Genomic DNA, 144,179 nt, shown 5'->3' with positions numbered 1-144,179 from the left:
CATGTTTCAATTAAATTACCCAACCGCCCTTCATTGTCCTCAATTATCAATATTTATAGCTGGATAGCATGTTAGCACAACGTTGGCCTGCTCCTGATACAAGCTAGCAACCTAACAGAACTCCTAAGTGGCTCTTTTTCTCAGTACGAATTATGAGGCCTTGATTTATTTATTTTCAGATCATCTAATACACTTTTATTTTACTTTTCAGTCGCACTCCTGTCTACACTAACCCTAACCCACTCCTGTCTACACTAACCCTAACCCTCTCCTGTCTACACTAACCCTCTCCTGTCTACACTAACCCTAACCCACTCCTGTCTAGACTAACCCTAACCCACTCCTGTCTACACTAACCCTACCCTGTCTCCACTACCCTAACCCTCCTGTCCCCTAACCCACTCCTGTCTAAACTAACCCTAACCCCTCCTGTCTACCTAACCTCACCCCTCCTTTTTACCACCCTAACCCTCTCACTGTCTACACTACCCACTCCTGTCTCACTAACCCTAACCCCTCCTGTTACACTAACCCTAACCCACTCCTGTCTACCACTAACTAACCCACTCCCTGTCTACACTACCTAACCCCCCTTTCTACACTACCCTAACCCTCCTTTTACACTACCCTAACCCCTCCTGTCTACACTAACCCACTCCTGTCTACACTACACCCCTCCTTTCACACTAACCCCACTCCTGTCTACACCTAACCCACTCCTGTTACACTAACCCTAACCCACTCCTGTCTACACTAACCCACTCCTGTCTACACTAACCCTAACCCACTCCTGTCTACACTAACTCCCTCCTGTCTACACTAACCCCCTCCTGTCTACACTAACCCACTCCTGTCTACACTAACCCACTCCTGTCTACACTAACCCACTCCTGTCTACACTAACCCTAACCCACTCCTTTCTACACTAACACTAACCCTCTCCTGTCTACACTAACCCTAACCCACTCCTGTCTACACTAACCCTAACCCACTCCTGTCTACACTAACCCTCTCCTCTACACTAACCTACCCCCTCCTGTCTACACTAACCCTAACCCACTCCTGTCTACACTAACCCTAACCCACTCCTGTCTACACTAACCCACTCCTTTCTACACTAACACTAACCCTCTCCTGTCTACACTAACCCTAACCCACTCCTGTCTACACTAACCCACTCCTGTCTACACTAACCCACTCCTGTCTACACTAACCCTAACCCACTCCTGTCTACACTAACCCACTCCTGTCTACACTAACCCACTCCTGTCTACACTAACCCTAACCCACTCCTGTCTACACTAACCCACTCCTGTCTACACTAACCCACTCCTGTCTACACTAACCCTAACCCCCTCCTGTCTACACTAACCCACTCCTGTCTACACTAACACTAACCCTAACCCACTCCTGTCTACACTAACCCACTCCTGTCTACACTAACCCACTCCTTCTACACTACCCACTCCTGTCTCTACACTACCCCTACTTCACTAACCCTAACCCCTCCTGTCTACACTAACCACTCCTTTCTACACTAACACTACCCTAACCCACTCCTGTCTACACTAACCCCTCACTTTCTACACAACCCACTCCTGTCTACACTAACCCTAACCCACTCCTGTCTACACTAACCCACTCCTGTCTACACTAACCCTAACCCACTCCTGTCTACACTAACCCTAACCCACTCCTGTCTACACTAACCCTAACCCCCTCCTGTCTACACTAACCCACTCCTGTCTACACTAACCCACTCCTGTCTACACTAACCCTAACCCACTCCTGTCTACACTAACCCTAACCCACTCCTGTCTACACTAACCCTAACCCACTCCTGTCTACCTAACCCAACCTTGTCTACACTAACCCTAACCCACTCCTTTCTACACTACCCTACCCCCTCCTCTACACTAACCTACCCCACTCCTGTCTACACTAACCCTAACCCACTCCTTGTTCCACTACCCCCTCCTGCTACCTAACCCACTCCTGTCTACACTACCCTACCCACTCCTGTCTACACTAACCCTCCTTCACACTAACCCTAACCCCTCCTGTCTACACTAACCCTCCCACTCCTGTAACACTACCCTAACCCACTCCTGTCTACACTAACCCACTCCTGTCTCACTACCCCTTCCTTTCACACTAACCCTAACCCACTCCTGTCTACACTAACCCACTCCTGTCTACACTAACCCTAACCCCTCCTGTCTAACACTAACCCACTCCTGTCTACCTAACCACTCCTGTCTACACTAACCCACTCCTGTCTACACTACCCCCCTCCCTGTCTAAACTACCTAACCCCCTCCTGTCTACACTAACCCACTCCTGTCTACACTAACCCCCTCCTTTCTACACTAACCCACTCCTGTCTCACAACCTAACCCACTCCTGTCTACACTAACCACTCCTTTCACTACCCAACCACTCCTGTCTCACTACCACTCCTGTCTAACTACCTAACACCCCCTGTCTACCTAACCCCCTCCTGTCTACACTAACCCAAACCACTCCTGTCTCACTAACCCTCCGTCTACACCTAACCTAACCCACTCCTGTCTACACTAACCCTAACCCACTCCTTCTACACTAACCCTAACCCACTCCTGTCTCACTACCCACTCCATCTACCTACCTCCACTCCTGTCTACACTAACCCACTCCTGTCTACACACCTAACCCACTCCTGCACACTAACCCCTCTCCTAACAACCTCCTCCTGTCTACACTAACCCTAACCCTCTCCTTCTACACTAACCACCTCCTGTCTACACTAACCTAACCCACTCCTGTCCTACACTACCCACTCCTGTCTACACTAACCCTAACCCACTCCTGTCTACACAACACTAACCCACTCCTGTCTACCCTAACCCTAACCCTCCTGTCCTACACTAACCCACTCCTGTCTACACTAACCCACTCCTGTCTACACTAACCCTAACCCCACTCCTGTCACACTAACCCACTCCGTCTACACGTAACCCCTCCTGTCTACACTAACACTAACCCACTCCTGTCTCACTAACCCTAACCCACTCCTGTCTACACTAACCCACTCCTTCTAACTAAACCCTAACCCCTCCTGTCTACACTAACCCTAACCACTCCTGTCTACACTAACCCTACCCACTCCCTGTCTACACTAACCCTAACCCACCCTCCTCCTGTCTACACTAACCCTAACCCACTCCTGTCTACACTAACCCTAACCCCCTCCTGTCACACTAACCTAACCCACTCTGTCTAACACTAACCCTAACCCCCTCCTGTCACACTACCCCCTCCCTGTCTACACTAACCCACTCTGTCTACACTAACCCATACCCCCTCCTGTCTACACTAACCCTAAACCCACTCCTGTCTACACTAACCCTAACCCCTCCTGTCTACACTAACCCTAACCCCCTCCTGTCTACACTAACCCACTCCTGTCTACACTAACCCACTCCTGTCTACACTAACCCTAACCCCCTCCTGTCTACACTAACCCACTCCTTCTACACTAACCACTCCTGTCTACACTAACCCTAACCACTCCTTTCTACACTACCCTAACCCCTCCTGTCTACACCTAACCCCCTCCTGTCTACACTAACCCCTCCTGTCTACACTAACCCTAACCCACTCCTGTCTACACTAACCCTAACCCACTCCTGTCTACACTAACCCCCTCCTGTCTACACTAACCCACTCCTTTCTACACTAACCCTAACCCCCTCCTGTCTACACTAACCCCCTCCTGTCTACACCAACCCAACCCACTCCTGTCTACTACTAACCCACTCCTGTCTACACTCCTACCCTCTCCTGTCTACACTAACCCTAACCCACTCCTGTCTACACTAACCCACTCCTGTCTACACTAACCCACTCCTGTCTACACTAACCCTAACCCCCTCCTGTCTACACTAACCCTAACCCACTCCTGTCTACACTAACCCACTCCTGTCTACACTAACCCTAACCCACTCCTGTCTACACTAACCCTAACCCTCTCCTGTCTACACTAACCCTAACCCACTCCTGTTCTCACTAACCCACTCCTGTCTACACTAACCCTAACCACTCCTCTACACTCCCCACTCCTGTCTACACTAACCCACTCCTGTCTACACTACTAACCCACTCCTGTCTACCACTAACCCACTCCTGTCTACCACTAACCCACTCCTGTCTACACTAACCCACCCCTCCTGTCTACACTAACCCCTCTCCTTCTACACCTAACCCCTCCTGTCTACACTAACCCTAACCCCCTCCTGTCTACACTAACCCTACCCACTCCTTTCTACCCTAACCTAACCCACTCCTGTCTACCCTAACCCTACCCCCTCCTGTCTACACTAACCCACTCCTGTCTACACTAACCCACTCCTGTCTACACTAACCCTAACCCACTCCTGTCTACACTAACCCACTCCTGTCTCCACTAACCCTAACCCACTCCTGTCTACACTAACCCTAACCCACTCCTGTCTACACTAACCCACTCCTGTCTACACTAACCCTAACCCCCTCCTGTCTACACTAACCCCCTCCTGTCTACACTAACCCTAACCCACTCCTGTCTACACTAACCCCCTCCTGTCTACACTAACCCACTCCTTTCTACACTAACCCTAACCCCTTCCTGTCTACACTAACCCCCTCCTGTCTACACTAACCCTAACCCACTCCTGTCTACACTAACCCACTCCTGTCTACACTAACCCTAACCCTCTCCTGTCTACACTAACCCTAACCCACTCCTGTCTACACTAACCCACTCCTGTCTACACTAACCCACTCCTGTCTACACTAACCCTAACCCCCTCCTGTCTACACTAACCCTAACCCACTCCTGTCTACACTAACCCACTCCTGTCTACACTAACCCTAACCCACTCCTGTCTACACTAACCCTAACCCTCTCCTGTCTACACTAACCCTAACCCACTCCTGTCTACACTAACCCACTCCTGTCTACACTAACCCTAACCCACTCCTGTCTACACTAACCCACTCCTGTCTACACTAACCCTAACCCACTCCTGTCTACACTAACCCTAACCACTCCTGTCTAACACTAACCCACTCCTGTCTACACTAACCCTAACCCCCTCCTGTCTACACTAACCCCCTCCTGTCTACACTAACCCACTCCTGTCTACACTAACCCTAACCCCCTCCTGTCTACACTAACCCTAACCCACTCCTGTCTACACTAACCCTAACCCACTCCTGTCTACACTAACCCTAACCCCCTCCTGTCTACACTAACCCACTCCTGTCTACACTAACCCCCTCCTGTCTACACTAACCCTAACCCACTCCTGTCTACACTAACCCACTCCTGTCTACACTAACCCTAACCCACTCCTGTCTACACTAACCCTAACCCACTCCTGTCTACACTAACCCTAACCCACTCCTGTCTACACTAACCCTAACCCCCTCCTGTCTACACTAACCCCCCTCCTGTCTACACTCCCTAACCCACTCCTGTCTACACAACCCTAACCCTCTCCTGTCTACACTAACCCCCTCCTGTCTACACTAACCCACTCCTTTCTACACTAACCCTAACCCCCTCCTGTCTACACTAACCCCCTCCTGTCTACACTAACCCTAACCCACTCCTGTCTACACTAACCCACTCCTGTCTACACTAACCCTAACCCTCTCCTGTCTACACTAACCCTACCCACTCCTGTCTACACTAACCCCTCCTGTCTACCTACCCACTCCTGTCTACACTAACCCTACCCACTCCTGTCTAACTACCCTAACCCTCCCTGTACACTACCACCTCCTCTACACTAACCCACTCCTGTCTACACTAACCCTAACCCACTCCTGTCTACACTAACCCACTCCTGTCTACACTAACCCTAACCCACTCCTGTCTACACTAACCCTAACCCTCTCCTTTCTACACTAACCCACTCCTGTCTACACTAACCCACTCCTGTCTACACTAACCTCTAACCCCCTCCTGTCTACACTACCCTAACCACTCCTGTCTACACTACCCTAACCCACTCCTTTCTACACTACCTAACCCCTCCTTTCTACACTAACCCTAACCCACTCCTGTCTACACTAACCCACTCCTGTCTACACTAACCCACTCCTGTCTACACTAACCCTAACCCACTCCTGTCTACACTAACCCTAACCCACTCCTTTCTAGACCCGCTTCTCTTTAGAACTCGTTTTCTTTTTGTTGGCCCCTTGTTAAGGTAAAACACTACCTCGTGAGTTTATTCTCACTAAATGAATTCTCTCTCCTTTTATTGCATCCAATGACATAATATTTAGTTATGACTCTCATTAACTTGAATCATTCATATAGGTTGTATCTCGTCTAAGCAGATGGTTATCTTTGTGATTAGTATGGTAACAATATATTATACTTGTGAATACCATTATATATCATTGAAAGGAATGTCATGATTAGCGTCACACTACCATTCATGAGGAATGGATTATAAAAGTCTCTCCTCTTGAACTTCTCCTTGTTCACATTTGGTGGGTACAACTTCAGGAAGGAGGAACAGCCCCAAAATCCTTGATGTTAGAAACCTCTTTTGTGAGGGGGACCTGGATACAAGAGTGATACAAGCGTGTAAGAAGCCAAAGCAACATGAAGCCAATGCATTTGTCACATCAGTTGTGATACAAGAGATAATCCACTGTACATCAGTGGTACAAACGGAGTGTGAGCTAAGCCAGTGTGAGGGGCTTCATGTTGGATCAGTATCCGGTATGACACTGTGAGGGGCTTCATGTTGGATCAGTATCCGGTATGACAGTGTGAGTGGCTTCATGGTGGATCAGTATCCGGTATGACAGTGTGAGGGGCTTCATGTTGGATCAGTATCCGGTATGACAGTGTGAGTGGCTTCATGTTGGATCAGTATCCGGTAAACAGTGTAGGGGCTTCATGTTGGATCAGTATCCTGTAAAACGTGTGAGTGGCTTCATGTTGGATCAGTATCCGGTAAACAGTGTGAGGGGCTTCATGTTGGATCATTTCCGGTAAACACTGTGAGGGCTTCATGTTGGATCAGTATCCGGTATAACAGTGTGAGGGGCTTCATGTTGGATCAGTATCCGGTATCAGTGTAGTGGCTTCATGTTGGATCAGTATCCGGTAAACAGTGTGAGGGGCTTCATGTTGGATCAGTATCCGGTATACAGTGTGAGTGGCTTCATGTTGGATCAGTATCCGTTAAAACAGTGTGAGGGGCTTCATGTTGGATCAGTTTCCGGTAAACCTGTGAGGGGCTTCATGTTGGATCATTATCCGGTAAAACAGTGTGAGGGCTTCATGTTGGAACAGTATCCGGTAACACTGTGAGGGGCTTCATGTTGGATCATTATCCGTATGACAGTGTGAGGGGCTTCATGTTGGATCAGTATCCGGTATGACAGTGTGAGGGCCTTCATGTTGGATCAGTATCCGGTAAAACAGTGTGAGGGGCTTCATGTTGGATCAGTATCCGGTAAACAGTGTGAGGGGCTTCATGTTGGATCAGTATCCGGTAAACAGTGTGAGGGGCTTCATGTTGGACCAGTATCCGTAAAACAGTGTGAGGGGCTTCATGTTGGACAGTATCCGGTAAAACACTGTGAGGGGCTCATGTTGGATCAGTATCCGGTATGACAGTGTGAGGGGCTTCATGTTGGATCAGTATCCGGTAAACAACTGTGAGGGGCTTCATGTTGGATCAGTATCCGGTAAGACAGTGTGAGGGGCTTCATGTTGGAACAGTATCCGTTAAAAACGTGTGAGGGCTTCATGTTGGATCAGTATCCGTGTATAACCTGTGAGGGGCTTCATGTTGGACCAGTATCCGGTAAAACAGTGTGAGGGGCTTCATGTTGGAACAGTATCCGGTAAACACTGTGAGGGGCTTCATGTTGATCAGTACTCCGGTATAAACAGTGTGAGGGGCTTCATGTTGGATCAGTATCCGGTAAAACAGTGTGAGTGGCTTCATGTTGGATCAGTATCCGGTAAACAGTGTGAGGGGCTTCATGTTGGATCAGTATCCGTATAACAGTGTGAGGGGCTTCATGTTGTGATCAGTATCCGGTAAAACAGTGTGAGGGGCTTCATGTTGGACAGTATCCGGTAAAACACTGTGAGTGGCTTCATGTTGGATCAGTATCCGGTAACAGTGTCAGGGTCTTCATGTTGGATCAGTATCCGTAAAACACTGTGAGGGCTTCATGTTGGATCAGTATCCGGTATGACAGTGTGAGGGGCTTCATGTTGGATCAGTATCCGTAAACAGTGTGAGGGGCTTCATGTTGGAACAGTATCCGGTAAAACACTGTGAGGGGCTTCATGTTGGATCAGTATCCAGTAAAACAGTGTGAGTGGTCTGTGTTGGATCAGTATCCGGTAAAACAGTGTGAGGGGCTTCATGTTGGATCAGTATCCGGTAAAACAGTGTGAGGGGCTTCGTGTTGGATCAGTATCCGGTATAACAGTGTGGGGGCTTCATGTTGGATCAGTATCCGGTAAAACAGTGTGAGTGGCTTCATGTTGGATCAGTATCCGGTAAAACAGTGTGAGGGGCTTCATGTTGGATCAGTATCCGGTAAACACTGTGAGAGCTTCATGTTGGATCAGTATCCGGTATGACAGTGTGGGGGCTTCATGTTGGATCAGTATCCGGTATGACAGTGTGAGGGGCTTCATGTTGGATCAGTATCCTGTATGACAGTGTGAGGGGCTTCATGTTGGATCAGTATCCGGTATGATAGTGTGAGGGCTCCTGTTGGATCAGTATCCGGTAAAACAGTGTGAGGGGCTTCATGTTGGATCAGTATCCGGTAAAACAGTGTGAGGGCTTCATGTTGGATCATCTCCGGTATGACAGTGTGAGGGGCTTTATGTTGGATCAGTATCCGTATGATGTGTGAGGGGCTTCATGTTGCATCAGTATCCGGTATGACAGTGTGAGTGGCTTCATGTTGGATCAGTATCCGGTAAAACCGTGTGAGGGGCTTCATGTTGGATCAGTATCCGGTAAAACAGTGTGAGTGGCTTTATGTTGGATCAGTATCCAGTAAAACAGGTGAGGGGCTTCATGTTGGATCAGTATCCGGTATGACAGTGTGAGGGGCTTCATGTTGGATCAGTATCCGGTAAACAGTGTGAGGGGCTTCATGTTGGATCAGTATCCAGTAAAACAGTGTGAGTGGCTTCATGTTGGATCAAGTATCCGGTAAAACAGTGTGTAGGGGCTTCATGTTGGATCTATTCCGGTAACTGTGAGGGCTTCATGTTGGATCAGTATCCGGTATAACAGTGTGAGGGGCTTCATGTTGGATCAGTATCCGGTATACAGTGTGAGTGGCTTCATGTTGGATCAGTATCCGGTAAACAGTGTGAGGGGCTTCATGTTGGATCAGTATCCGGTATAACAGTGTGAGTGGCTTCATGTTGGATCAGTATCCGGTAAAACAGTGTGAGGGGCTTCATGTTGGATCAGTTTCCGGTAAAACACTGTGAGGGGCTTCATGTTGGATCAGTATCCGGTAAAACAGTGTGAGGGGCTTCATGTTGGAACAGTATCCGGTAAAACACTGTGAGGGGCTTCATGTTGGATCAGTATCCGGTAATGACAGTGAGGGGCTTCATGTTGGATCAGTATCCTAAAACGTGTGAGGGGCTTCATGTTGGATCAGTATCCGGTAAAACAGTGTGAGGGCTTCATGTTGGATCAGTATCCGTAAACAGTGTGAGGGGCTTCAATGTTGGACAGTATCCGGTAAAACAGTGTGAGGGGCTTCATGTTGGAACAGTATCCGGTAAAACACTGTGAGGGGCTTCATGTTGGATCAGTATCCGGTATGACAGTGTGAGGGGCTTCATGTTGGATCAGTATCCGGTAAAACACTGTGAGGGGCTTCATGTTGGATCAGTATCCGGTAAGACAGTGTGAGGGGCTTCATGTTGGAACAGTATCCGGTAAAACACTGTGAGGGGCTTCATGTTGGATCAGTATCCGGTATAACACTGTGAGGGGCTTCATGTTGGACCAGTATCCGGTAAAACAGTGTGAGGGGCTTCATGTTGGAACAGTATCCGGTAAAACACTGTGAGGGGCTTCATGTTGGATCAGTATCCGGTATAACAGTGTGAGGGGCTTCATGTTGGATCAGTATCCGGTAAAACAGTGTGAGTGGCTTCATGTTGGATCAGTATCCGGTAAAACAGTGTGAGGGGCTTCATGTTGGATCAGTATCCGGTATAACAGTGTGAGGGGCTTCATGTTGGATCAGTATCCGGTAAAACAGTGTGAGGGGCTTCATGTTGGAACAGTATCCGGTAAAACACTGTGAGTGGCTTCATGTTGGATCAGTATCCGGTATGACAGTGTCAGGGGCTTCATGTTGGATCAGTATCCGGTAAAACACTGTGAGGGGCTTCATGTTGGATCAGTATCCGGTATGACAGTGTGAGGGGCTTCATGTTGGATCAGTATCCGGTAAAACAGTGTGAGGGGCTTCATGTTGGAACAGTATCCGGTAAAACACTGTGAGGGGCTTCATGTTGGATCAGTATCCAGTAAAACAGTGTGAGTGGCTTCATGTTGGATCAGTATCCGGTAAAACAGTGTGAGGGGCTTCATGTTGGATCAGTATCCGGTAAAACAGTGTGAGGGGCTTCGTGTTGGATCAGTATCTGGTATAACAGTGTGAGGGGCTTCATGTTGGATCAGTATCCGGTAAAACAGTGTGAGTGGCTTCATGTTGGATCAGTATCCGGTAAAACAGTGTGAGGGGCTTCATGTTGGATCAGTATCCGGTAAAACACTGTGAGGGGCTTCATGTTGGATCAGTATCCGGTATGACAGTGTGGGGGGCTTCATGTTGGATCAGTATCCGGTATGACAGTGTGAGGGGCTTCATGTTGGATCAGTATCCGGTATGACAGTGTGAGGGGCTTCATGTTGGATCAGTATCCGGTATGATAGTGTGAGGGGCTTCCTGTTGGATCAGTATCCGGTAAAACAGTGTGAGGGGCTTCATGTTGGATCAGTATCCGGTAAAACAGTGTGAGGGGCTTCATGTTGGATCAGTATCCGGTATGACAGTGTGAGGGGCTTTATGTTGGATCAGTATCCGGTATGATAGTGTGAGGGGCTTCATGTTGCATCAGTATCCGGTATGACAGTGTGAGTGGCTTCATGTTGGATCAGTATCCGGTAAAACAGTGTGAGGGGCTTCATGTTGGATCAGTATCCGGTATAACAGTGTGAGTGGCTTTATGTTGGATCAGTATCCAGTAAAACAGTGTGAGGGGCTTCATGTTGGATCAGTATCCGGTATGACAGTGTGAGGGGCTTCATGTTGGATCAGTATCCGGTAAAACAGTGTGAGGGGCTTCATGTTGGATCAGTATCCGGTAAAACACTGTGAGCGGCTTCATGCTGGATCAGTATCCGGTAAAACAGTGTGAGGGGCTTCATGTTGGATCAGTATCCGGTAAAACAGTGTGAGGGGCTTCATGTTGGATCATTATCCGGTATAACACTGTGAGGGGCTTCATGTTGGATCAGTATCCGGTATGACAGTGTGAGTGGCTTCATGTTGGATCAGTATCCGGTAAAACAGTGTGAGTGGCTTCATGTTGGATCAGTATCCGGTAAAACAGTGTGAGGGGCTTCATGTTGGATCAGTATCCGATATAACAGTGTGAGGGGCTTCATGTTGGATCAGTATCCAGTAAAACAGTGTGAGTGGCTTCATGTTGGATCAGTATCCGGTATGACAGTGTGAGGGGCTTCATGTTGGATCAGTATCCGGTATAACAGTGTGAGGGGCTTCATGTTGGATCAGTATCCGGTATGACAGTGTGAGGGGCTTCATGTTGGATCAGTATCCGGTAAAACAGTGTGAGGGGCTTCATGTTGGATCAGTATCCGGTAAAACAGTGTGAGAGGCTTCATGTTGGATCAGTATCCGGTAAAACAGTGTGAGTGGCTTCATGTTGGATCAGTATCCGGTAAAACAGTGTGAGTGGCTTCATGTTGGATCAGTATCCGGTATGACAGTGTGAGGGGCTTCATGTTGGATCAGTATCCGGTATAACAGTGTGAAGGGCTTCATGTTGGATCAGTATCCGGTATGACAGTGTGAGAGGCTTCATGTTGGATCAGTATCCGGTATGACAGTGTGAGTGGCTTCATGTTGGATCAGTATCCGGTATGACAGTGTGAGTGGCTTCATGTTGGATCAGTATCGGGTATGACAGTGTGAGGGGCTTCATGTTGGATCAGTATCCGGTATGACAGTGTGAGGGGCTTCATGTTGGATCAGTATCCGGTATGACAGTGTGAGGGGCTTCATGTTGGATCAGTATCCGGTAAAACAGTGTGAGGGGCTTCATGTTGGATCAGTATCCGGTAAAACAGTGTGAGGGGCTTCATGTTGGATCAGTATCCGGTATGACAGTGTGAGGGGCTTCATGTTGGATCAGTATCCGGTATGACAGTGTGAGGGGCTTCATGTTGGATCAGTATCCGGTAAAACAGTGTGAGGGGCTTCATGTTGGATCAGTATCCGGTATGACAGTGTGAGGGGCTTCATCTTGGATCAGTATCCGGTAAAACAGTGTGAGGGGCTTCATCTTGGATCAGTATCCGGTAAAACAGTGTGAGGGGCTTCATGTTGGATCAGTATCCGGTAAAACAGTGTGAGGGGCTTCATGTTGGATCAGTATCCGGTATGACAGTGTGGGTGGCTTCATGTTGGATCAGTATCCGGTAAAACAGTGTGAGGGGCTTTATGTTGGATCAGTATCCGGTAAAACAGTGTGAGGGGCTTCATGTTGGATCAGTATCCGGTATAACAGTGTGAGGGGATTCATGTTGGATCAGTATCCGGTAAAACAGTGTGAGGGGCTTCATGTTGGATCAGTATCCGGTAAAACAGTGTGAGGGGCTTCATGTTGGATCAGTATCCGGTAAAACACTGTGAGGGGCTTCATGTTGGATCAGTATCCGGTAAAACAGTGTGAGTGGCTTCATGTTGGATCAGTATCCGGTAAAACAGTGTGAGGGGCTTCATGTTGGATCAGTATCCGGTAAAACAGTGTGAGGGGCTTCATGTTGGATCAGTATCCGGTAAAACACTGTGAGGGGCTTCATGTTGGATCAGTATCCGGTAAAACAGTGTGAGTGGCTTCATGTTGGATCAGTATCCGGTAAAACAGTGTGAGGGGCTTCATGTTGGATCAGTATCCGGTAAAACACTGTGAGGGGCTTCATGTTGGATCAGTATCCGGTATGACAGTGTGAGGGGCTTCATGTTGGATCAGTATCCGGTAAAACAGTGTGAGTGGCTTCATGTTGGATCAGTATCCGGTAAAACAGTGTGATTGGCTTTCATGTTGGATCAGTATCCAGTAAAACAGTGTGAGGGGCTTCATGTTGGATCAGTATCCGGTAAAACACTGTGAGGGGCTTCATGTTGGATCAGTATCCGGTAAAACAGTGTGAGTGGCTTCATGTTGGTTCAGTATCCTGTATAACAGTGTGAGGGGCTTCATGTTGGATCAGTATCCGGTATAACAGTGTGAGGGGCTTCATGTTGGACCAGTATCCAGTAAAACAGTGTGAGGGGCTTCATGTTGGATCAGTATCCGGTAAAACACTGTGAGTGGCTTCATGTTGGATCAGTATCCTGTATAACAGTGTGAGGGGCTTCATGTTGGATCAGTATCCGGTATAACAGTGTGAGGGGCTTCATGTTGGACCAGTATCCAGTAAAACAGTGTGAGGGGCTTCATGTTGGATCAGTATCCGGTAAAACACTGTGAGTGGCTTCATGTTGGATCAGTATCCGGTAAAACAGTGTGAGGGGCTTCGTGTTGGATCAGTATCCGGTAAAACAGTGTGAGTGGCTTCATGTTGGATCAGTATCCGGTAAAACAGTGTGAGGGGCTTCATGTTGGATCAGTATCCGGTATGACAGTGTGAGGGGCTTCATGTTGGATCAGTATCCGGTAAAACAGTGTGAGGGGCTTCATGTTGGATCAGTATCCGGTATAACAGTGTGAGTGGCTTTATGTTGGATCAGTATCCAGTAAAACAGTGTGAGGGGCTTCATGTTGGATCAGTATCCGGTATGACAGTGTGAGGGGCTTCATGTTGGATCAGTATCCGGTAAAACAGTGTGAGGGGCTTCATGTTGGATCAGTATCCGGTAAAACACTGTGAGCGGCTTCATGCTGGATCAGTATCCGGTAAAACAGTGTGAGGGGCTTCATGTTGGATCAGTATCCGGTAAAACAGTGTGAGGGGCTTCATGTTGGATCATTATCCGGTATAACACTGTGAGGGGCTTCATGTTGGATCAGTATCCGGTATGACAGTGTGAGTGGCTTCATGTTGGATCAGTATCCGGTAAAACAGTGTGAGTGGCTTCATGTTGGATCAGTATCCGGTAAAACAGTGTGAGGGGCTTCATGTTGGATCAGTATCCGGTATAACAGTGTGAGGGGCTTCATGTTGGATCAGTATCCAGTAAAACAGTGTGAGTGGCTTCATGTTGGATCAGTATCCGGTATGACAGTGTGAGGGGCTTCATGTTGGATCGGTATCCGGTATAACAGTGTGAGGGGCTTCATGTTGGATCAGTATCCGGTATGACAGTGTGAGGGGCTTCATGTTGGATCAGTATCCGGTAAAACAGTGTGAGGGGCTTCATGTTGGATCAGTATCCGGTAAAACAGTGTGAGAGGCTTCATGTTGGATCAGTATCCGGTAAAACAGTGTGAGTGGCTTCATGTTGGATCAGTATCCGGTAAAACAGTGTGAGTGGCTTCATGTTGGATCAGTATCCGGTATGACAGTGTGAGGGGCTTCATGTTGGATCAGTATCCGGTATAACAGTGTGAGGGGCTTCATGTTGGATCAGTATCCGGTATGACAGTGTGAGAGGCTTCATGTTGGATCAGTATCCGGTATGACAGTGTGAGTGGCTTCATGTTGGATCAGTATCCGGTATGACAGTGTGAGTGGCTTCATGTTGGATCAGTATCGGGTATGACAGTGTGAGGGGCTTCATGTTGGATCAGTATCCGGTATGACAGTGTGAGGGGCTTCATGTTGGATCAGTATCCGGTATGACAGTGTGAGGGGCTTCATGTTGGATCAGTATCCGGTAAAACAGTGTGAGGGGCTTCATGTTGGATCAGTATCCGGTAAAACAGTGTGAGGGGCTTCATGTTGGATCAGTATCCGGTATGACAGTGTGAGGGGCTTCATGTTGGATCAGTATCCGGTATGACAGTGTGAGGGGCTTCATGTTGGATCAGTATCCGGTAAAACAGTGTGAGGGGCTTCATGTTGGATCAGTATCCGGTATGACAGTGTGAGGGGCTTCATCTTGGATCAGTATCCGGTAAAACAGTGTGAGGGGCTTCATCTTGGATCAGTATCCGGTAAAACAGTGTGAGGGGCTTCATGTTGGATCAGTATCCGGTAAAACAGTGTGAGGGGCTTCATGTTGGATCAGTATCCGGTATGACAGTGTGGGTGGCTTCATGTTGGATCAGTATCCGGTAAAACAGTGTGAGGGGCTTCATGTTGGATCAGTATCCGGTAAAACAGTGTGAGGGGCTTCATGTTGGATCAGTATCCGGTATAACAGTGTGAGGGGATTCATGTTGGATCAGTATCCGGTAAAACAGTGTGAGGGGCTTCATGTTGGATCAGTATCCGGTAAAACAGTGTGAGGGGCTTCATGTTGGATCAGTATCCGGTAAAACACTGTGAGGGGCTTCATGTTGGATCAGTATCCGGTAAAACAGTGTGAGTGGCTTCATGTTGGATCAGTATCCGGTAAAACAGTGTGAGGGGCTTCATGTTGGATCAGTATCCGGTAAAACAGTGTGAGGGGCTTCATGTTGGATCAGTATCCGGTAAAACACTGTGAGGGGCTTCATGTTGGATCAGTATCCGGTAAAACAGTGTGAGTGGCTTCATGTTGGATCAGTATCCGGTAAAACAGTGTGAGGGGCTTCATGTTGGATCAGTATCCGGTAAAACACTGTGAGGGGCTTCATGTTGGATCAGTATCCGGTATGACAGTGTGAGGGGCTTCATGTTGGATCAGTATCCGGTAAAACAGTGTGAGTGGCTTCATGTTGGATCAGTATCCGGTAAAACAGTGTGATTGGCTTCATGTTGGATCAGTATCCAGTAAAACAGTGTGAGGGGCTTCATGTTGGATCAGTATCCGGTAAAACACTGTGAGGGGCTTCATGTTGGATCAGTATCCTGTATAACAGTGTGAGGGGCTTCATGTTGGATCAGTATCCGGTATAACAGTGTGAGGGGCTTCATGTTGGACCAGTATCCAGTAAAACAGTGTGAGGGGCTTCATGTTGGATCAGTATCCGGTAAAACACTGTGAGTGGCTTCATGTTGGATCAGTATCCGGTAAAACAGTGTGAGGGGCTTCGTGTTGGATCAGTATCCGGTAAAACAGTGTGAGTGGCTTCATGTTGGATCAGTATCCGGTAAAACAGTGTGAGGGGCTTCATGTTGGATCAGTATCCGGTATGACAGTGTGAGGGGCTTCATGTTGGATCAGTATCCGGTATGACAGTGTGAGGGGCTTCATCTTGGATCAGTATCCGGTAAGACAGTGTGAGGGGCTTCATGTTGGACCAGTATCCGGTAAAACAGTGTGAGGGGCTTCATCTTGGATCAGTATCCGGTAAGACAGTGTGAGGGGCTTCATGTTGGATCAGTATCCAGGTGACCTTTAGATAATAGTGTATATTTATAGCAGGATGCCAGAAGAAACAGTTGGTTCTATGTATACACAGCATGTTAAACCAGCCCAGTCAGGGACGTTCTTCAGGACAATGAACAACCGAGGGTAACATCTATCTCTCCACTGTTATTGATGACTGGCTCCCACGGCCTCCATCATTTCCCTTCTACAGACGGCGTGGTAAATGTTTCACTGTTTATCGCTATGACGACCAGTCCCTCTGCCACTGCCGTCTGTCAGGACTGTCAGAGCTCAGTTGATAGGGGGAAATTGATAAGGCTGCTTTTGGTAGATGAAGCCTCTGATTCAAGGTGGGGGAGGTGGGGGGGGGGGGGGTTCCACAGGGTTGTCTCTTAAAGCCTTTACTGTTTACTGTCGTAGTTGCTTTATTGAGGAAAACATTTACTTCCTGTGTCTGTGATATGTGGTTGTCTCAGCTCGTTACCTCAATGCATTGACTGTACTGTAATGTTGCTCTGGATAAGAGCAGCTGCAAAAAAATGACCAAAATGTAAATGTAATTTTTTATAATAGTTTACTGCTGTCATTACGGGCCACATTTCCCCTCCCACGAAAGCACTCACACAATACATATGGAGGATCTTAGCTTTGACCACCTTGTTACAGGAGAACTTTGAAACGTATAGCGCTTGAGGTTTTAAAAAAGGCTTCTAAAGTTTGTAATTTTCCACTTTGAAACTTCAGACTTGAATTTCCCCTTCACAACAATGTCCATTCATTATATTCACATGTCCTGTTGCTGCGGGATTATTTTCCTTCTGTAACAAACCTGCTCAAGTTAAAGATCCTACTGTACATCTTGTAGCAAAGACCTGAGTCACAGACAGACAGTCATAAATGGTATGACTGTTGGTCAACATAATATTTAAACATAAACATAATGACTTTCTATAAGCAACAGAAGCCATTATCGATGTGATATGCACTTAACATAGATTGCCAGACAAATCCTCCTGTGGCACAATAAAGTATGTGTCACGTTCCTGACCTGTTTTCTCTTGTTTTGTATGTGTTTATTGGTCAGGGCGTGAGTTTTGGGTGGGCAGTCTATGTTTTCTATTTCTATGTTGGGATTTTGTGTTCGGCCTGGTATGATTCTCAATCAGAGACAGGTGTCTATCGTTGTCCCTGATTGAGAATCATACTAAGGCAGCCTGGGTTTCACTTGTGTTTTGTGGGTGTTTGTTCCTGTGTCAGCGTTTGGGCCACACAGGACTGTTTCGGGTTTGTCACGTTTGTTGTTTTGTATGTTGAAGTGCTTTGTTGTTTTGTCATTAAATAATGAACACTTATCCCTCCGCATCTTGGTCCGATCCATGCTCCTCCTCGTCCGAGGAGGAGAACGACTACGACAGCCGTTACAGAAACACCCACCAAAACAGGACCAAGCGGATTGGAGAAGGAAGGCAGGAACAACAGCAATGGGGAAAAGAGGAATGGACTTGGGAGGAGATCCTAGACGGTAAAGGACCCTGGGCAGAGCCAGTGGAGTGTCGCCGCCCCAAAGCGGAGCTGGAGGCAGCGAAAGCGGAGAGGAGGTTGTATGAGGCTAAAGCAAGGCAGAGCGGCTGGAAGCCCGAGAGGCTCACCCAAAAATTTCTTGGGGGGGTGGCTAAAGGGGAGTGTGGCGAAGCCGGGTTGGTTACCTGAGCCAACTCCCCGGGCTTACCGTGGAGTGAGAGGGCGTCGTACTGGTCAGACACCGTGTTATGCGGTAAAGCGCACGGTGTCCCCAGTACGCGTGCTTAGCCCAGTGCGGGCTATTCCACCTTGCCGCACTGGGAGGGCTAGGTTGGGCATCGAGCCGGATGTCATGAAGCCGGCCCAACGTATCTGGCCTCCAGTACGTCTCCTCGGGCCGGCGTACATGGCACCAGCCTTACAGGTGGTGTCCCCGGTTCGCCTGCATAGCCCAGTGCGGGCTATTCCACCTCGCCGCACTGGCAGGGCTACGGGGACCATTCAACCTGGTAAGGTTGGGGAGGCTCGGTGCTCAAGAGCGCGTGTCCTCCTTCACGGTCCGGTAGATCCGGCGCCACCTTCCCACCCCAGCCCAGTACCATCAGTGCCGACACCACGCACCAGGCTTCCAGTGCGTTTCCAGAGCCCTGTTCCTCCTCCACGCACTCTCCCTGTGGTGCGTGTCTCCAGCCCAGTGCCTCCAGTTCCGGCACCACGCACCAGGCCTACTGTGCGCCTCAGCAGGTCAGAGTGGGCCGTCTGCCCAACGCCGCCTGCGCTGCTTGCCTGCTCAGCGCTGCCCGAACTGTCTGCCTTCCCAGCGCTGTCTGAACTGCCTGCCTGCCCAGCGTGGTCTGAACTGTCTGCCTGCCCAGCGCTGCCCGTCTGTCCCGAGCCTTCAGAGCCGTCCAGCCAGGACCAGCCAGAGCCGTCCAGCCAGGACCAGCCAGAGCCGTCCAGCCAGGACCAGCCAGAGCCGTCCAGCCAGGACCAGCCAGAGCCGTCCAGCCAGGAGCTGCCAGCCAGTCAGGAGCTGCCGGAGCCAGCCAGCCAGGATCCGCCAGAGCCTTCCGCCAGCCAGGATCCACCAGAGCCTTCCGCCAGCCAGGATCCGCCAGAGCCTTCCGCCAGCCAGGATCCGCCAGAGCCAGCCGCCAGCCAGGATCCGCCAGAGCCAGCCGCCAGCCAGGATCCGCCAGAGCCAGCCGCCAGCCAGGATCCGCCAGAGCCAGCCGCCAGCCAGGATCCGCCAGAGCCAGCCAGCCAGGACCTGCCAGAGCCGTCCAGCCAGGACCTGCCAGAGTCCCTCAGCCAGGACCTGCCAGAGTCCCTCAGCCAGGACCTGCCAGAGTCCCTCAGCCAGGACCTGCCAGAGTCCCTCAGCCAGGACCTGCCAGAGTCCCTCAGCCCGGAGCTGCCGTCCCTCAGGCCGGAGCTGCCGTCCCTCAGCCCGGAGCTGCTGCCCCTTATCCCGGAGCTGCTGCCCCTTATCCCGGTGCTGCCCCTTATCCCGATGCTGCCCCTTCATTTAGGTGGGTTTAGTTGGAGGGTGGTCATTGGGAGGGGGATACGGAAGCGGGGAGTGACTATGGTGGGGTGGGGACCTCGCCCAGAGCCTGAGCCACCACCGTGGTCAGATGCCCACCCAGACCCTCCCCTAGACTTTGTGCTGGTGCGCCCGGAGTTCGCACCTTAAGGGGGGGGTTATGTCACGTTCCTGACCTGTTTTCTCTTGTTTTGTATGTGTTTATTGGTCAGGGCGTGAGTTTTGGGTGGGCAGTCTATGTTTTCTATTTCTATGTTGGGAGTTTGTGTTCGGCCTGGTATGATTCTCAATCAGAGACAGGTGTCTATCGTTGTCCCTGATTGAGAATCATACTAAGGCAGCCTGGGTTTCACTTGTGTTTTGTGGGTGTTTGTTCCTGTGTCAGCGTTTGGGCCACACAGGACTGTTTCGGGTTTGTCACGTTTGTTGTTTTGTATGTTGAAGTGCTTTGTTGTTTTGTCATTAAATAATGAACACTTATCCCTCCGCATCTTGGTCCGATCCATGCTCCTCCTCGTCCGAGGAGGAGAACGACATTGACAGCCGTTACAGTATGCATTCTTTCAGGTGGTTCCAATATAAATGTACCCAAAGTGGAATGTTCTAAGGCCTATGTGCTTTGTGAAAGATTTGTGATTCATCGCATTGCAATTTCAGGACTGGTTTGTCTATACTGTAAATTGCGGGGAGTGATGGAATGACGAAGGGGGAAGACATATGGCGGGGGGGGGGGGGGGGGGCAACATTTTGATTCCCATGAATGAAATATAACTCATCCTTAATTACTATGCATCTAGATGTGGAGAGATTATACTTTAACGTTGCCTGAGAGTAAATTAATTTTAAACTAATCGCTTGTCACCATCTGGTGAGGTTCAAATTATAGAGCTGAGTTGGTCTGTTTGTCCTCCGCCATATGCTTTTCTAACCGACAACCAAATCATATCAATCTGAGTGGGTCTGGTGTGACGTCCATGTCTTGTCTGAAATATTTTGTGGTAATAAGTCAGACGGTCTATTCATGCTTCTTTGTTTAAAAATTCACCATATTTGCACGGTAACGAGTCATAAATAGACTTCTCACATTTTTCTGTTCTCTCGTGTCTCATAGGAAGCACGTGTTAACATAGAACTCTGTCAAATGTCTTAGCAGACTTCAAATATATAATGATGACCAAATATCTATTTAATGATGACCTACCTCCGTTCTAGATCTGTGCGCTTCCAGGCCATGTTAAACCTGAGTTAGTCTAGATATTAGCTCTGATATATACAGCCATGGTGATGCATCAAATCTCCGTATACTGTAGTTCACCAAACCCCCTCCTCCTCACAAGCACATCACCATCTCAATGTCAGAGGAGGACGGGTCTTCTCTCGGACCCTGGTTCCTCTGTTGGAGGACGGGTCTTCTCTCTGATCCTGGTTCCTCTAGAGGAGGACGGGTTTTCTCTCGGACCCTGGTTCCTCTGTTGGAGGACGGGTCTTCTCTCTGATCCTGGTTCCTCTAGAGGAGGATGGGTTTTCTCTCTGATCCTGGTTCCTCTAGAGGAGGACGGGTCTTCTCTCTGACCCTGGTTCCCTCTAGAGGAGGACGGGTCTTCTCTCTGACCCTGGTTCCTCTAGAGGAGGATGGGTCTTCTCTCTGACCCTGGTTCCTCTAGAGGAGGATGGGTCTTCTCTCTGATCCTGGTTCCTCTAGAGGAGGACGGGTCTTCTCTTTGACCCTGGTTCCTCTAGAGGAGGATGGGTTTTCTCTCTGATCCTGGTCTCTAGAGGAGGACGGGTGTTCTCTCTGACCCTGGTTCCTCTAGAGGAGGACGGGCCTTCTCTCTGATCCTGGTTCCTCTAGAGGAGGATGGCCTTCTCTTTGGCTCTGGTTCCCTCTAGAGGAGGACGGGTCTTCTCTCTGACCCTGGTTCCTCTAGAGGAGGATGGGTCTTCTCTCTGATCCTGGTCTCTAGAGGAGGACGGGTCTTCTCTCTGGCCCTGGTTCCCTCTAGAGGAGGACGGGTCTTCTCTCTGATCCTGGTTCCTCTAGAGGAGGACGGGTCTTCTCTTTGACCCTGATTCCTCTAGAGGAGGACGTGTCTTCTCTCTGATCCTGGTTCCTCTAGAGGAGGACGGGTATTCTCTCTGACCCTGGTTCCTCTAGAGGAGGACGGGTCTTCTCTCTGACCCTGGTTCCTCTAGAGGAGGACGGGCCTTCTCTTTGACCCTGGTTCCTCTAGAGGAGGACGGGTCTTCTCTCTGACCCTGGTTCCTCTAGAGGAGGATGGCCTTCTCTTTGGCCCTGGTTCCTCTAGGGGAGGACAGGTCTTCTCTCTGATCCTGGTTCCTCTAGAGGAGGACGGGTCTTCTCTCTGACCCTGGTTCCTCTAGAGGAGGACGGGTCTTCTCTCTGACCCTGGTTCCTCTAGAGGAGGACGGGTCTTCTCTTTGACCCTGGTTCCTCTAGAGGAGGACGGGTCTTCTCTTTGACCCTGGTTCCTCTAGAGGAGGACGGGTCTTCTCTTTGACCCTGGTTCCTCTAGAGGAGGACGGGTCTTATCTTTGACCCTGGTTCCTCTCGAGGTTTCTTCCTCCCAGAGTTTTCCCTTGCCACTGTGCCTTTGCTTTGGGATCTAGGCCGGCTTACAGTAAAACACTTTGTGAAAGCTGTTGACGTGAAAGGGGCATGAAGGAATTGAACTATGTAGGTTGAGCGTGACCTGAATACAGTCCATCTATTGCTCATGAACTGTGTGGAGGAGAGAGTTGCAGTTTGTATAAACAAGTCTTGACCACTGTGTGCTGACTATCGTCTGTCGTCTAGCATCTACCGTCTATCAACTATTATAAACTGGGTGGTTTGAGTCCTGAGGTCTGATTGGCTGAAAGCCATGGTATATCAGACCGTATACCACAGGTGTGACAAAACATTTATTTTTACTGTTCTAATTACATTGGTAACCAGTTTATAATAGCAATTTGTTGTTGTGTTTAATGTGTTCACCTGGCCAGCTGAGACACTTCTGTTGTTGTGTTTAATGTGTTCACCTGGCCAGCTGAGACACTTCTGTTGTTGTGTTTAATGTGTTCACCTGGCCAGCTGAGACACTTCTGTTGTTGTGTTTAATGTGTTCACCTGGCCAGCTGGGACACTTCTGTTGTTGTGTTTAATGTGTTCACCTGGCCAGCTGAGACACTTCTGTTGTTGTGTTTAATGTGTTCACCTGGCCAGCTGAGACACTTCTGTTGTTGTGTGTAATGTGTTCACCTGGCCAGCTGAGACACTTCTGTTGTTGTGTTTAATGTGTTCACCTGGCCAGCTGAGACACTGCTGTTGTTGTGTTTAATGTGTACACCTGGCCAGCTGGGACACTTCTGTTGTTGTGTTTAATGTGTACACCTGGCCAGCTGGGACACTTCTGTTGTTGTGTTTAATGTGTTCACCTGGCCAGCTGAGACACTGCTGTTGTTGTGTTTAATGTGTACACCTGGCCAGCTGGGACACTTCTGTTGTTGTGTTTAATGTGTTCACCTGGCCAGCTGAGACACTTCTGTTGTTGTGTTTAATGTGTTCACCTGGCCAGCTGAGACACTTCTGTTGTTGTGTTTAATGTGTTCACCTGGCCAGCTGGGACACTTCTGTTGTTGTGTTTAATGTGTTCACCTGGCCAGCTGGGACACTTCTGTTGTTGTGTTTAATGTGTTCACCTGGCCAGCTGGGACACTTCTGTTGTTGTGTTTAATGTGTTCACCTGGCCAGCTGGGACACTTCTGTTGTTGTGTGTAATGTGTTCACCTGGCCAGCTGGGACACTTCTGTTGTTGTGTGTAATGTGTTCACCTGGCCAGCTGGGACACTTCTGTTGTTGTGTGTAATGTGTTCACCTGGCCAGCTGGGACACTTCTGTTGTTGTGTTTAATGTGTTCACCTGGCCAGCTGGGACACTTCTGTTGTTGTGTTTAATGTGTTCACCTGGCCAGCTGGGACACTTCTGTTGTTGTGTGTAATGTGTTCACCTGGCCAGCTGAGACACTTCTGTTGTTGTGTTTAATGTGTTCACCTGGCCAGCTGAGACACTTCTGTTGTTGTGTTTAATGTGTTCACCTGGCCAGCTGGGACACTTCTGTTGTTGTGTTTAATGTGTTCACCTGGCCAGCTGGGACACTTCTGTTGTTGTGTTTAATGTGTTCACCTGGCCAGCTGGGACACTTCTGTTGTTGTGTTTAATGTGTTCACCTGGCCAGCTGAGACACTTCTGTTGTTGTGTGTAATGTGTTCACCTGGCCAGCTGGGACACTTCTGTTGTTGTGTGTAATGTGTTCACCTGGCCAGCTGGGACACTTCTGTTGTTGTGTTTAATGTGTTCACCTGGCCAGCTGAGACACTTCTGTTGTTGTGTTTAATGTGTTCACCTGGCCAGCTGAGACACTTCTGTTGTTGTGTGTAATGTGTTCACCTGGCCAGCTGGGACACTTCTGTTGTTGTGTTTAATGTGTTCACCTGGCCAGCTGGGACACTTCTGTTGTTGTGTGTAATGTGTTCACCTGGCCAGCTGATACACTTCTGTTGTTGTGTTTAATGTGTTCACCTGGCCAGCTGAGACACTGCTGTTGTTGTGTTTAATGTGTACACCTGGCCAGCTGGGACACTTCTGTTGTTGTGTTTAATGTGTTCACCTGGCCAGCTGAGACACTTCTGTTGTTGTGTTTAATGTGTTCACCTGGCCAGCTGAGACACTTCTGTTGTTGTGTTTAATGTGTTCACCTGGCCAGCTGGGACACTTCTGTTGTTGTGTTTAATGTGTTCACCTGGCCAGCTGGGACACTTCTGTTGTTGTGTTTAATGTGTTCACCTGGCCAGCTGGGACACTTCTGTTGTTGTGTTTAATGTGTTCACCTGGCCAGCTGGGACACTTCTGTTGTTGTGTGTAATGTGTTCGCCTGGCCAGCTGGGACACTTCTGTTGTTGTGTGTAATGTGTTCACCTGGCCAGCTGGGACACTTCTGTTGTTGTGTGTAATGTGTTCACCTGGCCAGCTGGGACACTTCTGTTGTTGTGTTTAATGTGTTCACCTGGCCAGCTGGGACACTTCTGTTGTTGTGTTTAATGTGTTCACCTGGCCAGCTGGGACACTTCTGTTGTTGTGTGTAATGTGTTCACCTGGCCAGCTGAGACACTTCTGTTGTTGTGTTTAATGTGTTCACCTGGCCAGCTGAGACACTTCTGTTGTTGTGTTTAATGTGTTCACCTGGCCAGCTGAGACACTTCTGTTGTTGTGTTTAATGTGTTCACCTGGCCAGCTGGGACACTTCTGTTGTTGTGTTTAATGTGTTCACCTGGCCAGCTGGGACACTTCTGTTGTTGTGTTTAATGTGTTCACCTGGCCAGCTGGGACACTTCTGTTGTTGTGTTTAATGTGTTCACCTGGCCAGCTGAGACACTTCTGTTGTTGTGTGTAATGTGTTCACCTGGCCAGCTGAGACACTTCTGTTGTTGTGTTTAATGTGTTCACCTGGCCAGCTGGGACACTTCTGTTGTTGTGTTTAATGTGTTCACCTGGCCAGCTGGGACACTTCTGTTGTTGTGTTTAATGTGTTCACCTGGCCAGCTGGGACACTTCTGTTGTTGTGTTTAATGTGTTCACCTGGCCAGCTGAGACACTTCTGTTGTTGTGTGTAATGTGTTCACCTGGCCAGCTGGGACACTTCTGTTGTTGTGTGTAATGTGTTCACCTGGCCAGCTGGGACACTTCTGTTGTTGTGTTTAATGTGTTCACCTGGCCAGCTGAGACACTTCTGTTGTTGTGTTTAATGTGTTCACCTGGCCAGCTGAGACACTTCTGTTGTTGTGTGTAATGTGTTCACCTGGCCAGGTGGGACACTTCTGTTGTTGTGTTTAATGTGTTCACCTGGCCAGCTGGGACACTTCTGTTGTTGTGTTTAATGTGTTCACCTTGCCAGCTGAGACACTTCTGTTGTTGTGTTTAATGTGTTCACCTGGCCAGCTGAGACACTTCTGTTGTTGTGTTTAATGTGTTCACCTGGCCAGCTGAGACACTTCTGTTGTTGTGTGTAATGTGTTCACCTGGCCAGCTGAGACACTTCTGTTGTTGTGTTTAATGTGTTCACCTGGCCAGCTGAGACACTTCTGTTGTTGTGTGTAATGTGTTCACCTGGCCAGCTGGGACACTTCTGTTGTTGTGTTTAATGTGTTCACCTGGCCAGCTGAGACACTTCTGTTGTTGTGTTTAATGTGTTCACCTGGCCAGCTGAGACACTTCTGTTGTTGTGTTTAATGTGTTCACCTGGCCAGCTGAGACACTTCTGATGTTGTGTTTAATGTGTTCACCTGGCCAGCTGAGACACTTCTGTTGTTGTGTTTAATGTGTTCACCTGGCCAGCTGGGACACTTCTGTTGTTGTGTTTAATGTGTTCACCTGGCCAGCTGAGACACTTCTGATGTTGTGTGTAATGTGTTCACCTGGCCAGCTGAGACACTTCTGTTGTTGTGTTTAATGTGTTCACCTGGCCAGCTGGGACATTTCTGTTGTTGTGTTTAATGTGTTCACCTGGCCAGCTGAGACACTTCTGTTGTTGTGTTTAATGTGTTCACCTGGCCAGCTGGGACACTTCTGTTGTTGTGTTTAATGTGTTCACCTGGCCAGCTGAGACACTTCTGATGTTGTGTGTAATGTGTTCACCTGGCCAGCTGAGACACTTCTGTTGTTGTGTTTAATGTGTTCACCTGGCCAGCTGGGACACTTCTGTTGTTGTGTTTAATGTGTTCACCTGGCCAGCTGGGACACTTCTGTTGTTGTATTTAATGTGTTCACCTGGCCAGCTGAGACACTTCTGTTGTTGTGTGTAATGTGTTCACCTGGCCAGCTGGGACACTTCTGTTGTTGTGTTTAATGTGTTCACCTGGCCAGCTGAGACACTTCTGTTGTTGTGTGTAATGTGTTCACCTGGCCAGCTGAGACACTTCTGTTGTTGTGTTTAATGTGTTCACCTGGCCAGCTGAGACACTTCTGTTGTTGTGTGTAATGTGTTCACCTGGCCAGCTGGGACACTTCTGTTGTTGTGTTTAATGTGTTCACCTGGCCAGCTGAGACACTTCTGTTGTTGTGTTTAATGTGTTCACCTGGCCAGCTGAGACACTTCTGTTGTTGTGTTTAATGTGTTCACCTGGCCAGCTGAGACACTTCTGATGTTGTGTTTAATGTGTTCACCTGGCCAGCTGAGACACTTCTGTTGTTGTGTTTAATGTGTTCACCTGGCCAGCTGGGACACTTCTGTTGTTGTGTTTAATGTGTTCACCTGGCCAGCTGAGACACTTCTGATGTTGTGTGTAATGTGTTCACCTGGCCAGCTGAGACACTTCTGTTGTTGTGTTTAATGTGTTCACCTGGCCAGCTGGGACATTTCTGTTGTTGTGTTTAATGTGTTCACCTGGCCAGCTGAGACACTTCTGTTGTTGTGTTTAATGTGTTCACCTGGCCAGCTGGGACACTTCTGTTGTTGTGTTTAATGTGTTCACCTGGCCAGCTGAGACACTTCTGTTGTTGTGTTTAATGTGTTCACCTGGCCAGCTGAGACACTTCTGTTGTTGTGTTTAATGTGTTCACCTGGCCAGCTGGGACACTTCTGTTGTTGTGTTTAATGTGTTCACCTGGCCAGCTGAGACACTTCTGTTGTTGTGTTTAATGTGTTCACCTGGCCAGCTGAGACACTTCTGTTGTTGTGTTTAATGTGTTCACCTGGCCAGCTGAGACACTTCTGTTGTTGTGTTTAATGTGTTCACCTGGCCAGCTGAGACACTTCTGTTGTTGTGTTTAATGTGTTCACCTGGCCAGCTGAGGACACTTCTGTTGTTGTGTTTAATGTGTTCACCTGGCCAGCTGAGACACTTCTGTTGTTGTGTTTAATGTGTTCACCTGGCCAGCTGAGGACACTTCTGTTGTTGTGTTTAATGTGTTCACCTGGCCAGCTGGGACACTTCTGTTGTTGTGTTTAATGTGTTCACCTGGCCAGCTGGGACACTTCTGTTGTTGTGTTTAATGTGTTCACCTGGCCAGCTGGGACACTTCTGTTGTTGTGTGTAATGTGTTCACCTGGCCAGCTGGGACACTTCTGTTGTTGTGTGTAATGTGTTCACCTGGCCAGCTGGGACACTTCTGTTGTTGTGTGTAATGTGTTCACCTGGCCAGCTGGGACACTTCTGTTGTTGTGTGTAATGTGTTCACCTGGCCAGCTGGGACACTTCTGTTGTTGTGTGTAATGTGTTCACCTGGCCAGCTGGGACACTTCTGTTGTTGTGTGTAATGTGTTCACCTGGCCAGCTGGGACACTTCTGTTGTTGTGTGTAATGTGTTCACCTGGCCAGCTGGGACACTTCTGTTGTTGTGTGTAATGTGTTCACCTGGCCAGCTGGGACACTTCTGTTGTTGTGTGTAATGTGTTCACCTGGCCAGCTGGGACACTTCTGTTGTTGTGTGTAATGTGTTCACCTGGCCAGCTGAGACACTTCTGTTGTTGTGTGTAATGTGTTCACCTGGCCAGCTGAGACACTTCTGTTGTTGTGTTTAATGTGTTCACCTGGCCAGCTGAGACACTTCTGTTGTTGTGTGTAATGTGTTCACCTGGCCAGCTGAGACACTTCTGTTGTTGTGTGTAATGTGTTCACCTGGCCAGCTGGGACACTTCTGTTGTTGTGTGTAATGTGTTCACCTGGCCAGCTGGGACACTTCTGTTGTTGTGTTTAATGTGTTCACCTGGCCAGCTGGGACACTTCTGTTGTTGTGTTTAATGTGTTCACCTGGCCAGCTGGGACACTTCTGTTGTTGTGTGTAATGTGTTCACCTGGCCAGCTGGGACACTTCTGTTGTTGTGTTTAATGTGTTCACCTGGCCAGCTGAGACACTTCTGTTGTTGTGTTTAATGTGTTCACCTGGCCAGCTGGGACACTTCTGTTGTTGTGTTTAATGTGTTCACCTGGCCAGCTGGGACACTTCTGTTGTTGTGTTTAATGTGTTCACCTGGCCAGCTGGGACACTTCTGTTGTTGTGTTTAATGTGTTCACCTGGCCAGCTGGGACACTTCTGTTGTTGTGTGTAATGTGTTCACCTGGCCAGCTGGGACACTGAAGAAACAAATGATTGTCCTGTGCAAAAGTAAGTTAGATTCATCATTGTTATAATAGTCCTAGCCCTGTATACTGGTTGACCGTGGCAGATTGGGGCACTAATAAGCACCTACATTCGAATGTAGTGGTTGTACAGTACGTTTTGTTGATGTGTAACTTGTTGTTTGTGTCGCACTGCTTTGCATTATCTTGGCCAGGTCGCAGTTGTAAATGAGACTTGTTCTCAACTGGCTCAACCTGGTTAAATAAAGGTGAAATAAAATAAAATATAATTAACAAACAGTAAACATGCTATACATGACGCCAGAGCTCAGGCTCTGTTCTCCACAGCTTTGGATGGGTTTTAATTGAGAGCCGTTCTGAACTTGAGCACGTCAAGTGACAAGACGTCACCCCCTTAATCCCTCCGGGTAATTGGGCAACTTTTACCCATTTTTGTTGTTGTCTGAGTGAGGATAAATGCTGTAAATTTAAGAGGTGTCTATATATTTTGAAAGATGAGATGTTGAGGATTATATTAAATACCGCTTTGATGTCATACAAGCAAACCAAACACCCCAAATGTGGACTTCATATTTCCCATATCATGAAACTCTTGTCATCACTATGTTTGATGTACAGCTACCAGATGACCTGCCTGTTATACCCTGGGCTGTTCTGGTGTTTGTCTATTGTGAAGAAGATTTGCCGGGTCAAACGCAACCGGAATGCCCTCATATATTTCAATGCACACCAAATGTATGATCTGTTTCCTTGAATTGCCTTGTGAAAGCATTGTAATATCATATATCATATCTTATAACTTCCCTAGTCATGTCGGGCAATAGAAAAAAGATTTCAGTTCAAGCCCACCTGACCCAGATTGAGATTTATAAGGGACCGTTTCTGGATCGGGTAAAACAACAGTCATTGTGTGATGGTGGGGATGCAGGGTCGTAATGGACCGTTTCTGGATCGGGTAAAACAACAGTCATTGTGTGTTGGTGGGGAGGCAGGGTCGTAATGGACCGTTTCTGGATCGGGTAAAACAACAGTCATTGTGTGATGGTGGGGAGGCAGGGTCGTAATGGACCGTTTCTGGATCGGGTAAAACAACAGTCATTGTGTGATGGTGGGGAGGCAGGGTCGTAATGGACCGTTTCTGGATCGGGTAAAACAACAGTCATTGTGTGATGGTGGGGAGGCAGGGTCGTAATGGACCGTTTCTGGATCGGGTAAAACAACAGTCATTGTGTGATGGTGGGGAGGCAGGGTCGTAATGGACCGTTTCTGGATCGGGTAAAACAACAGTCATTGTGTGATGGTGGGGATGCAGGGTCGTAATGGACCGTTTCTGGATCGGGTAAAACAACAGTCATTGTGTGATGGTGGGGATGCAGGGTCGTAATGGACCGTTTCTGGATCGGTAAAACAACAGTCATTGTGTGATGGTGGGGATGCAGGGTTGTGTTCCTAACAATACAAGTGTCCTCTAGTTCCTCGGAGCTGGGAGTGCTGATAGTTGAAAACTGTTCGTTGAGTCATAAAAGTGCATTGAAATGTCTTATGAACTTTGAACTCTGGAGAGGTGTGTTGCCACTCGGAGACACCAGGTAGTCTTCTCACTCAAACCCTTGTAATCGTTTTGTCTTATGTTTCATCTACACCACATTTTCCAGGAATAGTCTGAATGTATCTGGAGTATTTTCAGATTTTGTTATCAACAAATGCGGCCAAAAGTACAGTAAATGTAAATACCATCAAGTCAGTCTTGTCAGGTGAACTCTTGTCTCCTCACCTCTTGAAAAAAAATTGAAATTTTTGAAATTGAAAAATTCAAAGTGGTCCATTTCAATTGCTACCATTGTCATGCATAATGCTATCCACAGGCCAATTCCCACCAGTGTAAAGGGTTAACAAGAGTATTATGATGGGATGTTATATTAGTTATAGTGATGAGATGTTATATTAGTTATAGTGATGAGATGTTATATTAGTTATAGTGATGACGAGATGTTATATTAGTTATAGTGATGAGATGTTATATTAGTTATAGTGATGAGATGTTATATTAGTTATAGTGATGATGAGATGTTATATTAGTTATAGTGATGATGAGATGTTATATTAGTTATAGTGATGATGAGATGTTATATTAGTTATAGTGATGAGATGTTATATTAGTTATAGTGATGAGATGTTATATTAGTTATAGTGATGATGAGATGTTATATTAGTTATAGTGATGATGAGATGTTATATTAGTTATAGTGATGATGAGATGTGATATTAGTTATAGTGATGATGAGATGTGATATTAGTTATAGTGATGATGAGATGTTATATTAGTTATAGTGATGAGATGTTATATTAGTTATAGTGATGATGAGATGTTATATTAGTTATAGTGATGATGAAATGTTATATTAGTTATAGTGATGATGAAATGTTATATTAGTTATAGTGATGATGAAATGTTATATTAGTTATAGTGATGGGATGTTATATTAGTTATAGTGATGAGATGTTATATTAGTTATAGTGATGAGATGTTATATTAGTTATAGTGATGATGAGATGTTATATTAGTTATAGTGATGATGAGATGTTATATTAGTTATAGTGATGAGATGTTATATTAGTTATAGTGATGAGATGTTATATTAGTTATAGTGATGAGATGTTATATTAGTTATAGTGATGAGATGTTATATTAGTTATAGTGATGAGATGTTATATTAGTTATAGTGATGAGATGTTATATTAGTTATAGTGATGAGATGTTATATTAGTTATAGTGATGGGATGTTATATTAGTTATAGTGATGAGATGTTATATTAGTTATAGTGATGAGATGTTATATTAGTTATAGTGATGATGAGATGTTATATTAGTTATAGTGATGAGATGTTATATTAGTTATAGTGATGATGAGATGTTATATTAGTTATAGTGATGATGAGATGTTATATTAGTTATAGTGATGAGATGTTATATTAGTTATAGTGATGAGATGTTATATTAGTTATAGTGATGAGATTTTATATTAGTTATAGTGATGATGAGATGTTATATTAGTTATAGTGATGAGATGTTATATTAGTTATAGTGATGATGAGATGTTATATTAGTTATAGTGATGAGATGTTATATTAGTTATAGTGATGATGAGATGTGATATTAGTTATAGTGATGATGAGATGTTATATTAGTTATAGTGATGAGATGTTATATTAGTTATAGTGATGAGATGTTATATTAGTTATAGTGATGATAATTAGGAGCTAAAACAATCTGGTTATTTTCTCATGTAACCTCTGATTCACATTAGAGCTGCTTTGTGACCAAATGTTCAACACTAGTGTTTACTTGTCCACCTAAGCGGCCTCATCCTGCGGAGGACAAAGATAATGGTGGTTAGTTCTCCAGCCTGGGACAGGTAGCATTTTTTGCATGTCCTCATTTTTACTTAGAACTGATCAAACTAGAACTGATCAAACTGATCAAACTAAACTAACCACTTACCAACTGCCGGCTCTCCTCTCCTCTCCTCTCCTCTCCTCTCCTCTCCTCTCCTCTCCTCTCCTCTCCTCTCCTCTCATCTCATCTCATCTCATCTCATCTCCCCTCCCCTCCCCTCCCCTCATCTCATCTCCCCTCCTCTCCCCTCATCTCCTCTCCTCTCCTCTCTTCTCTTCTCCTCACCTCTCTTCCCTCTCCTTTCCTTTCCTCTCCTCTCCTTTCCTTTCCTTTCCTTTCCTTTCCTTTCCTCTCCTTTCCTTTCCTCTCCTCTCCTCTCATTTCCTCTCCTCTCCTCTCCTTTCCTCTCCTCTCCTCTCCTCTCCTCTCCTCTCCTCTCCTCTCCTCTCCTCTCCTCTCATTTCCTTTCCTTTCCTTTCCTTTCCTCTCCTCTCCTCTCCTCTCCTCTCCTCTCCTCTCCTCTCCTCTCCTCTCCTCTCCTCTCCTCTCCTCTCCTCTCCTCTCCTCTCCTCTCCTCTCCTCTCCTCGCTCCATTGTCAAAATGTGTGTTTCCATTCCGTGTGGCATCCAGCCCATTCATGAGGTTTCAGTTTGTGAGTTAAACGGTTTATTTTATATTTTCTTGGATTAGTTCACTTCAATTACTCATTTGTTCCCTGTCAGAAGTGTCTTAGATGCACAGATCCTTTTGTCTCATGGACAGATGTGCCCTAAAGACATCATTGTACTCCGTAAGACTCCACAGAACAATACAACACCCTAAAGTCTCTGTGTAAACTGCTGTCTCTGTGTAAACTGCTGTCTCTGTGTAAACTGCTGTCCCTGTGTAAACTGCTGTCTCTGTGTAAACTGCTGTCCCTGTGTAAACTGCTGTCTCTGTGTAAACTGCTGTCTCTGTGTAAACTGCTGTCTCTGTGTAAACTGCTGTCTCTGTGTAAACTGCTGTCTGTGTAAACTGCAGTCTCTGTGTAAACTGCTGTCTCTGTGTAAACTGCTGTCTCTGTGTAAACTGCTGTCTCTGTGTAAACTGCTGTCTCTGTGTAAACTGAAGTCTCTGTGTAAACTGAAGTCTCTGTGTAACAGTCTCTGTGTAAGCTGCAGTCTCTGTGTAAACTGCAGTCTCTGTGTAACAGTCTCTGTGTAACAGTCTCTGTGTAACAGTCTCTGTGTAACAGTCTCTGTGTAAGCTGCAGTCTCTGTGTAAGCTGAAGTCTCTGTGTAACAGTCTCTGTGTAACAGTCTCTGTGTAAGCTGCAGTCTCTGTGTAAACTGCAGTCTCTGTGTAACAGTCTCTGTGTAAGCTGAAGTCTCTGTGTAAACTGAAGTCTCTGTGTAACAGTCTCTGTGTAAGCTGCAGTCTCTGTGTAAGCTAAAGTCTCTGTGTAACAGTCTCTGTGTAAACTGCAGTCTCTGTGTAAACTGAAGTCTCTGTGTAACAGTCTCTGTGTAAACGGCAGTAGCAGTATGTTGAAGGGAGTTGCCCTACCGTGAAATCCCCAGCTTGTTGCGTGCGCCATCTGTTAAGGGGATGTCTAGATTCTGCAACTCCACATGTGAAAGTGGAACCACACCTACCTCCCCCTCCTACCCCTCTACCCCTACCACACCTACCTACCCCTCTACCCCTACCACACCTACCTACCCCTCTACCCCTACCACACCTACCTACCCCTCTACCCCTACCACACCTACCTACCCCTCTACCCCTACCACACCTACCTACGCCTCTACCCCTACCACACCTACCTACCCCTCTACCCCTACCACACCTACCTACCCCTCTACCCCTCTACCCCTACCACACCTACCTCCCCCTCCTACCTCTCTACCCCTACCACACCTACCTACCCCTCTACCCCTACCACACCTACCTACCCCTCTACCCCTACCACACCTACCTACCCCTCTACCCCTCTACCCCTACCACACCTACCTACCCCTCTACCCCTACCACACCTACCTACCCCTCTACCCCTACCACACCTACCTACCCCTCTACCGCTACCACACCTACCTACCCCTCCTACCTCTCTACCCCTACCACACCTACCTACCCCTCTACCCCTACCACACCTACCTACCCCTCTACCCCTACCACACCTACCTACCCCTCCTACCCCTCTACCCCTACCACACCTACCTACCCCTCCTACCCCTCTACCCCTACCACACCTACCTACCCCTCTACCCCTACCACACCTACCTACCCCTCCTACCCCTCTACCCCTACCACACCCACCTACCCCTCTTACCCCTCTACCACACCTACCTACCCCTACCCCTCTACAACTACCACACCTACTTACCCCTCTACCACACCTACCTACCCCTCTACCCCTACCACACCTACCTACCCCTCCTACCTCTCTACCCCTACCGCACATACCTACCCCTCCTACCACACCTACCTACCCCTACCCCTCTACCCCTACCACACCTACTTACCCCTCTACCCCTCTACCACACCTACCTACCCCTCCAACCCCTACCACACCTACCTACCTACACCTCCTACCCCTCTACCCCTACCACACCTAGGTCCACGTATCTGGGCTTGCGAGGTCGGGGCCTCAAAAGGGCCCTGTTCACCCTGCCTGGAGACATACCTGCTGTATGGAGTCTACATACCTACACCTCCTAGCCCTCTACCCCTACCACACCTAGGTCCACAGGTCGGGGCCTCAACACAGGGCCCTGTTCACCCTGCCTGGAGACATACCTGCTGTATGGAGTCTACATACCTACCCCTCCTACCACACCTACCTACCCCTACCCCTCTACCCCTACCACACCTAGGTCCACATGTCGGGGCCTCAACACAGGGCCCTGTTCACCCTGCCTGGAGACATACCTGCTGTATGGAGTTAGACTGGATCAATGAAAACTCCTGTTTCTAATACAGAAACAGTGTTAATAACATACAGGATGAGCATGAGAGGAAGTCGGTATGAATGAAATGAATATTTCCAAGGTGTTCAAGGGAGACACATAATGTACATAAATAATCCATTGTGGCTCTTGTGTGGAAGAGAGAGAGAGAGAGAGAGAGAGAGAGAGAGAGAGAGAGAGAGAGAGAGAGAGAGAGAGAGAGAGAGAGAGAGAGAGAGAGAGAGAGAGAGAGAGAGAGAGAGAGAGAGAGAGAGAGAGAGAGAGAGAGAGAGAGAGAGAGAGAGAGAGAGAGAGAGAGAGAGAGAGAGAGAGAGAGAGAGAGAGAGAGAGAGAGAGAGAGAGAGAGAGAGAGAGAGAGAGAGAGAGAGAGCGCTCTGTTTTGTGTTGGTGAAGTTCTGTTGGTGAAGTTCTGTTGGTGTAAATTGCCATCTGGACTGTTAAAGGAAGTATCCAGAGCTTTGGTGAGTTTGGGAGTGTAGTGTTTTCATTTTACGACCAAACTGACCGGTCAGGACTGAGGTTAACACCTGATACAGGGGTCAGAGTTCAGGTAGCTAAGGTGTGGTTGCTGTGGTATTTCTTTTCAAGGTTCCTACAGGTGTGAGCTCACCTTACGTAACCCAAGGACACAGATCGACACGTTAGTGGCAGATTCATTATAAAGGAAGTGATTTCATCTATGTTTAACCTGTAGCTATTTATTTATTTGCAGTTCTTGATACACTCAAACCGGTGCGCCAGGCACCTACTACCATACCACGTTCAAAGGCACTTAAATCTATTGGTCTTACCCATTCACCCTTTGAATGGCACACATACAAAAATCCATGTCTCTGTTGTCTCAAGGCTTTAAAAAAATCCTTATTTTAACATGTCTCCTCCTCTTCATCTACACTGATTGAAGTGGATTTAACAGGTGAAATTAATATTTTTGCAGAGAAATAAATCACATGTGATTACAGCAGATGAGATGTATTTTTACAGACATTGTGGGCCCGTTGTCTGCGATTGACCACAAATTGCCCAAATGGATCCTCTTATTCCCCTCCGCCACATTGACCTAATTCTAGTGCTAAAATATTTATACAGATTCGTGCAGAACCACCTCCCACTACCCTCTAGGCTCTCCCCTGCCCTCCCCTCTTATGAAATACCTCAATATTGAAGGAAAATATTGACTTGAAATTGGCATGGTATTACTGGCTTGACACTCAACAAACCCATATTCAGGTTTATACATCTCATTCTCACATTTCACATTTCTCTTTCCATTTCCACACTGTCTCGTCGACACCTGCCTCTCATCAATGTTGTTTTGGAGTGTCTCTGAATATAGATGGAGGTGAAATTATGTCTCTTTTGGAGGATGATTAATCTGTGTGGGTGATGTGTGTGTGTGTGGGTGATGTGTCTGTGTGGGTGATGTGTCTGTGTGGGTGATGTGTCTGTGTGGGTGATGTGTGGGTGATGTGTCTGTGTGGGTGATGTGTATGTGTGGGTGATGTGTCTGTGTGGGTGATGTGTCTGTGTGGGTGATGTGTGTGCGTGGGTGATGTGTGTGCGTGGGTGATGTATCTGCTTGGGTGATGTGTCTGTGTGGGTGATGTGTCTGTGTGGGTGATGTGTCTGTGTGGGTGATGTGTATGCGTGGGTGATGTGTCTGTGTGGGTGATGTGTCTGCGTGGGTGATGTGTCTGCGTGGGTGATGTGTCTGTGTGGGTGATGTGTCTGCGTGGGTGATGTGTATGCGTGGGTGATGTGTCTGTGTGGGTGATGTGTCTGCGTGGGTGATGTGTCTGTGTGGGTGATGTGTCTGTGTGGGTGATGTGTCTGCGTGGGTGATGTGTCTGAAAAAAAGTAAAAATCAAATAAAAAGTAACACAATAAGATAACATAACAGTAACGAGGGTATATACCGGGGGTACCGGTACAGAGTCAATGTGCAGAGGCACCGGTTAGTCGAGGTAATTTGTACATGTAGGTAGGGTTAAGGTGACTATGCATAGATAATAAACAGTGAGTAGCAGCAGTGTAAAAACAAATAGTCCGGGTGGCCATTTGATTAATTGTTCAGCAGAATTACGGCTTGGGGTTAGAAGCTGTTAATGGGGGCCTGTTTGGCCCGCCTTTTCCTGTAGTCCACAATCATCTCCTTTGTCTTGCTGACATTGAGGGAGAGGTTGTTATCCTGGCACCACACGACCAGGTCTCTGACTTCCTCCCTATAGGCTGTCTCATCATTGTCGGTGATCAGGCCTTCAACTGTTGTCGTCAGCAAACTTAATGATGGTGTTGGAGTCGTGCTTGGCCAATCAGTCGTGGATGAACAGGGAGTAGAGGAGGAGACTAAGCACACAACCCTGAGGGGCCCCTGTGTTGAGGATCAGCATGGTGGATGTGTTGTTACCTACCCTTACCACCTGCGGGCGGCCCGTCAGGAAGTCCAGGATCCAGTTGCAGAGAGAGGTGTTTAGTCCCAGGGTCCTTAGCTTAGTGATGAGCTTTGAGGGCACTATGGTGTTGAACGCTGAACTGTAGTCAATGAACAGCATTCTCACATAGGATCTCCTTTTGTCCAGGTGGGAAAAGGACAGTGTGGAGTTCGATTGAGATTTGGGGCGGTATGTGAATTGGAGTGGATCTAGGGTTTTCGGGATGATGGTGTTGATGTGAGTCATGACCAGTATTTCAAAGCACTTCATGGCTTCAGTAATCCACTCGTTCAACATGCAGACAAAGGAGTCCAAAAAGCTACCGCTAGACTTCGTCCAAACAAGTCAAACAAGGTTTCTATTTAATCCTCAGGTACTATCAAATGTAAATAAACTATAATATTTAATACGGAATGTAATATGTTCAATAGGAAAGCAAAATTAGTAAGTGCGCTCCCTCACGCGCCGAAAAAGGGATATTGTTCCAGTGCTCTCCTCACTAAAACGCAAAATTCTTGCTTTTTTTCAAAAAACAAGCCTGAAACATTGAATAAAGACTGTTGACATCTATGCAAGCCATAGGATTTGCAATCTGGGAGACGGAATTACATAGGAACAAAAGCATTCCAAAACTGGTTGGTTATTCTTCGGATTATCGTCTGCCATATCAATTCTGTTATAGTCTCAGACATTAGTTTAACAGTTTTAGAAACTTCAAAGTGTTTTCTATCCAATGCTACCATTATATTTATATCCTGGCTTCTGGGCCTGAGTAACAGGCAGTTTAGTTTGGGCACGTCAGTCAGGCGGAAATTCAGGAAACTAGACCCTAACCCAGGGAGGATTTATGGTAGTTGCGCACACGTCGATTTTGTTGCTAAACAACCAGTCTACATGTGTTTGTATTTATTATGGATCCCCATTACTTGCTGCCAAGGCAGCAGCTACTCTTCCTGGGGTCCAGCAAAATTAAGGCAGTTTTGCAATTTTAAAAACATTACAATACATTCACAACAGATTTCACAACATATTAAGTGTGTTCCCTCAGGCCCCTACTCTACTACCACATATCTACAATACAAAATCCATGTGTACGTGTGTGTATAGTGCATATGTTATTGTGTATGTGTATGCATGTGTCTGTGCCTATGTTTGTGTTGCTTCACAGTCCTGCTGTTCCATAAGGTGTATTTTTATCTGTTTTTTTTATCTAAACCCTGATGTGGAATAGAGTTCCATGTAGTCATGGCTCTATGTAGTACTGTGTGCCTCCCATAGTCTGTTCTGGACTTGGGGACTGTGAAGAGACCTTTTGTGGTATGTCTTGTGGGGTATGCATAGGTGCCTGAGCTGTGTGTCAGTAGTTCAAACAGACAGCTCGGTGCATTCAACATGTCAATACCTCTCACAAATACAAGTAGTGATGAATTCAATCTCTCCTCCACTTTGAGCCAGGAGAGATTGACATGCATATTATTAATATTAGCTCTCTGTGTACATCTAAGGTCCAGCCATGCTGCCCTGTTCTGAGCCAATTGTAATTTTCCTAAGTCCCTCTTTGTGACACCTAACCACACAACTGAACAGTATTCCAGGTGCGACAAAACTAGGGCCAGTAGGACCTGCCTTGTTGATAGTGTTGTTAAGAAGGCAGAGCAGCGCTTTATTATGGACAGACTTCTCCCCATCTGAGCTACTGTTGTATCAATATGTTTTGACTATGACAGTTTAGTCACCTCAACTTCTTAACTTTCCACATTACTCATTACAAGATGTAGTTGAGGTTAAGGGTTTAGTGAATGATTTGTCCCAAATACAATTTTTTGAGTTTTTGAAATATTTAGGATTCATTTATTCCTTGCCACCCACTCTGAAACTAACTGCAGCTCTTAAGTGTTGCAGTCATTTCATTCGCTGTAGTAGCTGACGTGTATAGTGTTGAGTCGTGCCCATACGTAGACAAACTGGATTTCCTCAAAGCCAGTGGCGTGTCGTTAGTAAAGATTGAAAAAAGGGGCCTAGACAGCTGCCCTGGGGAATTCCTGATTCTACCTGGATCATGTTGGAGAGGCTTCCATTAAAGAACACCCCCTGTGTTCTGTTAGACAGGTAACTCTTTATCCACAATATAGCAGGGGGTGTAAAGCCATAACACGTACGTTTTTCCAGCAACAGACTATGATCAATAATGTCAAAAACAGCACTGAAGTCTATCAAAACAGCCCTCACAATCTTTTTATCATAAATGTTTCTCAGCCAATCATCAGTCATATGTGTAAGTGCTATGCTTGTTGAGTGTCCTTCCCTATAAGCGTGCTGAAAGTCTGTTGTCAATTTGTTTACTGTAAAATAGCATTGTATCTGGTCATTTTTTCCGAAAGTTCACTAAGGGTTGGTAACAAGCCGATTGGTTGGCTATTTGAGCCAGTAAAGAGGGATTTATTATTCTTAGTTACGCGCATTAGCCTCACCTGGACTCCTTTACTTTGTTGATTGGCTCCTCTAAATCTGTCTGTTCCTCAGTTTCATCCCCGTGTCAGCAGTCATGTCGTTACGTTTTTTAAGTCCAGACGCTGTCCTGTCCTGTTTCGTGTCTGTTTATTAATTAAATGTTCACTCCCTGTACTCGCTTCTCGTCTCCAAGCGTCTGTCCTTACAAACACACTTTCTAGTAAGCTTAAATTGAAGATATGGCAAATAGGAGTGGCAATACCGTCCGCTATTATCCTCCAGTAATTTCCCATCCAAGTTGTCAGACCCGGTGGCTTGTCCTTGTTGATAGACAACAATACTTTTTTCACCTTTTCCACATTCACTTTATGGAACTCAAAACTACAGTGCTGGTCTTTCATAATTTGGTCAGATATACTTGGAGGTGTAGTGATAGTGTGTGTTGCTGTCACATGATTTCTCAATTTGCAGTATGTTTGCCAATCGGTTGTACAGACAGACTTATTTGCCATTCCTTTTGCCTCATCCATCTCCTACTCCTACTGACACCTACTCTACTCCCACTGACTCCTATTGACACCTACTGACACCTACTCTACACCTACTGAATCCTACTGACACCTACTCTACTCCTACTGACACCTACTGACACCCACTGACTCCTATTGACTCCTACTGACTCCTACTGACACCTACTGACTGCTACTGACACCTACTGACACATACTCTACTCCCACTGACACCTACTGACTACTACTGACACCTACTGACACCTACTGACACCTACTCTACTCCTACTGACTGCTACTGACACCTACTGACACCTACTCTACTCCCACTGACTCCTACTGACACCTACTGACTCCTACTGACACCTACTCTACTACCACTGACTCCTATTGACTCCTACTGACTCCTACTGACACCTACTGACTGCTACTGACACCTACTGACACCTACTCTACTCCCACTGACTCCTACTGACACCTACTGACTACTACTGACACCTACTCTACTCCTACTGACTGCTACTGACAACTACTGACACCTACTCTACTCCCACTGACTCCTACTGACACCTACTGACTCCTACTGACACCTACTCTACTCCTACTGACACCTACTGACTCCTACTGACTGCTACTGACACCTACTGACTCCTACTGACACCTACTGACACCTACTGACACCTACACACACTTACTGACTCCTACTGACACCTACTGACTCATACTGACACCTAGTGACACCTACTGACACCTACTGACACCTAGTGATACCTACTGACTCCTACTGACACCTACTGACACCTACTGACACCTACACACACCTACTGACTCCTAATGACACCTACTGACTCCTACTGACTCCTACTGACTCCTACTGACATCTACTGACACCTACTGACACCTACATGTTGTCTATTTTCAAACTGCTATTAACAGACAATACACATGTGAAGCTTTTATTGTTATTGTGTGTGTTGTGTTGTGTCATTGTGTGTTGCACTATTGGGTGTTGTGTTATTGTGTATTGTGTATTGCGTATTATGTGTTGTGTATTGTGTGTTGTGTTGTTGTGTGTTGTGTTATTGTGTGTTGTGTTATTGCATGTTGTGTTGTTGTGTTATTGTGTGTTGTGTTATTGTGTGTTGTGTTATTGTGTGTTGTGTTATTGTGTGTTGTGTTATTGTGTGTTGTGTTATTGTGTGTTGTGTTATTGTGTGTTGTGTTATTGTGTGTTGTGTTATTGTGTGTTGTGTTATTGTGTGTTGTGTTATTGTGTGTTGTGTTATTGTGTGTTGTGTTATTGCATGTTGTGTTGTTGTGTTATTGTGTGTTGTGTTATTGTGTGTTGTGTTATTGTGTGTTGTGTTATTGTGTGTTGTGTTATTGTGTGTTGTGTTTAACATGGATGATCACCATCATCATTACGAGTAATGGAACATTGACGAGATGAATTAAGATGGCGTTACGATGTGTCGTGTACACGTTGCACTGTAACAAATCACTAAGCAAAATAGACCTTGGAAACTCTTAAAGCTACAGAGCCGCTGATGGGCCATTCATTATTTCACAACCATCCACAGATGGTCCCTCTGTGTGCAGATGACAAATGAATTTCCCAAATAATCTCCCTACATCTGTTATTTGCCTAAATATAAATGGGAAACAAAACAAAACGTGTCACATGCACACATTCAGAACATATTAGGCTGTATTTTGTGGCATGCGATGTTTCAAAGGCAGCATGCTTGTGTTTTTGTTTGTTTGTCTGTGCGTGTGTGTGTGTGCGTGCGTGTGTGTGTGTGTCTGTGTGTGTGTGTGTGTGTGTGTGTGTGTGTGTGTGTGTGTGTGTGTGTGTGTGTGTGTGTGTGTGTGTGTGTGTGTGTGTGTGTGTGTGTGTGTCTGTGCTTGTGTGCGTGCGTGCGCGTGTGTGTGTGTGTAGTTACAGAGAAACAGGTTAAAGACATGACTGGGGGTTCAGCTTTGTCTCTCTCTGTGGACGTCTCAGGCTCGCACACGCTTTTTCAGTTCTACCCACAAATGTTCTATAGGATTGAGGTCAGGGCTTTGTGATGGCCACTCCAATACCTTGACTTTGTTGTCCTTAAGCCATTTTGCCACAACTTTGGAAGTATGCTTGGGGTTGTTGTCCATTTGGAAGACCCATTTGCGACCAAGCTTTAACTTCCTGACTGATGTCTTGAGATGTTGCTTCAATATATCCACATGATTTTCCTACCTCATGATGCCATCTATATTGTGAAGTGCACCAGTCCCTCCTGCAGCAAAGCACCCCCACAACATGATGCTGCCACCCCCGTGCTTCACGGTTGGGATGGTGTTCTTTGGCTTGCAAGCCCCCCCCTTATTCCTCCAAACATAACGATGGTCATTATGGCCAAACAGTTCTATTGTTGTTTCATCAGACCAGAGGACATTTATTCAAAAAGTACGATCTGTGTCCCCATGTGCAGTTGCAAACCGTAGTCTGGCTTTTTTATGGTGGTTTTGGAGCAGTGGCTTCTTCTTTGCTGAGCGGCCTTTCAGGTTATGTCGATATAGGACATGTATTACTGTGGATATAGATACTTTTGTACCTGTTTCCTCCAGCATTTTCACAAGGTCCTTTGCTGTTGTTCTGGGATTGATTTGCACTTTTCACACCAAAATACGTTCATCTCTAGGAGACAGAACGCGTCTCCTTCCTGAGCGGTATGACGGCTGCGTGTTCCCATGGTGTTTATACTTGCGTACTATTGTTTGGACAGATGAACGTGGTACCTTTGGGCGTTTGGAAATTGCTCCCAAGGATGAACCAGATTTGTGAAGATCAACAACAAAAAAATCTGAGGTCTTGGCTGAATTCTTTTGATTTTCCCATGATGTCAAGCAAAGAGGGACTGAGTTTGAAGGTAGGCCTTGAAATACATCCACAGGTACACATTGACTCAAATGATGTCAATTAGCCTATCAGAAGCTTCTAAAGCCATGACATCATTTTCTGGAATCATCCAAGCTGTTTAAGGGCACAGTCAATTTAGTGTATGTAAACTTCTGACCCACTGGAATTGTGATACAGTGAATTATAAGTGAAATAATCTGTCTGTAAACAATAGTTGGAAAAATGACTTGTCATACACAAAGTAGATGTCCTAACCGACTTGCCAAAACTATAGTTTGTTAACAAGAAATTTGTGGAGTGGTTGAAAAACAAGTTTTAATGACTCCAACCTAAGTGTATGTAAACTTCCGACTTCAACTGTACATCTACTGCTTACAATGAAACCTGCAATATCTGATATGAATGTACACAGTATTTCAACCTCAGAATCAAACCTGTAATCGCTGATATTGGATGTACACAGCGGTTCAACTGGGATTTGGGAGGTGGGGGGTCCCTAGATTGGGGGTGCACCCTGTTGGGTTGGGGGTTGCAGGGCTGATAGAATACCAGTCTAAACAATATAATACAAGACAAAAGATACAGTCGGGATTGTGGTTTTAATTTTTTTTTTTTTTTTTTAAAGGTTAAAAGCTTCAGTTTTAAAAGCCATCAATGATGAGCTCTGGATGGTCAAGCGGTTTGGCATTAGGTTAGAATCTGGCCTACAGCCTTGTAACGCTTTAGCTTCATCTAGGTCATAGTACCTATTCAATGAAAACAACAAACAGAAATGGAAACAGATGAGGAATGCCCATGGCTTTCAAAAAATATAACCATCATTGATGAAATGATGAAAGGATGACTAGAGCAACGTCTGTTTTTAATCACTTGCCCTGGCCGTCTGTACTCTGACCACTGTTCTGGTCTACGTTTCATATCCCAGCTCTGTACTCTGACCACTGCTCTGGTCTACGTTTCATATCCCAGCTCTATAATCTGACCACTGCTCTGGTCTACGTTTCATATCCCAGCTCTGTACTCTGACCACTGCTCTGGTCTACGTTTCATATCCCAGCTCTATAATCTGACCACTGCTCTGGTCTACGTTTCATATCCCACCTCTGTAATCTGACCACTGCTCTGGTCTACGTTTCATATCCCAGCTCTGTAATCTGACCACTGCTCTGGTCTACGTTTCATATCCCAGCTCTGTAATCTGACCACTGCTCTGGTCTACGTTTCATATCCCAGCTCTGTACTCTGACCACTGCTCTGGTCTACGTTTCATATCCCAGCTCTATAATCTGACCACTGCTCTGGTCTACGTTTCATATCCCACCTCTATAATCTGACCACTGCTCTGGTCTACGTTTCATATCCCAGCTCTGTAATCTGACCACTCCTCTGGTCTACGTTTCATATCCCAGCTCTGTAATCTGACCACTGCTCTGGTCTACGCTTCATATCCCAGCTCTGTACTCTGACCACTGCTCTGGTCTACGTTTCATATCCCAGCTCTGTAATCTGACCACTGCTCTGGTCTACGTTTCATATCCCAGCTCTGTAATCTGACCACTGCTCTGGTCTTCGTTTCATATCCCAGCTCTGTAATCTGACCACTCCTCTGGTCTACGTTTCATATCCCAGCTCTGTACTCTGACCACTGCTCTGGTCTACGTTTCATATCCCACCTCTGTACTCTGACCACTGCTCTGGTCTACGTTTCATATCCCAGCTCTGTAATCTGACCACTCCTCTGGTCTACGTTTCATATCCCAGCTCTGTACTCTGACCACTGCTCTGGTCTACGTTTCATATCCCACCTCTGTACTCTGACCACTGCTCTGGTCTACATTTCATATCCCACCTCTGTAATCTGACCACTGCTCAGGTCTACGTTTCATATCCCACCTCTGTAATCTGACCACTGCTCTGGTCTACGTTTCATATCCCAGCTCTGTAATCTGACCACTGCTCTGGTCTACGTTTCATATCCCAGCTCTGTAATCTGACCACTCCTCTGGTCTACGTTTCATATCCCAGCTCTGTAATCTGACCACTGCTCTGGTCTACGCTTCATATCCCAGCTCTGTAATCTGACCACTGTTCTGGTCTACGTTTCATATCCCAGCTCTGTACTCTGACCACTGCTCTGGTCTACGTTTCATATCCCAGCTCTGTACTCTGACCACTGCTCTGGTCTACGTTTCATATCCCACCTCTGTAATCTGACCACTGCTCAGGTCTACGTTTCATATCCCAGCTCTGTAATCTGACCACTCCTCTGGTCTACGTTTCATATCCCAGCTCTGTAATCTGACCACTGCTCTGGTCTGGGTTTCATATCCCACCTCTGTAATCTGACCACTGCTCTGGTCTACGTTTCATATCCCACCTCTGTAATCTGACCACTGCTCAGGTCTACGTTTCATATCCCAGCTCTGTAATCTGACCACTCCTCTGGTCTACGTTTCATATCCCAGCTCTGTAATCTGACCACTGCTCTGGTCTACGTTTCATATCCCAGCTCTGTAATCTGACCACTGCTCTGGGCTACGTTTCATATCCCAGCTCTGTAATCTGACCACTGCTCTGGTCTACGTTTCATATCCCACCTCTGTAATCTGACCACTGCTCTGGGCTACGTTTCATATCCCAGCTCTGTAATCTGACCACTGCTCTGGTCTACGCTTCATATCCCAGCTCTGTAATCTGACCACTGCTCTGGTCTACGTTTCATATCCCAGCTCTGTAATCTGACCACTGTTCTGGGCTACGTTTCATATCCCAACTCTGTAATCTGACCACTGCTCTGGGCTACGTTTCATATCCCAGCTCTGTAATCTGACCACTGCTCTGGTCTACGTTTTATATCCCAGCTCTGTAATCTGACCACTGCTCTGGTCTACGCTTCATATCCCACCTCTGTAATCTGACCACTGCTCTGGGCTACGTTTCATATCCCAGCTCTGTAATCTGACCACTGTTCTGGGCTACGTTTCATATCCCAACTCTGTAATCTGACCACTGCTCTGGTCTACGTTTCATATCCCAGCTCTGTAATCTGACCACTGCTCTGGTCTACGTTTCATATCCCAGCTCTGTAATCTGACCACTGCTCTGGTCTACGTTTCATATCCCAGCTCTGTAATCTGACCACTGCTCTGGTCTACGTTTCATATCCCAGCTCTGTAATCTGACCACTGCTCTGGTCTACGTTTCATATCCCAGCTCTGTAATCTGACCACTGCTCTGGTCTACGCTTCATATCCCAGCTCTGTAATCTGACCTCTGTTCTGGGCTACGTTTCATATCCCAGCTCTGTAATCTGACCACTGCTCTGGTCTACGTTTCATATCCCAGCTCTGTAATCTGACCACTGCTCTGATCTACGTTTCATATCCCACCTCTGTAATCTGACCACTGCTCTGGTCTACGTTTCATATCCCACCTCTGTAATCTGACCACTGCTCTGGTCTACGTTTCATATCCCAGCTCTGTAATCTGACCACTGCTCTGGTCTACGTTTCATATCCCACCTCTGTAATCTGACCACTGCTCTGGTCTACGTTTCATATCCCAGCTCTGTAATCTGACCACTGCTCTGGTCTACGTTTCATATCCCACCTCTGTAATCTGACCACTGCTCTGGTCTACGTTTCATATCCCAGCTCTGTAATCTGACCACTGCTCTGGTCTACGTTTCATATCCCAGCTCTGTAATCTGACCACTGCTCTGGTCTACGTTTCATATCCCAGCTCTGTAATCTGACCACTGCTCTGGTCTACGTTTCATATCCCACCTCTGTAATCTGACCACTGCTCTGGTCTACGTTTCATGCTTCATATCCCACCTCTGTAATCTGACCACTGCTCTAGTCTGCAGTCAGTTTGGGACACCTCTGTAATCTGACCACTGCTCTGGTCTACGTTTCATATCCCACCTCTGTAATCTGACCACTGCTCTAGTCTGCAGTCAGTTTGGGACACCTCTGTAATCTGACCACTGCTCTGGTCTACGTTTCATGCTTCATATCCCAGCTCTGTAATCTGACCACTGCTCTGGTCTACGTTTCATATCCCACCTCTGTAATCTGACCACTGCTCTAGTCTGCAGTCAGTTTGGGACACCTCTGTAATCTGACCACTGCTCTGGTCTATGTTTCATATCCCACCTCTGTAATCTGACCACTGCTCTAGTCTGCAGTCAGTTTGGGACACCTCTGTAATCTGACCACTGCTCTAGTCTGCAGTCAGTTTGGGACACCTCTGTTTTCAACATTGTCTCACATTTTTTGGGCCTCAAAATCCACATTTTCAAAATTTGCCAGAACAGCTAAAAGTCTTACAAAGTGTTTTCCAAAGTCATTGGGGCTTCTTTTCTCAGAAAGAACAGGGACATTGGTTTTAACCTTCAGGTCTGAAGTGGATTATTTGTAGGATATTAGTGTCTTTAGGTTTACGAGTTGGACTGGACAGTTGGCAAGCCATGGAACAATAAGGACATGGGGTCCAGTCCAGATGACCTGCATCCACTATACAATCAAAAGGGGGCTAAATCGGGACATCAGAGTCTATGCACCAATCAGAGGCTTTTATCATGGACTGACCACCAATCAAAGGCCGACCCCATAATATGGCACCAATCAGAGGCGTTTAATACAGACTGACCCTGGTCTACGCACCAATCAGAAGTTGTTTAACAGGCTGACCCTGGTCTACGCACCAATCAGAGGCGTTTAATACAGACTGACCCTGGTCTACGCACCAATCAGAAGTTGTTTAACAGGCTGACCCTGGTCTACGCACCAATCAGAGGCGTTTAAAACAGACTGACCCTGGTCTACGCACCAATCAGAAGCGTTTAACACGGGCTGACCCTGGTCTACGCACCAATCAGAGGCGTTTAAAACAGACTGACCCTGGTCTACGCACCAATCAGAAGCGTTTAACACGGACTGACCCTGGTCTACGCACCAATCAGAAGCGTTTAACACGGACTGACCCTGGTCTACGCACCAATCAGAAGCGTTTAACACGGACTGACCCTGGTCTACGCACCAATCAGAAGCGGTTAACACGGACTGACCCTGGTCTACGCACCAATCAGAAGCGTTTAACACGGACTGACCCTGGTCTACGCACCAATCAGAAGCGTTTAATACAGACTGACCCTGGTCTACGCACCAATCAGAAGCGTTTAACAGGCTGACCCTGGTCTACGCACCAATCAGAAGCGTTTAACAGGCTGACCCTGGTCTATGCACCAATCAGAAGTTGTTTAACAGGCTGACCACTGGTGTCTACTCGGCTTCTGCCCCAGACAACACTTACCGTTCAGTATGTGAGTCCGTCTCATCCGCTGCCAAAAAGTCAAGTGAAGCATTCAACAATTAGTGTCTGGATTCCCCCAAGGACACAGATCGGTAATAGAGCTTACATTTCCACCCCATTGCCACTCCAAACGCCGCTCTCCGTCTGTGAAGGATCAACCATCTTGTAAAGATTAGGGTTTATAATCATGTAACATTATGAGACCTGGGCCGGCGTTTGACTAATCTGGATCCTCCGTCCGTACGGACTTCTCTCTCTCACTTTGTTCCAGAGAAATGTTAATGGCTTGTCTTGTCTTTTGTCTCGACTCTTCGTCTCATGTCTTTCAAGGGAGGAATGCTCTGAACTCTGAGTACCAGAGAAACAGTTAGACCAAAACACAGTTCAACTCTGAGTACCAGGGAAACAGTTAGACCAAAACACAGCTCATCTCTGAGCACCACTCTTGAACATAACTTATGACAGACGTTTCTTCAGCTCAGACTGCACCAGGTCAGTAGAGGTTTTCTCTCCAAATAGCTGTAATGTGTGTCTCCAGTTGGTGCCAGGTCACTGCTGTGTGAGAATATTACCAGAAAGGTTTTCAATCTTCAATTAATAAATTGGACATTCATTCAACATAAACACCACAACACTACAGTACTTTACTTTCACATGCTGTCTGTCAAACGGGTGTGACAATAGGTTTGCCATGCTGTCTGTCAAACGGGTGTGACAATAGGTTTGCCATGCTGTCTGTCAAACGGGTGTGACAATAGGTTTGCCATGCTGTGTTAGCAACCCGTTTTTTCCAGTGTTACATTTCCAGGTCATCAGGAAATGGACAAAGAGAGAGAGTCCCCACTGGGCGAAACTGGTTGAATCAAAGTTGTTGCCACGTCATTTCAACAACAAAAAAATCTATGTGACGACAGTGAATCAACGTGGAGCACTGATTAGAATTTTTTTTAAAGTTATTTTCTATTTTCTAAAGGAATTTTCTACTTTTAACTTAAATCCAATGACATGCTGATATTTTTTTTGTTGTTGATTGATTTCACTTTGAATTCATGTTAGTTGACAACTCCAACCAAATGTACAACAAAACTAGAAGTCGAACTGACATCTGTTCCCAGTGGGTTAACACCATGCTATTCTCAGCATCATAATGTCAACAGCAACCATGGGCTGATCATTTCCCTGCACTTAACATCTCAATGGGGGCGGGGGTGAGACAAACTGTCACCACTCTCACAACCTTATCAGTCATTGCTTCCTGATTGGACCAGGCATTAAACAAACACAAGTCTGTCAGCCAATCAGATGAGTGCTATGGTTAGTTACCGTTGTTACCCATCAGGGTAGGAAGTGAAATGAGAAAAAACAAGGGTTGTGACGAGATGGAATCTCCATCTTCTCTGGCTGCGTTTCCTCTATCCTTTCCTTCTTATACAATCCTTTAACCGTCTGCCATCCATCCATCAGTTCCACCTCCTTCTGACTTTCTGGTCGGGACGTCCGTCACTGAGCGTATTGTTCTTCTCACCTCTGATCCGTGGCCCGGGCACCGGTCCGGCCCTGTTGCTACGAAAACCTTCCTGTCAGAAGGAAATCACTGGTGTGATCAAACCGGGGAGCTCTGGTACTCCAAGCCAACATGTTAACCATTAGCCCAAGAGAAACCACAGACCAAGCCGTCACGTGGCATTGACAAAGTACATAACTGGAATTCAGGAGGTCCTCCAATGATAATACAGGTAAATGGATTGGAATATCTAAAAAAAAAACACATTATATTTCACAACCTAATCATCTGGTAACAGGGGCGGACGGGGACCACAACCGAAACATCTGGTCTCAGGGGCGGACCGGGACCACAACATAAACATCTGGTATCAGGGGCAGACGGGGACCACAACCTAAACATCTGGTCTCAGGGGCGGACCGGGACCACAAACTAATCATCTGGTATCAGGGGCAGACAGGGACCACAACCTAATCATCTGGTATCAGGGGCAGACGGGGACAACAACCTAAACATCTGGTATCAGGGGCAGACGGGGACCACAACCTAAACATCTGGTATCAGGGGCGGACGGGGACCACAACCTAAACATCTGGTATCAGGGGCGGACGGGGACCACAACCCAATCATCTGGTATCAGGGGTGGACGGGGACCACAACCTAATCATCTGGTATCAGGGGTGGACGGGGACCACAACCTAATCATCTGGTATCAGGGGCGGACGGGGACCACAACCTAAACATCTGGTATCAGGGGTGGACGGGGACCACAACCTAAACATCTGGTATCAGGGGCGGACGGGGACCACAACCCAATCATCTGGTATCAGGGGTGGACGGGGACCACAACCTAATCATCTGGTATCAGGGGCGGACGGGGACCACAACCTAAACATCTGGTATCAGGGGTGGACGGGGACCACAACCTAAACATCTGGTATCAGGGGCGGATGGGGACCACAACATAAACATCTGGTATCAGGGGCAGACGGGGACCACAACCTAAACATCTGGTATCAGGGGCAGACGGGGACCACAACCTAAACATCTGGTATCAGGGGCGGACGGGGACCACAACCCAATCATCTGGTATCAGGGGCAGACGGGGACCACAACATAAACATCTGGTATCAGGGGCAGACGGGGACCACAACCTAAACATCTGGTATCAGGGGCAGACGGGGACCACAACCTAAACATCTGGTATCAGGGGTGGACGGGGACCACAACATAAACATCTGGTATCAGGGGCAGATGGGGACCACAACCTAATCATCTGGTATCAGGGGCGGACGGGGACCACAACCTAAACATCTGGTATCAGGGGCAGACGGGGACCACAACATAAACATCTGGTATCAGGGGCGGATGGGGACCACAACCTAATCATCTGGTATCAGGGGCAGACGGGGACCACAACATAAACATCTGGTATCAGGGGCGGACGGGGACCACAACCTAAACATCTGGTATCAGGGGCAGACGGGGACCACAACATAAACATCTGGTATCAGGGGCGGACGGGGACCACAACCTAAACATCTGGTATCAGGGGCGGACGGGGACCACAAACTAATCATCTGGTATCAGGGGCGGACGGGGACCACAACATAAACATCTGGTATCAGGGGCGGACGGGGACCACAACCTAAACATCTGGTATCAGGGGCGGACGGGGACCACAAACTAATCATCTGGTATCAGGGGCAGACAGGGACCACAACCTAATCATCTGGTATCAGGGGCGGACGGGGACCACAACATAAACATCTGGTATCAGGGGCGGACGGGGACCACAACATAAACATCTGGTATCAGGGGCGGACGGGGACCACAACCTAAACATCTGGTATCAGGGGCGGACGGGGACCACAACCCAATCATCTGGTATCAGGGGTGGACGGGGACCACAACCTAAACATCTGGTATCAGGGGCGGACGGGGACCACAACCTAAACATCTGGTATCAGGGGTGGACGGGGACCACAACCTAAACATCTGGTATCAGGGGCAGACGGGGACCACAACCTAAACATCTGGTATCAGGGGCGGACGGGGACCACAACCTAAACATCTGGTATCAGGGGTGGACGGGGACCACAACCTAAACATCTGGTATCAGGGGCGGACGGGGACCACAACCTAAACATCTGGTATCAGGGGCAGACGGGGACCACAACCTAATCATCTGGTATCAGGGGCGGACGGGGACCACAACCTAAACATCTGGTAACAGGGGCGGACGGGGACCACAACCTAATCATCTGGTATCAGGGGCAGACGGGGACCACAACCTAAACATCTGGTATCAGGGGCGGACGGGGACCACAACCTAAACATCTGGTATCAGGGGCGGACGGGGACCACAACCTAAACATCTGGTATCAGGGGCGGACAGGGACCACAACCTAAACATCTGGTATCAGGGGCGGACGGGGACCACAACCTAAACATCTGGTATCAGGGGCAGACGGGGACCACAACCTAAACATCTGGTATCAGGGGCGGACGGGGACCACAACATAAACATCTGGTATCAGGGGCAGACGGGGACCACAACCTAAACATCTGGTATCAGGGGCAGACGGGGACCACAACCTAAACATCTGGTATCAGGGGCAGACGGGGACCACAACCTAAACATCTGGTATCAGGGGCAGACGGGGACCACAACCTAAACATCTGGTATCAGGGGCGGACGGGGACCACAACCTAAACATCTGGTATCAGGGGCGGACGGGGACCTGAACATTTTGAACAAAAATGTTTTACTATCGCTAGGAGATGATAGACCTACATGTTTAGTGCCCGCTGTAACACAATACGTTAGTGAAGAATAACACAAAATGGTTCATCCGTTGTTAGCTTGTCATCTGAATATTTGTCCACTTGATATTCCAAGGTATCAAAAAGACGACAAGATCATTATCAAAAGTAGGCTAGGTAGATGATCAGTTCTGGTTCCTGTATCACATTCTGTGCATAGGAAGAGTTGCTGTAGCAACGCATCACACACATATCATATCTGCAGTGTTGACGTCTCATGGGAATCATCAAACCTGCTGCCCAAATCAAATCAAATTGTATTTGTAAAATGCCCCAAATACAACCTTATAGACCTTACCGTGAAATGATTACTTACCAACAATGCAGTTAAAGAAATAGAGTTAAGAAAATAAACAAAAAGTAAAAAATGAAACAAAAAGTAACACAATAAAATACCAATAACGACAGCTGTCATTTACTTTAACAGCCAAGTCTCCACTCCTTTTATTGTCACAGCCAAGTCTCCACTCCATTTATTATCACAACCAAGTCTCCATTCCTTTTATTGTCGGAGCCAAGTCTCCACTCCTTTTATTGTCACAGCCAAGTCTCCACTCCATTTATTATCACAGCCAAGTCTCCACTCCTTTTATTATCACAACCAAGTCTCCACTCCTTTTATTGTCACAGTCAAGTCTCCACTCCTTTTATTGTCACAGCCAAGTCTCCACTCCATTTATTATCACAGCCAAGTCTCCACGTCTTTTATTGTCACAGCCAAGTCTCCACTCCTTTTATTGTCACAGCCAAGTCTCCACTCCTTTTATTGTCACAGCCAAGTCTCCACTCCATTTATTATCACAGCCAATTCTCCACTCCATTGTATTATCACAGCCAAGTCTCCACTCCATTTACTTTAACAGCCAAGTCTCCACTACTTTTATTGTCACAGCCAAGTCTCCACTCCTATTATTGTCACAGCCAAGTCTCCACTCCTATTATTGTCACAGCCAAGTCTCCACTCCATTTATTATCACAACCAAGTCTCCACTCCAGTTTATTATCACAGCCAATTCTCCACTCCATTTATTGTCACAGCCAAGTCTCTACTCCATTTATTATCACAGCCAATTCTCCACTCCATTGTATTATCACAGCCAAGTCTCCACTCCATTTACTTTAACAGCCAAGTCTCCACTACTTTTATTGTCACAGCCAAGTCTCCACTCCTATTATTGTCACAGCCAAGTCTCCACTCCTATTATTGTCACAGCCAAGTCTCCACTCCATTTATTATCACAACCAAGTCTCCACTCCAGTTTATTATCACAGCCAATTCTCCACTCCATTTATTGTCACAGCCAAGTCTCTACTCCATTTATTATCACAGCCAATTCTCCACTCCATTGTATTATCACAGCCAAGTCTCCACTCCATTTACTTTAACAGCCAAGTCTCTACTACTTTTATTGTCACAGACAAGTCTCCACTCCTTTTATTGTCACAGCCAAGTCTCCACTCCATTTATTATCACAGCCAATTCTCCACTCCATTGTATTATCACAGCCAAGTCTCCACTCCATTTACTTTAACAGCCAAGTCTCCACTACTTTTATTGTCACAGCCAAGTCTCCACTCCTTTTTTTACAGCCAAGTCTCCACTCCATTTATTATCACAACCAAGTCTCCATTCCTTTTATTGTCACAGCCAAGTCTCCACTCCTTTTATCACAGCCAAGTCTCCACTCCATTTATCACAGCCAAGTCTCCACTCCATTTATTATCACAGCCAAGACTCCACTCCATTGTATTATCACAGCCAAGTCTCCACTCCTTTTATTTTTACAGCCAAGTCTCCACTCCTTTTATTATCACAGCCAAGTCTCCACTCCTTTTATTATCACAGCCAAGTCTCCACTCCTTTTATTATCACAGCCAAGTCTCCACTCCTTTTATTATCACAGCCAAGTCTCCACTCCATTTTATTGTCACAGCCAAGTCTCCACTCCAGTTTATTATCACAGCCAATTCTCCACTCCATTTATTGTCACAGCCAAGTCTCCACTCCATTTATTATCACAGCCAATTCTCCACTCCATTGTATTATCACAGCCAAGTCTCCACTCCATTTACTTTAACAGCCAAGTCTCCACTACTTTTATTGTCACAGACAAGTCTCCACTCCTTTTATTGTCACAGCCAAGTCTCCACTCCATTTATTATCACAGCCAATTCTCCACTCCATTGTATTATCACAGCCAAGTCTCCACTCCATTTACTTTAACAGCCAAGTCTCCACTACTTTTATTGTCACAGACAAGTCTCCACTCCATATATTATCACAGCCAAGTCTCCACTCCAGTTATTATCACAGCCAAGTCTCCACTCCTTTTATTATCACAGCCATTTCTCCACTCCTTTTTTTACAGCCAAGTCTCCACTTCATTTATTATCACAGCCAAGTCTCCACTCCATTTATCACAGCCAAGTCTCCACTCCTTTTATTGTCACAGCCAAGTCTCCACTCCATTTATCACAGCCAAGTCTCCACTCCATTTATTATCACAGCCAAGACTCCACTCCATTTATTATCACAGCCAAGTCTCCACTCCTTTTATTTTTACAGCCAAGTCTCCACTCCTTTTATTATCACAGCCAAGTCTCCACTCATTTACATTTACATTTAAGTCATTTAGCAGACGCTCTTATCCAGAGCGACTTACAAGTTGGTGCATTCACCTTATGATATCCAGTGGAACAACCACTTTACAATAGTGCATCTAACTCTTTTAAGGGGGGGGGGGGGGGGGGGGTTAGAAGGATTACTTTATCCTATCCTAGGTATTCCTTAAAGAGGTGGTGTTTCAGGTGTTTCCGGAAGGTGGTGATTGACTCCGCTGACCTGGCGTCGTGGGGGAGTTTGTTCCACCATTGGGGTGCCAGAGCAGCGAACAGTTTTGACTGGGCTGAGCGGGAGCTGTACTTCCTCAGAGGTAGGGAGGCGAGCAGGCCAGAGGTGGATGAACGCAGTGCCCTTGTTTGGGTGTAGGGCCTGATCAGAGCCTGAAGGTACGGAGGTGCCGTTCCCCTCACAGCTCCGTAGGCAAGCACCATGGTCTTGTAGCGGATGCGAGCTTCAACTGGAAGCCAGTGGAGAGAGCGGAGGAGCGGGGTGACGTGAGAGAACTTGGGAAGGTTGAACACCAGACGGGCTGCGGCGTTCTGGATGAGTTGTAGAGGTTTAATGGCACAGGCAGGGAGCCCAGCCAACAGCGAGTTGCAGTAGTCCAGACGGGAGATGACAAGTGCCTGGATTAGGACCTGCGCCGCTTCCTGTGTGAGGCAGGGTCGTACTCTGCGAATGTTGTAGAGCATGAACCTACAGGAACGGGTCACCGCCTTGATGTTAGTTGAGAACGACAGCGTGTTGTCCAGGATCACGCCAAGGTTCTTAGCACTCTGGGAGGAGGACACAATGGAGTTGTCAACCGTGATGGCGAGATCATGGAACGGGCAGTCCTTCCCCGGGAGGAAGAGCAGCTCCGTCTTGCCGAGGTTCAGCTTGAGGTGGTGATCCGTCATCCACACTGATATGTCTGCCAGACATGCAGAGATGCGATTCGCCACCTGGTTATCAGAAGGGGGAAAGGAGAAGATTAATTGTGTGTCGTCTGCATAGCAATGATAGGAGGGACCATGTGAGGATATGACAGAGCCAAGTGACTTGGTGTATAGCGAGAATAGGAGAGGGCCTAGAACAGAGCCCTGGGGGACACCAGTGGTGAGAGCACGTGGTGCGGAGACAGATTCTCGCCACGCCACCTGGTAGGAGCGACCTGTCAGGTAGGACGCAATCCAAGCGTGGGCCGCGCCGGAGATGCCCAACTCGGAGAGGGTGGAGAGGAGGATCTGATGGTTCACTGTATCAAAGGCAGCCGATAGGTCTAGAAGGATGAGAGCAGAGGAGAGAGAGTTAGCTTTAGCAGTGCGGAGCGCCTCCGTGACACAGAGAAGAGCAGTCTCAGTTGAATGACTAGTCTTGAAACCTGACTGATTTGGATCAAGAAGGTCATTCTGAGAGAGATAGCAGGAGAGCTGGCCAAGGACGGCACGTTCAAGAGTTTTGGAGAGAAAAGAAAGAAGGGATACTGGTCTGTAGTTGTTGACATCGGAGGGATCGAGTGTAGGTTTTTTCAGCAGGGGTGCAACTCTCGCTCTCTTGAAGGCGGAAGGGACGTAGCCAGCGGTCAAGGATGAGTTGATGAGCGAGGTGAGGTAAGGGAGAAGGTCTCCGGAAATGGCCTGGAGAAGAGAGGAGGGGATAGGGTCAAGCGGGCAGGTTGTTGGGCGGCCGGCCGTCACAAGACGCGAGATTTCATCTGGAGAGAGAGGGGAGAAAGAGGTCAAAGCACAGGGTAGGGCAGTGTGAGCAGAACCAGCGGTGTCGTTTGACTTAGCAAACGAGGATCGGATGTCGTCGACCTTCTTTTCAAAATGGTTGACGAAGTCATCCGCAGAGAGGGAGGAGGAGGGGGGAGGGGGAGGAGGATTCAGGAGGGAGGAGAAGGTGGCAAAGAGCTTCCTAGGGTTAGAGGCAGATGCTTGGAATTTAGAGTGGTAGAAAGTGGCTTTAGCAGCAGAGACAGAAGAGGAGAATGTAGAGAGGAGGGAGTGAAAGGATGCCAGGTCCGCAGGGAGGCGAGTTTTCCTCCATTTCCGCTCGGCTGCCCGGAGCCCTGTCCTTTTATTATCACAGCCAAGTCTCCACTCCTTTTATTATCACAGCCAAGTCTCCACTCCTTTTATTATCACAGCCAAGTCTCCACTCCATTTATCACAGCCAAGTCTCCACTCATTGAATTTTTACAGCCAAGTCTCCACTCCTTTTATTTTCACAGCCAAGTCTCCACTCCATTTATTGTCACAGCCAAGACTCCACTCCATTTATTATCACAACCAAGTCTCCACTCCTTTTATTTTCACAGCCAAGTTTCCACTCCATTTATTGTCACAGCCAAGTTTCCACTCCATTTTCCAGGTTGTGGTGATAACATGAGTCTTCTCAGCAGGGCACACACCTGTCCATCAGACAGACAGAGGGCAAGCTGACCGCACAAACTGACAAATGCTTCCCGGCCTACCATTATCAACCTGAACCAGCAGGCTGACCTGGTTGTCTATCTCCTGGAGAACTGCATGTCCTGGCTGTGATTGTGATACCAGGTCAAGCACCACTTCACCACTCCATGGCTTCTGTCTGTCTGTCTGTCTGTCTGTCTGTCTGTCTGTCTGTCTGTCTGTCTGTCTGTCTGTCTGTCTGTCTGTCTGTCTGTCTGTCTGTCTGTCTGTCTGCCTGCCTGCCTGCCTGCCTGCCTGTCTGCCTGTCTGCCTGTCTGTGAACACAAACCTTGAAAATCTTAGTCATCCGCTGAAATAAAGGACGAGCAGAATCCGAATGTTTGACATCACATGGAATCAGAATGTTTGATATCACATGGAATCAGAATGTTTGATATCACATGGAATCAGAATGTTTGATATCACATGGAATCAGAATGTTTGTTATCACATGTAGCTGTTTGTCAACCCACTACTCTCACACAAGATGGTTGTCTGATGCCTGTTGGTTGGGTGTAGCAATGCTACATTTCTCCTCAATATTGTTCAAATTCCTCAAACATATTTAAATATGTATGTTATTAAATGTGTTTATTAATGTGGAAAATGTTCTGAAGGTCATCCCACGTAAATAGACTTTTGTTGAAGTTTTGTAAAACATGAGTTAATGTCTGATACTAAGATAAAAAGAAGAGAAGACTACTATTCCAGTTCCTGCCGCTGAAAAACATCCCCACAGCATGATGCTGCCACCACCACGCTTCACCGTAGGGATGCTGCCACCACCACGCTTCACCGTAGGGATGCTGCCACCACCATGCTTCACCATAGGGATGCTGCCACCACCATGCTTCACCATAGGGATGCTGCCACCACCATGCTTCACCATAGGGATGCTGCCACCACCATGCTTCACCATAGGGATGCTGCCACCACCATGCTTCACCATAGGGATGCTGCCACCACCACGCTTCACCGTAGGGATGCTGCCACCACCACGCTTCACCGTAGGGATGCTGCCACCACCACGCTTCACCGTAGGGATGCTGCCACCACCACGCTTCACCGTAGGGATGGTGCCAGGTTTCCCTCCAGATGTGACGCTTGGCATTCAGGCTGATCGGTCAGCCTGTCTGACCAATCAGTAGATTTCCACCCACCTTCTTCCTGCTCGGTCAGCTGGTCTGACCAATCAGTAGATTTCCACCCACCTTCTTCCTGCTTGGTCAGCCGGTCTGACCAATCAGTAGATTTCCACCCACCTTCTTCCTGCTTGGTCAGCCGGTCTGACCAATCAGTAGATTTCCACCCACCTTCTTCCTGCTTGGTCAGCCGGTCTGACCAATCAGTAGATTTCCACCCACCTGCTTCCTGCTCGCTCAGCCGGTCTGACCAATCAGTAGATTTCCACCCACCTGCTTCCTGCTCGGTCAGCCGGTCTGACCAATCAGTAGATTTCCACCCACCTGCTTCCTGCTCGGTCAGCCGGTCTGACCAATCAGTAGATTTCCACCCACCTGCTTCCTGCTCGGTCAGCCGGTCTGACCAATCAGTAGATTTCCACCCACCTGCTTCCTGCTCGGTCAGCCGGTCTGACCAATCAGTAGATTTCCACCCACCTGCTTCCTGCTCGGTCAGCCGGTCTGACCAATCAGTAGATTTCCACCCACCTGCTTCCTGCTCGGTCAGCCGGTCTGACCAATCAGTAGATTTCCACCCACCTTCTTCCTGCTCGGTCAGCCGGTCTGACCAATCAGTAGATTTCCACCCACCTGCTTCCTGCTCGGTCAGCCGGTCTGACCAATCAGTAGATTTCCACCCACCTGCTTCCTGCTCGGTCAGCCGGTCTGACCAATCAGTAGATTTCCACCCACCTTCTTCTTGCTCGGTCAGCCTGTCTGACCAACATGAAAGAAAGACAATGTTTGGGTGGTTTTCTTCTTCTACAGATCAGAAAGTCTGGAGAGGAAGGCTTTGCCATAACAGACCATTTTAGATCAGAGAGTCTGGAGAGGAAGGCTTTGCCATAACAGACCATTTTAGATCAGAGAGTCTGGAGAGGAAGGCTTTGCCATAACAGACCATTTTAGATCAGAGAGTCTGGAGAGGAAGGCTTTGCCATAACAGACCATTTTAGATCAGAGAGTCTGGAGAGGAAGGCTTTGCCATAACAGACCATTTTAGATCAGAGAGTCTGGAGAGGAAGGCTTTGCCATAACAGACCATTTTAGATCAGAGAGTCTGGAGAGGAAGGCTTTGCCATAACAGACCATTTTAGATCAGAGAGTCTGGAGAGGAAGGCTTTGCCATAACAGACCATTTTAGATCAGAGAGTCTGGAGAGGAAGGCTTTGCCATAACAGACCATTTTAGATCAGAGAGTCTGGAGAGGAAGGCTTTGCCATAACAGACCATTTTAGATCAGAGAGTCTGGAGAGGAAGGCTTTGCCATAACAGACCATTTTAGATCAGAGAGTCTGGAGAGGAAGGCTTTGCCATAACAGACCATTTTAGATCAGAGAGTCTGGAGAGGAAGGCTTTGCCATAACAGACCATTTTAGATCAGAGAGTCTGGAGAGGAAGGCTTTGCCATAACAGACCATTTTAGATCAGAGAGTCTGGAGAGGAAGGCTTTGCCATAACAGACCATTTTAGATCAGAGAGTCTGGAGAGGAAGGCTTTGCCATAACAGACCATTTTAGATCAGAGAGTCTGGAGAGGAAGGCTTTGCCATAACAGACCATTTTAGATCAGAGAGTCTGGAGAGGAAGGCTTTGCCATAACAGACCATTTTAGATCAGAGAGTCTGGAGAGGAAGGCTTTGCCATAACAGACCATTTTAGATCAGAAAGTCTGGAGAGGAAGGCTTTGCCATAACAGACCATTTTAGATCAGAGAGTCTGGAGAGGAAGGCTTTGCCATAACAGACCATTTTAGATCAGAGAGTCTGGAGAGGAAGGCTTTGCCATAACAGACCATTTTAGATCAGAGAGTCTGGAGAGGAAGGCTTTGCCATAACAGACCATTTTAGATCAGAGAGTCTGGAGAGGAAGGCTTTGCCATAACAGACCATTTTAGATCAGAGAGTCTGGAGAGGAAGGCTTTGCCATAACAGACCATTTTAGATCAGAAAGTCTGGAGAGGAAGGCTTTGCCATAACAGACCATTTTAGATCAGAAAGTCTGGAGAGGAAGACTTTCACCCTTGTTCAAAGGTTAAGTGTCTCAGAAATGTCTGAAGTTTCCACTGTGTGGTATGTAGCTGAGAGAGGCTGTCCAGGCATCAGCATGTCTCACCTTTCACTATTTACTTTCCCTGGTTTACTGTGTTTAACACTTTTAGAGTGTATTCAAACTCTGTCACCTAGGAAACTCTTCCACTAATCTGCATTATGTGTGAATGTAAACCTTCCACCCAATAGATCAGTAGCACAGCCATCTGGGTAAGGGGTGTTGGGGGCTGTGGGGGTAAAGGGGTGTTGGGGGCTGTGGGGGTAAAGGGGTGTTGGGGGCTGCGGGGGTAAAGGGGTGTTGGGGGCTGCGGGGGTAAAGGGGTGTTGGGGGCTGTGGGGGTAAAGGGGTGTTGGGGGCTGCGGGGGTAAAGGGGTGTTGGGGGCTGTGGGGGTAAAGGGTGTTGGGGGCTGCGGGCTGCGGGGGTAAAGGGTGTTGGGGGCTGCGGGGGTAAAGGGTGTTGGGGGCTGCGGGCTGCGGGGGTAAGGGGGTGTTGGGGGCTGCGGGGGGCTGCGGGGGTAAAGGGGTGTTGGGGGCTGCGGGGGTAAAGGGTGTTGGGGGCTGCGGGCTGCGGGGGTAAGGGGGTGTTGGGGGCTGCGGGGGTAAGGGGTGTTGGGGGCTGCGGGTGTAAGGGTTGTGGGGGCTGTGGGGGTAAGGGGTTGTGGGGGCTGTAGGGGTAAGGGATTGTGGAGTTAAGGGTTGTGGGGGCTGCGGGGGTAAAGGGCTGTGGGGGTAAGGGGGTAAGGGGGTAAGGGGTTAAGGGGGTAAGGGGTTGTGGGGGTAAGGGGTAAGGGGTTGTGGGGGTAAGGGGGTAAGGGGTTGTGGGGGTTGTGGGGGTAAGGGGTTGTGGGGGCTGCGGGGGTAAGGGGCTGTGGGGGCTGCGGGGGTAAGGGGTTAAGGGGGTAAGGGGGTAAGGGGTTAAGGGGGTAAGGGGTTGTGGGGGTAAGGGGTAAGGGGTTGTGGGGGTAAGGGGGTAAGGGGTTGTGGGGGCTGCGGGGGTAAGGGGCTGTGGGGGCTGCGGGGGTAAGGGGTTAAGGGGGTAAGGGGTTAAGGGGGTAAGGGGTTGTGGGGGTAAGGGGTAAGGGGTTGTGGGGGTAAGGGGGTAAGGGGTTGTGGGGGTTGTGGGGGTAAGGGGTTGTGGGGTAAGGGGGTAAGGGGTTGTGGGGGTAAGTGGGTAAGGGGTTGTGGGGGTAAGGGGTTGTGGGGTAAGGGGGTAAGGGGTTGTGGGGGTAAGGGGGTAAGGGGGTGTGGGGGTAAGAGGTAATGCTTCAGTCTGGTTTTAGACCCCATCATAGCACTGAGAATGCACTTGTGAAGGTGGTAAATTACCTTTTAATGGCATCAGACCGAGGCTCTGCATCTGTCCTTGTGCTACTAGACCTTAGTGCTGCCTTTGACACCATCGATCACCACATTCTTTTGGAGAGATTGGAAACCCACATTGGTCTATGCGGACAAGTTCTGGCCTGGTTTAGATCTTATCTGTCGGAAAGATATCAGTTTGTCTCTATGAATGGTTTGTCCTCTGACAAATCAACTGTACATTTCGGTGTTCCTCAAGGTTCCGTTTTAGGACCACTATTGTTTTCACTATATATTTTACCTCTTGGGGATGTAATTCGAAAACATAATGTTAACTTTCACTGCTATGTGGATGACACACAGCTGTACATTTCAATGAAACATGGTGAAACCCCAAAATTGCCCTCGCTAGAAGCCTGTGTTTCAGACACAAGGAAACACGTTCTACTTTTAAACTCGGACAAAACAGAGATGCTTGTTCTAGGTCCCAAGAAACAAAGAGATCTTCTGTTAAATCTGACAATGAATCTTGATGGTTGTAAAGTCGTCTCAAATAAAACTGTGAAGGACCTCGGCGTTACTCTGGACCCTGATCTCTCTTTTGACGAACATACAGCTTTTTTCCATCTACGTAACATTGCAAAAATCAGAAATTTTCTGTCCAAAAATGATGCAGAAAAATTCATCCATGCTTTTGTTACTTCTAGGTTAGACTACTGCAATGCTCTACTTTCCGGCTACCTGGATAAAGCACTAAATAAACTTCAGTTAGTGCTAAATACGGCTGCTAGAATCTTGACTAGAACCAAAAAAATGTGATCATATTACTCCAGTGCTAGCCTCCCTACACTGGCTTCCTGTTAAGGCAAGGGCTGATTTCAAGGTTTTACTGCTAACCTACAAAGCGTTACATGGGCTTGCTCCTACCTATCTTTCCGAGTTGGTCCTGCCGTACATACCTACACGTACGCTACGGTCACAAGACGCAGGCCTCCTAATTGTCCCTAGAATTTCTAAGCAAACAGCTGGAGGCAGGGCTTTCTCCTATAGAGCTCCATTTTTATGGAATGGTCTGCCTACCCATGTGAGAGACGCAGACTCGGTCTCAACCTTTAAGTCTTTATTGAAGACTCATCTCTTCAGTAGGTCCTATGATTGAGTGTAGTCTGGCCCAAGAGTGTGAAGGTGAACGGAAAGGCTCTGGAGCAACGAACCGCCCTTGCTGTCTCTGCCTGGCCGGTTGCCCTCTCTCCACTGGGATTCTCTGCCTCTAACCCTATTACAGGGGCTGAGTCACTAGCTTACTGGTGCTCTTTCATGCCGTCCCTAGGAGGGGTGCGTCACTTGAGTGGGTTGAGTCACTGACGTGATCTTCCTGTCTGGGTTGGAGCCCCCCCTTGGTTTGTGCCGTGGCGGAGATCTTTGTGGGCTATACTCGGCCTTGTCTCAGGATGGTAAGTTGGTGGTTGAAGATATCCCTCTAGTGGTGTGGGGGCTGTGCCTTGGCAAAGTGGGTGGGGTTATGTCCTTCCTGTTTGGCCCTGTCCGGGGGTATCATCGGATGGGGCCACAGTGTCTCCTGACCCCTCCTGTCTCAACCTCCAGTATTTATGCTGCATTAGTTTATGTGTCGGGGGGCTAGGGTCAGTTTGTTATATCTGGAGTACTTCTCCTGTCTTATTTTTAATTTTTAATTTTTTTTAATTTTTTAGTCATTTAGCAGACGCTCTTATCCAGAGCGACTTACAGTAGAGTGCATACATTTTATAACATTTTTTTTTTTTTTTTTTTTCATTACATTTTACATAATGAGACAAGGATATCCCTACCGGCCAAACCCTCCCTAACCCGGACGACGCTATGCCAATTGTGCGTCGCCCCACAGACCTCCCGGTTGCGGCCGGCTGCGACAGAGCCTGGGCGCGAACCCAGCCCAGCCTGGGCGCGAACCCAGAGACTCTGGTGGCGCAGCTAGCACTGCGATGCAGTGCCCTAGACCACTGCACCACCCGGGAGGTACAATTATCCAGTGTCCTGTGTGAATTTAAGTATGCTCTCTCTAATTCTCTCTTTCTCTCTCTCGGAGGACCTGAGCCCTAGGACCATGCCTCAGGACGACCTGACATGATGACTCCTTGCTGTCCCCAGTCCACCTGGCCGTGCTGCTGCTCCAGTTTCAACTGTTCTGCCTGCGGCTATGGAACCCTGACCTGTTCACCGGACGTGCTACATGTCCCAGATCTGTTGTTTTCAACTCTCTAGAGACAGCAGGAGCGGTAGAGATACTCTTAATGATCGGCTATGAAAAGCCAACTGACATTTACTCCTGAGGTGCTGCACCCTCGACAACTACTGTGATTATTATTATTTGACCATGCTGGTCATTTATGAACATTTGAACATCTTGGCCATGTTCTGTTATAATCTCCACCCGGCACAGCCAGAAGAGGACTGGCCACCCCTCATAGCCTGGTTCCTCTCTAGGTTTCTTCCTAGGTTTTGGCCTTTCTAGGGAGTTTTTCCTAGCCACCCTGCTTCTACACCTGCATTGCTTGCTGTTTGGGGTTTTAGGCTGGGTTTCTGTACAGCACTTTGAGATATCAGCTGATGTACGAAGGGCTATATACATAAATTTGATTTGATTTGTGGGGCTGCGGGGGTAAGGGGTTGTGGGGGTAAGGGGGTAAGCGGTTGTGGGGGTAAGGGGGTAAGGGGTTGTGGGGGTAAGGGGGTAAGGGGTTGTGGGGGCTGTGGGGGTAAGGGGTTGTGGGGGCTATGGGGGCTATGGGGGTAAGGGGTTGTGGGGGCTGCGGGGGTAAGGGGTTGTGGGGGCTGCGGTGGTAAGGGGTTGTGGGGGCTGCGGGGGTACGGGGCTGTGGGGGCTGCGGGGGTAAGGGGTTGTGGGGGCTGTGGGGGTAAGAGGTTGTGGGGGATGTGGGGGCTGTGGGGGTAAGGGGGTAAGGGGTTGTGGGGGTAAGGGGGTAAGGGGCTGCGGGGGTAAGGGGTTAAGGGGTTGTGGGGGTAAGGGGGTAAGGGGTTGTGGGGGCTGCGGGGTAAGGAGGTAAGGGGTTGTGGGGTAAGGGGGTAAGGGGGTAAGGGGTTAAGGAGGTAAGGGGTTGTGGGGGTAAGGGGGTAAGGGGTTAAGGAGGTAAGGGGTTGTGGGGGTAAGGGGGTAAGGGGGTAAGGGGTTGTGGGGGTTGTGGGGGTAAGGGGTTAAGGAGGTAAGGGGTTGTGGGGGTTGTGGGGGTAAGGGGGTAAGGGGGTAAGGGGTTGTGGGGGCTGTCCACACACAGCCAAACTCATGTTTAATTTTCCGTTGCGTTTTACATGGACATTCAGAATTAGAGCACCCCATCGCTCCTCCAGGAATTAATTATACTTTAGAGAAGTCCGAGCAGGCTTCCATCTAACTCTCTCTCTCTCCCTCTCTCGTTCTCTCCTCTCTCTCTCCTTCTCCTCCCCTCTCTCTCTAGCTCCCTCTCTCTCCCTCTCTCTCCCTCCCTCCCTCCCTTTCCACCTCCAAGAGCTGCTTTTTCGTTCCAGGAAAAAGGTAGAGGGAGGTGGTGAAACCATATCGTCTTAAATGTTATTTATAAAGCCACAGAGCCTCCTAAATCTTAGCTATCGCTAATGTTTTCATATATAACAGTATAAAAGATGACAGACTTATTGTCCAGTTGAAAAAGTCCAGGACGACATTTTCCCAAGGAGAATAAATACCTTGATAATGAGTTTATAACTGTCCTCCCTCAGACATAGGCAGTTCATTTAGGGGTAGTTAGATATCCATGCGGCAGGGTAGCCTAGCGGTTAGAGCTGTTGAACTAGTAACCGAAAGGTTGCAAGTTCGAATCCCTGAGCTGACAAGGTAAAAATCTGTCGTTCTGCCCCTGAACAAGGCAGTTTAACCCACTGTTCCTAGGCTGTCATTGTAAATAAGAATTTGTTCTTAACTGACTTGCCTAGTTAAATAAAATTCAATGTAGTTTTTAATAAAGTCATCAAAGGAGGGTGTTTGAAACAGGTACCAGTCTAGCCTCGATATCATATAGAATTTAAAGCACTTACCGATGGTCCACAGGTTCAAGTATCGATTCATTCATTCATTCGTTCGTTTAACAGGAAGTCCGAGATGTTCCTCTGTAAAGGAGAGAAGAAGAAAAACAATAATTTACTTTCCTTCAATTTGCATACTTGTAAAAACTCAGATTGCAATCTATTAATAGTCTATTTATAGAACAGATCAGAGAGTTCAACAAGGCCATTTATAGTTGAGCATGGCAGATCGGCAAATTCAATAAGGCCATTTATAGTTGAGCAGATCAGAGAGTTCAATAAGGCAATGTATAGTTGAGCAGATCAGATCAGAAAGTTCAATAAGGACTTTTATAATTGATTCCTGTTAAATGATAATTGATGTCTATAAATGAAAGTTCAATAAGGCCATTTATAGTTGAGCAGATCAGACAGTTCAACAAGGCAATTTACAATTGAGCAGATCCGATCAGAGAGGTCAATAAGAGCATTTATAGTTGAGCAGATCAGAGAGTTCAACAAGGCCATTTATAGTTGAGCAGATCAGAGAGTTCAACAAGGCCATTTATAGTTGAGTAGATCAGTTCAGCAAGTTCAATAAGCCCATTTATAGTTGAGCAGGGCAGATCAGAGAGTTCAATGACGCCATTTATAGTTGATCATATAAGAGTGTTCAATAAGCCAATTTATAGTTGAGCAGATCAGAGAGTTCAATAAGACAATTTACATTTGAGCAGATCCGATCAGAGAGTTCAACAAGGTAATTTATAGTTGAGCAGATCAGAGAGTTCAATAAGGTCATTTATAGTTGAGCAGATCAGAGAGTTCAATAAGGTCATTTATAGTTGAGCAGATCAGAGAGTTCAATAAGACAATTTACATTTGAGCAGATCCGATCAGAGAGTTCAACAAGGTAATTTATAGTTGAGCAGATCAGAGAGTTCAATAAGGTCATTTATAGTTGAGCAGATCAGAGAGTTCAATAAGGCCATTTATGTTTGAGCAGATCAGAGAGTTCAATAAGACAATGTACATTTGAGCAGATCCGATCAGAGAGTTCAACAAGGCCAATTATAGTTGAACAGATCAGATCAGAGAGTTTAATAAGGCCATTTATGGTTGAGCAGATCAGAGAGTTCGACAAGGCCACTTATAGTTGAATAGATCAGATCAGAGAGTACAATAAGGCCACTTATAGTTAAGCAGATCAGATTTGTCGTGATAAACTACGTCAAACTTCAAATAAAATACATCAATGACCTTATTGATTGGCTCTTTCTATGAAGGCCCGTTAATAGTAATGAATGGTGGGATAACACATTGCCCTAGTAACAGAACCATGATTGCACGGCTCTCAGATCAGCGGGTATACACAGCAATCCCCTGGCACAACAGAGACCCTGTTTCAGGCACCCTCTATTGAGGGACAACAATTATCTCAATTTTATTTTTTTTTGGGGGGGGGGGACAAAAAAAAAGAAAGAAAATGTAAATACTATATAATGTTTGACAGACATGAACTGAAGTTGTTGTTGAACAGTTTCTGGAACAATTCAGATGATAAAGGTCTTAATCATAGCCGAGTCAATAAAGTACGATGGGTCTGGACTTGGCCGGTTACTCCTGGCAGGCTTGTCAACACCGCAGAGAATTCTAAATATTTCTGACACAGTTCAGCCAATATCCCATGTTCATGGACCAGAGCAGCATGCAGCCTGCAGTGAATCACTATTTTAGAGGCAGAAGTAACTATAGTAGTGCTTGCGTCCCAAATGGCCCCTTAATCCCTATATAGTGCACTCCTAAGTGTTCCACTATACAGGGATTGGGCCACCGGTCATAACTAGTGCACTATATACCGTAGGGATCTGGTCAAAAGTAGTGCACTATATACCGTAGGGATCTGGTCAAAAGTAGTGCACTATATACCGTAGGGATCTGGTCAAAAGTAGTGCACTATATACCGTAGGGATCTGGTCAAAAGTAGTGCACTATATACCGTAGGGATCTGGTCAAAAGTAGTGCACTATGTACCGTAGGGATCTGGTCAAAAGTAGTGCACTATATACCGTAGGGATCTGGTCAAAAGTAGTGCACTATGTACCGTAGGGATCTGGTCAAAAGTAGTGCACTATGTGAGGAATAGGGTGCCATTTCAGACGGATCTAGGATTACTGGCTCTCTCGCTGTCGAGCGTTGCCAACGTTACAGTACTTTGTTGCCATGTGGACCAGCTGCTTGTTGACTTGTTACCGAGACAACAAGAAGAAGGACCCGCTGTGAGCTGACTAAAGCAGTAGAGAGTGAGAACTAGCCTTGAATTCCTTCACTTTTCTCAGTTCTCTTCCAGTAATAGCAGAGTGTGGACGATGACGCCGTAAGTGATAACGGTGGTCGTAAATCAAGAGGTTTTCTTGAAAACATTTTTTTTTTTTTTTTTTTACTAAAATGTATTCATTACTGAAAGTAAGTCTTCTTGGCTACATTTGTCGTAAATACTTTGAGCATATTGAGACTGTGGAAGTGGCTGTTTTAACCAGCAGACTGGCTTGGTTGTTTAGAAAGGATTCATGAGAGGGAATCTAGCAGGAAGCAGAGGGTTAATAGCGCGGGTTAAGAGGGTTAATCAGAGGGTTAATCAGAAACGGTGTAATTAATGTACGTCCATTATTGAGAAAGAGTGGCAGCTTGTCGTCAATGAAGTGGAGTCCACTGGAAATAGAGGCATGAAGGTCATGGGTACAATCCTTGATTTTTGCATATCCTGCTTCTTCACGTCTTGACCTCTTGACCTCTGATTCTGAACTACGTGGATATAAAGCATCATCCACATTCTACTCTGATTAAGGGTAGGGTTTGACCTGTGTGACCTTTACGTAGGAGAGAGAGAGGGAGAGAGAGATCTTCTGTGGTAGCGGACAGTCATCTCTGATTGCTCTGTTGATTACGCCAACACAAATCCTTAGAACGCTGTCCCGAGGTTAGTACTCATTTCTGATTGGTCCATGTGCAACGCCGCATCCTAAGATGGAACACATGCCCTCGTTTGGTAAACTTAGTTCCCATAAAACCACAGGGGGGGACACTAGTGAGCCGCGGTACAGAGCTGTTGAGTTCCACACAGATGAGTGCTGAGTTGTCGTGGTCGGTGCACGCACTGTCGAAAAAACAAAACGGAGATACTTGGGCGTACATGAAACTCCCCCCCCCCCCCCCCCCCGACTGTGTCTGCCCGCTGTTCCCGATCGATAGTGTTGCCGTGCAAACCTTCCCCTCTCTCTCCGTCACTCAGTTTCCTGCTCCTGAGTGGCCGAACTGCTGCCTGTTAGTTAGTCAGACTACAGGTGGATACAGGAGGCATCAGACCAGGACCGACTGACTCAAACAGTGGTGCAGATCTGTTCCAGACGCATGAGGTTTGCATTTCAAAATGGCCTCCAGCACCCTCCAGCACTCTGTTTATTATCATGACTACCTCCACCTGGGAGACATGATTAGTTAGAAACAAATCCCATGTTTACATCAACATGGGTAGTAAAGGGAAATGTTTGTCTTTACAATTCAACCCGGTTGTTGAGTTGGTGCAGTGAGAGTGTGTGTGTGTGTGTGGGTTGGGGGGGGGGGGGGGGGGGGGGGTTGAAGTGCCGTTGTGAAAGCCACTCTGAGCTCAGTCAAGACCGTCCGATCGCTAATGGTTCTCCTTAGCTACGATACAACACCGTGCGTGGTCCGCAGAGAGAGTTGGACAGCGCTTCAGTGGTATGTTTTGTTGGTTCTGCGTGTGTCATAATGGGTGTAGCGTTGCAGTTGTTAGTCCTCCTAACGTTTCACATTAGCATCTGTAGCTTAGAGTGGGGTGGACGCTGGCCCATCTGGCACCGCTACTGCCAGGGCTTTACCTCACCCATTTAGGTCAACAACAGATGTGGGCTTTCTTCTGTACTTCCCCCTTTTTGAACGTGGTCGGGTCCATTGTGATGTCATAGAAGTCTCCTCTGTTCTCTTAAAAAGCTGCGTCCCCAAAATCACCTCCTCTCCTGTCTCTACCGGTCTGTACTGTGGTCTGTCTCTACTGAGAGCAGGGACAGTCTCTACTGGTCTGTACTGTGGTCTGTCTTTAGAGAGCGGGGACAGTCTCTACCGGTCTGTACTGTGGTCTGTCTCTAGAGAGCAGAGACAGTCTCTACTGGTCTGTACTGTGGTCTGTCTCTAGAGAGCAGAGACAGTCTCTACCGGTCTGTACTGTGGTCTGTCTCTACTGAGAGCAGGGACAGTCTCTACTGGTCTGTACTGTGGTTTGTCTCTAGAGAGCAGAGACAGTCTCTACCGGTCTGTACTGTGGTCTGTCTCTACTGAGAGCAGGGACAGTCTCTACTGGTCTGTACTGTGGTCTGTCTCTAGAGAGCAGAGACAGTCTCTACCGGTCTGTACTGTGGTCTGTCTCTACTGAGAGCAGGGACAGTCTCTACTGGTCTGTACTGTGGTCTGTCTCTAGAGAGCAGAGACAGTCTCTACCGGTCTGTACTGTGGTCTGTCTCTACTGAGAGCAGGGACAGTCTCTACTGGTCTGTACTGTGGTCTGTCTTTAGAGAGCGGGGACAGTCTCTACTGGTCTGTACTGTGGTCTGTCTCTAGAGAGCAGGGACAGTCTCTACTGGTCTGTACTGTGGTCTGTCTTTAGAGAGTGGGGACAGTCTCTACTGGTCTGTACTGTGGTCTGTCTTTAGAGAGCGGGGACAGTCTCTACTGGTCTGTACTGTGGTCTGTCTTTAGAGAGCGGGGACAGTCTCTACCGGTCTGTACTGTGGTCTGTCTTTAGAGAGCGGGGACAGTCTCTATTGGTCTGTACTGTGGTCTGTCTTTAGAGAGCGGGGACAGTCTCTACCGGTCTGTACTGTGGTCTGTCTCTAGAGAGCAGAGACAGTCTCTACTGGTCTGTACTGTGGTCTGTCTCTAGAGAGCAGGGACAGTCTCTACCGGTCTGTACTGTGGTCTGTCTCTAGAGAGCAGAGACAGTCTCTACTGGTCTGTACTGTGGTCTGTCTCTAGAGAGCAGGGACAGTCTCTACCGGTCTGTACTGTGGTCTGTCTCTAGAGAGCAGAGACAGTCTCTACCGGTCTGTACTGTGGTCTGTCTCTAGAGAGCAGAGACAGTCTCTACTGGTCTGTACTGTGGTCTGTCTCTAGAGAGCAGGGACAGTCTCTACCGGTCTGGTCTGTCGTTAGAGAGCAGAGACAGTCTCTACCGGTCTGTACTGTGGTCTGTCTCTAGAGAGCAGGGACAGTCTCTACCGGTCTGTACTGTGGTCTGTCTCTAGAGAGCAGAGACAGTCTCTACTGGTCTGGTCTGTCGTTAGAGAGCAGAGACAGTCTCTACCGGTCTGTACTGTGGTCTGTCTCTAGAGAGCAGGGACAGTCTCTACTGGTCTGTACTGTGGTCTGTCTCTAGAGAGCAGAGACAGTCTCTACTGGTCTGTACTGTGGTCTGTCTCTAGAGAGCAGGGACAGTCTCTACCGGTCTGTACTGTGGTCTGTCTCTAGAGAGCAGAGACAGTCTCTACCGGTCTGTACTGTGGTCTGTCTCTAGAGAGCAGGGACAGTCTCTACCGGTCTGTACTGTGGTCTGTCTCTAGAGAGCAGGGACAGTCTCTACTGGTCTGTACTGTGGTCTGTCTCTAGAGAGCAGAGACAGTCTCTACTGGTCTGTACTGTGGTCTGTCTCTAGAGAGCAGGGACAGTCTCTACCGGTCTGTACTGTGGTCTGTCTCTAGAGAGCAGAGACAGTCTCTACTGGTCTGTACTGTGGTCTGTCTCTAGAGAGCAGGGACAGTCTCTACTGGTCTGTACTGTGGTCTGTCTTTAGAGAGCGGGGACAGTCTCTACTGGTCTGTACTGTGGTCTGTCTCTAGAGAGCAGAGACAGTCTCTACTGGTCTGTACTGTGGTCTGTCTCTAGAGAGCAGGGACAGTCTCTACTGGTCTGTACTGTGGTCTGTCTTTAGAGAGCGGGGACAGTCTCTACTGGTCTGTACTGTGGTCTGTCTCTAGAGAGCAGAGACAGTCTCTACTGGTCTGTACTGTGGTCTGTCTCTAGAGAGCAGGGACAGTCTCTACCGGTCTGTACTGTGGTCTGTCTTTAGAGAGCGGGGACAGTCTCTACCGGTCTGTACTGTGGTCTGTCTCTAGAGAGCGGGGACAGTCTCTACTGGTCTGTACTGTGGTCTGTCTCTAGAGAGCAGAGACAGTCTCTACCGGTCTGTACTGTGGTCTGTCTGCAGAGACAGTCTCTACTGGTCTGTACTGTGGTCTGTCTCTAGAGAGCAGAGACAGTCTCTACTGGTCTGTACTGTGGTCTGTCTTTAGAGAGCAGGGACAGTCTCTACCGGTCTGTACTGTGGTCTGTCTCTAGAGAGCGGGGACAGTCTCTACCGGTCTGTACTGTGGTCTGTCTCTAGAGAGCGGGGACAGTCTCTACCGGTCTGTACTGTGGTTTGTCTCTAGAGAGCAGAGACAGTCTCTACCGGTCTGTACTGTGGTCTGTCTTTAGAGAGCGGGGACAGTCTCTACCGGTCTGTACTGTGGTCTGTCTCTAGAGAGCAGGGACAGTCTCTACTGGTCTGTACTGTGGTCTGTCTTTAGAGAGCGGGGACAGTCTCTACCGGTCTGTACTGTGGTCTGTCTTTAGAGAGCAGAGACAGTCTCTACCGGTCTGTACTGTGGTCTGTCTCTAGAGAGCAGAGACAGTCTCTACCGGTGTGTACTGTGGTCTTTCTTTAGAGAGCAGAGACAGTCTCTACCGGTCTGTACTGTGGTCTGTCTCTAGAGAGCAGAGACAGTCTCTACCGGTCTGTACTGTGGTCTGTCTCTAGAGAGCGGAGACAGTCTCTACCGGTCTGTACTGTGGTCTGTCTCTAGAGAGCAGAGACAGTCTCTACCGGTCTGTACTGTGGTCTGTCTTTAGAGAGCAGAGACAGTCTCTACCGGTCTGTACTGTGGTCTGTCGTTAGAGAGCAGAGACAGTCTCTACTGGTCTGTACTGTGGTCTGTCTCTAGAGAGCAGAGACAGTCTCTACCGGTCTGTACTGTGGTCTGTCTTTAGAGAGCAGAGACAGTCTCTACTGGTCTGTACTGTGGTCTGTCTCTAGAGAGCGGGGACAGTCTCTACCGGTCTGTACTGTGGTCTGTCTTTAGAGAGCAGGGACAGTCTCTACTGGTCTGTACTGTGGTCTGTCGTTAGAGAGCAGAGACAGTCTCTACTGGTCTGTACTGTGGTCTGTCTTTAGAGAGCAGGGACAGTCTCTACTGGTCTGTACTGTGGTCTGTCTTTAGAGAGCAGGGACAGTCTCTACTGGTAGTACTGTGGTCTGTCTTTAGAGAGCAAAGACAGTCTCTACCGGTCTGTACTGTGGTCTGTCTTTAGAGAGCGGAGACAGTCTCAACAGAGAGAGGGATGAAGGATGGATGAAGGATGGATGAATGAAGGGGTTATAAAGTCAGACTAGCGGATAGCTATGGACAATAATGAAGGAACGGTTAGGGGACAATGGTGGAAGTGAGCCAAATTGGAGGGGGGGGGGGGGGTTGAGACACCCTTGTTTCTAGGAAACCATACACAAAATTAATCATTTGACCAGATATTTAGAAAGAGGTCATAATTTCATGGAGTCTGTGAAGGAAGAAACCACATGTAAAACGTGGTAAGCAAGTTAGGTCCCTCAAAAATATTTTCAGTCAAATTATTGTTTTGTGTTAGAGGTTTCATGATTCTTGTATGTAAACGAGGGATGGGCAACTGCCGATTCGTGGCCCACCGCCCTTTTGTAGGCCAGCTGATCAATTTCCAAAGACAGTACCAGTCAAAAGTTTGGACACACCTACACAATCCAGGGTTCTTCTTTATTTTTACTATTTTCTACATTGTAGAATAATAGTGAAGACATCAAAACTATGAAATAGCACATATGGAATCATGTAGTAACCACAAAAGTGTTAAACAAATCAAAATATATTTTATATTTGAGATTCTTCAAATAGCCCCCCTCGATGACAGCTTTGCACACTCTTGGCATTCTCTCAACCAGCTTCATGAGGTAGTCACCTGGAATGCAATTCAATTAACAGGTGTGCCTTCTTAAAAGTTAATTTGTGGAACTTCTTTACTTCTTAATGCGTTTGAGCCAATCAGTTGTGTTGTGACAAGGTAGGGGTGGTATACAGAAGATAGCCCTATTTGGTAAAAGACCAAGTCCATATTATGGCAAGAACAGCTCAAATAAGCAAAGAGAGACAACAGTCCATCAAATCAAATCAAATGTATTTATAAAACCCTTCTTACATCAGCTGATATCTCAAAGTGCTGTACTGAAACCCAGCCTAAAACCCCAAACAGCAAGCAATGCAGGTGTAGAAGCACGGTGGCTAGGAAAAAACTCCCTAGAAAGGCCAGAACCTAGGAAGAAACCTAGAGAGGAACCAGACTATGAGGGGTGGCCCAGTCCTCTTCTGGCTGTGCCGGGTGGAGATTATAACAGAACATGGCCAAGATGTTCAAATGTTCACAGATGACCAGCAGGGTCAAATAATAATAATCACAGTGGTTGTTGAGGGTGTAACAGGTCAGCACCTCAGGAGTAAACGTCAGTTGGCTTTTCATAGCCGATCATTCAGAGTATCTCTACCGCTCCTGCGGTCTCTAGAGAGTTGAAACCAGCAGGTCTGAGACAGGTAGCACGTCCGGTGAACAGGTCAGGGTTCCATAGCCGCAGGCAGAACAGTTGAAACTGGAGCAGCAGCACGACCAGGTGGACTGGGGACAGCAAGGAGTCATCAGGCCAGGTAGTCCTGAGGCATGGTCCTAGGGCTCAGGTCCTCCGAGAGAGAGAAAGAGAGAATTAGAGAGAGCATACTTAAATTCATACAGGACACCGGATAAGACAGGAGAAATACTCCAGATATAACAGACTGACCCTAGCCCCCCGACACATAAACTACTGCAGCATAAATACTGGAGGCTGAGACAGGAGGGGTCAGGAGACACTGTGGCCCCATCCGATATAACCCCACCCGCTTTGCCAAAGCACAGCCCCCACACCACTAGAGGGATTCCTTCAACCACCAACTTACCATCCTGAGACAAGGCCGAGTATAGCCCACAAAGATCTCCGCCACGGCACAACCCAAGGGGGGGCGCCAACCCAGACAGGAAGATCACGTCAGTGACTCAACCCACTCAAGTGACGCACCCCTCCTAGGGACGGCATGGGAGAGCACCAGTAAGCCAGTGACTCAGCCCCTGTAATAGGGTTAGAGGCAGAGAATCCCAGTGGAGAGAGGGTAACCGGCCAGGCAGAGACAGCAAGGGCGGTTCGTTGCTCCAGTGCCTTTCCGTTCACCTTCACACTCCTTGGCCAGACTACACTCAATCATAGGACCTACTGAAGAGATGAGTCTTCAATAAAGACTTAAAAGTTGAGACCGAGTCTGCTTCTCTCACATGGGTAGGCAGACCATTCCATAAAAATGGAGCTCTATAGGAGAAAGCCCTGCCTGCAGCTGTTAGAAATTCTAGGGACAGTAAGGAGACCTGCGTCTTGTGACCGTAGCGTACATGTAGGTATGTATGGCAAGACCAAATCGGAAAAATAGGTAGGAGCAAGCCCATGTAATGCTTTGTAGGTTAGCAGTAAAACCTTGAAATCATCTTTAACAGGAAGCCAGTGTAGAGAGGCTAGCACTGGAGTAATATGATAAAAAATGTTGGTTCTAGTCAAGATTCTAGCAGCCGTATTTAGCACTAACTGAAGTTTATTTAGTGCTTTATCCAGGTAGCCGGAAAGTAGAGCATTGCAGTAGTCTAACCTAGAAGAGACAAAAGCATGGATACATTTCTCTACATCATTTTTGGACAGAAAGTTTCTGATTTTTGCAATGTTACGTAGATGGCAAAAAAGCTGTCCTTGAAACAGTCTTGATATGTTCGTCAAAAGAGAGATCAGGGTCCAGAGTAACGCCGAGGTCCTTCACAGTTTTATTTGAGACGAATGTACAACCATCAAGATTAATTGTCAGATTCAACAGAAGATCTCTTTGTTTCTTGGGACCTAGAACAAGCAACTCTTTTTTGTCCATCATTACTTTAAGACATGAAGGTCAGTCAATACGGAAAATTTCAAGAACTGTGAACGTTTCTTTAAGTGCAGTTGCAAAAACCATCAAGCGCTATGATGAAACTGGCTCTCATGAGGACCGCCACAGGAAAGGAAGACCCAGAGATACCTCTGCTGCTGAGAATACGTTCATTAGAGTTACCAGCCTCAGAAATTGCAGCCCAAATTAGAGTAACAGACACATCTCAACATCAACTTTTCAGAGGAGACTGTATGAATCAGGCCTTCATGGTCAAATTGCTGCAAAGAAACCACTACTAAAGGACACCAATAAGAAGAAGAGACTTTCTTGGGCAAGAAACATGAGCAATGGAAACACAAGCAAATTGGAGATGTTTGGTTCCAACCGCCATGTCTTTGTGAGACGCGGTGTGGGTGAATGGATGATCTCTGCATGTGTATTTCCTACTGTAAAGCATGGAGGAGGTGTGATGGTATGGGGGTGCTTTGCTGGTGACATTGTCTGTGATTTATTTAGAATTCAAGGCACACTTAACCAACATGGCTACGATAGCATTCTGCAACATTACGCCATCCCATCTGGTTTGCACTTAGTGGGACTATCATTTGTTTTTCAACAGGACAATGACCCAACACACCTCCAGGCTGTGTAAGGGCTATTTGACCAAGAAGGACAGTGTGATGGAATGCTGCATCAGATGACCTGGCCTCCACAATCACCCGACATCAACCCAATTGAGATGGTTAGGGATGTGTCAGACTGCAGAGTGAAGGAAAAGCAGCAAACAAGTGCTCAGCATATGTGGGAACTCCAAAACTGTTGGAAATGCTTTCCAGGTGATGCTGGTTGAGAGAATGCCAAGAGTGTGCAAAGCTGTCATCATGGCAAAGGGTGGCTATTTGAAGAATTTCAAATATAAAATATATTTTGTCTTGTTTAACACTTTTTTGGTTACTACATGATTCCATGTGTTATTTCATAGTTTTGATGTCTTCCCTATTATTTTACAGCCACAAAGGCCATAGACTGTTCTCTCTGCTACAGCAGGGCAAGTGGTACCGATGCAAGTCTGGAACCAACAGGACCCTGAACAGCTTCTACCCCCCAAGCCATAAGACTGCTAAATAGTTAGTTAAATAGTTAGTTAAATAGTTAACCAATAGTTGTCACGTTCCTGACCTGTTTTTCCTTTCTCTTGTATTATTTTAGTTGGTCAGGGCGTGAGTTGGGGTGGGTTGTCAATGTGTTTTTTCTTGTTGGGTTGTTTGTGTTCGGCCGGGTATGATTCTCAATCAGAGACAGCTGTCAATCGTTGTCCCTGATTGAGAATCATACTTAGGCAGCCTGTGATTCACGTGGTGGCTGTGGGTGGTTGTATCGCGTGTCTGTGTTAGCACCACACGGGACTGTTTGCGGTTTGTCACGTTTGTTGTTTTTGTATGTTAAGTGTTCAGTCTGTTTTCATTAAATAATCATGGACACTAACCACTCTGCATATTGGTCTGATCCTTCTCGCCTCTCCTCCTCGTCCGAGGAGGAGGATTACGACGATCGTTACAATAGTAACCACTATTATCTATCCTTTACCCCTACCTACAGTATACTGCTGCTACTGTCTATTATCTATCCTTTACCACTACCTACAGTATACTGCTGTTACTGTCTATTATCTATCCTTTACCCCTACCTACAGTATACTGCTGTTACTGTCTATTATCTATCCTTTACCCCTACCTACAGTATACTGCTGTTACTGTCTATTATCTATCCTTTACCCCTACCTACAGTATACTGCTGTTACTGTCTATCCTTTACCCCTACCTACAGTATACTGCTGTTACTGTCTATTATCTATCCTTTACCCCTACCTACAGTATACTGCTGTTACTGTCTATTATCTATCCTTTACCCCTACCTACAGTATACTGCTGCTACTGTCTATTATCTATCCTTTACCCCTACCTACAGTATACTGCTGTTACTGTCTATTATCTATCCTTTACCCCTACCTACAGTATACTGCTGTTACTGTCTATTATATATCCTGTTGCCTAGTCACTTTACCCCTACCTACAGTATACTGATGCTACTGTCTATTATCTATCCTTTACCCCTACCTACAGTATACTGCTGTTACTGTCTATTATCTATCCTTTACCCCTACCTACAGTATACTGCTGCTACTGTCTATTATCTATCCTTTACCCCTACCTACAGTATACTGCTGTTACTGTCTATTATCTATCCTTTACCCCTACCTACAGTATACTGCTGCTACTGTCTATTATCTATCCTTTACCCCTACCTACAGTATACTGCTGTTACTGTCTATTATCTATCCTTTACCCCTACCTACAGTATACTGCTGTTACTGTCTATTATCTATCCTTTACCCCTACCTACAGTATACTGCTGTTACTGTCTATTATCTATCCTTTACCCCTACCTACAGTATACTGCTGTTACTGTCTATTATCTATCCTTTACCCCTACCTACAGTATACTGCTGTTACTGTCTATTATCTATCCTTTACCCCTACCTACAGTATACTGCTGTTACTGTCTATTATCTATCCTTTACCCCTACCTACAGTATACTGCTGCTACTGTCTATTATCTATCCTTTACCCCTACCTACAGTATACTGCTGTTACTGTCTATTATCTATCCTGTTGTCTAGTTACTGTACCCCTACCTATATGTACATACCTACCTTTTCTATCTTTCTTTCTGCGTTTTTGGGAAAGTCCTGTAAGTAAGCGTTTAACTGTTAGTCTACACCTGTTGTTTAGGAAAGCATTTCACTGTTAGTCTACACCTGTTTGTTTACCAAGTATTTCACTGTTAGTCTACACCTGTTGTTTAGGAAAGCATTTCCCTGTTAGTCTACACCTGTTGTTTAGGAAAGCATTTCACTGTTAGTCTACACCTGTTGTTTAGGAAAGCATTTCACTGTTAGTCTACACCTGTTTGTTTACCAAGCAGTTCACTGTTAGTCTACACCTGTTGTTTACCAAGCATTTCACTGTTAGTCTACACCTGTTGTTTACCAAGCATTTCACTGTTAGTCTACACCTGTTGTTTACCAAGCATTTCACTGTTAGTCTACACCTGTTGTTTACCAAGCATTTCACTGTTAGTCTACACCTGTTGTTTACCAAGCATTTCACTGTTAGTCTACACCTGTTGTTTAGGAAAGCATTTCCCTGTTAGTCTACACCTGCTGTTTACCATGCATTTCCCTGTTAGTCTACACCTGTTGTTTACCAAGCATTTCACTGTTAGTCTACACCTGTTGTTTACCAAGCATTTCACTGTTAGTCTACACCTGTTGTTTACCAAGCATTTCACTGTTAGTCTACACCTGTTGTTTACCAAGCAGTTCACTGTTAGTCTACACCTGTTGTTTACCAAGCATTTCCCTGTTAGTCTACACCTGTTGTTTACCAAGCATTTCACTGTTAGTCTACACCTGTTGTTTAGGAAAGCATTTCACTGTTAGTCAACACCTGTTGTTTACCAAGCATTTCCCTGTTAGTCTACACCTGCTGTTTACCATGCATTTCCCTGTTAGTCTACACCTGTTGTTTACCAAGCATTTCACTGTTAGTCTACACCTGTTGTTTACCAAGCATTTCACTGTTAGTCTACACCTGTTGTTTACTAAGCATTTCACTGTTAGTCTACACCTGTTGTTTATCAAGCAGTTCACTGTTAGTCTACACCTGTTGTTTACCAAGCAGTTCACTGTTAGTCTACACCTGTTGTTTACCAAGCATGTGACAAATACAGTTGGATTTTGATGTTGACATGGAGCTATTGTTCTAACAACATGACTGTCCAAGTATAGCGACAAGACTCAGTAGCCATGTTTGAGATGCATGCTGTTAGGAGCTATGTTTGGCATGCATGCTGTGCACTCAGATGCCCTGGCACATTCCATTATGTGGCGACTGGCTGGTGCGATTAGCTGTTGGTGTAGTTTGGCGTTGTTGATTGGGTCTGTTTACAGGGGAACATAGGGGTCTTCTCTTCCCGGGACCGCCTACAGCTCTGACCCCGTTGATAATGCGGAAAACAAAACCTTCCTTTCCCAGAAGCCTTTGCACTGCTTCCTCTGAAAGCACTAATTGCATCATAAAAGGAGGGGATGTTTCTCTTTCATTTAACAACATCGATGGAATCCATGAAGAGAAAAAAAAGAACATTAAAATGCTGGAGAGCCCGAAGCCGCATTGTCCCAGGGCTTTGTTAGACATGACGGGGGACAGTTTAATAAATGCCATGGAGATGGTGGAGCCGGGACTTAGCATGCCCAGCGCAGACGGATGAACACTCTTCTGATCATTAGAGAAAGTTTTAAGACATCCTTTTACATGGCAGCCCGCTGGGACATGGCAGCCCGCTGGGACATGGCAGCTTACTGGGACATGGCAGCTTACTGGGACATGGCAGCTTACTGGGACATGGTAGCTTACTGGGACATGGCAGCCCACTGGAACATGGCAGCCCGCTGGGACATGACAGCCCGCTGGGACATGGCAGCCTGCTGGGACATGGCAGCCCGCTGGAACATGGCAGCCCACTGGGACATGGCAGCCCACTGGGACATGGCACTGGAACATGGCAGCCCGCTGGAACATGGCAGTCGGCTGGGATATGGCAGCCCGCTGGGACATGGCAGCCTTCTGGAACATGGTAGCACGCTGGAACATGGCAGCCTACTGGAACATGGCAGCCTTCTGGAACATGGCAGCCTACTGGAACATTGCAGCCTACTGGAACATGGCAGCCTACTGGAACATGGCAGCCCACTGGAACATGGCAGCCCGCTGGAACATGGCAGCCCGCTGGGACATGGCAGCCAGCTGGAACATGGCAGCCCGCTGGAACATGGCAGCCCGCTGGGACATGGCAGGCCGCTGGGACATGGCAGCCCGCTGTGACATGGCAGCCTGCTGGAACATGGCAGCCCACTGGAACATAGCTAACTCCACCCTACTACTATAATGTACACAGCTGTTAGCTAACTACACCCTACTACTATAATGTACACAGCTGTTAGCTAACTCCACCCTACTACTATAATGTACACAGCTGTTAGCTAACGTCACCCTACTACTATAATGTACACAGCTGTTAGCTAACTCCACCCTACTACTATAATGTACACAGCTGTTAGCTAACGTCACCCTACTACTATAATGTACACAGCTGTTAGCTAACTTAAACCTACTACTATAATGAACACAGCTGTTAGCTAACTTCACCCTACTACTATAGTGTACACAGCTGTTAGCTAACTTAAACCTACTATTATAATGTACACAGCTGTTAGCTAACGTCACCCTACTACTATAATGTACACAGCTGTTAGCTAACTCCACCCTACTACTATAATGTACACAGCTGTTAGCTAACTCCACCCTACTACTATAATGTACACAGCTGTTAGCTAACGTCACCCTACTACTATAATGTACACAGCTGTTAGCTAACTCCACCCTACTACTATAATGTACACAGCTGTTAGCTAACTCCACCCTACTACTATAATGTACACAGCTGTTAGCTAACTCCACCCTACTACTATAATGTACACAGCTGTTAGCTAACTCCACCCTACTACTATAATGTACACAGCTGTTAGCTAACTCCACCCTACTACTATAATGTACACAGCTGTTAGCTAACTTCACCCTACTACTATAATGTACACAGCTGTTAGATAACGTCACCCTACTACTATAATGTACACAGCTGTTAGCTAACTCCACACTACTACTATAATGTACACAGCTGTTAGCTAACTTAAACCTACTACTATAATGTACACAGCTGTTAGCTAACTCCACCCTACTACTATAATGTACACAGCTGTTAGCTAACTCCACCCTACTACTATAATGTACACAGCTGTTCGCTAACTCCACCCTACTACTATAATGTACACAGCTGTTAGCTAACTGCACCCTACTACTATAATGTACACAGCTGTTAGCTAACGTCACCCTACTACTATAATGTACACAGCTGTTAGCTAACGTCACCCTACTACTATAATGTACACAGCTGTTAGCTAACTCCACCCTACTACTATAATGTACACAGCTGTTAGCTAACTGCACCCTACTACTATAATGTACACAGCTGTTAGCTAACGTCACCCTACTACTATAATGTACACAGCTGTTAGCTAACGTCACCCTACTACTATAATGTACACAGCTGTTAGCTAACTCCACCCTACTACTATAATGTACACAGCTGTTAGCTAACGTCACCCTACTACTATAATGTACACAGCTGTTAGCTAACTTAAACCTACTACTATAATGTACACAGCTGGTTAGCTAACGTCACCCTACTACTATAATGTACACAGCTGTTAGCTAACGTCACCCTACTACTATAATGTACACAGCTGTTAGCTAACTCCACCCTACTACTATAATGTACACAGCTGTTAGCTAACTTAAACCTACTACTATAATGTACACAGCTGTTAGCTAACTCCACCCTACTACTATAATGTACACAGCTGTTAGCTAACTTAAACGTACTACTATAATGTACACAGCTGTTAGCTAACGTCACCCTACTACTATAATGTACACAGCTGTTAGCTAACGTCACCCTACTACTATAATGTACACAGCTGTTAGCTAACTCCACCCTACTACTATAATGTACACAGCTGGTCAGCCAACAAGAACACAAATGACTAAAAGTAAAACTAAAAGATCATAGTCCTTGAGGATATTCTACTCCATTTGTATTAAAACCATATCTGTGTGACACTTTAAGTACCCTTTATAAACCGGTACTAAAAGAGTACTTCCATGTGAAATGTTACCGATAACGGTGTGTGTGTGTGTGTGTGTGTGTGTGTGTGTGTGTGTGTGTGTGTGTGTGTGTGTGTGTGTGTCCCCTCCGTTGACATTTCACCCCGTGTTGTTTCAGTGATGTTGACATTAGCCGTGTGTCCGATTCACTCCGATGGAAACCCCTGACGGGAGACATGGAGGTACCTGCTCGCCATCTCTCAACATGTCCCAACTCCTCTACCCTAATGCTATGAGGGGCATGCTGGTACCAACTCCGCAGAGCCCTAGCCTAGTGGGAGAGAGGTACAGTCAACACCCGGCTTATCAGCACCTATCCACCCCTCCCTCCATCCCTCCCTCCACCCCTCCCTCCCTCCACCCCTCCCTCCATCCCTCCCTCCACCCCTCCCTCCCTCCACCCCTCCCTCCATCCCTCCCTCCACCCCTCCCTCCATCCCTCCCTCCACCCCTCCCTCCCTCCATCCCTCCCTCCACACCTCCCTCCATCCCTCCCTCCACCCCTCCCTCCATGCCTCCCTCTTCCACTCCTCCCTCCCTCCATGCCTCCCACCTCCACTCCTCCCTCCATCCCTCCCTCCACCCCTCCCTCCCTCCCTCCACCCCTCCCTCCCTCCATCCCTCCCTCCACACCTCCCTCCATCTCGTACCCTCCAGCAGAAAGACACTGTCCATTAACCCAAGCTAAAAAAAAATATTTAAAAAAGGGTTGTTTTATTTTTTTTTAAAGTTCCCTGAACGTTTCGACGGGAGGCTCCCAGGAATGTTCCCATGAAAACCTCCTCTTGTTTGTTTTGCCAGTAAATGTTTGTGAATATAGACTATACCAGCGAAGGAAGAACATCGTTAGCTGTTCTGTTTTAGTGGCTGTTACACGACGATGGAAAGGAAACACACTGATGCGATGATTCCTCCCTGTGTGACTGGGGTTCAGGATGCCATCCGTAATTGAGACTGTTGAGATATAATGCCAATGTGTCACTATTTAAAATGTTGAATCAAGAAGGCTGATCTTTTACTTTATTCAGTAAGCAGAACATAATTCATTCACTCTGTTTCCTGTCTACGGGCATAGAGGGAATGTACTGTATACAAACATATCACTATCATAGGGGGTTTTGTTTCTTCTCCTCGTTCCTATTAGCAACGAGCAGAATGTACTTCCACCTCTTTAGCTTTTAACCTATGAGCATGACACAATGATACACATTCCTAACACTTGCTGTTCAACCCAATGGGTACACAATTTCATTCTTCCCTTCTCTCTCTCTCTCTCTCAACCCATTGGGTATAACTCTTAATATGTCAATCTTACCCATGTTGTCTCATTTTGCATGTTACAGCAAGGCTATAATACCCCCGTCTTCGGAACTCCTTTCACCCTAGTAGGGAGGGTTTCGATGCCCAGTAAAGGCCTACCTGTCATCAGCATCTAGATCCGAGGATCATTCCTTGGAGACGAGGCATATTCCCCTCAAACTATTTAATAAAACGTCCTATTGCATTCCGTCTTCGTTGTTCATTCGGGTTAAGCCTGTACTAACTTTATTGGGGGTTAATACTTGAGAACATTAGAAACAGTTTAAATTTAAATAGTTGTTCCAGCTTAAAATGCCATATCAGCCATTTTTTTTTAAATCATTGATTTACTTGCAATGTGATTGAATGTTTACATTGTACCTGGTCCCACATTAGTACATAAAGAAACATTGTGTTAATTTGTACATATAGTGCAGAATTAATGAGAGACTGTGTTGCAACCAATCAGATAAACTGGTACACGTTAACCCTATTCTATCGACACCAGATGACAGTGATTATTTCCTGGAACAAAATGACCACATCAGCCTATCAAAAGATCTTAGACTTTATATGCACCAACCAATGGCATTTCTGTAAAATAGGTCAACCCTGTCCAGCAGAGAGATATTTTATAAGGCACTGATGCATCCTTGACTATGCTACTAGCTGCTAGGACAACAATTTTCACGTTTTCGACCTATCACAGCCATAAAGATGCAGGAGGAATATTATACAACACGTACGTTTATATTCATACGTTGTAAAAAAAAATATATATATATATAATAAAAGATGCCCGTGGTCTTGTCAAATAGCTGTAATTGACCCCTACTGCTATCACTAATTGGTGATGTGTTCCACTAAGGCTGTAAATAAATCCAGAGACCGGAAGGTACAATGACTCTTGAAATCTACATCTCCGTCATGGGCAAAGTTTTTTTATTTGGGGAGAAAACGGCTCCACTTTTGGTCCTCAAGTCAAATAAGGCATAAAGTTACAAAGCAGACGATTATAGAAAAAGCGTCAAAACGTTGTTTTTTTTAAACAACGTTATGAATGCTAGTGTAGCCTACACGTCTGTGTAATATAGCCTCGTGTAGCAAACTATTTTCTTATGTAGGCTACCTCTGATTTGTCTGATAACTTTTTCTATTTTGTGTGTAAATTGCCTGGCTATATTCACTGCAGTATTAAGCCTAATAACATTGAGCTAATGAATTATGGGCTAATATCCGTGTGTTTCTAACGAGGCCTTACACATCTCCAGCCTTTCTGTCTTTGAAATGTTGTGGAGGAAAAGACAGATTACAATAGTTTGTTGGACACTTGCCACTAGGGCAAAAACTGGTTGAATCAACGTTGCTTGCACGTCATTTCAACAAGTAAATACTATGTGATGATGTTGTGTAAATATTTTCCGTATGGATTTTAATGATTTGTATGTTCACAAGAAACAGACTGACACACATTTTCTGTTTTGACTGATTTTTAAAAAATCAAAAAAGTATTGACTCAAGGGTGTGAATGCGTATGTAAATAAGACAATTGTCTTAACTGATCAAAGGGAGAAGGATCATCCTGATGAATCTTTGAGTTGGACGATCCACCTCCTAGCCAATCCCGATCATTTTAACTTTGTGGACTGGACACGTGCATTTCAATGAAGTGCTATTACTTTTTGTAAGGGATTTTTTTTGCATAATCTCGATCTAGGCAGTTATTTGAGTGGTTATTTCATTTAGCCTACATCAACGCAGTTTACAGTCTATGGACAATCATTGTGTATTCAGCGTTCTATCACGTGCAAGTAAAGTAAATCAACGATTTGTATTGGCTGATTCGCATTTTGAGCCAGAGAAACTGTTTACATTTAAACTGTTTCTAATGTTCCCAAGTATTGACCCCCTATCTAATCGCCTTCCTGAAAAAAAAATGTAGTTGAACCACTTCGAAAATGTAATGTTAATGTTCAACTCTGCCTTGGATTTTTCATTCAACCAACAAAGCATATTTTAAGATATTCAATAATTGTAATAATTAAACCAGAGGTAGACTCTGAACCTCGGTAACCGATTAGAGCCATCACCGTCTGACGTTTAGAAACAGGATTTAACTGTGTTGCAAGGATCATGCCACAACTTGAAAACATTCATAGTCTCGCTGGTCCCAATCTAAGCAAAGCTGTGAGTACAAACACGGTACACAGGTGCACCCAACACCACTACATAACACATTTCATATCCCAAGGTCAACTTGGCTCAATCATTCTGCATTTTTATTTTGCCAACTCCTAATTTCTGACTTTAAAGTGGCAGTGTAAACCCTGCGTGAGGTGTGGCCAGTCGGTAAAGGGCACCGGTTGCTAAAACATATATTTATATGCAGCGTGTTGGATACCTGAGTTTGGCTTCAGCACCATAGCAGCATAGGAGACCACGTTGTATGACTGGTCGAACTCAGATGATTTGATGGGTGTGTTGTCAGTAAGACCTCAGGGGATATGAAGAAACCTCTAATTTCCTGGATTCATGAATCTCAAGTACTTGAGATGCTTGTCGTTTGGCTGGTAGAACATGCCATGTGCAGTGCCAGGGTTGTGGGTTTAATTCCCATGAGGGGGGACCAGTATGAAAAAGTACCAAAATGTAAGTTGCTCTGGATAAAAGCATCCGCTAAAATATAAATGCAAAAGCAGCATTGAATAATGGACAATATACTTCACTTGTCAGGAACCACTTTAAACCAGTCAGGGAGACCTTCCACAGTGATGAATCACCACAAGTAATGAGATTTTTCTTTTAGCTGTCAAACCAAACAGTGGATGGCTTTTATTGCTCTGTCGCAATTGAGCTGTTCTTCCATCTAATGTCATCCCTTTGTGTCCGTGTCGAAGAGTTAGTATTCTGTCTCCTGAAAAGCCTTTTCAGCATCTTCTTTTAATATCAAGCTGCTCTAACTCTAACTGGAGATCTGGTCCAAGCCGGTGTTTGTTTAATAACGTACCACATGCCCCCCCCCCCCCCCCTTCACAACCTCCTGGCCACTAGTCCATCCACTGTCCATCAGGGAGCCTCCTTCATTAAACATGGAATGGAGACGTAATCTAGAGAAGTTGGCACTCGCAGGTTCTCCAAATAAAATATTGATCATTTTAGTATCAGATGAGGTTAAATCAACACGTATCCCTCGGTACAAATCATCCTTGTATAAAAAATGAGCGGTCTCAGGCCAGCTAGCTCACAGTCAACCTCCTCACCTTGTAATGTCTGGCAGGCTTGGGAATGAAGGGAGGAATCAAAACCATACGTTTTGGAGTGGTCAGAGATTCCTCTGTGGTGAATGATGTCTATCAGCTTGTGGAAAGCATGGCTGTATTAGGGTGTCTTATTGTAAAGCACAGCTGTATTAGGGTGTCTTATTGTAAAGTATGGCTGTATTAGGGTGTCTTATTGTAAAGTACGGCTGTATTAGGGCGTCTTATTGTAAAGCACGGCTGTATTAGATTGTCTTATTGTAAAGCACAGCTGTATTAGGGTGTCTTATTGTAAAGCACGGCTGTATTAGGGTGTCTTATTGTAAAGCACGGCTGTATTAGGGTGTCTTATTGTAAAGCACGGCTGTATTAGGGTGTCTTATTGTAAAGCACGGCTGTATTAGGGCGTCTTATTGTAAAGCACGGCGTCTTATTGTAAAGCACGGCTGTATTAGGGTGTCTTATTGTAAAGCACGGCTGTATTAGGGTGTCTTACTGTAAAGCACGGCTGTATTAGGGTGTCTTATTGTAAAGCACGGCTGTATTAGGGTGTCTTATTGTAAAGCACGGCTGTATTAGGGTGTCTTACTGTAAAGCACGGCTGTATTAGGGTGTCTTATTGTAAAGCACGGCTGTATTAGGGTGTCTTATTGTAAAGCACGGCTGTATTAGGGTGTCTTATTGTAAAGCACGGCTGTATTAGGGTGTCTTATTGTAAAGTACAGCTGTATTAGGGTGTCTTATTGTAAAGTACGGCTGTATTAGGGTGTCTTATTGTAAAGCACGGCTGTATTAGGGCGTCTTATTGTAAAGCACGGCTGTATTAGGGTGTCTTATTGTAAAGCACAGCTGTATTAGGGTGTCTTATTGTAAAGCACAGCTGTATTAGGGTGTCTTATTGTAAAGCACGGCTGTATTAGGGCGTCTTATTGTAAAGCACGGCTGTGTTAGGGCGTCTTATTGTAAAGCACGGCTGTGTTAGGGCGTCTTATTGTAAAGCACGGCTGTATTAGGGTGTCTTACTGTAAAGCACAGCTGTATTAGGGCGTCTTATTGTAAAGTATGGCTGTATTAGGGCGTCTTACTGTAAAGCACGGCTGTATTAGGGCGTCTTATTGTAAAGTATGGCTGTATTAGGGCGTCTTACTGTAAAGCACGGCTGTATTAGGGCGTCTTATTGTAAAGCACGGCTGTATTAGGGCGTCTTATTGTAAAGTATGGCTGTATTAGGGCGTCTTACTGTAAAGCACGGCTGTATTAGGGCGTCTTATTGTAAAGCACGGCTGTATTAGGGCGTCTTATTGTAAAGCACGGCTGTATTAGGGCGTCTTACTGTAAAGCACGGCTGTATTAGGGCGTCTTATTGTAAAGCACGGCTGTATTAGGGTGTCTTATTGTAAAGCACGGCTGTATTAGGGTGTCTTATTGTAAAGCACGGCTGTATTAGGGTGTCTTATTGTAAAGCACGGCTGTATTAGGGTGTCTTATTGTAAAGCACGGCTGTATTAGGGCGTCTTACTGTAAAGCACGGCTGTATAAGGGCGTCTTACTGTAAAGCACGGCTGTATTAGGGCGTCTTACTGTAAAGCACGGCTGTATTAGGGCGTCTTACTGTAAAGCACGGCTGTATTAGGGCGTCTTATTGTAAAGCACGGCTGTATTAGGGCGTCTTATTGTAAAGCACGGCTGTATTAGGGCGTTTTATTGTAAAGCACGGCTGTATTAGGGCGTCTTATTGTAAAGCACGGCTGTATTAGGGTGTCTTATTGTAAAGCACGGCTGTATTAGGGCGTCTTATTGTAAAGCACGGCTGTATTAGGGTGTCTTATTGTAAAGCACGGCTGTATTAGGGCGTCTTATTGTAAAGCACGGCGTCTTATTGTAAAGCACGGCTGTATTAGGGTGTCTTATTGTAAAGCACGGCTGTATTAGGGCATCTTATTGTAAAGCACGGCATCTTATTGTAAAGCACGGCTGTATTAGGGCATCTTATTGTAAAGCACGGCTGTATTAGGGTGTCTTATTGTAAAGCACGGCTGTATTAGGGTGTCTTATTGTAAAGCACGGCTGTATTAGGGTGTCTTATTGTAAAGCACGGCTGTATTAGGGTGTCTTATTGTAAAGCACGGCTGTATTAGGGTGTCTTATTGTAAAGCACGGCTGTATTAGGGTGTCTTATTGTAAAGCACGGCTGTATTAGGGTGTCTTATTGTAAAGCACGGCTGTATTAGGGCGTCTTATTGTAAAGCACGGCTGTATTAGGGCGTCTTATTGTAAAGCACGGCTGTATTAGGGCGTCTTATTGTAAAGCACGGCTGTATTAGGGTGTCTTATTGTAAAGCACAGCTGTATTAGGGTGTCTTATTGTAAAGCACAGCTGTATTAGGGTGTCTTATTGTAAAGCACGGCTGTATTAGGGCGTCTTATTGTAAAGCACGGCTGTGTTAGGGCGTCTTATTGTAAAGCACGGCTGTGTTAGGGCGTCTTATTGTAAAGCACGGCTGTATTAGGGTGTCTTACTGTAAAGCACAGCTGTATTAGGGCGTCTTATTGTAAAGTATGGCTGTATTAGGGCGTCTTACTGTAAAGCACGGCTGTATTAGGGCGTCTTATTGTAAAGTATGGCTGTATTAGGGCGTCTTACTGTAAAGCACGGCTGTATTAGGGCGTCTTATTGTAAAGCACGGCTGTATTAGGGCGTCTTATTGTAAAGTATGGCTGTATTAGGGCGTCTTACTGTAAAGCACGGCTGTATTAGGGCGTCTTATTGTAAAGCACGGCTGTATTAGGGCGTCTTATTGTAAAGCACGGCTGTATTAGGGCGTCTTACTGTAAAGCACTGCTGTATTAGGGCGTCTTATTGTAAAGCACGGCTGTATTAGGGTGTCTTATTGTAAAGCACGGCTGTATTAGGGTGTCTTATTGTAAAGCACGGCTGTATTAGGGTGTCTTATTGTAAAGCACGGCTGTATTAGGGCGTCTTATTGTAAAGCACGGCTGTATTAGGGCGTCTTACTGTAAAGCACGGCTGTATAAGGGCGTCTTACTGTAAAGCACGGCTGTATTAGGGCGTCTTACTGTAAAGCACGGCTGTATTAGGGCGTCTTACTGTAAAGCACGGCTGTATTAGGGCGTCTTATTGTAAAGCACGGCTGTATTAGGGCGTCTTATTGTAAAGCACGGCTGTATTAGGGCGTTTTATTGTAAAGCACGGCTGTATTAGGGCATCTTATTGTAAAGCACGGCTGTATTAGGGTGTCTTATTGTAAAGCACGGCTGTATTAGGGCGTCTTATTGTAAAGCACGGCGTCTTATTGTAAAGCACGGCTGTATTAGGGTGTCTTATTGTAAAGCACGGCTGTATTAGGGCGTCTTATTGTAAAGCACGGCATCTTATTGTAAAGCACGGCTGTATTAGGGCATCTTATTGTAAAGCACGGCTGTATTAGGGTGTCTTATTGTAAAGCACGGCTGTATTAGGGTGTCTTATTGTAAAGCACGGCTGTATTAGGGTGTCTTATTGTAAAGCACGGCTGTATTAGGGTGTCTTATTGTAAAGCACGGCTGTATTAGGGCGTCTTATTGTAAAGCACGGCTGTATTAGGGCGTCTTATTGTAAAGCACGGCTGTATTAGGGCGTCTTATTGTAAAGCACGGCTGTATTAGGGCGTCTTATTGTAAAGCACGGCTGTATTAGATTGTCTTATTGTAAAGCACGGCTGTATTAGGGTGTCTTATTGTAAAGCACGGCTGTATTAGGGTGTCTTATTGTAAAGCACGGCTGTATTAGGGTGTCTTATTGTAAAGCACGGCTGTATTAGGGCGTCTTATTGTAAAGCACGGCGTCTTATTGTAAAGCACGGCTGTATTAGGGTGTCTTATTGTAAAGCACGGCTGTATTAGGGTGTCTTACTGTAAAGCACGGCTGTATTAGGGTGTCTTATTGTAAAGCACGGCTGTATTAGGGTGTCTTATTGTAAAGCACGGCTGTATTAGGGTGTCTTACTGTAAAGCACGGCTGTATTAGGGTGTCTTATTGTAAAGCACGGCTGTATTAGGGTGTCTTATTGTAAAGCACGGCTGTATTAGGGTGTCTTATTGTAAAGCACAGCTGTATTAGGGTGTCTTATTGTAAAGCACGGCTGTATTAGGGTGTCTTACTGTAAAGCACAGCTGTATTAGGGCGTCTTATTGTAAAGTATGGCTGTATTAGGGCGTCTTACTGTAAAGCACGGCTGTATTAGGGCGTCTTATTGTAAAGTATGGCTGTATTAGGGCGTCTTACTGTAAAGCACGGCTGTATTAGGGCGTCTTATTGTAAAGCACGGCTGTATTAGGGCGTCTTATTGTAAAGTATGGCTGTATTAGGGCGTCTTACTGTAAAGCACGGCTGTATTAGGGCGTCTTATTGTAAAGCACGGCTGTATTAGGGCGTCTTATTGTAAAGCACGGCTGTATTAGGGCGTCTTACTGTAAAGCACGGCTGTATTAGGGCGTCTTATTGTAAAGCACGGCTGTATTAGGGTGTCTTATTGTAAAGCACGGTTGTATTAGGGTGTCTTATTGTAAAGCACGGCTGTATTAGGGTGTCTTATTGTAAAGCACGGCTGTATTAGGGTGTCTTATTGTAAAGCACGGCTGTATTAGGGTGTCTTATTGTAAAGCACGGCTGTATTAGGGTGTCTTATTGTAAAGCACGGCTGTATTAGGGCGTCTTATTGTAAAGCACGGCTGTATTAGGGCGTCTTATTGTAAAGCACGGCTGTATTAGGGCGTCTTATTGTAAAGCACGGCTGTATTAGGGCGTCTTATTGTAAAGCACGGCTGTATTAGGGCGTCTTATTGTAAAGCACGGCTGTATTAGGGTGTCTTATTGTAAAGCACGGCTGTATTAGGGCGTCTTATTGTAAAGCACGGCTGTATTAGGGCGTCTTATTGTAAAGCACGGCTGTATTAGGGCGTCTTATTGTAAAGCACGGCTGTATTAGGGCGTCTTATTGTAAAGCACGGCTGTCTTATTGTAAAGCACGGCTGTATTAGGGTGTCTTATTGTAAAGTATGGCTGTATTAGGGTGTCTTATTGTAAAGCATGGGACCGGAAAATACCTGGCATCTATAGGATCCATCTCCTATGTACTGCAGACTACATGTTTTGTAACAGAAAGAACTGGTTCTTATTAGCAGTGGAATTGAAATAAAGTGCCCACTTTTGTCAAGTCACATAAGACAGCAGGACACACTGACGGTTGAAACTATAAAAGAAAGTCTTTGGAGAAAATGATTTCCGTCACTTAAATGTTTTTAAATACACCTGAGGCAGGGAATGAATAGACATGCAGGCAGAGGCAGGAAACTCCTTGAACTCTGATGAAAGTAACTGTCACAGCAACAAAGGGCTCCTGACATGTCAAGATGATTTCGGATTTACAATGAAACCATTACATCAATTACCAGAATTATATAATTCGCTGTCAGAGAAATAGCTTTGAGCTTTTCAACGGCTAATCTTAACAAATGTGTTTGGGTCCATGTGCAATACCAACCCACCCAGAATGTGTTGGTCACGGTGGGCTGAAAGCCTCGTATTCAATATCTCAGAAACACTTTGTATTGGTCAGGAGTTCCAGGAAGCCTGGAGGGAGGAGGGAAGAGTCGATGTCCGTGAGGAAATCGGTGAGGTCATCGCGTTTATTTACAAGAAAACCCCTAGCGAACATTATAAACGTAAAAAATATATATATATATTAAGTTTAAGCTTCAGCCAATAACAATTGTTGACGTAGTTTCACGTGATCAGAGGCTACATGTTAGCTGTATTTATTTGCTCAATCTGGTTTTGTCTTTTTTATATTTTAAATAGAATTTTCTTATATCAAAGCACTTTACCATAGCACTTATCTTTGCAACAGTTAATCCCTTTATCCCTTGGGCGTTGGGGGATGTCCAATTATGTACTTATTTATTTATTTAATCCAGTTTGCCTTTTTACCATCAGCACTTTATCAATAATTGTCTTCCTCCTGTTATTGAACTGTTGTGGGTGACCCCTCGGAGCTCGCTGCCTTTCATGTTCTCCCACCCTCTCCAGACCGGTCGGACGTACAATATAGAAACAGGGCAGAAAGTTGCAATTGGCCCGTGCAACCCAAGGTTTGATACCAGCAGAAACAGAAACCCTCTTAAACCAGAACCATAACCCTAAGCTTCATGTTCACATTCCGGCTCAACCCTAATCCTTTCTCTGTTAATCTTCCCTCATTGAATTCAATGTATTCACTTAGGCTTCAACCCTGTGACACTCATCTTTTCCTATTGAGTGCAATAGTATTCTTAGTACCAATCAATCTGGTTTTAGATCTAAACACAGTACCACATCGGCCACTATGCTTGTTGTAAATGATATTGCAAATGCCTTAGACGATAGAAAGCACTGTGCTGCGTTGTTTGTAGATTTGTCAAAAGCTTTTGACACTGTAGACCATGCTATCCTTTTGAGTAAGCTGTCATCTATAGGACTGGGCACTGATGCCTGCCGATGGTTTTATGACTATCTTAAAGATAGAACTCAAGCCGTCATGGTCGATGGGGTCAAGTCTGACCCCTTACAGTTACTTAAAGGGGTCCCTCAGGGTTCAATAATTGGCCCACTATTGTTCTCACTTTATATAAACAACATTGGTGATGATGTCAGATATTGTAAATTCCATTTATATGCAGATGACACAGTTATGTACTCTATTGCTCCAACAGCGGACCAAGCTTTAATGCAGTTGGAGTCTGATTTTAGGATACTACAGGGGTCTCTTTTACAGCTTAAACTTGTTTTAAACGCTAAGAAAACAAATGTCATGTTTTTTTCTAGGTCTAAACTCCCAGTTAGAAACACGTTTGTAATCACTAGCTTGGATGGTACTCAAATCAATAAGGTCTCTGCATATAAATACTTAGGGGTATGGTTAGATGATAGGCTTTCTTTTAAAAAACATGTTACTGAATTGGGAAAAAAGCTCAAATTCAAGATAGGATTCCTTTACAGAAACAGGGCTTGTCTGTCCTCTGTAAATAGGAAAAAAATTGTGCAGGCTACTTTTATGTCCGTTTTAGATTATGGTGATATTATCTATATGCATGCATCGGCAAACACATTAAAACCACTGGATGCTATTTACCATTGTGCACTCAGGTTTATCACGGGTGATAGTTACAGAACTCATCACTGTATCCTATATCAACATGTGGGTTGGGTCTCTCTATCTGTGAGGCGAGAGCAACATGCTCTCTTGTTTATTTATAAAGCACTTCTTTTAAAACTACCTCCATATATATCATCATTAATTTCCACAAGATGTACTAATTTTAAAACCAGATCACAGATGTGGATTACATTAGAGACTCCTGCGGTCTCCACAGAGTTGGGTAGGACTGCCTTCAGTTCCTTTGCACCTTATTTATGGAACAAACTGCAGATCCAACTTAAGTTAGACACTCTGGTGTCCCTTGCCCATTTTAAAATGTTTATGGAGGATCAATATGATGTTGTCTGTGATTGTTTCTGTTGAATTGTGTATGTTTTGAAATGTTCTTGTCTGTATGTCTAAAACTGTACATGTCAACATGTTTACACAGGGCACAGCCGTAAAAGAGATCTAGGTCTCAGTCTGTTTTCCCTGTTAAAATAAAGATTAAAAAAAAAAAAAAAAAAAATAGAGGCCAACAGTGTAGGTGTCATAATACCCATAAAACCTAGTGGTCAAGCAGGGAAATGGTTCCAATCATTTTTCCACCAGTCATTTTTTCCATAGGGGATTTTAGAAGCACTTACAATAGGGGCTGTGTTGTGTGTAGGCTTACCCTGGTGTGACGTTTTGATAACCGTGTAAATCTCTCTCGGGCCAAGTTGACTTTTATCAAAACATACTCTCCGATTCAAAAATGCTAATTAGCATCAAAGTAGACATCACGCAAAACTACAAATCCCTGCAAGCTCTCCTGCACATCATCTCTAGCTGACACCTTTGCTAACAGGTTCTGTGTCAATTTAAAACTTACACAAGACAGTTCACAGAATAGCCCATTTAAATTAATGTTGCTGATTTACTCATTACTACATTTAGCTAACATTAGATAGTTAATCCAGAGATTCTAACCTTTGCCTCGATTCGTCAGTCTCGTCCAGAGCATCATGGCCTTTGTAGTTCTTTATGATAGCCACATTAGCAGCTAATTAGTAAATACAGGTGAATATATGGATAAAAGTCACCTTGTCCAAGAGAGATTTACACTGTTATCAAAATGTCATGCCAGGTTGAGCCCTTCATGAAACACAGCCCGTATTTTAAGGATTTCAAAAATCCCCTGTGGGTAAAATGAATGGTGGAAAAACGATTGGAACCATTTGCCTGTTTGACCACTAGGTTTTATGGGTATTATGACTCATTCTGTGGTACTCCATGGAGCTAATCACAGACAAAATCCTAGAGGAAAACCTGGTTCAGTCTGCTCTCCACCAGACACTGGGAGATGAATTCACCTTTCAGCAGAACAATAACCTAAAACTGTGGCCAAGTTACAGTTTTGAATTAAATCTACTTAAAAATATAGGACAAGACCTGAAAATGGTTGTCTAACAATGATCAACAAGCAATTTAACAGAGCTTGAAGAATTTTGAAAATAATAATGGGACAATATTTTACAATCCTGGTGTGGTAAGCTTTTAGAATCTTACCCAGAAAGCCTCACAGCTGTAATCGTTGCCAAAGGTTCTTCTACAAAGTATTAACTCAGGGATGTGAATACTTATGTAAATTAGATATTTTTATATTTATATTATTTTCAATAAAATTTGCCAAACTTTTTAAAAAATTACGTTTTCACTTTGTCATTTTGGGTATGTTGTTTAGACGGGTGAGAGAAAATACATCTATTTAATCCATTTTGAATTCAGTCTATAACACAACAAAATGTAGAATATGTCAGGCACTGTAAATGATCCATATGTTAGCTTTAGTAAAACCATATGGGGTCAAACGTAACGCACTTAATAGGGAATAGGATGCCATTTTGGAGACAGAGTACACACAGATAGGAACATAACAGAGAAGCACCCTGGGAAATGTCAACAAACAGTCACCTGTTCAACAGTACAGCTCCCGAGGTCACTCACTAAACAGGGCCCGCTTTACAAACAGTTACAGTCACGTTGGTCTCAGGTCTCCCATAGCAGCATCCGGATAGCATATGAACTTTACTCAGTCACACAATGGCCCTGAGGACGGGCCCCGAAGTAAGTCAATAAGTAGAACGTCCCACAGCGCTTAGGGGGAAGTGGTTTATACTGTAATGTTGAACACCAAAAGGTTATAGTTTGAAACAAACATCGTTAGACAAACTGGCATGGTGAGAACTCAGGTCGGTAAGTATAGTAAACTTTAAAGAGTTGTCGATGGCCTACGCTCCCCGAGGAGAGATGGGGGCCTAAGGAGATAGTTAAGATGTGTTAATGGTTAAGGGGAAGTGATGTGTACTGTAATGTTGAACACCAACATGTTTACTGCCTGGAAACTCAACTGTTGTTAGCGAGACTGGCATGGTAGGCATACCACTGTGAGAATTCATTCCAGTAAGTAAACCCAACTATTGTTAGCGAGACTGGCATGGTAGGCATACCACTGTGAGAATTCATTCCAGTAAGTAAACTCAACTGTTGTTAGCGAGACTGGCATGGTAGGCATACCACTGTGAGAATTCATTCCAGTAAGTAAACTCAACTGTTGTTAGCGAGACTGGCATGGTAGGCATACCACTGTGAGAATTCATTCCAGTAAGTAAACTCAACTGTTGTTAGCGAGACTGGCATGGTAGGCATACCACTGTGAGAATTCATTCCAGTAAGTAAACTCAACTCAGTAAAACTACATTGCATGAATGAAATGTAGGAAATCGTAGACAGACATAAGGGCAAGTTGAAACAGGGCTATGATTAAGGAGCTGGTTAGCCACATTGTAGAGAACACAAAATATACAGAGCACCGTGTATATATTAAATATGAAATTAAATAATGTGTAATTACGTTATGACTTTTACCAACCTGATGATATATATAAATATGTAATTGCAGTTATTATGTGCCTTAAATGAGAACTGCAACTGCTGATAGGGCCTCGTTTTCTGGCTCCTCAACAAATGCTGGAGGCCATGACAGATGCCAAAACATGAGTTGCTGGAGGCCATGACAGATGCCAAACGTGAGTTGCTGGAGGCCATGACAGAAGCCAGACGTGAGTTGCTGGAGGCCATGACAGATGCCAAACGTGAGTTGCTGGAGGCCATGACAGATGCCAAACGTGAGTTGCTGGAGGCCATGACAGATGCCAAACGTGAGTTGCTGGAGGCCATGACAGAAGCCAGACCTGAGTTGCTGGAGGCCATGACAGAAGCCAGACGTGAGTTGCTGGAGGCCATGACAGATACCAAACGTGAGTTGCTGGAGGCCATGACAGAAGCCAGACGTGAGTTGCTGGAGGCCATGACAGAAGCCAGACGTGAGTTGCTGGAGGCCATGACAGATGCCAAAACATGAGTTGCTGGAGGCCATGACAGATGCCAAACGTGAGTTGCTGGAGGCCATGACAGAAGCCAGACGTGAGTTGCTGGAGGCCATGACAGATGCCAAACGTGAGTTGCTGGAGGCCATGACAGATGCCAAACGTGAGTTGCTGGAGGCCATGACAGATGCCAAACGTGAGTTGCTGGAGGCCATGACAGAAGCCAGACCTGAGTTGCTGGAGGCCATGACAGAAGGCAGACGTGAGTTGCTGGAGGCCATGACAGATACCAAACGTGAGTTGCTGGAGGCCATGACAGAAGCCAGACGTGAGTTGCTGGAGGCCATGACAGAAGCCAAGCGTGAGTTGGCTTGGGGGGGGGGGGGGGGGGGGGGTTTGATTTGGGTGTGTCCTTGCCACCATCAAGACACACCTATCTGTCAGAACCTCGCCCGAAAGCTGTTAGCCTCCACTTAGTCACAACAAACAAACATCCCGCAGGTTGAGTTCAATAACTGCAGGCAGATGTATGGTGAGATGCAGGATTTATTAATTTATTCTTTATTTATTCAGGAAAAAAACAAAGGGTCTCCTCATTCACAACGGTGCCCTGATCACAGCAACACAACAATCAAACACAACATGACCTTTGAATAGGTCAGTCGTTTTGTGACGAAGCGGCTCTGCACCGACATTGCGCTGTGACGAGTTCCCTTTAAAACCCCCACCTACAGGCACACACACACACACATACACACACACACACATACACACACACACACATACACACATACACACATACACACATACACACATACACACACACATACACACACACACACACACACACACACACACACACACACATACACACACACACACATACACACACACACACATACACACACACACACACACACACACACATACACACACATACACACACACACACACACACACACACACACACACACACACATACACACACACACACATACACACACACATACACACACACACACACACATACACACACACACACACACATCATGCATTATTTCAGTCCATTCCTTAACCACGACTTAACCGTTTGTATGCTGACCCGTTGTTACTATATTGTCTGTTGTTTTCCATCTCTCAGGTTAACCAGCTCCATTCTGTTTGCCCGGTGCAACACTGATACAGCTTTAACATGGGCTATACGAACCACACTAGCTCCGTTACTCATAGTTTGTCGACATTGTTACATCTTACTCGCGTTATTGGTTAACCACAGTTACAGAACAGACAAAGTTACAGATTTTTTCCAAACATTTATTATTTGGTTAAAGTTTACAGCCAAAGTATTTTGGTATAGCAAACACAAACGTTTACACTTCCTGGTAGCCTCCATCGCGAATAGTAAACAGCCGGCTGCCGGTCAAATGCAGAGGTTATAGGGAAGGTGATGTCAGCACGTTCTGTGTAAACGTCACAGAAATAATCTGTTTTAATACCTGTTTTCGTAATTAATTATGCCAGCGAAAGGGTTTTTCATCATTATTACGGTCTCGAAGTGTTGGATTTACATGATCAAAAGTATATGGAGACCTGCTGGTCGAACATCTCATTCCAAAATCGACCCAGGGTGGGCCCCAGGACCGACTTTGGGAAAACCTGTTGTAGACTAGTTGAACACCAATGCCATCCTCCTCTCTTTCATGTTGTTAAAAATGGTCCATGGCTCTGTCATACAGTATACTTTTAGTTTTTGTTTTCATAGGCTACCTAGCTAAAACGCTTGCTAGCCTAACTTCCTGGCATGGGCAACAATGAACCAGCTAAGTTAGCTAGCTAGTTAACGTTAGCCTACTAGGCTACATCTAGGCTACATATTGAACTTCAATTGTCTCAGGCCAGTGGAACAACATATTCATTTATGGTTAGATCAGAATCACCGTCATAATCATTGACCTGTACAGAGAATTACAGTAAGTCAAAACCACAAGTCCAAATCCCAATCTCCAGCCTTGGCTTAGGAAACAGCGAATTTAGCAAGCTAGCTACTGCAGGACATCAACACAAGCAGACCAGAAACAGACACATTTTTCAAAAAATTATGATTTGATTGGTCTGAAGCTAAATCCAAACTGGCCTCCCTTTGGGGGTTGTGACAACCCATAGTTGAGCATGACAACCCATAGTTGAGCATGACAACCCATAGTTGAGCATGACAACCCATAGTTGAGCTCAGCTCAACACTGATTGGCTAGTTATTGTATAATTGTTTTATCAAGGGAGGTCAAATGCTTGCTGGCATCAATCAAATGCTACGGCGGCAACATGTCGTACTCTTTTGGTCCAGACAGCATCAGATACATGAGCTACACATACAGAGACAGAGGGGCGCGGTTTCCCTCGCTCGGATGATTTCTCCGGTGAGATTCAGTCACTTGCGAATTGACGGAAAATTATGAAAACAAAGAGAAAGACGAAAGACACTTTTTTTTTTTTTTGAAATGTATTATTGATTAAATATTTTGGGAAGCCTGGCTTCGCTTGGCAACCATGAATACATGCTACTGTCAGCATCAAGCCTGTCTGTCAGTCTTCATCACATCATCGTGCAAGTCGCCCTGTCGCCGGCTCCATTACATTCTATTGCCAGTGAAAACAGGAGAAGGAAGAAAGGACATCCCTGTCTTGTGCCTCTTTTTGAGGCAAATTTCATCAGCTAATATTCGTGTATATTTTTTGCTTTAGGACATTTAGATCATATTTTTATTACATTTTATTATTTCATTATTTTATTTTATTTTTTTATTTTATTATATATTTATATTTATTATGGAAAGTTGAACACTTCCAAAGCTTTGAATAGACGGTCGAAAGCCTTTTCGGCATCAACAGCCATTAATTATAAATCTATATCTTATATATTTTTATGGGCATATTGTATTAAACTTAAACATGTATTTGTTTGTAAGTGTCTATTTTGAATAAATCCTGTTTGATTGATATGTATCAAGTCTGGTAAGACTTTCGCCATTCTATTGCTTTTAAGCTTAATTATTATTTTATTGTTACGATTTATTAAACTTATGGGTCTGTAATCAGCAGGGGACTGAAATAACTGTTTTGATACTGTCACGTTCTGACCTTAGTTCCTTTTTTATGTCTTTATTTTAGTTTGGTCAGGGCGTGAGTTGGGGTGGGCATTCTATGTTGTTTTTTCTATGTTTTGTTCTGTTGTTCTATTTCTATGTGTTTGGCCTATTATGGTTCTCAATCAGAGGCAGGTGTCAGTCGTTGTCTCTGATTGGGAGCCATATTTAGGTAGCCTGTTTTCCTTTGTGTTTTGTGGGTGGTTGTTTCCTGTGTCTGTACCATACGGGACTGTTTTGATTTTCGTTTGTTCATTCACGTTGTTATTTTTGTAGTGTTCAGTTTTATATATTAAAATAGACACTTACCACGCTGCACATTGGTCCGACATCTCTTACTCCTCGTCAGAAGAAGAGGAAAGTCGTTACAGAACCACCCACCAAAAAAGGACCAAGCAGCGTGGTATCGGGCAGCAGCGAGTTCTGGACTCATGGACATGGGAGGAGATTCTAGACGGAGAAGGACCCTGGACACAGGCTGGGGAATATCGCCACCCCCGGGAAGAGCTGGAGGCAGCCAAAGCCGAGAGGCGGTGGTATGAGGAGGCAGCACGGCAGCGCGGCTGGGACGAGAAGCAGCCCCCAAAAAAAATTTACACACAGGGTTTGTGGCTAAGTCAGGTAGGAGACCTGAGTCAACTTCCCGTGCTTACCGTGGAGAGAGAGTGACCAGGCAGGCACCGTGTTACGCGGTGAAGCGCACAGTGTCCCCAGTGTGCATACATAGCCCGGTGCGCTACATTGCAACTCCTCGTATTGGCCGGGCTAGAGTGGGCATCGAGCCAGGAGTAATGAAGCCGGCTCAGCGCATCTGGTCTCCAGTGCGTCTCCTCGGTCCGTGTTATATGGCACCAGCCCTACGCACTGTCTCCCGTGGGTCTGCACAGCCAGTGCGTCCTATGCCTGCGCCCCGCAAGTGCCGGGGTAAAATCAACATCCAGCCAGGACGGGTTGTTCAGGCCCTTAGTTCGAAACCCCCAGTGCGCCTCCACGGACCGGTCTATCCTGTGCCTCCTCCAAGGACCAGGCCTCCAGTAGATCTCTCCAGCCTGGTGAGTACTGTGCCTGTTCTAAGAACCAAGTCTCCTGTGTGTCCCTCCAGTCCGGACGCTCCAGAGCCGCCCGTCTGTCCTGAGCCGCCAGAGCCGCCCGTCTGTCCTGAGCCGCCTGAGCCGTCCGTCTGTCCTGAGCCGTCCGTCTGTCCTGAGCCGCCCGTCTGTCCTGAGCCGCCCGAGCCGCCCGTCTGTCCTGAGCCGCCAGAGCCGCCCGTCTGTCCTGAGCCGCCAGAGCCGCCCGTCTATCCTGAGCCGCCCGTCTGTCCTGAGCCGCCTGAGCCGCCCGTCTGTCCTGAGCCGCCAGAGCCGCCCGTCTATCCTGAGCCGCCCGTCTGTCCTGAGCCGCCTGAGCTGAGCTCGTCTGCCCAGCACCGTCTGTCCCGAGCCATTAGAGCCGTCCGTCAGTAGCTCAGAGGTAGAGAGGTAGCTCAGGACAGAGAGGTAGCTCAGGACAGAGAGGTAGCTCAGGACAGAGGGGCAACTCCGGACAGAGAGGCAGCTCAGGACGAATGGCAGCTCCGGACTGTAGGGCAGCTCATGACTGTAGGGCAGCTCATGACTGGAGGGCAGCTCATGACTGGAGGGCAGCTCATGACTGGAGGGCAGCTCATGACTGGAGGGCAGCTCATGACTGTAGGGCAGCTCATGACTGTAGGGCAGCTCATGACTGTAGGGCAGCTCATGACTGTAGGGCCGCTCATGACTGGAAGGCCGCTCATGACTGGAAGGCCGCTCATGACTGGAGGGCAGCTCATGACTGGAAGGCAGCTCATGACTGGAAGGCAGCTCATGACTGGAGTGCAGCTCATGACTGGAGTGCGGCTCTGGCAGCTCCTGACTGGCTGGCGGCTCTGGCAGCTCCTGACTGACGGACGGCTCTAGCGGCTCCTGACTGACGGACGGCTCTAATGGCTCGGGACAGACGGGCGGCTCAGAAGGCTCGTGGCAGACGGATGGCTCAGATGGCGCTGGGCAGACGGATGGCTCAGATGGCGCTGGGCAGACGGATGGCTCAGACGGCGCTGGGCAGACGGATGGCTCAGACGGCGCTGGGCAGACGGATGGCTCAGACGGCGCTGGGCAGACGGATGGCTCAGACGGCGCTGGGCAGACGGATGGCTCAGACGGCGCTGGGCAGACGGATGGCTCAGACGGCGCTGGGCAGACGGATGGCTCAGACGGCGCTGGGCAGACGGATGGCTCAGACGGCGCTGGGCAGACGGATGGCTCAGATGGTGCTGGGCAGGCAGGCAGCTCAGACGGCGCTGGGCAGACGAGCAGTGCAGGCGGCGTTGGGCAGGCAGGCAGTACAGACGGTGCTGGGCAGACGAGCAGTACAGGTGGCGTTGGGCAGACGGCCGACTCTGACCTGCTGAGGCGCACAGTAGGCCTGGTGCGTGGTGCCGGAACTGGTGGTACCGGACTGGAGACACGCACCTTAAGGCTAGTGCGGGAAGCAGGAACAGGGCACACTGGACTCTCAAAGCGCACTATAGGCCTGGTGCGTGGTACCGGCACTGGTGGTACCGGGCTGAGGGCACGCACCTCAGGGCGAGTGCGGGGAGAAGGAACAGTGCGTACAGGGCTCTGGAGACGCACAGGAGGCTTGATGTGTGGTGCCGGAACTGGAGATACTGGGCTGGAGACACGCACCACAGGGAAAGTGCGTGGAGGAGGAACAGAGTTCTGGAGACGCACTGGAAGCCTGGTGCGTGGTGTAGGCACTGGTGGTACTGGGCTGGGGCGGGAAGGTGGCGCCGGATATACCGGACCGTGCAGGCGTACTGGCTCCCTTGAGCACTGAGCCTGCCCAACCTTACCTGGTTGAATGCTCCCCGTAGCCCGACCAATGCGGGGAGGTGGAATAACCCGCACTGGGCTGTGTTGGCAAACCGGGGACACCATGCGTAAGGCTGGTGCCATGTACACCGGCCCGAGGAGACGTACTGGAGGCCAGATATGTAGAGCCAGCTTCATGGCACTTGGCTCAATGCTCAATCTAGCCCGGCCAGTGCGGGGAGGTGGAATAACCCGCACCGGGCTATGCACACGTACAGGAGACACCGTGCGCTCTTCCGCATAACACGGTGTCTGCCCGTACTCCCGCTCTCCACGGTAAGCATGGGAAGTGGGCGCAGGTCTCCTACCTGACTTCGCCACACTACCCTTTAGGCCCCCCCCCCCAAGAAATTTTTGGGATTTCTTCTCGGGCTTCCTGGCCAGCCGTGTTCCCTCATAACACCGGTTCCCCTTCTCAGCTGCTTTCGCTCTCCTAGCTGCCTCCACCTGTTCCCATGGAAGGCGATCCTTACCAGCCAGGATCTCCTCCCATGTGTAGCAACCCTTTCCGTCCAATACTTCCTCCCAAGTCCATTTCTCCTGGTCCCGCTGCTGCTGCTGCTGCCGCTGCTGCCCGTTGCTACGCTGCTTGGTCCGAGATTGGTGGGTGGTTCTGTAACGGCAGCCTTCCCTCTCTTCACTAGAAGAGGGGGTGAAACAGGGATCGGACCAACACGCAGCGTAGCCAGTGCTCAACATGTTTAATTAAACGAAAACAGTGAACACTTACAACAAACAAAATAACAAAATGTGGCAAACCGAAACAGTCCTATCTGGTGCAGAACACAAACACAGAGACAGGAAACAACCACCCACAATCCCCAACACAAAACAAGCCACCTATATATGATTCTCAATCAGGGACAACGATTGACAGCTGTCTCTGATTGAGAACCATATTAGGCTGAACACAGAAACAGACGAACTAGACACACAACATAGAATTCCCACCCAGCTCACGTCCTGACCAACACTAAACAAGCAAAACACATAAGAACTCTGGTCAGGACGTTACAACATTACTCATCTCATATGTATATACTGTACTCTATACCATCTACTGCCGTGGGTAGCCTAGTGGTTAGGGTAGCCTAGTGGTTAGGGTAGCCTAGTGGTTAGGGTAGCCTAGTGGTTAGAGCGTTGGGCTAGTAACCGAAAGGTTGCAAGTTCAAATCCCCGAGCTGACAAGGTACAAATCTGTTGTTCTGCCCCTGAACAAGGCAGTTAACCCACTGTTCCTAGGCCGTCATTGAAAATAAGAATTTGTTCTTAACTGACTTGCCTAGTTAAATAAAGGTAAAATGTAAGTCGCTCTGGATAAGAGCGTCTGCTAAATGACTTAAATGTAAAATCTTGCCTATGCCGTTCGGCCATCACTTATTCATATATTTTCATGTACATATTCTTATTCATTCCTTTACACTTGTGTGTATAAGGTAGTAGTTGTGAAATTGTTAGATTACTTGTTAGATATTACTGCATGGTTGGAACTAGAAGCACAAGCATTTCGCTACACTCGCATTAACATCTGCTAACCATGTGTATGTGACAATTTTTTTTAATGATTTGATTTCTGCTAAATCCTTCTCCCTCATGTCTCCTGATTCTGCCTCTTCGACTCTACTCTCCTCCCTTCACACATCCTATGACTCACACTGTCCCCTTTTCTCCCGGCCGGCTCGGCCCTCCCCTCCTGCTCCGTGGCTGAGTGACTGTTTGTGATCTTACAGAACAGGGCTGCGGGCAGCTGAGCGATAATGGAAAGAAACTAAACTTCTGGAGGACCTATCATCCTTTCACTCCCTCCTCTCTACCGTATCTTCCTCTGTATCCACTGCTAAAGCAACATTCTACCAATCTAAATGTCAAGCTTCTGCCTCTAAACCTAGGAAACTCTTTTCCACCTTCTCCTCCCTCCTTAATCCTCCACCCCCGCCTCCTCCTTCCTTCCTCTCTGCGGACGACTTTGTCAACCACTTTGAAAAAAACGTTGACGACATCCGCTACTCATTCACTCAGCCTATTGAGTCCACTGGTCCCACTCATTCACTCAGCCTATTGAGTCCACTGGTCCCACTCATTCACTCAGCCTATTGAGTCCACAGGTCCCACTCATTCACTCAGCCTATTGAGTCCACTGGTCCCACTCATTCACTCAGCCTATTGAGTCCACTGGTCCCACTCACTCACTCAGCCTATTGAGTCCACTGGTCCCACTCATTCACTCAGCCTATTGAGTCCACTGGTCCCACTCATTCACTCAGCCTATTGAGTCCACTGGTCCCACTCATTCACTCAGCCTATTGAGTCCACTGGTCCCACTCATTCACTCAGCCTATTGAGTCCACTGGTCCCACTCATTCACTCAGCCTATTGAGTCCACTGGTCCCACTCACACAGAACTACCCTATGCCTTGACCTCTTTCTCCCCTCTCTCTCCAGATTAAATCCTGTGAGTAGTGAAGTCTGGCCAGCCGACAACCTGCCCGGTTGGCCTGTTTGGCCCTCCTTTTCCTGTAGTCCACGATCACAAGCCTCAACAAGCCTCGTGAAGATAGCCCGGTACTAGTTAAAAACATGTATGGAAGTAGTTTAGTGACTAAGAACAAGGGGTTAAATATGTATTTAAAAAATATATAATTTCCTGATCTTTCTTGTGTATCTAAATCTTTACTAACGACATGCCACTGACTTTGAGTAAAGCCAGTGTGTCTATATATGCGGGTGACTCAACACTATACACACGTCAGCTACTACAGCAGCTGAAATGACTGCAACACTCAACAATGAGCTGCAATTAGTTTCAGAGTGGGTGGCAAGGACTAAGTTAGCCCTAAATATTTTAATTTTGGGACAAATCATTCACTAAATCCTAAACCTCAAATAAATATTGTAATAAATAATGTGGCAATTGAGCAAGTTGAGGAGACTAAACTGCTTGGAGTAACCCTGGATTGTAAACTGTCATGGTCAAAACATATTGATACAACAGTAGCTAAGATGGGGAGAAGTATGTCCATAATAAAGCGCTGCTCTGCCTTCTTAACAGCACTATCAACAAGGCAGGTCCTACAGGCCATAGTTTTGTCGCACCTTGACTACTGTTCAGTCGTGTGGTCAGGTGCCAAAAAAAGCACTTAGGAAAATTGCAATTGGCTCAGAACAGGGCAGCACGGCTGGCCCTTGGATGTACAGAGAGCTAATATTAATTATATGCATGTCAATCTCTCCTGGCTGAAAGTGGAGGAGAGATTGACTTCATCACTACTTGTATTTATGAGAGGTATAAACATGTTGAATGCACCAAGCTGTCTGTCTAAACTACTGGCACACAGCTCGGACACCCATGCCTACCCCACAAGACATGCCACAAGAGGTCTCTTCACAGTCCCCAAGTCCAGAACAGACTATGGAAGGCCCACAGTACTACATAGAGCCATGACTGCATGGAACTCTATTCCACATCAAGTAACTGATGCAGCAGTAAAAGTAGATTTTAAAAAACAGATGAAAAAACACCTTATGGAACAGCGGGGACTGTGAAGCAACACACACACACACACACACACACACACACACACACACACACACACACACACACACACACACACACACACACACACACACACACACACACACTATACATATCTATGGATTTAGTACTGTAGATATGTGGTAGTGGTGGAGTAGGGGCCTGAGGGCACACAGTGTTTTGTGAATTCTGTAATGAATGTATTGTAATGTTTTAAAACTGTATAAACTGCCTTCATTTAGCTGGAACCCAGGAGTTGCTACTGCCAAGGAAGTTATGGGTATATATAATACATACAAATACAAATAGGACAGGCACTTCCAAACAAACTTCCTTTATATCATTTTTTGGATCTGTTTTTCCATGTATGAATCTGTTATTCAATGCGTTTCTACAGGCTAATAGTAGTAAGGCCAAATTCAATGGTATGACCATCTTAAAACAAATCCATATGCAAGCTTAGTAGAATCAAGAATGAGTACTTATGAACATCTCCTGAAAGAGTTGGACATGGAAGAGCTTAAGCTTCCCTCCAACATGAAGCTGATCATGTGGAAACTTCCCTCCAAACTATTAAAAATTGATATCTATAACGTGACATTTTGGACAGAAGCCACCTGAGGTCTTCAAAAAGAGGCCAAAGTACTGCTGGATTCGTTGTATAGAGTAATTCAAGATCCTCTCTCCAACAAAATATGTTCAATGACTAAGACAGCAGCAGTCTCTAAACAGAAAGTCCAAGAGCAGGGGAAGCAGCTTCGCCACTGCAGTCGCAGTAGTGGACAATGGCAATGCTTCAAGGATTCTTAAAGGAACAGACATTCTAAAGGATCCTTAAAGGAACAGACATCCTAAAGGATTCTTAAAGGAACAGACATTCTAAAGGATTCTTAAAGGAACAGACGTTCTAAAGGATTCTTAAAGGAACAGACATTCTAAAGGATCCTTAAAGGAACAGACATTCTAAAGGATCCTTAAAGGAACAGACATTCTAAAGGATCCTTAAAGGAACAGACATCCTAAAGGATTCTTAAAGGAACAGACATTCTAAAGGATTCTTAAAGGAACAGACATTCTAAAGGATCCTTAAAGGAACAGACATTCTAAAGGATTCTTAAAGGAACAGACATTCTAAAGGATTCTTAAAGGAACAGACATTCTAAAGGATCCTTAAAGGAACAGACATTCTAAAGGATTCTTAAAGGAACAGACATTCTAAAGGATCCTTAAAGGAACAGACATTCTAAAGGATCCTTAAAGGAACAGACATTCTAAATGATCCTTAAAGGAACAGACATTCTAAAGGATTCTTAAAGGAACAGACATTCTAAAGGATCCTTAAAGGAACAGACATTCTAAAGGATTCTTAAAGGAACAGACGTTCTAAAGGATCCTTAAAGGAACAGACATTCTAAAGGATCCTTAAAGGAACAGACATTCTAAAGGATCCTTAAAGGAACAGACATTCTAAAGGATCCTTAAAGGAACAGACATTCTAAAGGATTCTTAAAGGAAAAGATGTTCTAAAAACAAGGCACTAACCCTTCTGATAATCCCAGTGTGTGTTTTGTGTTTTTGTGATAACATTATTTGGTGGACTGCCAACAGGTGAAGGCACAGCCACACAAAGCCAAAGTTGAGTTCCTAAAATCAAGAGGTCTTTGTTTTTGCTGTCTGATGAGAGGACACTTAAGCAAATAATTCAAGAAAAGGTTGACCTGTCAGAGCTGTCAAAGAACACATCATCGTTGAAGGAAGAGAGAGAGATCTGAATCAGAGTTGAGTGGTGCAGCAGTAAAGCGGGAATGGACTGTCAGCTCTTGTTTCACTGAAAGATGGTGAAGATACTGGGGCCGGTACAGATTGTCTGTGCAAGTTTGTGTTAAACTATGCGTTTCTCAATTCTGGTAGCTCAGCAAACATTTTGAAACAGAGAGTCTTGTGAGGCAGCTGAAAGCTAAAGGCAGTGAGACTGAGATTCTGCTACGCACAATGGGGCTGGAGAGTCCTACCAAGAGCTTTGAGATATCTGGATTAGAAATTGGCAATGTGGAAGGCGGCACATTTCTTGCAATACCAAAGGTCTACACCCAGAATAAAAGCCCAGTGACGAGAGAGAACATTTTCACTCAGAAAGATCTCAAAAGTTGGCCATACCTGAAGGAGATTCAGTTGAAGGAAATTGATGCCGACGTTGAACTCCCGATTGAAGAACATGCTCTAAAGGCAAATGAACCCAGGCAAATCATAAATAGCCAAGGCAACGGACCGTATGCACTGAAAAACACTATTTGGATGGGTGACGAACGGTCCACTTAACCCCCGTACCGTGACAGATGAATCTGGACATCCTACGGTGATGGCCAGCCGCATCTCAATGGCCGACCTGGGGGAAGGTCTTGTGAATCAGTACAGCCATGACTTCCCTGGAAGAGAGTATGAAGGAAAAAATGGAGATGTCAGCTGAGGATTGCAAGTTCATGGAGATGGCATCAAGCTCCATAACCCTCAAAGACCGTCACTACTACGTACCGTTGCCCTTTTCCACAACAAAGATGTAGTCCTGCCAAACAACCACGACATGGCGGAGCAGCGGTTTCTAAATCTTATCAGGAAGTTCAAGAAAGACGAGGTTTTACGTAATATAGTACAAAGGCTTCATGGAAGAGGTAATAACAAAAAAAGATTACGCTGAGAAGGTACCACAAGAACAGCTCCTCCCAGAGAAAGGCAAGGTATGGTACATACCACACCATGGTGTTCACCATGAAGCACAAAGGAACAATACGAGTGGTGTTTGACTGCTCATCATCATATAAAGGCACAACTCAACAGTGAACTCCTTTAATAAGGACCTGACCTGGCAAACAAGATCATCTGTGTCTTGCTAAGGTTTCGGCTAGAGCACATTGCCACGACGGCAGACATCGAAAGAATGTTCCATCAAGCACCTCTCCATGAAGATGACCTAAACTTCCTGCGATTCCTATGGTGGCCAAATGGTGACACAAACACAACATTGGAGGAGTACAACAGAAGGACGGGAACATCTCTTCAGTGCTGTATCCTCTCCAAGTTGTGAAACCTTTACACTGCAGAAGACAACTGTGAGAAGTACGATGAAGAGGTGATTGAAACAGTGACGTCTAACTTCTATTGTTGATGACTGCCTCTAATCAGTGGCCAAAAAAGAACAAGTCATAACTTTCATGTAAGACCTCAGAGATGTGTGCTCTACGTGTGGGTTCAAGTTGACCAAGCGAGTCAGAAACAGCCTTGAACACAAAGCTAAGCAGATTAAAATAAAGCTGGACCTGGACAGAGAGAACCTGCCTGTTGACAGAGCGCTTGGAATCCGATGGAACATTGAAGAGGTATTCTCTCAACTGTTAGCTCAGTTTACGATCCATTAAAGGCAAAGCAAATTCTTCAAGAGTTACGCAATCTAAAGTGTGAATGGGATGAAGTCATCCCTGAACAACACTCTATTTCATGGCAGAGATGGCTCGCAGAACTGGACTAGCTGTCCAGATTCCAGATTGACCGGTTCATGAAGTCTGAGAACTTTGGTCAAGTCAAGACCGCACAGTTGCGAAGTGGTAGGCCACACAAGCTCACAGAAAAGGGACCGCCGAGTGCTGAAGCGCATAAAAACTCAGATCGTTGTGGAAGTACCTCAACCCCATCGAACACCTTCGGGATGAGGCGATCATGAGGCGATCATGAACGACAGACCAATCACAACTGTGACAAATGACCCTAATGACCTAGAACCCCTGACTCCGAACCATCTGCTTCATCTGAAAGCAAAGCAAGTCCATCAGGACTATTCCAGAAAGGAGGCCTATACTCACCAAGGAGATGGAAGTAAGTAGAATATATCACTGACCTCTTCTGGAAGACACGGATAAGGGAGTATCTTCCACTTATGCAGGAATGCAACAAGTGGAACAAAACTAAGAGAAACTTCAGTCCGTGTGACCTTGTTGTCATCATGGATGACAGAGCACCAAGGAACTCTCGGCTGATGGGGCGTATGGTGGAGGCCTTTCCAGGGACCGAAGATAGTGTCTGGAGCGTCAACTAGCCTGTACCCCCGCACACTGACTCGGTACCGGTGCCCCCTGTATATAGCCTCCACACTGACTCGGTACCGGTGCCCCCTGTATATAGCCTCGTTATTCTTATTGTGTTACTTTTCTATTATTACTTTTTATTTTAGTCTACTTGGTAAATATTTTCTTCTTCTTGAACTGCACTGTTGGTTAAGGGCTTGTTAGTAAGCCTTTTCACGGTAAAGTCTACACTTGTTGTATTCGGCGCATGTGACAAATAAAATTTGATTTGATTTGATGGTTAAAGGCCAAGACCAATATCCCACACAGACCTATCAACAAACTAACTGAGTCTACAGAGTGACAGACCTTCTGAGACACACACAGCTCCATATTTTAATCACCTCTGAACTCTTTAACTCTGATATTACTAGACTCTTTCCTTTATGGGACCTTGTACTTTTATATATTCTGTAACTATGAACTGTAATACTTGCACTCGTGGTCTCAGTGCAATAGGCATAACTACAGTCCCTGGTTCGAATCCAGACTGTATCACATCCGGTTGTGAATGGGAGTTCCAAAGGGCTGTGCACAATTGGCCCAGGGTCGTCCGGGGTAGGCCGTCATTGTAAATAAGAATTCCTTCTTTACTGACTTGCCTCATTAAATAAAGTTTAAATAAAATACTGCTATGGTATGTTTGCCTATTGTCTCTATTTGAATGATGAACCAAGTGTTACGCATACAGTTACCAATCAGGGGCCTGTCTGTTGGAGCCGGTTAGCTGTATAGAACACAGGAAACATACAGAGCACCATGTCTATTGGGTATGAAATTAAATATGGTGTACCTACCTTGTGTACCTACCTCTGTATTTACCTACCTGATGATTGACATATTATTTAGGTTATTATTTATTTTATCTTAGAATATGTCTCCCCCTCTTGCTCATTCATTGCACTGTGGCAAGTGTGCAGGTGTAGGATAAATGCAGGAAGTTGGGCCTTCTGTAGGTGGAGTCCTAGCGAGACGCAGGAAAGGTATAGTCATTTGACCATATCATGTCATTTCAAGTAATCTTTCAGCTTTAAATTGATACTTTTTTGTTAGATCTAAAAGGAAGATAAATCCTAATGTTTTTTGCCACCATCTTTTGCCGTTTGGCTTTTAAGGAACTTTTAATGTGAACTGTATGCATCGGAAGCTACCCCGCATCGGGCGTGGGCAGTGGCTATGTTGGAATGGTAAAGAAGTCACTACAAAGAGCGTGTTCAGTACCAACCCATTGCCCTTCTCCTACCCTGCTCTCAGACTGAAAGGATACAATGGTGTAACTACACACATCTCAGCTGACATTGTGAAACCCGGGATTGTTTTGTGTTTGCTTGGCTAACTGCCGTATGAATACAGATGTTTCTCTAGAGGCTGGTAGGATCGCTTTCACATGAGGGTCAAATAAACACTAGGTCGGGTTGCCATTTGTCGACCCGTTGTCATAATACTGCCTTGCTATCAGTCCTTACACAACCCATCCACCCTGATGATGGCTTGCTGCATCATTGGAAGTCCCTGACTGCAACTTTTCTCACCTTATCTCTTCCATGCCTTCATCGCTGTCAACAGTAATCTTAAACATTCACTTAAAGCTACAATCTGGGATTCGTTTGTCAGCAAAACGATGGCAAGCCACTATAGGCTTACACCTGAGGGATGGGGAAATTCTCTCTCTCTCTCTCTCTCTTCTCTCTCTCACTCTCTCTCTTCTCTCTCTCACTCTCTCTCTTCTCTCTCTCACTCTCTCTCTTCTCTCTTCTCTCTCTCTCTTCTCTCTCTTCTCTCTCTCTCTCTCTCTCTCTCTCTCTCTCTCTCTCTCTCTCTCTCTCTCTCTCTCTCTCTCTCTCTCTCTCTCTCTCTCTCTCTCTCTCTCTCTCTCTCTCTCTCTCTCTCTCTCTCTCTCTCTCTGCTGTGGTAAACTAGGGCCAGTTAAATGCATTTCTGCACTGGGGTGGCTGATTCTGAATATGTTTCTTATGCAACAATTTTAAGCTTTCTCATTATTAATTCTGTTTGTGTTGTTGTACTAAACTTGACTGTTATACAATAAATAATGCACAAGACAGGATATCGGCGCAAACCCTAGCAATTACATTTGTTCCTTAATAAAAAATATGGAACTGAAAGTTATGGAAGCACATATATATTATTCAACAAACTATACTTGTTAAATGATAAAATAGAGAATCATAATTTTCCCTCTCCAGCTCCAACTGAAGCTAAAAAACACAACTTCAACACAAAACTTTTTTTTCTAATGCACTGCTGTTCAGTTCCCGTTTCTACAACTGTTTAAATCAACAATCAAATCCGTTCATTAAATATTACTAATCATTACGCTTTTTCACAGACACCATTTGATTGACATTCGCAGTAGAACAGGGACACACAACAACAACAAAAACCCTAATGAATGAAATAAGTAATGTCTGTGTACCGTCATTCACATCGTAGATCACGGAGTTGAGTTCGGCGTGTTCATTCTCCCATGATGGAAGATAAGGAGGAATGGGGTGACGGGACGTTAAAGCCACACTGTAACTTTCATTGACGGTCAAAAGTCTTCCGAGAATCACTCGTCAAACCACTGAGCTGGTTTTAGTCTTCTTGTCAGGGAGCTGGTTTTAGTCTTCTTGTCAGGGAGCTGGTTTTAGTCTTCTTGTCAGGGAGCTGGTTTTAGTCTTCTTGTCAGGGAGCTGGTTTTAGTCTTCTTGTCAGGGAGCTGGTTTTAGTCTTCTTGTCAGGGAGCTGGTTTTAGTCTTCTTGTCAGGGAGCTGGTTTTAGTCTTCTTGTCAGGGAGCTGGTTTTAGTCTTCTTGTCAGGGAGCTGGTTTTAGTCTTCTTGTCAGGGAGCTGGTTTTAGTCTTCTTGTCAGGGAGCTGGTTTTAGTCTTCTTGTCAGGGAGCTGGTTTTAGTCTTCTTGTCAGGGAGCTGGTTTTAGTCTTCTTGTCAGCGAGCTGGTTTTAGTCTTCTTGTCAGGGAGCTGGTTTTAGTCTTCTTGTCAGGGAGCGTTTCATACCTTTCATCAGTATTTTCAATCTAGGTTTTCATCTGCACTTCTTCCATTATTTTTGACAAAGTATACCAATGTTGAATGTCCAACGACACCTTTCCCCTTGAATTATTTTTAGCTCTCAGTGATCAGGCCTTTTCTGGAGGGAGACGTGCCAGGTTAACAGATTAACAGATTAACAGGTTAATAGGTTAACAGGTTAACAGGTTAACATATTAACAGGTTAACAGATTAACAGATTAACAGGTTAATAGGTTAACAGGTTAACAGGTTAACAGATTAACAGGTTAACAGATTAACAGATTAACAGGTTAACAGATTAACAGGTTAACAGGTTAACAGATTAACAGGTTAACAGATTAACAGGTTAACAGGTTAACAGATTAAGAGGTTAACAGGTTAACAGATTAACAGGTTAACATGCCTCATGTCCAACCCCAGACCAAGAATACACAGTAGACAGGGCTGGTACTAGCCTTTTGGGGACCCAAAGACAGATTGGATTGTGGGACATCCCACCTTGCTGCAAAACATTTTAGTGGCCCCCATCTTGATGGCGGTGAGAAAAAACATAGTTTTAAAGTTAATTTAATGCAATTCTACCCATTTTGCCATGTGTCCGAGAGAGAAAAAAATGCAATTTTATAGCAAATTTCCTGCAATTCTACCCATTTTGCCATGTTAGTATGATATCTGAATGAGAATTACTATCAAAATCAATGGGACCCCCCCTGGAGTTCAGGGCTCCTGGGTGCCGGTCTGTGTTCGGCCATGATTAGATAGCTGGCTAGACTAACTACCAATAAAACAAAATGACACGGTTAATTGTCAGCTCGTTGAATAACTGACATAACAAGAGAAACTGCTGATGCACAACCACATTTATAAATTGCACCTGGTGTACTCTACTATTCCTGCTCTCACCACTACCCCGACTGAGTATCCCCCCCCCCCCCCCCACCCCCGATTTTGAAAAAAAAAAATTGGGTCAGGGGCCCCCTATCGTCCGGGGGCTCTAAGCGACCGCCGAGGGCCCTGGGTAAAGCATTCAACATTCTTTTCCTCTTTGAGTCAATTGACTTTAATGATGTTTCTTGTTGGAATATGAGGTCTAACGGGTCAGTTGGAAACCAAGTTGTGATGTCATAACATCCCCTGACTTCCTTCCAGGTTTCATCGATTGATCTCTCAGATCGGCATCCTACTTTCTTGATCAAGAAGCGACAACAGTAAGTGCATATGGACATTGATATAAACTCTACATCCCAACATTTCAATAAATAGTATCCACACAAATCAAGAGTCGATCAGATAAGACATTGTTTCTCCTTTTGTTACTCAGATCGCCATGTTCTTCAGGGCTCTCACACGCTAGGCATCACATTTGTGTCCCGAACGGCACCCTATTCCCTATAGTGCACTGCTTTTGATCAGTAGGGAGCACTATTTAGGGAATAGGGTGTCTTTGGGACACACAGGTCCATTTCCTGGTTTATTCCCTCTATTTAAATGGTCCAGCGGGTCACTGAGGCCAGTTTAATGGACACTCTTAGAAAGCACTCCCTCTCCCCACCCCCCCCCCGCTCTTCCTTTGCAACTGGATCCTGACAGGAAGGAAGCAGCAACATGAGGATAACAACGAGCAGACCACAGGCTGTGAGGATTGGCAACAACACCTCCAGGCTGACTCTTAGCACAGGGGCACCACATCAACTCCATCATCAAGTTAGCTGCGCCAATAACACGGTTGTAGGCCTGATAACCAACAATGACGAGTCAGCCTATAGGGAGGAAGTGAACTGGTATTGTGGTGTCGTGACAACAACCTCTCCCTCAACGTCAGCAGAACAAAAAGAGTTGATTGATGACTTCAGGAAGCAGAGCAACGATTCATGCCCCCAGATCCACATCAACGGCATTGCGGTAGAGAGTCACGAGTTTTAAGTTCTTCAGCGACCACATCACTGAGGACTTGACATGGACCAACATCACCACCATTCTTGTCAAGAGGGGGCAACAGCGTTCCTACTTCCTGTTGAAGAAATTCAGCATGCCGCCCCGGGTCCTCTTCAAATACTACCGCTGCATCATCGAGAGTGTCCTGACCGGTTGCATCACGGCCTGGTACAGGAATCGCTCCGTCCACGACCGCAAGGCCCTCCAGCGGGTGGTGACGAGGGCCCACAACATCACTGTGACCGTGGCCCTCCAGCGGGTGGTGAAGACGGACCAGTACATCACTGGGACCGTGGCCCTTCAGCGGGTGGTGAAGGCGGACCAGTACATCACTGGGACCGTGGCCCTCCAGCGGGTGGTGAAGACGGACCAGTACATCACTGGGACCGTGGCCCTTCAGCGGGTGGTGCAGAAGGACCAGTACATCACTGGGACCGTGGCCCTCCAGCGGGTGGTGAAGACGGACCAGTACATCACTGGGACCATGCTCCCACCCATCCAGTACATCTACACCTGCTCGGATTCTAAAAGGACTGACGACCTGCTCTGATTCTAACAGGACTGACCTCCTGCTCTGATTCTAACAGGACTGACCACCTGCTCTGATTCTAACAGGACTGACCACCTGCTCTGATTCTAACAGGACTGACCACCTGCTCTGATTCTAACAGGACTGACCACCTGCTCTGATTCTAACAGGACTGACCACCTGCTCTGATTCTAACAGGACTGACCACCTGCTCTGATTCTAACAGGACTGACCACCTGCTCTGATTCTAACAGGACTGACCACCTGCTCTGATTCTAACAGGACTGACAACCTGCTCTGATTCTAACAGGACTGACCACCTGCTCTGATTCTAACCCTAACAGGACTGACCACCTGCTCTGATTCTAACAGGACTGACCACCTGCTCTGATTCTAACAGGACTGACCACCTGCTCTGATTCTAACAGGACTGACCACCTGTTCTGATTCTAACAGGACTGACCACCTGCTCTGATTCTAACCCTAACAGGACTGACCACCTGCTCTGATTCTAACAGGACTGACCACCTGCTCTGATTCTAACAGGACTGACCGCCTGCTCTGATTCTAACAGGACTGACCACCTGCTCTGATTCTAACAGGACTGACCACCTGCTCTGATTCTAACCCTAACAGGACTGACCACCTGCTCGGATTCTAACAGGACTGACCACCTGCTCTGATTCTAACAGGACTGACCACCTGCTCTGATTCTAACCCTAACAGGACTGACCACCTGCTCGGATTCTAACAGGACTGACCACCTGCTCTGATTCTAACAGGACTGACCACCTGCTCTGATTCTAACCCTAACAGGACTGACCACCTGCTCGGATTCTAACAGGACTGACCACCTTGCTCTGATTCTAACAGGACTGACCATCTGCTCTGATTCTAACAGGACTGACCTCCTGCTCTGATTCTAACAGGACTGACCTCCTGCTCTGATTCTAACAGGACTGACCACCTCCTCTGATTCTAACAGGACTGACCACCTCCTCTGATTCTAACAGGACTGACCACCTCCTCTGATTCTAACAGGACTGACCACCTGCTCTGATTCTAACAGGACTGACCACCTGCTCTGATTCTAACAGGACTGACCTCCTGCTCTGATTCTAACAGGACTGACCTCCTGCTCTGATTCTAACAGGACTGACCACCTGTTCTGATTCTAACAGGACTGACCACCTGCTCTGATTCTAACAGGACTGACCGCCTGCTCTGATTCTAACAGGACTGACCACCTGCTCTGATTCTAACAGGACTGACCACCTGCTCTGATTCTAACCCTAACAGGACTGACCACCTGCTCGGATTCTAACAGGACTGACCACCTGCTCTGATTCTAACAGGACTGACCACCTCCTCTGATTCTAACAGGACTGACCACCTCCTCTGATTCTAACAGGACTGACCACCTGCTCTGATTCTAACAGGACTGACCTCCTGCTCTGATTCTAACAGGACTGACCACCTGCTCTGATTCTAACAGGACTGACCACCTGCTCTGATTCTAACAGGACTGACCTCCTGCTCTGATTCTAACAGGACTGACCACCTGCTCTGATTCTAACAGGACTGACCACCTGCTCTGATTCTAACAGGACTGACCACCTGCTCGGATTCTAACAGGACTGACCACCTGCTCTGATTCTAACAGGACTGACCGCCTGCTCTGATTCTAACAGGACTGACCACCTGCTCTGATTCTAACAGGACTGACCACCTGCTCTGATTCTAACCCTAACAGGACTGACCACCTGCTCGGATTCTAACAGGACTGACCACCTGCTCTGATTCTAACAGGACTGGCCACCTCCTCTGATTCTAACAGGACTGACCACCTCCTCTGATTCTAACAGGACTGACCACCTGCTCTGATTCTAACAGGACTGACCTCCTGCTCTGATTCTAACAGGACTGACCACCTGCTCTGATTCTAACAGGACTGACCACCTGCTCTGATTCTAACAGGACTGACCTCCTGCTCTGATTCTAACAGGACTGACCACCTGCTCTGATTCTAACAGGACTGACCACCTGCTCTGATTCTAACAGGACTGACCACCTGCTCGGATTCTAACAGGACTGACCACCTGCTCTGATTCTAACAGGACTGACCACCTGCTCTGATTCTAACAGGACTGACCACCTCCTCTGATTCTAACAGGACTGACCTCCTGCTCTGATTCTAACAGGACTGACCACCTGCTCGGATTCTAACAGGACTGACCACCTGCTCTTATTCTAACAGGACTGACCACCTGCTCTGATTTTAACAGGACTGACCACCTGCTCTGATTCTAACAGGACTGACCACCTGCTCTGATTCTAACAGGACTGACCGCCTGCTCTGATTCTAACAGGACTGACCACCTCCTCTGATTCTAACAGGACTGACCACCTGCTCTGATTCTAACAGGACTGACCACCTGCTCTGATTCTAACAGGACTGACCACCTGCTCTGATTCTAACAGGACTGACCACCTGCTCTGGTTCTAACAGGACTGACCACCTGCTCTGATTCTAACAGGACTGACCACCTCCTCTGATTCCAACAGGACTGACCACCTGCTCTGATTCTAACAGGACTGACCACCTGCTCTGATTCTAACAGGACTGACCCCCTCCTCTGATACTAACAGGACTGACCACCTGCTCTGATTCCAACTGGACTGACCACCTGCTCTGATTCTAACAGGACTGACCACCTGCTCTGATTCTAACAGGACTGACCACCTCCTCTGATTCTAACAGGACTGACCATCTCCTCTGATACTAACAGGACTGACCACCTGCTCTGATTCTAACAGGACTGACCACCTCCTTTGATTCTAACAGGACTGACCACCTGCTCTGATTCTAACAGGACTGACCACCTGCTCTGATTCTAACAGGACTGACCACCTGCTCTGATTCTAACCCTAACACGACTGACCACCTGCTCCGATTCTAACAGGACTGACCACCTGCTCTGATTCTAACAGGACTGACCACCTGCTCTGATTCTAACAGGACTGACCACCTGCTCTGATTCTAACAGGACTGACCACCTGCTCTGATTCTAACCCTAACACGACTGACCACCTGCTCTGATTCTAACAGGACTGACCACCTGCTCTGATTCTAACAGGACTGACCACCTGCTCTGATTCTAACAGGACTGACCACCTGCTCTGATTCTAACAGGACTGACCACCTGCTCTGATTCTAACAGGACTGACCACCTGCTCTGGTTCTAACAGGACTGACCACCTGCTCTGATTCTAACAGGACTGACCACCTGCTCTGATTCTAACAGGACTGACCTCCTGCTCTGATTCTAACAGGACTGACCACCTGCTCTGATTCTAACAGGACTGACCACCTGCTCTGATTCTAACAGGACTGACCACCTGCTCTGATTCTAACAGGACTGACCACCTGCTCTGATTCTAACAGGACTGACCACCTGCTCTGATTCTAACAGGACTGACCACCTGCTCTGATTCTAACAGGACTGACCAAATGCTCTGATTCTAACAGGACTGACAACCTGCTCTGATTCTAACAGGACTGACAACCTGCTCTGATTCTAACAGGACTGACCACCTCCTCTGATTCTAACAGGACTGACCACCTCCTCTGATTCTAACAGGACTGACCACCTCCTCTGAATCTAACAGGACTGACCACCTGCTCTAATTCTAACCCTAACAAGACTGACCACCTCCTTTGATTCTAACAAGACTGACCACCTGCTCTGATTCTAACAGGACTGGCCACCTGCTCTGATTCTAACAGGACTGACCACCTGCTCTGATTCTAACAGGACTGACCACCTGCTCTGATTCTAACAGGACTGACCACCTGCTCTGATTCTAACAGGACTGACCACCTGCTCTGATTCTAACAGGACTGACCACCTGCTCTGATTCTAACAGGACTGACCACCTGCTCTGATTCTAACAGGACTGACCACCTGCTCTGATTCTAACAGGACTGACCACCTGCTCTGATTCCAACAGGACTGACCACCTGCTCTGATTCTAACAGGACTGACCACCTGCTCTGATTCTAACAGGACTGACCACCTGCTCTGATTCTAACAGGACTGACCACCTGCTCTGATTCCAACAGGACTGACCACCTGCTCTGATTCTAACAGGACTGACCACCTGCTCTGATTCTAACAGGACTGACCTCCTGCTCTGATTCTAACAGGACTGACCACCTGCTCTGATTCTAACCCTAACAGGACTTACCACCTGCTCTGATTCTAACAGGACTGACCACCTGCTCTGATTCTAACAGGACTGACCACCTGCTCTGATTCTAACAGGACTGACCACCTCCTCTGATTCTAACAGGACTGACCACCTGCTCTGATTCTAACAGCACTGACCACCTGCTCTGATTCTAACAGGACTGACCACCTGCTCTGATTCTAACCCTAACAGGACTGACCACCTGCTCTGATTCTAACAGGACTGACCACCTGCTCTGATTCTAACAGGACTGACCACCTGCTCTGATTCTAACAGGACTGACCACCTGCTCTGATTCTAACAGGACTGACCACCTGCTCTGATTCTAACAGGACTGACCACCTGCTCTGATTCTAACAGGACTGACCACCTCCTCTGATTTTAACAGCACTGACCACCTGCTCTGATTCTAACAGGACTGACCACCTGCTCTGATTCTAACAGGACTGACCACCTGCTCTGATTCTAACAGGACTGACCACCTGCTCTGATTCTAACAGGACTGACCACCTGCTCTGATTCTAACAGGACTGACCACCTCCTCTGATTCTAACAGGACTGACCACCTGCTCTGATTCTAACAGGACTGACCACCTGCTCTGATACTAACAGGACTGACCACCTGCTCTGATTCTAACAGGACTGACCACCTGCTCTGATACTAACAGGACTGACCACCTCCTCTGATTCTAACAGGACTGACCACCTGCTCTGATTCTAACAGGACTGACCACCTCCTCTGATTCCAACAGGACTGACCACCTGCTCTGATTCTAACAGGACTGACCCCCTCCTCTGATACTAACAGGACTGACCACCTGCTCTGATTCCAACTGGACTGACCACCTGCTCTGATTCTAACAGGACTGACCACCTGCTCTGATTCTAACAGGACTGACCACCTCCTCTGATTCTAACAGGACTGACCACCTCCTCTGATACTAACAGGACTGACCACCTGCTCTGATTCTAACAGGACTGACCACCTCCTTTGATTCTAACAGGACTGACCACCTGCTCTGATTCTAACAGGACTGACCACCTGCTCTGATTCTAACCCTAACACGACTGACCACCTGCTCCGATTCTAACAGGACTGACCACCTGCTCTGATTCTAACAGGACTGACCACCTGCTCTGATTCTAACAGGACTGACCACCTGCTCTGATTCTAACAGGACTGACCACCTGCTCTGATTCTAACCCTAACACGACTGACCACCTGCTCTGATTCTAACAGGACTGACCACCTGCTCTGATTCTAACAGGACTGACCACCTGCTCTGATTCTAACAGGACTGACCACCTGCTCTGATTCTAACAGGACTGACCACCTGCTCTGATTCTAACAGGACTGACCTCCTGCTCTGATTCTAACAGGACTGACCACCTGCTCTGATTCTAACCCTAACAGGACTTACCACCTGCTCTGATTCTAACAGGACTGACCACCTGCTCTGATTCTAACAGGACTGACCACCTGCTCTGATTCTAACAGGACTGACCACCTCCTCTGATTCTAACAGGAATGACCACCTGCTCTGATTCTAACAGCACTGACCACCTGCTCTGATTCTAACAGGACTGACCACCTGCTCTGATACTAACCCTAACAGGACTGACCACCTGCTCTGATTCTAACAGGACTGACCACCTGCTCTGATTCTAACAGGACTGACCACCTGCTCTGATTCTAACAGGACTGACCACCTGCTCTGATTCTAACAGGACTGACCACCTGCTCTGATTCTAACAGGACTGACCACCTGCTCTGATTCTAACAGGACTGACCACCTGCTCTGATTCTAACAGGACTGACCACCTCCTCTGATTCTAACAGCACTGACCACCTGCTCTGATTCTAACAGGACTGACCACCTGCTCTGATTCTAACAGGACTGACCACCTGCTCTGATTCTAACAGGACTGACCACCTGCTCTGATTCTAACAGGACTGACCACCTGCTCTGATTCTAACAGGACTGACCACCTCCTCTGATTCTAACAGGACTGACCACCTGCTCTGATTCTAACAGGACTGACCACCTGCTCTGATACTAACAGGACTGACCACCTGCTCTGATTCTAACAGGACTGACCACCTGCTCTGATACTAACAGGACTGACCACCTCCTCTGATTCTAACAGGACTGACCACCTGCTCTGATTCTAACAGGACTGACCACCTCCTCTGATTCCAACAGGACTGACCACCTGCTCTGATTCTAACAGGACTGACCACCTGCTCTGATTCTAACAGGACTGACCCCCTCCTCTGATACTAACAGGACTGACCACCTGCTCTGATTCCAACTGGACTGACCACCTGCTCTGATTCTAACAGGACTGACCACCTGCTCTGATTCTAACAGGACTGACCACCTCCTCTGATTCTAACAGGACTGACCACCTCCTCTGATACTAACAGGACTGACCACCTGCTCTGATTCTAACAGGACTGACCACCTCCTTTGATTCTAACAGGACTGACCACCTGCTCTGATTCTAACAGGACTGACCACCTGCTCTGATTCTAACAGGACTGACCACCTGCTCTGATTCTAACCCTAACACGACTGACCACCTGCTCCGATTCTAACAGGACTGACCACCTGCTCTGATTCTAACAGGACTGACCACCTGCTCTGATTCTAACAGGACTGACCACCTGCTCTGATTCTAACAGGACTGACCACCTGCTCTGATTCTAACAGGACTGACCACCTGCTCTGATTCTAACCCTAACACGACTGACCACCTGCTCCGATTCTAACAGGACTGACCACCTGCTCTAATTCTAACAGGACTGACCACCTGCTCTGATTCTAACAGGACTGATGACATGCTCTGATTCTAACAGGACTGACCACCTGCTCTGATTCTAACAGGACTGACCACCTGCTCTGATTCTAACAGGACTGACCACCTGCTCTGATTCTAACAGGACTGACCACCTGCTCTGATTCTAACAGGACTGACCACCTGCTCTGATTCTAACAGGACTGACCACCTGCTCTGATTCTAACAGGACTGACCACCTCCTCTGATTCCAACAGGACTGACCACCTGCTCTGATTCTAACAGGACTGACCACCTGCTCTGATTCTAACAGGACTAACCACCTGCTCTGATTCTAACTGGACTGACCACCTGCTCTGATTCTAACAGGACTGACCACCTGCTCTGATTCCAACAGGACTGACCACCTGCTCTGATTCTAACAGGACTGACCACCTGCTCTGATTCTAACAGGACTGACCTCCTGCTCTGATTCTAACAGGACTGACCACCTGCTCTGATTCTAACCCTAACAGGACTGACCACCTGCTCTGATTCTAACAGGACTGACCACCTGCTCTGATTCTAACAGGACTGACCACCTGCTCTGATTCTAACAGGACTGACCACCTCCTCTGATTCTAACAGCACTGACCACCTGCTCTGATTCTAACAGGACTGACCACCTGCTCTGATTCTAACAGGACTGACCACCTGCTCTGATTCTAACAGGACTGACCACCTGCTCTGATTCTAACAGGACTGACCACCTGCTCTGATTCTAACAGGACTGACCACCTGCTCTGATTCTAACAGGACTGACCACCTGCTCTGATTCTAACAGGACTGACCACCTGCTCTGATTCTAACAGGACTGACCACCTGCTCTGATTCTAACAGGACTGACCACCTCCTCTGATTCTAACAGCACTGACCACCTGCTCTGATTCTAACAGGACTGACCACCTGCTCTGATTCTAACAGGACTGACCACCTGCTCTGATTCTAACAGGACTGACCACCTGCTCTGATTCTAACAGGACTGACCACCTGCTCTGATTCTAACAGGACTGACCACCTCCTCTGATTCTAACAGGACTGACCACCTGCTCTGATTCTAACAGGACTGACCACCTGCTCTGATACTAACAGGACTGACCACCTGCTCTGATTCTAACAGGACTGACCACCTGCTCTGATACTAACAGGACTGACCACCTCCTCTGATTCTAACAGGACTGACCACCTGCTCTGATTCTAACAGGACTGACCACCTCCTCTGATTCCAACAGGACTGACCACCTGCTCTGATTCTAACAGGACTGACCACCTGCTCTGATTCTAACAGGACTGACCCCCTCCTCTGATACTAACAGGACTGACCACCTGCTCTGATTCCAACTGGACTGACCACCTGCTCTGATTCTAACAGGACTGACCACCTGCTCTGATTCTAACAGGACTGACCACCTCCTCTGATTCTAACAGGACTGACCACCTCCTCTGATACTAACAGGACTGACCACCTGCTCTGATTCTAACAGGACTGACCACCTCCTTTGATTCTAACAGGACTGACCACCTGCTCTGATTCTAACAGGACTGACCACCTGCTCTGATTCTAACAGGACTGACCACCTGCTCTGATTCTAACCCTAACACGACTGACCACCTGCTCCGATTCTAACAGGACTGACCACCTGCTCTGATTCTAACAGGACTGACCACCTGCTCTGATTCTAACAGGACTGACCACCTGCTCTGATTCTAACAGGACTGACCACCTGCTCTGATTCTAACCCTAACACGACTGACCACCTGCTCCGATTCTAACAGGACTGACCACCTGCTCTAATTCTAACAGGACTGACAACCTGCTCTGATTCTAACAGGACTGACGACATGCTCTGATTCTAACAGGACTGACCACCTGCTCTGATTCTAACAGGACTGACCACCTGCTCTGATTCTAACAGGACTGACCACCTGCTATGATTCTAACAGGACTGACCACCTGCTCTGATTCTAACAGGACTGACCACCTGCTCTGATTCTAACAGGACTGACCACCTGCTCTGATTCTAACAGGACTGACAACCTGCTCTGATTCTAACAGGACTGACCACCTGCTCTGATTCTAACAGGACTGACCACCTGCTCTGATTCTAACAGGACTGACAACCTGCTCTGATTCTAACAGGACTGACCACCTGCTCTGATTCTAACAGGACTGACCACCTGCTCTGATTCTAACAGGACTGACCTCCTGCTCTGATTCTAACAGGACTGACCTCCTGCTCTGATTCTAACAGGACTGACAACCTGCTCTGATTCTAACAGGACTGACCACCTGCTCTGATTCTAACAGGACTGACAACCTGCTCTGATTCTAACAGGACTGACCACCTGCTCTGATTCTAACAGGACTGACCACCTGCTCTGATTCTAACAGGACTGACCACCTGCTCTGATTATAACTCTAACAGGACTGACCTCCTGCTCTGATTCTACCAGGACTGACCACCTGCTCTGATTCTAACAGGACTGACCACCTGCTCTGATTCTAACAGGACTGACCTCCTGCTCTGATTCTAACCCTAACAGGACTGACCTCCTGCTCTGATTCTAACCCTAATATCACGGGGAGTTGAACATAGTTCAGTTTGTGTTGCACTCTTTCACCGAGTTGTAAAAGCAAGCAGAGCAGAAACTGGCTACTATTTAGTTGACTGATGTAGCTAGGCAAGGTAACTGCTGTTTAACATAACAGAAACAAATACTAAACTAGTGTTTATTCCCAGTGCTGAGCTAGTAGTGTAACTGACATGTAGCGTTAGCTAATGTTTCATCCCCTCTCGACCGAGGTGAATGAATAAGCTAGGCTAGCTAATAGCTACCACAGCCAGGTCACCTCTAGCCTCTAGTTATCTGTCAGACAGTCATACTAGCCACTTCATACCACTATCTAACAGCTCTTTGTATGGAAATGTTGTGGCCTTTGTTTTATCCCGTTTCAGAAGTAAATTAACTTGGCTTTCGCCAGTTGATGTACCGTTCGAGAGAGAGCTGGCCAAACGTTGGCTAACGATAGCTATTATTTTTGCCTCAATCACACTAGAACTGAATCAAACGATGAAACCTTCGGGCCAAGCTATTTAATATTGATATTCTGACGGTTTTTTTCAGTTCAATGTGAGTTTTATTAGTTAGTATTGTAATGTAAATGTTATTGATCTGTCACTTTCCCTAACTAATTCCCTACTTTTTACACTGACACAGTCGTTACAGAGCTCTAAAGTTACAGGCTTCTCTGTCATGGTGCACAGTAGAGGTCTGCACAGGACCGGTTTCTTCATCCAGCTCCGGCCTGCACCCGCTGGTTTTGTCCGACTCCCACCCGCAGTCTCACAATGTTATTTTAGGCGTACAGTATCTGGCAAGTGAGCTGCGTAGCTCACTTGCCAGCCATGGTCTCAACAATTCTTTCGCCCTATAGGCAATATCAAATGCGCAAAAAAAATAACTTAAGAAATAGGTTAAATTACCAGAGATTCTCATATGGCCCTTTATATTGTATTACTGGGCTATATCAACCAATATGCTAGATGTAGATTGGAGAGAGCAGAATTGGAGAGACTTGTACTTTCTCTTCAGCTATTATTATTACCTACCCTTTAAGGAGTGGGGAGATTTTCAGACAGAGAAATATGGTTGATCAATATTTAGGCCTTTTTCTAGGCAATGTAGTAAACTATAGCCTCATCATAGGCCTATTTAGGAAGTCCACTTCCTTGGAAAGATAACTGCCCCGTGCTTCTCCGCCCATGCATAGTCTATAACCTACTCTATTTCATAGAGAACACACGCGCACCTGATCTTGCAGCCAACCACTGACAGCTGGGTATGAGCAGAACCCAGAGGTAGAGAGAAGAGGCCTCAACCACAGACAGCTGGGTAGCAGCAGAACCCAGACAGAGGTAGAGAGAAGAGGCCTCAACCACAGACAGATGGGTAGCAGCAGAACCCAGACAGAGGTAGAGAGAAGAGGCCTCAACCACAGACAGATGGGTAGCAGCAGAACCCAGAGGTAGAGAGAAGAGGCCTCAACCACAGACAGATGGGTAGCAGCAGAACCCAGAGGTAGAGAGAAGAGGCCTCAACCACAGACAGATGGGTAGCAGCAGAACCCAGACAGAGGTAGAGAGAAGAGGCCTCAACCACAGACAGATGGGTAGCAGCAGAACCCAGACAGAGGAAGAGAGAAGAGGCCTCAACCACAGACAGATGGGTAGCAGCAGAACCCAGACAGAGGTAGAGAGAAGAGGCCTCAACCACAGACAGATGGGTAGCAGCAGAACCCAGACAGAGGTAGAGAGAAGAGGCCTCAACCACAGACAGCTGGGTAGCAGCAGAACCCAGAGGTAGAGAGAAGAGGCCTCAAACACAGACAGATGGGTAGCAGCAGAACCCAGACAGAGGTAGAGAGAAGAGGCCTCAACCACAGACAGCTGGGTAGCAGCAGAACCCAGACAGAGGTAGAGAGAAGAGGCCTCAACCACAGACAGCTGGGTAGCAGCAGAACCCAGACAGAGGTAGAGAGAAGAGGCCTCAACCACAGACAGCTGGGTAGCAGCAGAACCCAGACAGAGGTAGAGAGAAGAGGCCTCAACCACAGACAGCTGGGTAGCAGCAGAACCCAGAGGTAGAGAGAAGAGGCCTCAACCACAGACAGCTGGGTAGCAGCAGAACCCAGACAGAGGTAGAGAGAAGAGGCCTCAACCACAGACAGCTGGGTAGCAGCAGAACCCAGACAGAGGTAGAGAGAAGAGGCCTCAACCACAGACAGATGGGTAGCAGCAGAACCCAGACAGAGGTAGAGAGAAGAGGCCTCAACCACTGACAGCTGGGTATGAGCAGAACCCAGAGGTGGAGAGAAGAGGCCTCAACCACAGACAGATGGGTAGCAGCAGAACCCAGACAGAGGTAGAGAGAAGAGGCCTCAACCACAGACAGATGGGTAGCAGCAGAACCCAGAGGTAGAGAGAAGAGGCCTCAACCACAGACAGATGGGTAGCAGCAGAACCCAGACAGAGGTAGAGAGAAGAGGCCTCAACCACAGACAGATGGGTAGCAGCAGAACCCAGAGGTAGAGAGAAGAGGCCTCAACCACAGACAGCTGGGTATGAGCAGAACCCAGAGGTAGAGAGAAGAGGGGTGAAGGTTCATCTTATATGGCGACACCCCTGTCAAATCACGGCCCTGGGATAGATTTGGTAGAATTGCCAGATGGCACGTGGGCCATGAAGCAGATGACACCACGGATTGTCGTCACCTATGAAAGAACCAATGTGTTACCTGACTCTGTGTAAACATCACGTGTGAAGGAGACAATGTGTTACCTGACTCTGTGTAAACATCACGTGTAAAGGAGGAAATGTGTTACCTGACTCTGTGTAAACATCACGTGTAAAGGAGGAAATGTGTTACCTGACTCTGTGTAAACATCACGTGTAAAGGAGACAATGTGTTACCTGACTCTGTGTAAACATCACGTGTAGAGGAGACAATGTGTTACCTGACTCTGTGTAAACATCACGTGTAGAGGAGACAATGAGTTACCTGACTCTGTGTAAACATCACGTGTAAAGGAGACAATGTGTTACCTGACTCTGTGTAAACATCACGTGTAAAGGGGACAATGTGTTACCTGACTCTGTGTAAACATCACATGTAAAGGGGACAATGTGTTACGTAACTTTGCTTAAATGTCTCGTGTAAAGAGGAGGATGTATTGTGTGGCTGTAGTCAAAGCAGTCAGGGGGTATAAAACTAATGTAACATATAGGGAGCAGAGCGGAGATTCTGGGGAAGACAGATCAGGAAATGACTGATGTATTAGAATTAGAAATCAGAAGACTTTTGGGCTAAGGGAAGAACAGAACCTGATTTGTTATTGTTAGAAGCTTTTCATTGTAATTGCTTTTTTTTCAACTATAAAATCTATCAGTTGTGAAACTGTGGAACCAAAAGAGAAGTGTTACTGGTTTTCATTAACTAGTGGAACCAAAAGAGAAGGGTGACTGGTTTTCATTAACTAGTGGAACCAAAAGAGAAGGGTTACTGGTTTTCATTAACTAGTGGAACCAAAAGAGAAGGGTTACTGGTTTTCATTAACTAGTGGAACCACAAGAGAAGGGTGACTGGTTTTCATTAACTAGTGGAACCAAAAGAGAAGGGTTACTGGTTTTCATTAACTAGTGGAACCACAAGAGAAGGGTTGCTGGTTTTCATTAACTAGTGGAACCACAAGAGAAGGGTTACTGGTTTTCATTAACTAGTGGAACCAAAAGAGAAGGGTGACTGGTTTTCATTAACTAGTGGAACCAAAAGAGAAGGGTTACTGGTTTTCATTAACTAGTGGAACCACAAGAGAAGGGTTGCTGGTTTTCATTAACTAGTGGAACCACAAGAGAAGTGTTACTGGTTTTCATTAACTAATGGAACCAAAAGAGAAGGGTTACTGGTTTTCATTAACTAGTGGAACCAAAAGAGAAGGGTTACTGGTTTTCATTAACTAGTGGAACCAAAAGAGAAGGGTTACTGGTTTTCATTAACTAGTGGAACCAAAAGAGAAGGGTTACTGGTTTTCATTAACTAGTGGAACCAAAAGAGAAGGGTTACTGGTTTTCATTAACTAGTGGAACCAAAAGAGAAGGGTTACTGGTTTTCATTAACTAGTGGAACCACAAGAGAAGGGTGACTGGTTTTCATTAACTAGTGGAACCAAAAGAGAAGGGTTACTGGTTTTCATTAACTAGTGGAACCAAAAGAGAAGGGTTACTGGTTTTCATTAACTAGTGGAACCACAAGAGAAGGGTTGCTGGTTTTCATTAACTAGTGGAACCACAAGAGAAGTGTTACTGGTTTTCATTAACTAATGGAACCAAAAGAGAAGTGTTACTGGTTTTCATTAACTAGTGGAACCAAAAGAGACGTGTTACTCGTTTTCATTAACTAGTGGAACCACAAGAGAAGGGTTACTGGTTTTCATTAACTAGTGGAACCAAAAGAGACGTGTTACTGGTTTTCATTAACTAGTGGAACCACAAGAGAAGTGTTACTGGTTTTCATTAACTAGTGGAACCACACGAGAAGTGTTACTGGTTTTCATTAACTAGTGGAACCAAAAGAGAAGGGTTACTGGTTTTCATTAACTAGTGGAACCACAAGAGAAGTGTTACTGGTTTTCATTAACTAGTGGAACCACAAGAGAAGGGTTACTGGTTTTCATTAACTAGTGGAACCACAAGAGAAGTGTTACCGGTATTCTGCTTCATGATGTCTTATTTCATAGTTTTGATGTCTTCACTATTATTCTACAATGTAGAAAATAGTCCAAATAAAGAAAAACCCTTGAATGAGAAGGTGTATCCAAACATATGACTGGTACTGTACTTGTCAGTTGTTTTTCTGTAGGACACCCACAGGCATCATAAGACTTGTCTGAAGAGCCCCTGTACCCGTTTTAAAAAATGAATATGGAGATAGTTTAGTGCCTAAGGGGTTAAATAAACAGGAAAAAATAAAAAATAAAACATTTGCTGAGCTTTCTTATGTCTCTCAGATATAGGACAGACACTTCAGAACAAACTTCCTTGAGATAGTTTTTGTATTTTTTCGGACTATCTGTTTATCCATGTATGAAGCTCGTTTTCAACGTGTTTCTATTGGCTAATTGCTGTAAGGCTAAATTCAATGTTTCAGCAAATAATTGTTTTATATATTATTTGTGATACCTTAAGAGATGCTAAAATTCAACATCAAATAGCTGAATGATCCTTGATATTTGTATTTATTATGGATCCTCATTAGCCGGGCAGCAGCTACTCTTCCTGGGGTTTATTATGGATCCCCATTAGCCGTTGCCAAGGCAGCAGCTACTCTTCCTGGGGTTTATTATGGATCCCCATTAGCCGTTGCCAAGGCAGCAGCTACTCTTCCTGGGGTTTATTATGGATCCCCATTAGCCGTTGCCAAGGCAGCAGCTACTCTTCCTGGGGTTTATTATGGATCCCCATTAGCCGTTGCCAAGGCAGCAGCTACTCTTCCTGGGGTTTATTATGGATCCCCATTAGCCGTTGCCAAGGCAGCAGCTACTCTTCCTGGGGTATATTATGGATCCCCATTAGCCGTTGCCAAGGCAGCAGCTACTCTTCCTGGGGTTTATTATGGATCCCCATTAGCCGTTGCACAGGCAGCAGCTACTCTTCCTGAGGTTCATTATGAATCCCCATTAGCCGTTGCCAAGGCAGCAGCTACTCTTCCTGGGGTTTATTATGGATCCCCATTAGCCGTTGCCAAGGCAGCAGCTACTCTTCCTGGGGTTTATTATGGATCCCCATTAGCCGTTGCCAAGGCAGCAGCTACTCTTCCTGGGGTTCATTATGGATCCCCATTAGTTCCTGCCAAGGCAGCAGCTACTCTTCCTGGGGTTTATTATGAATCCCCATTAGTTCCTGCTAAGGCAGCAGCTAGTCTACCTGGGGTTTATTATGGATCCCCATTAGTTCCTGCTAAGGTAGCAGCTACTCTTCCTGGGGTTTATTATGAATCCCCATTAGTTCCTGCTAAGGCAGCAGCTACTCTTCCTGGGGTTTATTATGAATCCCCATTAGTTCCTGCCAAGGTAGCAGCTACTCTTCCTGGTGTTTATTATGGATCCCCATTAGTTCCTGTCAAGGTAGCAGCTACTCTTCCTGGTGTTTATTATGGATCCCCATTAGTTCCTGCCAAGGCAGCAGCTACTCTACCTGGGGTTTATTATGAATCCCCATTAGTTCCTGCCAAGGTAGCAGCTACTCTTCCTGGGGTTTATTATGAATCCCCATTAGTTCCTGCCAAGGTAGCAGCTACTCTTCCTGGTGTTTATTATGGATCCCCATTAGTTCCTGTCAAGGTAGCAGCTACTCTTCCTGGTGTTTATTATGGATCCCCATTAGTTCCTGCCAAGGCAGCAGCTACTCTTCCTGGGGTTTATTACGGATCCCCATTAGTTCCTGCCAAGGCAGCAGCTACTCTTCCTGGGGTTTATTATGGATCCCCATTAGTTCCTGCCAAGGTAGCAGCTACTCTTCCTGGGGTTTATTATGGATCCCCATTAGTTCCTGCCAAGGTAGCAGCTACTCTTCCTGGGGTTTATTATGGATCCTTATTCGTTCCTGCCAAAGCGGCAGCTATATCACCCCAGAGTCCTGTACCCTCTACATATCACCTCAGAGTCCTGTACCCTCTATATATCACCCCAGAGTCCTGTACCCTCAACATATCACCCCAGAGTCCTGTACCATCTACATATCACCCCAGAGTCCTGTACCCTCTATATATCACCCCAGAGTCCTATACCCTCTATATATCACCCCAGAGTCCTGTACCCTCTACATATCACCCCAGAGTCCTGTACCCTCTACATATCACCCCAGAGTCCTGTACCCTCTATATATATCACCCCAGAGTCCTGTACCCTCTATATATCACCCCAGAGTCCTGTACCCTCTATATATCACCCCAGAGTCCTGTACAATCTATATATCACCCCAGAGTCCTGTACCCTCTATATATCACCCCAGAGTCCTGTACAATCTATATATCACCCCAGAGTCCTATACCCTCTATATATCACCCCAGAGTCCTGTACCCTCTATATATCACCCCAGAGTCCTGTACCCTCTACATATCACCCCAGAGTCCTGTACCCTCTATATATCACCTCAGAGTCCTGTACTCTCTACATATCACCTCAGAGTCCTGTACCCTCTATATATCACCCCAGAGTCCTGTACCCTCTATATATCACCCCAGAGTCCTGTACCCTCTATATATCACCCCAGAGTCCTGTACCCTCTACATATCACCCCAGAGTCCTTTACCCTCTATATATCACCCCAGAGTCCTGTACCCTCTACATATCACCTCAGAGTCCTGTACCCTCTATATATCACCCCAGAGTCCTGTACAATCTATATATCACCCCAGAGTCCTATACCCTCTACATATCACCCCAGAGTCCTGTACAATCTATATATCACCCCAGAGTCCTGTACCCTCTACATATCACCCCAGAGTCCTATACCCTCTACATATCACCCCAGAGTCCTGTACAATCTATATATCACCCCAGAGTCCTTTACCCTCTACGTATCACCCCAGAGTCCTGTACAATCTATATATCACCCCAGAGTCCTTTACCCTCTACATATCACCCCAGAGTCCTGTACAATCTATATATCACCCCAGAGTCCTTTACCCTCTACATATCACCCCAGAGTCCTGTACCCTCTACATATCACCCCAGAGTCCTGTACCCTCTACATATCACCCCAGAGTCCTTTACCCTCTATATATCACCCCTAAAAACCACTAAAACACTAAACAGATGTACCAGACTGGAGTCAAGGTAAACACTAAACAGATGTACCAGACTGGAGTCAAGGTAAACACTAAACAGATGTACCAGACTGGAGTCAAGGTAAACACTAAACAGATGTACCAGACTGGAGTCAAGGTAAACACTAAAACACTAAACAGATGTACCAGACTGGAGTCAAGGTAAACACTAAAACACTAAACAGATGTACCAGACTGGAGTCAAGGTAAACACTAAACAGATGTACCAGACTGGAGTCAAGGTAAACTCTAAACAGATGTACCAGACTGGAGTCAAGGTAAACACTAAACAGATGTACCAGACTGGAGTCAAGGTAAACACTAAACAGATGTACCAGACTGGAGTCAAGGTAAACACTAAACAGATGTACCAGACTGGAGTCAAGGTAAACACTAAACAGATGTACCAGACTGGAGTCAAGGTAAACACTAAACAGATGTACCAGACTGGAGTCAAGGTAAACACTAAACAGATGTACCAGACTGGAGTCAAGGTAAACACTAAACAGATGTACCAGACTGGAGTCAAGGTAAACACTAAACAGATGTACCAGACTGGAGTCAAGGTAAACACTAAACAGATGTACCAGACTGGAGTCAAGGTAAACACTAAACAGATGTACCAGACTGGAGTCAAGGTAAACACTAAACAGATGTACCAGACTGGAGTCAAGGTAAACACTAAACAGATGTACCAGACTGGAGTCAAGGTAAACACTAAACAGATGTACCAGACTGGAGTCAAGGTAAACTCTAAACAGATGTACCAGACTGGAGTCAAGGTAAACACTAAAACTCTAAACAGATGTACCAGACTGGAGTCAAGGTAAACACTAAAACACTAAACAGATGTACCAGACTGGAGTCAAGGTAAACACTAAACAGATGTACCAGACTGGAGTCAAGGTAAACACTAAACAGATGTACCAGACTGGAGTCAAGGTAAACACTAAAACACTAAACAGATGTACCAGACTGGAGTCAAGGTAAACACTAAACAGATGTACCAGACTGGAGTCAAGGTAAACTCTAAACAGATGTACCAGACTGGAGTCAAGGTAAACACTAAACAGATGTACCAGACTGGAGTCAAGGTAAACACTAAACAGATGTACCAGACTGGAGTCAAGGTAAACACTAAACAGATGTACCAGACTGGAGTCAAGGTAAACACTAAACAGATGTACCAGACTGGAGTCAAGGTAAACACTAAAACACTAAACAGATGTACCAGACTGGAGTCAAGGTAAACACTAAAACACTAAACAGATGTACCAGACTGGAGTCAAGGTAAACTCTAAACAGATGTACCAGACTGGAGTCAAGGTAAACACTAAAACTCTAAACAGATGTACCAGACTGGAGTCAAGGTAAACACTATACAGATGTACCAGACTGGAGTCAAGGTAAACACTAAACAGATGTACCAGACTGGAGTCAAGGTAAACACTAAACAGATGTACCAGACTGGAGTCAAGGTAAACACTAAACAGATGTACCAGACTGGAGTCAAGGTAAACACTAAACAGATGTACCAGACTGGAGTCAAGGTAAACACTAAACAGATGTACCAGACTGGAGTCAAGGTAAACACTAAACAGATGTACCAGACTGGAGTCAAGGTAAACACTAAAACACTAAACAGATGTACCAGACTGGAGTCAAGGTAAACACTAAAACAGATGTACCAGACTGGAGTCAAGGTAAACACTAAAACACTAAACAGATGTACCAGACTGGAGTCAAGGTAAACACTAAACAGATGTACCAGACTGGAGTCAAGGTAAACTCTAAACAGATGTACCAGACTGGAGTCAAGGTAAACACTAAACAGATGTACCAGACTGGAGTCAAGGTAAACACTAAACAGATGTACCAGACTGGAGTCAAGGTAAACACTAAACAGATGTACCAGACTGGAGTCAAGGTAAACTCTAAACAGATGTACCAGACTGGAGTCAAGGTAAACACTAAACAGATGTACCAGACTGGAGTCAAGGTAAACACTAAACAGATGTACCAGACTGGAGTCAAGGTAAACACTAAACAGATGTACCAGACTGGAGTCAAGGTAAACACTAAAACACTAAACAGATGTACCAGACTGGAGTCAAGGTAAACACTAAAACACTAAACAGATGTACCAGACTGGAGTCAAGGTAAACTCTAAACAGATGTACCAGACTGGAGTCAAGGTAAACACTAAAACTCTAAACAGATGTACCAGACTGGAGTCAAGGTAAACACTATACAGATGTACCAGACTGGAGTCAAGGTAAACACTAAACAGATGTACCAGACTGGAGTCAAGGTAAACACTAAACAGATGTACCAGACTGGAGTCAAGGTAAACACTAAACAGATGTACCAGACTGGAGTCAAGGTAAACACTAAACAGATGTACCAGACTGGAGTCAAGGTAAACACTAAACAGATGTACCAGACTGGAGTCAAGGTAAACACTAAACAGATGTACCAGACTGGAGTCAAGGTAAACACTAAAACACTAAACAGATGTACCAGACTGGAGTCAAGGTAAACACTAAAACAGATGTACCAGACTGGAGTCAAGGTAAACACTAAAACACTAAACAGATGTACCAGACTGGAGTCAAGGTAAACACTAAACAGATGTACCAGACTGGAGTCAAGGTAAACTCTAAACAGATGTACCAGACTGGAGTCAAGGTAAACACTAAACAGATGTACCAGACTGGAGTCAAGGTAAACACTAAACAGATGTACCAGACTGGAGTCAAGGTAAACACTAAACAGATGTACCAGACTGGAGTCAAGGTAAACTCTAAACAGATGTACCAGACTGGAGTCAAGGTAAACACTAAACAGATGTACCAGACTGGAGTCAAGGTAAACACTAAACAGATGTACCAGACTGGAGTCAAGGTAAACACTAAACAGATGTACCAGACTGGAGTCAAGGTAAACTCTAAACAGATGTACCAGACTGGAGTCAAGGTAAACACTAAACAGATGTACCAGACTGGAGTCAAGGTAAACACTAAACAGATGTACCAGACTGGAGTCAAGGTAAACACTAAACAGATGTACCAGACTGGAGTCAAGGTAAACACTAAAACACTAAACAGATGTACCAGACTGGAGTCAAGGTAAACACTAAACAGATGTACCAGACTGGAGTCAAGGTAAACACTAAACAGATGTACCAGACTGGAGTCAAGGTAAACACTAAACAGATGTACCAGACTGGAGTCAAGGTAAACTCTAAACAGATGTACCAGACTGGAGTCAAGGTAAACACTAAACAGATGTACCAGACTGGAGTCAAGGTAAACACTAAACAGATGTACCAGACTGGAGTCAAGGTAAACACTAAACAGATGTACCAGACTGGAGTCAAGGTAAACACTAAACAGATGTACCAGACTGGAGTCAAGGTAAACACTAAACAGATGTACCAGACTGGAGTCAAGGTAAACACTAAACAGATGTACCAGACTGGAGTCAAGGTAAACACTAAAACATTAAAAAGCCAAGATGTACCAGACTGGAATCTTTTCTACAACATTAACAGTCAATCTTGTTCCTAATTTAGACCTTTACGACAGTCCTCCCTTTTCATGAGGGCTACTGGACTAGTCCAGTATCCCTTGATTTGAAAAGGTCTATTAGACTGACATTATAAAAGGACAGTGGTCCAGTAGCTGTTTTTCTACAGTATTCAGCCTGGAAAATACATGTCATACCATTGGAAAACCAAACAAGGGGTTAACCCTTAGGTGTGAAAAAGATAATCATGACTGGGCAAAGAAAGCATTCTATATGTTCACCCCATAGACCAAATAAAACGGGAGAATTCAACACCGTAAAAGTAATGATTTTCGGAAACAAAATAATAACATGGAACCCAAAATGTTATTACTCCAAATCGCTGTGCAGACATTCCGTTCAACTCCCCCTAACCTCTCCTCTGCAGACACAGACTCTCTGCTAGTCTCCCCGGGGGACACATTAAAGCCCCTTCGCGTCATTAGGGGGGGTTCATTCGAGTCCAAAATATTCACCTTATTAACCGTTTTAAAATGAAATGGAAATGTGAACTGTAGAGAAACTGTAGATTTATTTTTTTTAAACACTGTAAATGGGGCTTGTGACTTAATTAGCAAAGTGGTTGCCTGGAGGTGAACTGACTCTCTGAGGAGCAGTGATGTTCCCTTGCCTTCCTTTCCTCCAGCCACTGGCCATGGGATGACTGGAGAGATTCTCTGTCTGTCTGTCTGTCTGTCTGTCTGTCTGTCTGTCTGTCTGTCTGTCTGTCTGTCTGTCTGTCTGTCTGTCTGTCTGTCTGTCTGTCTGTCTGTCTGTCTGTCTGTCTGTCTGTCTGTCTGTCTGTCTGTCTCTGTCTCTGTCTCTGTCTCTGTCTCTGTCTCTGTCTCTCTCTGTCTCTGTCTCTCTGTTTCTCGCTCTCTCTCTGTATCTCTGTTTCTCGCTCTCTCTCTGTATCTCAATTCAATTCAATTCAATTCAAGGGGCTTTATTGGCATGGGAAACATGTGTTAACATTGCCAAAGCAAGTGAGGTAGATATTATACAAAAGTGAAATAAACAATACAAATTAACAGTAAACATTACACATACAGAAGTTTCAAAACAATAAAGACATTACAAATGTTATATTATATATATACAGTGTTGTAACAATGTACAAATGGTTAAAGCACACAAGTTAAAATAAATAAGCATAAATATGGGTTGTATTTACAATGGTGTTTGTTCTTCACTGGTTGCCCTTTTCTTGTGGCAACAGGTCACAAATCTTGCTGCTGTGATGGCACACTGTGGAATTTCTCCCAGTAGATATGGGAGTTTATCAAAATTGGATTTTTTTTCAAATTCTTTGTGGATCTGTGTAATCTGTGGGAAATATGTCTCTCTAATATGGTCATACATTGGGCAGGAGGTTAGGAAGTGCAGCTCAGTTTCCACCTCATTTTGTGGGCAGTGAGCACATAGCCTGTCTTCTCTTGAGAGCCATGTCTGCCTACGGCGGCCTTTCTCAATAGCAAGGCTATGCTCACTGAGTCTGTACATAGTCAAAGCTTTCCTTAAGTTTGGGTCAGTCACAGTGGTCAGGTATTCTGCCACTGTGTACTCTCTGTTTAGGGCCAAATAGCATTCTAGTTTGCTCTGTTTTTTTGTTAATTCTTTCCAATGTGTCAAGTAATTATCTTTTTGTTTTCTCATGATTTGGTTGGGTCTAATTGTGCTGTTGTCCTGGGGCTCTGTGGGGTGTGTTTGTGTTTGTGAACAGAGCCCTAGGACCAGCTTGCTTAGGGGACTCTTCTCCAGGTTCATCTCTCTGTAGGTGATGGCTTTGTTATGGAAGGTTTGGGAATCGCTTCCTTTTAGGTGGTTGTAGAATTTAACGGCTCTTTTCTGGATTTTGATAATTAGTGGGTATCGGCCTAATTCTGCTCTGCATGCATTATTTGGTGTTCTACGTTGTACACGGAGGATATTTTTGCAGAATTCTGCATGCAGAGTCTCAATTTGGTGTTTGTCCCATTTTGTGAAATCTTGGTTGGTGAGCGGACCCCAGACCTCACAACCATAAAGGGCAATGGGCTCTATGACTGATTGAAGTATTTTTAGCCAGATCCTAATTGGTATGTTGAAATTTATGTTCCTTTTGATGGCATAGAAGGCCCTTCTTGCCTTGTCTCTCAGATCGTTCACAGCTTTGTGGAAGTTACCTGTGGCGCTGACGTTTAGGCCGAGGTATGTATAGTTTTTTGTGTGCTCTAGGGCAACGGTGTCTAGATGGAATTTGTGGTCCTGGTGACTGGACCTTTTTTGGAACACCATTATTTTGGTCTTACTGAGATTTACTGTCAGGGCCCAGGTCTGACAGAATCTGTGCAGAAGATCTAGGTGCTGCTGTAGGCCCTCCTTGGTTGGTGACAGAAGCACCAGATCATCAGCAAACAGTAGACATTTGACTTCGGATTCTAGTAGGGTGAGACCGGGTGCTGCAGACTGTTCTAGTGCCCGCGCCAATTCGTTGATATATATGTTGAAGAGGGTGGGGCTTAAGCTGCATCCCTGTCTCACCCCACGACCCTGTGTGAAGAAATGTGTGTGTTTTTTGCCAATTTTAACCGCACACTTGTTGTTTGTGTACATGGATTTTATAATGTCGTATGTTTTACCCCCAACACCACTTTCCATCAATTTGTATAGCAGACCCTCATGCCAAATTGAGTCGAAGGCTTTTTTGAAATCAACAAAGCATGAGAAGACTTTGCCTTTGTTTTGGTTTGTTTGGTTGTCAATTAGGGTGTGTAGGGTGAATACATGGTCTGTTGTACGGTAATTTGGTAAAAAGCCAATTTGACATTTGCTCAGTACATTGTTTTCATTGAGGAAATGTACGAGTCTGCTGTTAATGATAATGCAGAGGATTTCCCCAAGGTTACTGTTGACGCATATTCCACGGTAGTTATTGGGGTCAAATTTGTCTCCACTTTTGTGGATTGGGGTGATCAGTCCTTGGTTCCAAATATTGGGGAAGATGCCAGAGCTAAGGACGATGTTAAAGAGTTTTAGTATAGCCAATTGGAATTTGTTGTCTGTATATTTGATCATTTCATTAAGGATACCATCAACACCACAGGCCTTTTTGGGTTGGAGGGTTTTTATTTTGTCCTGTAACTCATTCAAGGTAATTGGAGAATCCAGTGGGTTCTGGTAGTCTTTAATAGTTGATTCTAGGATTTGTATTTGATCATGTATATGTTTTTGCTCTTTATTCTTTGTTATAGAGCCAAAAAGATTGGAGAAGTGGTTTACCCATACATCTCCATTTTGGATAGATAATTCTTCGTGTTGTTGTTTGTTTAGTTTTTTCCAATTTTCCCAGAATTGGTTAGAGTCTATGGAGTCTTCAATTACATTGAGCTGATTTCTGACGTGCTGTTCCTTCTTTTTCCGTAGTGTATTTCTGTATTGTTTTAGTGATTCACCATAGTGAAGGCGTAGACTCAGGTTTTCCGGGTCTCTATGTTTTTGGTTGGACAGGTTTCTCAATTTATTTCTTAGATTTTTGCATTCTTTATCAAACCATTTGTCATTGTTGTTCATTTTCTTCGGTTTTCTATTTGAGATTTTTAGATTTGATAGGGAAGCTGAGAGGTCAAATATACTGTTAAGATTTTCTACTGCCAAGTTTACACCTTCACTATTGCAGTGGAACATTTTACCCAGGAAGTTGTCTAAAAGGGATTGAATTTGCTGTTGCCTAATTGTTTTTTGGTAGGTTTCCAAACTGCATTCCTTCCATCTATAGCATTTCTTAATGTTACTCAGTTCCTTTGGCTTTGATGCCTCATGATTGAGTATTGCTCTGTTCAAGTAGACTGTGATTTTTCTGTGGTCTGGTAGGGGTGTCAGACTGTGAACGCTCTGAGAGACTCTGGGTTGAGGTCAGTGATAAAGTAGTCTACAGTACTACTGCCAAGAGATGAGCTATAGGTGAACCTACCATAGGAGTCCCCTCGAAGCCTACCATTGACTATGTACATACCCAGCGTGCGACAGAGCTGCAGGAGTTGTGACCCGTTTTTGTTGGTTATGTTGTCATAGTTGTGCCTAGGGGGGCATATGGGGGAGGGAATGCTGTCACCTGCAGGCAGGTGTTTGTCCCCCTGTGTGCTGAGGGTGTCAGGTTCTTGTCCGGTTCTGGCATTTAGGTCGCCACAGACTAGTACATGTCCCTGGGCCTGGAAATGATTGATTTCCCCCTCCAGGATGGAGAAGCTGTCTTTATTAAAGTATGGGGATTCTAGTGGGGGGATATAGGTAGCACACAGGAGGACATTTTTCTCTGTTAAGATAATTTCCTTTTGAATTTCTAGCCAAATGTAAAATGTTCCTGTTTTGATTAATTTAATGGAGTGAGTTAGGTCTGCTCTATACCAAATTAGCATTCCCCCTGAGTCCCTTCCCTGTTTCACACCTGGTAGTTTGGTGGATGGGACTACCAGCTCTCTGTAACCTAGAGGGCAACCAGTGGGTCCGTCTCTGCTATACCATGTTTCTTGCAGGATGACAATGTCTGCATTACCGATTTCTTTGGTGAAGTCCGGGTTCCTGCTCTTTAGGCCAAAGGCAGATGACCTCAGGCCTTGGATATTCCAGGATGATATAGTGAAGGCTTTTTGTTCCATAAAGTGTCCAATGTTGTTGGCCGTGTGGTTTGGCCTCAGGCCAGTAAGTGTGAGCAGAGCCTGCTGAGCATCTGGTACATGCCGTTGGCTTGGGCGAGTGTAAGAGTGGGGGTTGGGCCTGTTTGCCCGCTCACTACCTGGGCGTATGTGTGACTTCCATGTTGATGCCCTCTTTGCGGGGATGGGGTGCATGGGGTGGGCAGGAGTGGCATAGGTCTGATCTGAGGGGGCCTAAATGGGGTGTGGGCATGGTTGATGTGGGGGGGTGTTGATTGGTTGGGGTGGGGGTGTGGATGTGTCTGGGGGTGCTGTGGTCTGGATGTAAGTCCTCTTGGCTTGGGTCCTCTATGTGTAGGTCCACGGGGGGGTCCTGCAGGT

Source organism: Salvelinus namaycush, chromosome 18 (genome assembly GCF_016432855.1).
Source record: "Salvelinus namaycush isolate Seneca chromosome 18, SaNama_1.0, whole genome shotgun sequence".
In the NCBI taxonomy this organism is placed as follows: Eukaryota; Metazoa; Chordata; class Actinopteri; order Salmoniformes; family Salmonidae; genus Salvelinus; species Salvelinus namaycush.
Note: the sequence above shows the minus strand (reverse complement) of the source record.